Here is a 144,179-nt window from a genome sequence, read left to right on the forward strand (position 1 = left end):
CTTCACTGGTAAGACGAGGGATCATGACAGTACATGGGTTCCATTTTTATACGCTGCATACAGGGTGGTATTGTGGACGAGAGAGAAAAGTTGTAGTTATTTTAAATAAACACCATTATCTACTCGAAGTTAGCCGTTTGTTAAGGGAGAATATTACAACTAAGGCTTGACGTTGGCTTAGGCTTGATATTGGATTTATTATATTCAACCAGCTTTACGAGGCGGGAAACAGAAGCAAGAACCTTAAAACATGAGTTAGTTAGAAAAAAGAGAAAAACAATTATTAGTGGAAAACCAACGTCTGATTAGTATAACTACTACATGGTGAGAAAATCAATTTTTTCATGTTTTACTACTACGTTACACTGCTTTATTCCTCGGGCAAGACTGTTACATAGCTTTAACACAAATCGGAAGGAAGTGGTCGATACAGAGACAACTTGGAACGATGCCGCTGTTACCGACGGCTACACAAAAGGATCAAAACTGTTCGCGTTTTCCTTCACAGAGAATGGAAAACTTTTTCCCACTGTCTCACCGAACGTTACCCAACGCCTGAATCAGTCGTGAACATAGCGAGCACAAGCATACTCTCACAAACTGGCTCAGTGCGTGGCACGATGCATTCGACGAGTTTCGATCGTCACGCAGTTGACCACGGGATGTGCAATATATATGGCAAAAAGAAGAGCAACAACAAAAAAACAATCAATGTAGCAGTGGATTTAAGAAAGGATAAATCCACGGCAATAACAGCAACAACTACAACAAAAAGACAGTGTAACACACCCTGCTCACATCGTCGTCGTATCACTTGCTGTTCATCTCGTTTTACACATTAGCACGCGGGACGGGTGTGTTCCAATGGTTCGGTCTCATCCCATCCATCGGCCGCCAGAAGCATTTCGAATCGCACAACGCACGAGATCTCAACTGGCGACGACAACGACGACGCGGTTGTGACGCCACAGTGCGCTGCGTTGTTTGGTGCGCGTGCGAAAGGTTTCGTGTGCTTCTTTTTGTTTTTCCCTACTTATTTAGTTTGCGTTTGTGTGTGTGTGCTCCAATAGATGCTGTTTTCTATTTTCCTCCAACATCTATGTGTACGTTTTGGGTTGTAGGGGAAAAGGCGTTTGCACAAAGAAAAGAAGAAAAAAAAGCACACAAACACACACACAAAAGGGGAAAACGAGAAAAGTCGCGCCCGCGGGGTTGTAGTTCTTCGCGCCTCGAACAATAAAAGGGGGTTGTTTTCTTTTATTCAGCTCGTTTGTTTACTTTTTATATTCAGCGAAACGGAGCAGCGTGTTCTTTCTCTTTCGTGTACGGCGCTCTGCGCACAGGGCAAAATGAGCCAACTAGATGCGCCGCGAAAGAATCGATGGTGTGCCTGTGGAAGTTTTTCGCGGAATGCCGTGCTGTGTGAAGGGCTCGGTGTGAATGTGTGTTGGTGCAATCGAAAAAATGCCACTTTGCTCTCACTCTTGCACGTGCGGTGCGCAGGAAAAAATAAGGAGGAGGTGTCGACATGCGCTTTCTCGTTTTTTCCTTCCCCGGGATAGCGGGAGAGCGAGAGAGCAGACACCCGGTCGGTACCATGGGAGGCAAACGGAAAAGTTCACAGCGTTAGTTGTATTTCTCGTACCGGATCGAAGCCGTCGTGTGTTGCATGCTGCTGTCTGCCTTCGCCGTCGTCGTCGTTGTCGTTGTCGCAGCAGCCGTGCAGCAGTGGAAACCTTCTTGCGTGAGTTTAGCGGAGTTTAGCGTGGCGCTGATTTGGCGCTACTGCAAGCTACCGTGATTAATCTCGCGATTCCGAGTGCGTAGTCGGGTTTTCGGAGTACAAACACTAGGCCGCGCGATTTGTGAAAACGTTTGCTGTAAACAAAGCCTCACCGGGTTTGCGCATGTTGTCGGGTGAACGCGAGTGAACCAAAAAGCGGTGCTCCGGTGCTTTACAGTGCAGCAAGATATTGCAAAACAATCACACCGCAAATTACAACTGCTAAACGTTCTGCAACTACTGTGTGAGTGTGTGTGTGTGTGTTAATCGAACAGGTTCGGTGTCAAAAGAGCGGCGGCATTCCCTGCAGTGATACCCGTTTTGATAATTTTAAATAGTCGTGGCAAGTAGAATGCATAAACAACCAGCATCGATCAAGAGATGTCATATGTCTGACGAGTGCGTGCGATCGTTGTACGTTCTGGAAGATTGATTAAAATGTCCGAAAGCAGCCAATATTGCTGATGATGCCGGTCTTCTGCTTCCAGTGTGAAGGTGATCACTTTACGGAGGATTGTTAGAGGTTTGCGTGAAGAAACGATACAACTGCTCGGTTGACAGACCACGATAGATGGAAACGTGTGCAGTGATAGTCAACTGGTGAAATGTAATGCAATGTGATTAATGTGATTACTGGTAAAGTTGAAAATTAAGCCATTCATTCTAGGATCGAGAAAAAAATACACACCCACAGATCGGTAAAAAGTGTGCTTCTGTTTAGCGTTACACTGTTTGTGCAGGCAAAAAAAAAACATCCCCAAAAGCAATACATTCATTATTCAGTAATATACTACATTGGGAACGCGAGTTCATAAAAAGTTCGGTGAATGATTGAGACAGTGATTGGAGAACGGCGTTCCAGCGGCTTTGCAGTTGCAGGTGAAGAGAAAACCATGTCACATTTTCCCTTCCGAGGCTCGCCATCCGCTCAGGTAAGTTGTCGAAACCGTGCTGCAAATTCAATTCGAGGAATCATTAGTGTGATGGCAATGCAAAACTGTGACATTACTCCCGTTGAGTCTTTTTAGCTTTTTTGTGCAATGTTGATCCGCTCTCATGTTGCGCACAGATCAAAATTTTAAAGATCAAGCAATTTTCAACGCCCTCCCCAAGGAAACATTATGACTGATAACATTTCAGTTCAGCAAAGTCTGCAAAGCGAACAGTTAATCGTGTCCATCGCGTATCTATGTAACACGCGTAAGTTGAAGGAAAAACGGCACATGGACACACCGTACCCGTTAGCCCACTTTCAATCTGTTCAAAATCTGCCAAACTCAAATACACGCACACAGATACAACCTCCGGGGAGCAGTTAAGAGATCCAGGACAGCGAACTCCCCGCGATTGGGAGGGAAATGGGTGGACGGTAACCCAAAAAAAGAAGGCTGAGTCCGTACAAAAGAAAAAACGCTTTTAAAACTCCGCATTCAGTTTCGAACCTGAAGCGATTTGTGTATGTGTGTGTTGGAGCAAAGCGCGTTTGATTGTGTGCAAAGGGAGCAAGATCATCCCCCAACACAGGCGTAGACGATGGAATGGGACGTATTGAACATGCCAGTGGAGAGGAAAATCGTATTCACAGGCTCCAAGTTCATCCTCCACTCGGGAGGGTTCTCGCTTGTGCTTGTGCGCCTAAAGAAAGCTTTCGGCCGCGGCGCAGCATCGATTCGGATGCTTTGTGTGTGTGTATGTGTGTATAAGTGTCGGTGTGTTTTCATTTTATCAAAATGGCAGAAAATTGACGCGACGACAAAAAGCCACCCTGGGAGTTGAAAAGTATTGATTTTTCTCTGCCAGCCCTGAGGGTTGATGTGATTTTTTTCTGGCCGTTTTTATGCTCCTCCCGGAGTGTGTAGATGTGTGTGTGTGCTGTTTGGTGGGGATCGTAAGTATGTGCCTTAGCATACCAGTGTCGCGAAGGATGGAACAGTTGAGGAGTACAATTTTACCCTTGGGGGGACGTTTTTGCACTTCTACATGTGAAGGAGTAACACGTTCTGCCAGTGTTCAGTGAGGCATGATGCGCTGTGTGACTGTAGCTTAAAGTTATCGAAATGGAGGCTAAAATACTTGCTGTAAAATATTTTTGCTGATATATATCCCTCTCAAAGCAGGTTAAAATTGAAGTTTTAGTTCTACGATGTATAAGCATAAAAGTTCCTACCGGCGCCAACGCCTAACATAGCTTAAAGTAAAATGATTTCGTTGTGGGCTTTCTTCAAACTCACATCCTTTTCAACTGGTCGGATCGATATCGTGAACATTTTTTTCGTGAGCAGTGAGACGATGAGAAATAAGTTCTGTGTCACCATTATTTTCCCCCACTGGACGTGACTGGAATGAAGTTTGAAAATGATTTCAACGCTTTACCAGAGCGAAATCCTGTTGAAGGGCTTAGGGCAGAATTCTATGAGAAGATTGTGGTAAGTCGCATGAATTGAATTGTTGGAAATTTTGGGAATGTGAAAAGAGCTTCTGTGTGTTTTATATTCACAGACGGTTGCAAATAAATCAGTACAATCAATACATTCCAAGGTTTATTTCAAATCCTCCGAATGTGATGAATCTTAAATCACAATAGATTGATTTATGCATTTATTAATGAACCGAAAATGTACAAGTTTTAATTGATGGATTCTTTTATTACTTCGAACTAGAAATAACACAATTTTCCAATACTTGTTGCTTTAGTTGTGTGTCTTGTGTAAGCGTCCTGAGTCGACACAACAGCATTATTGAGATAACCAATCTGCAACACGTAACGTTGTCTGATTTACAATCGCTAATTATCATAATGACTGTTACGAGGCATCAACAAGAAATCAAGCTGTTTGTTAATGTAATTCATCTGTTGCAAGTTTTTTTAAATTGGGGTTTTCTCTTAATTATTTATAAATTTCCCTAAACTGCAAAGCATTGTTATTTACTTTATTTCATAAATCATAAAGTTTAGAAGCTATATTTAACTTTTAACCGTCGAACCTTCTACGCGTGTAAACTTCACTGCAAAGATAATAATTCTTCCCCAACCGAAATAAGGGATTCGTAGGATTTCTTCCAACATAACTTCTACTTACAAAAATGTCAACCAATTTCAACACGCCTGTGTAGCATTTTTAATTTAATGCCTACCAGGAGAAAACTTTGCTCCGGAACATTCAACAACCCTCGGGACCGCGTATTAATCAACCTGCTACACAAATAAGCCGTGCCACCCATCCCGAGCCAGCAAAGCCATTGCTCGCTGCTCAGACCGGAGCACGTAAACCGATGCCTTGTTTGGACACAGCGCAAATGGGGCCATGTTGTTCGGGGATTGCTGGGGTGGTACGGAAAAGCAGGGCCGCCTAAACTTTTCCCATTTTACAAGTGATACACTTGTTTTGCGTAGTTTTCGTAAGATTCATTTCGCACAACCCGAAGCTTTCTTGTTGGGGCGTAACAAACGGGACAGCCCTTAAAAGCAAGTATCTGCAAGGAATTAAGGTGCCCAGGAGGATCCGGAACCAGTGTCGCCAGTTTTACTCCGCGTTCGTGTCAGAACACGCAATGGGGCGTAGGTTTGATGTCGTCTACCGCTATGGTGTTCCCGTTCCGTGTTGCGAATCTCTTACCAACTCGGATCCCGTGTGAGCCGGGTAGGTTGAGAGTGATGTTGAACATTTTGCATAATTACCTACATTATTAGTGAGTGTGGCAAAATAAGTACACAAGGGAAATGTTGTAGTCGCCATTGTTCGTAAGATGTTACACCTTACAGCTTACATCAATGGCGGAAAACATATTTAAAGTTTTTTTTCTTGCAGGTAAAAAAGCGTACGTAAGAATGTGTTAACTTTCAGGTTTAAGGTGGCCAAAAATAATATAAAAATTAAAACAAAAATATGTTTATCTGTAGTGAAAAGAAAACTGCCGACGGCTTGTTGCATTATTGAAGTTTTGTAGAAAAACATTCGCTTGAAGCAATTAATTCTTACAACCTTCAAACGTGTTTTTATACGTGTAAAGAAAGTGTGCGCATGTGTATTTGTGATTGCGTGATAAACCGGTCCCGAGGGAAGTGTAGTGTGGTACAAATTAATTACGGTTTAATCATTTTCGCTACAGTACAATGTCAACAAACGAGTGGGCGTTGTTGGGAGTGGCAGGCAATCGTGTCGTTTGCTTTATAGCGACGATTGATGCTTTCGAGTTGATGCTACCAAAGAGCGGAGCGGGTTTTTCATTCCGATCTCCGAAATGAGGCCCTAAAGACCCCTCATTAAATGTCACCAAATCGACAAGATCAGCGAGCGAGTGATTTGTGGCCAGTGTGGTTCGATACAACTCACAGTGTGTCGTTGTTTATTTCTTAATATGGTAGAAATGTTACTCCACAACACTTTAGAGTCTATCCATCACTAGGAGCAATTACACACAGACAGCCAATGAAGTAACCATCGGTAATTCCATCATGGTGGAATTTGTGTGTTTCCCACTCTCTCTTGCTCTCGGCTCAGTAAATTTTGGTCTCCGTTTGTGCGAGCTTCATCTTACACCAAGCTGGCTCTCCGAAACGACCGAAAAAATACAACTACTGCCCGAACCCAAAACACAACTCTTTTCGCGGCTGATGATCGCTTCTTCAGATCACTTCAAATGGGGCTTTCGTTTAAACTTAACTTGACGTGTATTATGATAACTAAATTTACGATCTTCCTTCGATGGGTTTGCTCAAGCATCTCCAGACCACATCCCACCACCCGTTACCCTCATCCCCACCGTAAAAAGGTACCCCGAAATGAGAAAATGATACGTCTTACTCTCATCCATCCAACCACCCATCCATCCATCCATTCAGTGCCGAGGCGCACAGTTTTCGTCACCCACGGACAGTGCCGTTGTTGATGGTGCTGTTGTTGTTAAAAGGAATGTCTCTAGGGTGGTGGATGCCGTTACGTTGCAACAGTTCCAGTTGCGAGGCGCAGACACACCAAACGAACAGAGCAAGGCGAGCAAGGCGAAGATGTGCTTAACCACCACGGTGCGTAATACATTATCGTTGATGAGTTTGTAAATGGTCCAGAAAATAGAGCTGTACACAATTCCTTCCCTTCGCCGCGCTTGCTTCGTCGCTACGCTCGCGGGGGAATGAGGCCGGTCCCCTGTTGTTATACCGCTCCGGAACCATACTCAGCCAGCATCTCCTTCTGCTGAAACTCATCGGAACGCAAAGCAGCACTTTCAATAGAACATTAATAATAAGGCGAGCGCACAAGCGTGAATGCGCTGATGAATTCAATGACAGTTTGTGCGGGACAGATTTCTGTTTCGAAAGCACCACCCCAAAAACGCACAACCCCGACCAAAAGAGCGATGGGAAAATATTGTTTTTTGAGGTGTACTTTCTCAAGAAATCGCGTTCCCGCGCAACACCACCCTCCCGCCCCGTGGAATGTGATCATCCCGGGGCGGCGGTAGGCTTCACGTTGAACTAACCAATCGAAAACTCATCTCTATTTAATGGACAAAAGGTAGCGCATAGCCATTTGAACGCGGAGCACTTTGGTGTGAAGATTTTTGCTACAGCGCTCTCAGCTTAGCGTTACGGTGCGTTTGGATTTGAATAGAAATACTTTTTTTCCACAAATCGAAACAAAACAATGCAGCCCCACAATCGGTAACGCTCGATAGGTTGAGCAAACTACAAGCTCGAAGCCATGTCGAAACCCCTCCCAAGCCGAAGGATGTACAACTTTATTATCCCGCAGCAGTTGCCACTCGAAGCTGTATTTAATTACCCTCCGAAGTGGAGCCAGATTTGTTATTGGCACCGTACTTTGCGTGTGGATCATGGTGTTCGCCGTTGTCGAGACGCGAGTGTCTGAATGGTGTAACGAAAGCTTCGGACAGAAGTAGCCATTAGTGAGTGAGCCCGCTGACCGGCTCACGGGGCTGGCGAGGAAAGATTGTAATTCATATTGAAATTTTATGTTAATGGTTACACTTCACCACCAATCGACTTTGAACCATCTGAAGTACCACCGTGTGGACGGCGAACGACGGCGTACCGTTGAAAGCAATCTCTTCATTGCGATCGAACACGATCGATAGGGGACACGATCAGCAGGGGCATGCGGCGTACACACTTGTTACCGAATGGTAGCCAATGTTTAAGCACATTCTCATCGAGTTGTGCTGAAGGATCGAGTGTAAAGCTACGCATCCACTTTGCGCCAACCGTACCAAACCATCAATCGGGTGGTAAAAAGGGGGTTAATATAGAAGATGGAAAAAAACTAATAACGAGTTTTTGCTCCGCTAAGTGTATACCTTCGAAAGGGTGTGTTTGGAATAGTGGTAAACTTTTCACGAATTGTTTTGCGCCCCAAAGCAGCTATATTTAAAGTTTGTTTTCTTTCCACGGTTTGTAAAACTTTTATGCATTAACCATTTGCTTACAGTCGCTATAATAAACACAAACAGCAACGTATGCTACTACCTGCGAATTTATTCGATCACACGCGCTTTTCTGAGTTTATAGTAAATAGCGCCAAAGAGCAAAAACACCAAACTTTACCTCGGTTAAAGCGCTGATAAGCGTGTTCCTACACCAATTCCATGGTCGATTGATAGAAACAAAGTTCGCGTTCGATCGATCGTTATGTAAACATCCACCATTTGTCCCCGGCACATGGTCAATGAGACGCGCTCGCAGCAATCAACTAGGTGCAATGGGAGTGTTTTTTCTTCTCCCTCTCTTAAAAAAAATTCCGCCAGTTGATCAAACTTGCCAGTATTGGCAACACTTTTTTTCTCCTGCCATTCAAAAAATCACGATCGAATTCGTACGCTGGATTTTGTTTCCAACGGTGTCAGGTTTCCTTCCTGTAAGTGTATCATTTTTTTTTTTGCTCAGCCAAAAACAACATTTTCCATCCAGCGTACATGTTTAACGAAAAAAAAAAAAAATGCGTGCAATATTTACAATCAAACCGACCGGATATGGTCAATTACACCCTTTGCAATAAAGCATATAAAATGGCGAGCGAGACGGGCCGACCAAAACCAAAACTACACCGGCAGGTGACTAGTGTTGCCTTTACGTCGTTGAAATTGAAACAATCAGCAGAAATGTACGCTTGCAGTTAGCACAATGAAGAGGAAAGGATACGCTAAACAATAAGGAAAAAACAAGGCATCAAATCGAATTAAAAAAAACTCTACGCAAACTACCAAAAAATGTTCCATAAGCAATAAAAAATGAGACAAAAACTTGCTTGAAATCAATATATGTTTTCAAATGGAAGGAAAAAGGCATCAAATTTGCAGGATGTACAATAAATTGAGATACTACTATCAAACCAAAGCAAAAATAAAATGAAAACCGTTTAGCAGACATAAAGAGAAACCGACTTGAAGCAAAGCCCAATAAACAAAACGCAAAAAAACTCTTCTAAAGGGGGCAACGTTTTGAACCATCACTCTCATCCTCTCCCCGACCCAAGGATTAAAAAAAAACAACCGTAACATGTCAATTGTAAATAAAAAGAAAATCATACAAACCAACAAGAAGCGTGATGATGCATAGCGAACAGAAAACAAGTCAAGATAATAAAGTAAAACCAAACACCGGTCCAACACATACAGCGAAACGAATCATTCGGAGGGGCTGCTTGGTTGGTTGGTTAGGGGGGGGGGGGGGGGGGGGGTAATGGAAGGGAAGTGGCGTTGGAGTGAAATAAAATTGATTACTCATAAATTACGATAAATTGCCAAATAATTTCCGGTGTATGTACTTCAATTGTTCGTGCCGTGGCGGCATTGAATGGAAATGAATCGCACCGTTCGCCAGTACGGCTGTCGCTCAGCCAAGGGAAATCCAAACGATAGCCACGCGGTCGAACGTGGGTGAAACAGAAGCCGGCCGGCATGCGCAGGAAAACATACGAGAAAGCGGATAAAAAAAAACCATTGTGAGAATAGAAGCAATAAAACGCAACACCAAACCAACACTGGTGCAACGATCAGAGTGGAAGGAAAATAAAAATTGATTAATTTATTAAAACATATACTCACCCTCAACCGCACCAGACGGCTTCCGATGGGTGGGAATGGACGAGAATCGAACGAAAACAATTGTGCGTCCTCAATTTAGCAACTGATACTCTAAATGGAAAGTGGGAAATAGCACAAAGTGTGCTTTTATAAAATAAATGTGACATCGTTACAATGTCATTAAACAGATCTTGATTTACAAATAAAAGGAAAAAAAAAAGTTTCATCAGTACTCAACCAAAATGACATGTACCTGGTGAGACATAAATGTGCTTTGCTTACCTGTTTTGTACGAGCAAAAACTAATTCATTCATAATGCAAAACAAAAAACGCGATGCAACCCAACTCATGAATGAATCGAACAGTTTCATTCCTCGTAAAAACGACTGCCAATAATTAAAAAAAATATATAGATAGACTAAACAGTTCAACGTTCTACGAATTTGTCCATTTCATCGCAATCGAGTAACCTGGGAAACAGAATGCAAACGTATCGCCAGGTCGGCTCGCTCGCTTTGCTGACATTTCACATACAATTGTACACTGCAAACCGTTCCAAAAAGAAAAACTTCCACATCCGCACGGAAGCGTAGCGGAACTTGAAACTTGCCCTGTTCAGAAGCAAAAAAAAACACACACACCCATGTCTGAACGCAAACGTGTTAAAAATTGCTTTACACGCGATCATGTGGTAGGACATCGATCGAGCAACTTAGTCAAAACACGGTCTGGAAAATTTTGATTAAGCAGTTTTGGCACAGCGTGAAGCTCACAAATAAAAGAAAAATCAACTACATAGTCAATCAAGCACTGTAGGGAATGTGATTATAGCTTCAATTAAGCAAAATGCTCTGGCTCCGAAATGAAGTTTTTGTACTTTAAACTTACAGGACGATTAACAAAAAACTGATTTTCCTTAAACATTTTGGAAACTTTACGTACAGCAAATGGAACGCAAAACAATGCCACGCTAACCGGTTTAGGGGACGTTGATGGGTAATCTGTGCTGCTTAAAAACACACACACACACAAACTTCCCGAAAATGTCCGTAACACTATGAAGCATTTATTTGTCCCTTATTACCTTTGCCCAGAAACAATAGCTCCAATAAGTTCCATCGCACACGTTTCATTCATTCCGCTTATTGTACATTCGTCAAGCGTACCATGATCGTGATGAGTTTTGGGTGACATACATCGTAACATTATCAGCATAATTCGTGCCCCGTTTCGTGGCCCCTCCACGGCGACGGCGATCGACCGGCGATCGCTGTCGCGCGGGCAAGATTTATGAAGCGTACAACGACGTATTAATTCGCCACAGCAAAATCATCGTCCCAGCAGATGGGAGGATGAACCTTTGGGTGTGTTTGAATTATACATAAGCAGCGATACCGAACGGCCCCACTGGAGGAAACCCATTCCCACGCCAAGATTTATCGAATCCGGTGCAGTATCGCACATTAGCGTCCATTAGAATTGACTTAACAAATGTTACGCTTTTGTCGTTGCTGGTTTGGATTGTTTTTTTTTTGTTTTGTTTGGCGTGTGTGTGCTCTTTGCTATTTTGCTCAGGTAAAAAACAAAATGCCCCAAACACTATGGCAAACTCATTCAACTTCACTTTTGCTGATCGCCTCACCGCCATTCACCCCGATGCGGATCTATGTGTGGCATATGTTGATCGTGAAAGCAAGAGCATGAATGTTAACTAAGACACACGCAGACCAAAACGCTTGAAACATCCCGTACGAAAGGAACCCCAAAACTTAGAGACCTCGTTTAGAAATGTATCAAATATCGCTGATTACCTTTTCGGGTCTCTTTTTTACAGTGGAGTCGTTCGTTTGCTCGTTCCGATTTTCTTGCCTCCCCATGGAAGAACACGCTCTGTGATGCGCCCCGTGTGTTGAAAGGCGATCCAGATTCTTCAAATTGATTGCTTATGGGGTTCATAATTCTTCACGCGTCGTACGATCGGCGAGGTACGACGCGAGGGCTGGCAAAGGGCTCGCCGGCTCGATCTGGAACCAAAAGGACTTGGGCGGCCGGCTAGTCGCGCGTTAAGACAAAACCCGAATTCCGTGCCTTGTCGCGGCGGTAACAAGAACCCTCCCGGCCGGCCAGTTTAAAGTGCGCACGAAAACGCTAAGAAGGAGCGCGTGAGCGAAGCATGTTTGAATGAAACGACATGAAGAAAGTGTAAAACAAAAAACAACGCACTGCCCTTAAGAAACCGACGCTTGGGATGGAAGCGTGTGGGGAGCTTGAAGACAAAAACAGATGGTTGATTTCAATTTACACCTTTGTCATCGGGCCGAAAATGCAAAAGGCCGCCAGCGGCCACGCAACGTAACCGAAACGTGGTAATTTGGTCACCTATTTGGCAGCTGGAAACACTGAAGGGGTCGCACCTCTACAGCCTGGTCGGCTCAAGTCGGTTCATTTCTTGTTTTGGTGTGTTGCCATCTCTAGCGCGTGTGTGTGTATGTGTGCATTAATATGTTCACGCACTGTGTCTAGTGCGTCCTTCGATCGCCTTCGTGCCTGTTCAGCCTGTTATTTTGGGCCTGTTCTGTTTCCACCGCACGAGATAACTCGAGATTGATGAGTTTTTCCGTTTGACGTTTTGTTGTTTGTTTGAACATCTCCAGCGCAAAAAAAGAGGAAACACAAGAGGACAGAAACACCGTTGCTGGGATGGCCTTTTGCTTCGGCTGGTGAGCTTGGTGGGTCCATCTGCGGTTGCCACGATCGCATCACCATCGGTTACTTTTGTCAAGGGCAATTAGCACAGAAATTTATAGCCTGTTCCTTGCCACTGCCACTGCCCTATCGTTCCTGTCTGCTCGTTTCCTTTCGGTAACATGTTTTGCACGAGCTGGAAACTATTCTTTTATATGATAAACTAAAATGAGTATGGAAGGCACAATGCCACACTTACAGCTTTAGCTACTATGCGAAAACATAAAAAGTAGAAAAAACTCAAATTATTGTTAGATGAATGAAACACAGCATTTGAAGTTCGAGACAGAGCGCTAGACGGAGTATGTATTCAATGATCATCTACATTCTTTGACAGCATAGACAGACACACATTGACACAGAGATTATAGTTTTGAATAAGCCATTCGTTGCCCTAAAGCCTCTATTGTGCATTGAAATTGGGCGTCCTGAGGTAGGCGAATAAGAAACTGCCAGCCAAACGGCTCACTGGCGATAATAAGTGCATGACTATAAAATGTTGAAATTTATACCTCATTAGCATTACTTTTTTATTTTGTAGCCTCGCGCTGGGGCCGAACTTCCGCCCTGTTCCAATATGCGGGACTGATGTTTTTTTTTAAATACAAAATTGAATAATATTTTCGCACATGGGAAATAACACAATCATACAGACCCATAAAACAAGTTGAAGAACAAAACGGAGTAAAGTAGCGGGAATGATGGTGGCGGTGGCTGGTAGCGCTGTGTAAACAGCTAAATTGGTTCGCTACATTTTTTTATTTTTTATACACATTCAAAGTGTCTTCTACGACATCTTTCCCCCAGTGGTGTTTGAGCTGAGGAAAGGGGCCAACACTATGCATAATGCGTGCCCCGGTGCAGTTGCAATTCGCCTCGGCCAGCATTAACGCTCGATCACACGCCGCATGCGTATGTTCTGCATTTCTTCTGCTGTACCTCTGTACAGTCACCGCACGCGCCCTTCGCCCATGATCACCTAGGTTTTTTTATGCATTCGTTGTTGTGGGGGAACAAAAAAATAGCAAACCCCTTTACCCTCCTAAGCCCGTGACAGCATGCTTAAGCTTGGGCGGGTTTTTCGCGCACTCCTTCTCCCGTGTTTCCAGACGCGATCGTGATCGTGCGATGGGTTTAATTAACACTTTTATTGTATATAATTAATATTAGAACGCTGGCGGCCGAACAATGTAAAGTAATAAATTTCAACAAGTAATGGCATGGCGTGATTGTTTGAAATGCTTGAAATATTTACCACTTACCTCACCGCCTATGTTCCGGTTCTGCCTTCTGTCGGGGTCGGTGCAGTTTTGGGGCGCAATTCGTGTGCACCAATCTGCCTTCTGTTGAGTGAACTGTTGTGCGCCCGATCAGTACACGGTGTACTTTGTACTGTGTGAGTGTTTCTCTTTGCTTGTTTTTTTTTTGTTTTTGTGTTGTTTGTGAGTGGCTTGTTTGCATGCTTGTCCAGCAAAGCGACACAAAGATCGGGGCCAGGAAAGCTGCCTGGAATGGATCACTTACCTTGGCCAAAGATGGGTTCGGTGGTGGCATTGCTTCGATTACGATCGCTTACCCGTAAGGGTGGTACTGTCTGACGTGCCAGTGGAACCGTTTCCGGCAAACGATTGGAAACCTTCTTTTTTGTGTCCGATCGCGGTAATCCTTAAATGGTAGCCCTTCCAGTGCCCAGCACATACAAACACTTCCGTCAAACGGTTTTTCGACCAGCCGGTCAGGCGTTGAAGGGCGTCACAAGCAGAAGTCAGCAGGGGGATAGCGGTGAGGGCAATTACAGGAATTAAGCAAACAGTGACAACGAGCCGTCACAAAGTCACTTTGACTGCGGAATTGAATTGTAATTAGTGGCAATAAAATTGTTTCGTTTGTATGTATGCCAGGTTTTGCTTCGTTTTTTTTTGTGTCGTTGTCGCCCCTTTGTGGCTCACTGCGTACACAGTACGGCAGCAAAACGACAGGTACCGTTTTATAGACACACGCCATACCGGACTAGGAAGACCAGACTGAGAGGAACCCGGAGGGCGATGGAAGATCGGTGGTTTATGATGGCTTTATTACGCGCAACATTCCTTCGGAGGGAGCGCAGTAATTGAAAGCCGTACTGCAATGTTTTCCGTGTTGTAAGGCGCTCGAAGTGATCAAGAAATGTTGAATACGTTATAACTAGATTCTTGTTGGGAGTATCGTGTCGACAATTATATTATACAGCATAGAGATCACATAACTTACTTTTTCTATTCGCGGTTAGATCATAAAGCTATGAGGAAGTGTGTCAAGAGATGTAAAAACCTTTGGTAAAGGAAACATACTCAATGAATATTTATTGTACAACTTTTAACATATTTCAGATGAAAATAATTCCACCTTCGGTTGCTGAATCTAAATCTTTTGTCGACGTTATTAGGTATTTGTAATTCGGAAGCAAAGTAGTAAGCCGTCCCGAGCTGTCTTCAGGGTTAACGATGAGCAACAGCTTTAGCGCTTCCGTTGCGCGTGTCATGCTCAAATCAGAACCTCAAAACTTCTATATCCCGTGGAAAGATCTTATGTTTGTTCTATTTGAAGTATTTGGTATCCAGCTTGTAATGGGGTTTATTCACGCACACAGCACCATTCCCAGTGGTGGGCTTACGTGTACAATCTAATGCAAACCACCGTCTTTTCTTCCCTGCTAGTTACCCTCCATCTCAAGATTGAGGGGGTAAAAAATCAACTACATGAAACGAGAAAACATTTTTCGCTCCCAATCATTATTAGTGCGATAAGCAAAAAAGCACCCGACAAATCAAGGGAGTAGCAGAAAAAAACGCACACGCAGAACATGAAAGTAGAAAAAAAAACCTACACAACATCCAACATGCACACAAGTAAGTGAACCAGGCGACCAGGCCGACCGGAGGCCGGGGATCGGTCGAGTTTAGGCTCGGTTCGGCTTGTTCCCTTGCGTTGAATGATGGTGTTTTATGTGCTACATTGTGGTGATCAATCATTTCACGGTTGCACACGCCAGCAGCAGCAGCAGCAGCAGCAGTAGTAGTTCGAAGGAAGCTTGGAACACCCGTTCGCTTCGTTCGTTTGCCGCGAAGAAAACTTTCCCTGCGCCGGGATGAAATTGACACAACCTTTTGCCGTGGCTGCGACCGCCGCCGCCGTACGAGCTGACACATTGTTATCGTGTGGGCCGCCCATTTTATTTCACCTCCATTGCGGTTGCCCAACCTCGGTGCACGGTGCCGGCGGCACATCATCCTCATGGTGTCTCACTTGCTCCCGCCACAACCCGGCGTTCGACCGAGGAACGTGTCAAAAGCATATCTTAATGCAATACGTTATGCTGATGATGCCCACGGAGCGCTCCCGGATTCTGGTCCCTGGTGTCGCTGAGGTGTTTTCCCTCTCCAACAGCATTCCCTCCCGATCGCTGCGTTGTTTTTTTTCCCTCTGCATCCCCCTTTGGTGGAAGGTATTTCTGATGCAAAAAGAAGGCATTTTCCCACACACACATACACGCTCCGGCAAATGCACAAATCGATGGGAAGAAGTTGGTTGGCATCTGCTGCGGATCGGTCCCGGTGCGAATTGCGAATGGAAGTAGTTAAAGAGGCCGTCCGCTGTATCTTTCGCGCATTTGCACCGTTTTACTTGAAGAGGTTACCGTGACAAAGCGAGCGAGGCCGAAGAAGAAACGTAAAAAAGTGCTCCAAGCAGTTGTTGTGCGCTGCTTTTGCGCTTGTCTTTATGGGGTGGACCCTGGCAGCTAATCTATTACTTGCAATGGGAGTGCTTTTTTGTTTGCTTCCTCCACTCTCCAGACGCTTAATGGAGTCCAGAGCCGGGAGCAAAGCAAGCAGGGAGGGAATTCTTATGCCGCCTAGTCGTGAGCTTGCGTGCGCTTGCACTAATTTCATAATTATATATCGGCAGGATGGAAGAAGCGGGGAGAATGCCAAGAAATTTGCTTCCACTTTACTTTACGGAACGAGTTAATTGACTTTCAAGTGAACTATTTGAAATTCATGCTGCTCCAAAGCTGCACAACAACATAGCTCTCCCTCCCATTTACCCTTTGCTGCTTTCTCGCCAGCTCCATCTCTTTCTCTTGCTATATCTATCTCTTTCTTTCCCCTCTATCGCACTGCTAGTTGACGGAGCGCGAGCTGTTGCTGCTTAAAAGGTTTCCCGAATTAGCTTATCTTATCGTGACCGTGCCGCAAATGCAACTCTAATGCTGCGACGCGCTATGACGAGCGCTTAGAAAAATAGCGCTAGAGAGTGAGGGAGAGCTGTGGACACCCGCACATGAAACTTCTTCCCTCGCGGATGTGTTCCGGCGAATCGGCCATCTCGCCCCATTCCCAGGCAGGGGGTGGAGCGTGAAATGCAAACGGTTGTAATTGCATTACCTCACCATCACGATTAGCCGCACACAACATTATTATCCGCGGCACCCATCAGCGATCAAAGTCGGCCAGGTAGTTGCGATCGTGCTAATCTGCGAATGTAAAGCATCGTCGTCTTTTGCTTCTTTTATTAAGAGTGAATTCCACTCTCGCCTCTACCTCGCCTTGCTGCTGCCCCACCAACCTCGTTCGCTCGACGGTAATGAGTGCATAAATATTTATTTCAAGCTTTTCGTAACACGGTTACATTTACGAAAAGAAAGAGAGAAAAACAAGTTTAGCTAATCATTTTCGTTTGTGGGATTCGAGGAGGAAATTTACCAACCCACCGCTTGCCCTAGTTACCGCCACACAAATTGACTAATTTGTTGACAGCAACACACTTTGCCAAAAGTGAAATCATGTTTTTATCAACTTTTCAGTTTCATTCACGCCCCCGGGGTGCAGCACAGGTGTCTTGCAGTTAATGGAGGCTAGTTTGTTGTTTTTTTTTCGCTCGCCTTTTCTCACTTGCTCCCATTTGTAGTTTCTCTGCTTGTGCAATCATTGCCCGCCGTCGGTCAGCCGATCTGAACTTATTTATGCTTGCAATCAGTGATTTTATTGCGATCACATGAAACCGGTTGCGTACACCTTGGCGACCAGACAGACACTCCCTGGATGTGGGGTTAATTTGTAAAACATTCTCGTCACCGATTGATCCATATTTTGCGTTCCGTTTTAGTTCCGATGGAGCAGCAATGTGGGGGGAAGAGAAGGCAAACTGAGTTTTGGAAGTAGGTATTTTGAGGAAACGCGGAAATGTCATACACCTCACCTCATTTCCTTGCTAGCACGTGCGATATTGTTTTGTCGCGGTATTGATTTAGAGCTGTTTTCGCAACGCTTGGCTGTCTGCTATTCTTGCTGAGGCAAACAAAGTGGCCACTCGAAACCGCTTTCTAGATCGATCGAAATGCAATCACCCAAAATGCACAAACCACCAGACGGTTTGCGGTCACCTTACCTGCCCGGTTCAGACAACTGAGACTCGCTTCATTGCTTTTTATTTGTTGGGTTGTATCGCTTTCCATCGCGGGCTGCAGTTGTGGACTAATTTATCGCGCCGGCTTTTTTTTGACAGTTTACTTGTTTTTCTACTCAAAGCGTCTTCGGCTACCTTTGCTTTTGAATGTTTCTGTTTTACAAGCCCACCGAAAAGGCGGTGTGGCAAACGCTGCCGCGGCTCGCACTTCGACGGTCCCTCTGCCAGACTGCCGATGAAAAACTGCAACGGACCCATTTGATGTGACATTTATTTGAAAGTTTAAGTGGACTGACCACCACGATGGACTGCCCCCGGAGGGTAGGGGTGCTGACATTCTGACCTTTCCGTGCATTCGAATTTTGGCGTGGTGCAGTGGTGGCGGTCCCACCCGCCTGTCATACCAGTCCCTTCCGGGCAGTCATTCGTTCGCAGGTTTTATTTCACTTTTTTGTGTGTTTGTGTGTCTTTTTTCTCATTTTTCCGCTACTTGCCTATCGCGAGCAGTGCCGTACGGCCTCTGCTGGCCGTAACTTAAGAAGGGCCTCGCTTGATTTACGAACAAAGTGTAGGGATGCGCAGGTCGAAGAAAAAAAACAAAAACCAACACATTAACGCCGGCCGGCCTGGCCGTTTACACTTTTGTCGTTATTTTGTTTTGGACAATTTTTTTTATGTACTCTTGTTGCTAGTTGTCATTTTTATTATGTCTGCGCAGCCGTCACTGTTTGTGTGTCGCAGCCCACCCTTCCGCTTTTAATTCCTTCGTCCCATGTGGTTTCCACTCCGGATGCATTCGTTGCACCTTTTTTGCAATTCCGATTCCGGCTGCTAGAGCCGCTAGAAGTTTGCATTTATTTGCCGCAAAGGCACACGCTTTCCGATCACGGGGTGTAGATCGAGGGCGACACATAGTTCCCCGGCTCGGGGGCAATACATGGTGTCAGCGGTGCGTGCGTAGCGGGAGTTGGTAATCGATTTACGGACCTTCCCTTCGATTCCGTGGCCCGATCGATCGATCAGCGGTGTAGTTCCGCACACCGGAAGTATTAATATTTATAGTGACAACAGACAACAGCAAAACGCTTAGCAAAGCAACCACCAATAACACGAATCGAATGGGGTCCAATCCCTTCACAAAAACCACAAACTAACTGTCCCGATCGAGACTGGTGGTCTAGGCATTGCAGGTTTCGTGATGCAGGCGGGTCGGTTTGGCACGCAGGGCAGGAAGAGGCAAATATCATAAATAAAAAAAAATGTTGTGACAGTTTTTCCACAAGCGAAATGAATTATAATCACATTAAAGTCCATCACACGACACGCTTTGAAATCGTGCTTTCCTTCTTATTTGCTTCGACCTCGACCCACCGTTCCGGCCCATGGTACGGTGCCAGCAGAAGATTCGTGAATGGATGGACGGGATGATGCCATTGCAAAGCTTGCTTCCTTTTCTCTTCCTTTCCAAACCCGATCCGAGGCTGCATTTTCAGCCGAGGTCACAGGACACACACACACACACAGGAAAAGGTAAAATCAACAGAAAGCGTAAAACCACAAAACTATCTATCTTTTGTCAGCGCTAGCCAGCTTTACGCCCTACCCAACGGTCTGTATATCCTTTTCCAGGCTCCTGGCAGCGAAGTGCAGCAAAGTGTTATAAATACAGTTGAAGCAAAACAGTGCAAAGAGTGGCGGCTAACGTGGAAAACCCAGCCCAAAGAAAGCAGGGACGAGTGCATGTTAGTGCAGGATAATAGCCCGCAAGGAAATAACACACATCATTGCCTAAGTAAACAAAAGTCAAACCAAACACATACAGTCAATGCTCGCACACACACACGGTACAGGAGGATACCCTCTTTCGGGAAGGGTAGGACGCATAGCGGAATAAGGCTTCGTAGCTTTGGGAGTTGGAAGGATGTTTATCCTATTTGCGGTAAACGGGCGGCACCGACACCGGGTGAGATGGTAGGGAAAATCAGTTTCTTAATAAATATTGATGAACGGCACCCGATGGAACAGCGACGACGGCGGGGCTTGCAACGCCGCCGCACAACACACACACTGCTTTAATATCCTTTCGCACGCTCTACGCCCTCAACGGGCTTTAGGCATAGGCCGGAGAACGTTTTAATAAATGATTCCGCACCGTATCGAGTTTCGGTTGATCCTTTGTGTTGAAGCCGTCGATAAATACAGCTTGCTGCAAGGGAAAAATCGTCCACAGCTAGGACGCTTTTGAATGGAGAGGTCCCTTGCTCCTAGCGGGCAATAGTATATGAAATCCAATTCCAAAACTATACGTTACACGCAGCTACTGGAAAGCGATCTGGCTTCAAGAAGGAGTGTGTCGCTGCTAAACTAATGTCACACTTGATTGAAGCCGACGTGCGAATGTAGTGTACCCCACTCGACGGATTGTGGAAAGATGAGGTGTGATAACTTCTCCCAGGAACATACTGCTGCCAATATGTACCCAGTCCCTGTTGGGGATATTGTCCTCTTTTCCGAGGAAATGACCCACCAAAGACACCATCATTTATTATCCTGCCGATGAAGTATCATTTATGTTTCATCCCTACGGAGGATAACCTATTCGATGTATTCTTAAGGGTATTTATTTTTTGTTTTTGTGTTGCTGTTGCGGTTCACTGGTTTGCAAGATATTCGCCAAGTCTTCCCACAGGGCATCGTGTGCCATATGCCCGGTGAGTATGAGGGGGTTGCCTCCCCTTCTTTACCCAGCTTATCGGTGCCAAACATCGACGACATCAATCGTCAATCGTCGGCCAAAGGTGTGGATAAAAGGCACATCATTTCGCTTCGATCGCCCCCAAAGCGAAGCGCGCGTTCGTCGGGCACACATTTGGAGTCGTATTTCCAATGTAAATATTAATATTAATAAAATATTACATTTTATGGTTCGACGAAATTTATGTCCTTTTTCGTACCGGGTTTCGCTTCGTTTGCTTCCCCGTTTGTGTGTTAGTCTCTCTTTCTCTCTCTTGCTCGTGTTTTGCCGGCACTGTTGGCTTCCTTTTTTTTGCTTCGGTTTTATATGATTGCAGTGCGAACCATTGCCGGCAACAAAAACAAACAACCGCGAAATGAAACGAAGTCAGTAAAACAGGCGAAGATTAAGCAAACTGTCGGCCCGACCCTGCTTGCCTCCCCTTGGCCTCTCAACCGCGGCATTCGAACGGAAAAGGAACGCCATTCGTAGGTGTAAGTCGGTTTGATATAACTTTTATACGACTGTGGAATAAAAATGAAACGGTTTTTATTACCCCCCCCTCCCCCCCCCCCCCTCGCGACCGGTGCACATGAAACTCTGCCACCCAGCATAACCCACCGTGAAGAAAACAGACTAAAGGTGCAGACAGGAGAAGATGAAACGGGGGTGCTTGTTTCGGCTATTGGTCATCTGTCGGTTGGATGCGCACATTTTTCACCGGGATACAGTCCTTAAGCCACCCGTTGCAAACAGACTTCATATATCATTCGGTTCCATCGGCTGGGCGGTATCAAACTCATATTTGACCTCTCCGCCTCTCGCTTGATCCTTAGGGATGAAGGACGAAGCTGTCGTCACCCGGAAGAACTTTATCATCAGTCCATCCTAGATCCAGCTCATCGTCATCGGTACTATTATTATTATTATGATTATCATCATCACCGTCCTCTGAACAGACTGTGAACCAGCAAAAACTCAATCCTGAACGAATGGTTGTGCGTTTGTATGTGTATCTTTCCCCCTTTGGGCAGTCTTCGTCGTTTGCTGTTTTAAGTGTAAGGAGGATAACTCGGGTGACTTCTCACGCCCAAATCACTTCCTATCTTCCGAATCGGATCTTCAACTTCGACCGCCTGCCCAGCTGTTGCCGAGTGTCGTCATCTCGGGTGTGATCATCGGCCCGCTTTGGGGACGCCGCACTCACACAAAGCGCAGCATGTGTGCTGGCTGCCTCTTCTCGCAACGTTTTTATTGTTTATTTATGGAAAATCTGTTTTCCTTCGTTACGGTTTAATGTGTTTATTAGCACCATCACTCGTGGCGTTTAATGTGATTAGGGCAGCTAGCCATTCGTCGCCGTCGTTTGCAAAGGGTCGTCCCTTGTATGAGCGTGTATGAATGTGTGTGTGTCGCTAGGAATTGGAAATCAGCGTTGCGATCTTTCATTATTTGCCAACCACGGTCCGAAACACCCCTTCGCCCAAATGGATGAGGGATTCTTTTCCTCTCGAACGAGCAAAGGTGACAGTCGGTAAAGATGACTCTCAGGGGACACGCAAACTCTCGGTCGTACGTGAGAACGGTCGCTAGTGGTTGGGTTCGTTCCCCGGTGGTCTGAGTTTCGTTTTGCTTTCTCCTAATCTTGCCGCCTAAGGATTTTCGCCTCTTTTGTGTCTAGGAAAGGCAGGAGATGCTCATGCTTACTATTTCCTGCAACTCGATTGTTGGGGAGTTTATTTCGAAACCTCGAGGACGAGTGATAACAATGATGAACAGATTTTTATGCGTCTTTACAATATTATTTCTAAGTTGCATAACAATCAGTCATGTCTGAACCATATTAAACGTTGCGCATTACTTTGTAGAAAATATATCGTTTTTAAGCTCTATCTTTAATTTCGTAACATTAAGCTTGCCTACAGCTTAAGGTACGATAAATGATTGGCCTATTTTATATTTTATCCCTCAACTTGGCAGTGGAGGTACGGCCAGATTAAGTAGTTAAATACGGCTTATAGCTCGTACAGGCAAACACACATCTAGCCAAATCCATGCTCCATCCAGGCATTGTGTTATCTGTTGTTTTATTATGCTTATTCAGAAAACGACCAGCAATCGATACGATCGCTTCCAAACTAGACTTTTTCTCCACCTTTTGTTACACATGCAAATGGGAAAATCCACCGATCGAGCGCAAAGCCTACCATCAACGGCTTATTATCGTCACTGACCGCCCAATAAAGACCGGTTATTTTCTAACCACCCATGTTCCCTGTGCGTCCTCTCTTGCAGCGAAGGCTCTCCTAAGGCTAGGACATAAATTGTCCTATCCCATCGTACGCTGCTTTGTTGTTATTCAAATAAGCATCTTCACCACCAATTTCATGTTGTACTACAATATCACCGCTCTTCCCAATCGATCGCATCTCGCCGCCGTGCCCACGTTAGCAGGCACGCACACGTCGATAGCTCTTGGTATTAGATTTTCATCAAACTAGCCCTCTCCTCCCTGCTCCCCACCCGTACCCCACCATACTTCACGCAGGATCGCACGCGGAAGCGGGAGAAGAAGATTAATACCGCTAATGGTCATATTTTATGTGCCCAGCCGCGCGACCTTTCCCCAGGCCCAGGCGATCCACAATGGAAACAAACGCGACACATTTGTCGTGCCGCCGACGTAGCTTGTTTTCTTTTGATTTTTATCGCACACGAATCGATCGATAGATCGACAAGCTTGTAGAGATTCACTTTCTATGGGGTGACCAGCTAGGTGAGGGTTAGGAGCTGCGTCAATCGCAACTGCGTCCCATCGCGTCCCATCGCTCCACCAAGGCCCAGGCCCTAAGGTGCGGGTGTAATGGCTCACTTGGCATGGTACGGAACCGCACCCAGGGGCCTCATTTGAGTGTGCCTGCGACGATGACGGCGATAATAACGACGGTGTGTGATGATCATGATCGGCTCAGGGTGATGATCATGATCGCCCGGTTAACTAGCCACGGGACCATAACGTTTACCGTTTATCGACCGGTGGCGAATGTTAAAACCGATGTTGGTATTAATTTTATCGATCGTTTCGTTTCCTCTTTCGGATGCCTACGTGTGTCGGTGGTTGTGTGTGGATGCGTGTGTTTAGGTTTCTCTAGAAGCATTTGTTGAATCACAACAGCTCGACGCGTTTGCTTTGTGCCCGGTGATGATACTCAATGAAAGCTTTGCGCTTGCGCCACCACGCTCGTTAGCGTACGATCCGATCCGGTGTCTATAAAACGGCTGGTAGCCTTATTTGCTGTTAATTTATGATCGTGTAATACATAAATCAAGTTTTCAAAGCCACCAACTACACCGATCGCCGGGCACCGGGCACTGGCGAGACGGGATGAGCTGTAATGGGGAATATTTTCACCACGCCCGGTTGCCCCCAAAAGCTCTTAGCAGCAGTTGATGAAATAAGGAGAGTGTAGACGACGTGATTAGAAATTAGTTAACTAGTGGTGTGACAGGAGGAAATAGAAATTTCTTTTAAATGGCATCATTTCACTTACAACGGAGCTTGCACACTCTGTAGAAAACATACATTTACAGCTATTGCAATCTGGGGAAACACAATCACCCGCAACACAGCAGAGAGTGGGATCGCTCATTTGTAAGCCGGCTCGCGATGCCGCACGATGTCTTGGTTTGTGCGGCCAGCGGCAAAGAGTTTACATTACCCGGGGTTTTGCGTCATACTCGTCATACGAGTAAACGAGTAGTTAATGCGCACCAGACATGACACTGAATGTTAAAACTTTAATTAATTAATAGCCTTTCATTTCGCCCACCATTACCGCACGGGAGATGAGATGGCGTACAGGCCCGGCGGGTGAACGCAAACCCACACAGCACACCGCTTCGTGTTTCATGACGTTACTGTACTGCTGCCGTGTGCTGCCATGTACTCACTCAGTTCTGTACCATTTTTCCGCTGCTTCTGCTGATTTATTTGTTTTTTTTTATTCGTTCGTTTATTCGTTTGTTTGTTTGTTGTTCGTGTAGCTATGCCTACCTTCACCACGAATTGAAGTCATGTCATGTTGTAAGCCGCTGGCGTCAGGTTCTCGTCCTCCCGGCACACTGATCTGATGGCGGAAAGGGTATTGTTTTACAATTGCAAACTAATCCGCAGTGGCACTGTGTCTAGTGGCTCGGGTTCTTTAATTTCGTGTGTGCATGATCATAACGCTGTATATGTGTGTGTAATAAATACACCAAGGTGCACTAGCCGAGCAGAAATAGAGATCACGGCACGTGAGTGGTGAGGTTATGCGATGAGCGCCCAAAAGGGATGGAAGGAGTGGTCGCAGAAGGGTAGGGTAGGGCTGCTACCAAGTTGATGCTTGTTGTACTAGTTGTTTGTTTCCTCGCTTAGTCAGAGCAAATCGATGTAATTGAAGTTTGCACGAAACTCCATCAGCAACCTTTTCTAAAGCCGTTGCATTGGCTTCGTCAGTAGCGAATTGCGAGAGGAGTGGGGCTGGGCAAGCGTAAAGCGGGGCGCAATGTCTACGACCTCGAAAGTAAGTCTTCTGTGAAACTTAATACCGACCTAACGTGGAGTACAAAACGCTTCTAAGCCCTTCCCGGCGTGGCGAAAGGATGGCGGTGCGCAACCGGGAGCGCAGCACAATCCGTGTCATTGTTTATTAACTTAAAAACATGGTTTCATTTTTGAAATTGGTTTCATACTGTTGTTTTTCTTCTTGTTTGTTACTTGCAAAAACCTCAACGACTTCGGGGCAGACGTGTATGAAGCCAAGCCGTCCACTGTATGCTTTATTAGATAGTTTGATTGTTTTATGCGAGTTTCAAGCGAAATAAAATCGACAGCTGCTGAATTACACACCGTCACACATCGCTGACGGCTCAACGATACACATACACAGCTACAGGCGAGTTTGTTCATGGCAAATGGGCTCTATTGATAAGCGTTGCAGCAATAAATGCACAGTTTTCGGGTTGAAGGGAGGGCTGCAGAGATAGAATTAGTGTTGGAATCTATTTTCCAATGAGCGCGCTAGAAAAGCGCGAAGCTCATCGTGCCGGAACCGGAACGGTGGCTGGGCAGGGTGCGAATAACACTAAAAGAAACTGGCAACAGCACCACTCATAAACTCACACAAACTGGCGGAAAATCCCAACTGCAACCAGCAAAGATGGCCGAAACAGTTTCGTTTTGTTGCCTGCATATAGCGCGCTAGAAGGTCGTAAAATGGCACAGACATACGTATTCGTGGCAAGTATAGCCACCGGGTTGCCCGTTCCCCTCTCTTTTCGATAAACGTCTGTAAAGAGCGTATTTAACGATTTATTAACGCACAGGAATAACAAAAAATCCCCAGTTGTACTAACAACATGGCCTACAAGCGTGTTCAGTCCGCTGAACACACCTTGTTTTTTTGTGGGTCTTGTTGGGACCCTACCTTGCCAAAGGGTGCCTAAGAATCCTCTTTAAAAAAACACAAGGGTTCGTAAACAAAAGCGAAGTAAAATGGCCATTTTTCTAGCTTGCCACTTTAGCTCGGCAGTAATAGTTGCTGGTAAACGAGGCAAGGGGAAACTAACCGGAACGCTGCATGCTTGTGATAGAACAAATATGGCCTTGTTAAAATTTCGGAAAACAAAAACGGATGCGGCCAGCGGATCAGGCCGTCGTGTATCAGAGGCTCGTGTTTCCATTGTCCGTTTCGTGAAAATAAAACCGTCAAACACTGCCGTCAAGATAATTAATTTTATTCAAAGCAAGCGAGAGCCCGTTAAGGTGTGGCAGCAGACGGACCGACCCTCTGCTGCTGCTGCCGCCGTGGTCGTCGTGGAAGTGACTTGGGAAATTTTTCACCCGCCTCGCTTCGTTCGCACACTAATAATCCGTCGGAAAAGAACGCAGCGCGCACAGCGTCACCTTTCCTGCGTCTGGCGGACGGTAATTATGGCGCTGTGATGTGATGTTCCACGGATAGCGCATGGAACGTGGAACAAACCCTATGGCCCGACCGTTCTCTACCGTTGAGGCGAAGGGTGCCAAAACACGCAAACAACGTGTCACGATGGAAAACGCAACGATGAAACCGGGATGAAACAAAAAGCAACCAAAGGTGACAAAAGACCACCTTCGGGAGAACCCTTCTAACCGACAGTGCAGAAAGGAGCGTGAAGAGACGGAACGACCTCAGCCAACATGACTGCTGCTGTTGCTGCTGCTGTTGCTGCTGCTATTACTTGTTCCGTTGCCCCGCTCCCGTGCGTATCCATCAGTGACGCCATTTTTAAACACAGATCTGATAAGCATTAAAACATGAAAATAACATTAAATCTATACTTTTCCGCGTACACACAGGACCCTTATGATGGTTGTTGCCGGTTGTCGGTTGTTCCCTCTCGTGTTTTTGCTTCTGGGTCGGGGTAGTAGTTACAGCGACACAAAAAAAAATACATATTTTACTCGCAAATGGACATTCCAGTAACTAATGGTGTTAGCTGTGCTGAAGGAGCTCGGCTACGGGTAGCTCTATTGTTGGACGCTTTCGTGCACAGCAAGCCTTGTGATAAAATGAAACATTTTTATGGATGTTTTATGCAAAGCTCACACAGCACAAGATGAGTTGCTGAACGTTTTGATTGAATAGCGAGCGAGCGTATGCTCAATCCCTTGCTGCCGTGCAAATGGGCGGGCGAACAACGCGCGCCGAAGAACGTCCTGCAGCAGTGCACCACTCATCATGACACTTGATGAGCATGAGTTTCAGTGCCGCGTGCCAAACATGACCCTGTAGTGTAGCGGCCACCGGCAACCGCCCATTCCCATACACGTGCTCGGACGATGTAAAATCAACCATAGAAAACCCAGTGCAAAACAAGCAAAAACCGTACCTGAAATCTCATTACGCGAAATAACATTATAATTCAATAAAAACTCATACATAACACATGTACCATCCATGTCATTTCCCGCGCGCGGACAGTTGGCACTGTTAGAGATGGAGGGGAACGGGTGTGTGTGTGTGTGTGGAAGCCTGGAAAAAGCCTGTCAGTCGGTTTGTAATAACATTGTCCTCATTGCTACGAGGCTTCAGGAATCAGCATGAGGTTACGAACTCTTTTTTGCTCAAGCCCCCCTTCATTTGCTAACATGCACATCCTTTACCGGCCGCCATTCCAGTCCCTCCCAGTGCACACATACAAACGTGCAGAGCGTTACACGCTCGCATACCAGTCAGCTGTCATGTAGAAAAGATCGCAAAGCACCACAGAAGGGCAGCAACAACAACAACAACAACAACAGCAGCAGCAAAAAAAGCCATCCATCCAGAACAGACGAACTATTCGGTGTGCTGATTTGTTGCTGCACACTGGACAGGATGAAGTGCCTTAATAAGCTGTCAGTCAGCATTAACATCCGAATTGTGCACATTGCACAAAATGCACAAAATGCACGAAAAGGCGTCCGATTAACGGGTGAGAGTCGTGCGAATGATTTTAATGCATTTCTTTTGCTCTTGTTTTTCCCCCCAAACTCTCTTTAATCATCAGCAAGCGTTTATCGATACAGTTTGCTGTCAAAACTCGGTGTTGCAGGGAAACGAGAAACCGCTAGATTGAATCGTTTATTTGTCAAATTTATATCGCTTCTCGTGGTGGATTTGTTATTTTCTCCCATTTCGTTTTAGCTTCAATTCAATCCGACTGATTGCTTATTGAAGCGTTATAGATTCATGTTTCGTTGCTCAACTGTTTTGTTTCACTGCCTCGAGTGCCGCTTCAAATTGGATAAGCGAAATGTGTTATGCTGTGTGTCCGCATGGGCATGGGGCGGGTGTTATTTTTCACCATTTTAAATTCCAAACCTCCAACACGCTTGGAAGGACCTTACGAAGCCTAGCTGTGTCCGGCGAGGACTGGCGCAGGGGTGATGGCGGGGGAAAAGCTCGCGTTTCACCGAAAGAAAGCAACGCTAACAAACAGACAACCAAACAAACAAACAACCCAAAACAAATGTACACCGTTGTCGTACAACGTTTCGCCCTGTTTTGTTCGAATCTTGTTCGAAACGTTGTTCAGTTCTCACTTTCTCGTACAGTTTGGCAGTTTTGGACGCTGGGGAGAGGAGGGTTTTTTCCGGCATTTTACTATACAGTTTTCACGCGCACAGATACTCCCTGTTCGGGCTGCGCGATTTGCCATCATGTTTCGTAGCTTCAGCTTCATCCTCCACCTGCTCCGGGGTCCGACACTCACCCCGGTCATGTTCGTTTCGTTTTCGTCATGTTTCGTGCTCGCCAACGCGATACCGGCCAATTTCCGCCGGAACACCGTGTGCCACCGTCGGTTGAATTTTGAAAGGTATCTAAAAATTAATTTAGCGCTCAATAAGCTGTCGGTTCACGCGTGTTCGTTGTGATAATTGGTTTTGGTTTGGATGTGGCCGAAACGGAGCACCCTGGTGTGGTGTGGCGTGTTTTGGAGGGTACACATTTGAGTACATTTGCTTTTTCGCCTATTTGCTGCTTGTGCTTTCACTTTGCCGAAAAACTATCCGGGTTCCGTTTTGGCACAGATAATGATCACCCATCGGCAAAATGGCTCTTGGGTGAAGGTCCTCGAAAGGTTTTTGGTCCCCGGTTACGGTCAATTTGTTTCCTGTGCACGGAGGTTGACTTTTCCACGCGTGTGATGAATACATCCGTCACCTTCAAGCGGCTAAATAATGGCACCGACAGCTACTACAACAACAGCAGCTCCGGGCGGATTAGCAACGGATCGAACGGTGCGAACCGGCCGACTTTAGGTAAATCCGGAGGATTTAATTTTCGTGCAGCCAAATCCACACACACACAAAGAACAAAGGTGCTTTGCTACCACCTAAAGTGAGCACTTTTCTATGTGTATCAGTGTGTGAAAGGGCAGTTCGGAAATAGAGTGAACAATCCGCAAACGTTGCACAAACATTTCAATTAGTTAGAACCTTACAGTTGTAGAGCGGTCGAGCCATTTTTGCCGTCGGCTTGAGCGGTGAGGGCAACATTTGCAGCATATGGCAACACAGTGGATGAGATTGAGGATGAGAAGCGTTTGACAGTTTTGAGAAGTGTTTTCATTGCTCCAGGTTCAAGAAGTGGGTCCTTCTAGGCAGCTGCTAAGGACTGCACAACAACTGACCGTTAGATTGTGCGCCGTAGATTGACATGTTATGAGTGACACTTCAACAAATCTGTTGCTGGGAAGAGAAGAAAGAAAGAATTCAATGCTTAACAAGTAAAAAAAAGTAATACCAAGTAGAAATTCAGACTCGCTACAACGACAAATTAACTGCATGATCGAGTTTACCGTGCAATTGAGTCATTACGATCGTTATTCTCGATCACCACCACCACTACCAACAATCCCATTACACAATCAGACCGATCAACAGACCATTTGCTTGTACCGCCACCATAGCAGCTCGATAGAACTCGATCACTTAATCGCTGAATTTGTGAGCGCACTCGCAGCAAGTGATATTTAATATCATCATCGCTCCACTGCATGATCGGCCATCTTGCCGATGGGCCTTCCGCCGCCTGCCGTACGATATCCTACAGAGCCGGGGCCCTGCTACAATGTCAAATTACTTCAGCTTCACTGCGCCAGGCCGCTCCCCACACATCAGTTATGCATGACTGGCCGTGCTGGAAGCGGGAGAGCAAATTAATAAATGGCTGCTATGCGCTGAGCGATGATGTTTTGCTCCCTTTCCTACGGCTCGCTGCTCCGGTCGGAAGGCAAGAAGCAGCGAACCGAAGAGAGGGAAATAAATCGATCATTACAATTAATGACTGCCCTTTTGCGCTAGCGTTTCGTAGCGTTACGCAGGCCAGGCTGTTACTGTGTCTCGTTCCCGCTTGCGGGCCGTTTTGATGAAGCGTGATCACAACACGCCTGAGCACAAGCTTGATGCTGCAGCAATGTGTCTGCCCTCGCTTCGCTTCGCTTATGTTGATCGAAAGAGGAAAGCTAACTCTGCCGCACAGGGGAAACCCAGCATAATGCTGCAAAATGGTGAGAAAGAGATAAATCCATACATAAGAGTGGAACGATTATTTGCTTAGCATGGTGTGTTACGATCCCTCTTATGTGCTTTTGTTTGCCGCTTGCTCTTTCTCTCTGTCTCTCTATGTCTCTCTCTCTATCTTCCACCCAAGTGCTAGACAACCGAAGCGTGAACGTCTAGTTTCGTGTAGTTACACATGTATCAAAAATTGTACTTAAGCCCTCCTTAGCTGCACATCTTGCCATGGTTATCCCATTCGCGCTTCGCTTTCAGCCATTAAAACTAGCATGATCATCGTCTAGGTACAATGATCACTACCGTTTGCAGAGCTCTGAATGTGGCCCATTTGGTTGGGCTGTAGTGTTTTTTTTATGATGCAGCAGAAAAAAAGCCTCTCCCCTATCCCACTGCCACACCGATTCCTCTCCTGTTAATACCTAAATGAATACATTCGTTCTCGCGCATTAGGGGTCTTTGTTTACGCTTAAACGTGGGTCGAACAGCGCCAGAGCATAATTGCTACGGTTGGGCGTGGTCTTAAACGTTCCTGTTTGTTTGCCAGCCTTTTGTTGACGACTACACTCACTAGGTTTGGTGGAATCAGGTTTTTCTCACCTTATCCCAACAAGGCTTAGCAAAACTCGGAAGCGCAGAATTTATACACCATCCGTTGCAACGATTAGGTTGTGTCCCGTGTGTGGCTCACTATTCCACCTCCCTCGGTATGGAAGTATGCTAAGCGCTGAAATATATGTGCAATTAGGCACGAATTCCCACTACTCACTACACTCGCTTCTCTAATACGGGTGTTTTTATGTGTACCGGTGGCAAGCTCCGTTCCGGTGTGCCTGCTCGCTTCCTGGGTTCCTGGGCAATGTTTCGGTTTTATTTCTATGCTTGTGTTGTTTTTTTCTACCGATGCGTCCAACCGATTACAAAAGTCGCCCAGTCACACGCTGAGACAACGCAAATCGCCAAACAAAAGGTGGGCAAACCCGCTCTCCTCCGTCCTGGCTGCCGGTGAGAGATTTGATCTGGGTGCCGGCGGAAGGGGTGAAACGGGAACGGGTTCGTTGTGCTCTGGTTTGACGATGGGTTCGCTCGCAGGCCCCGTGACAGCGCCGGGAAGCAAAACTAGTAGTAAACATAAAATGTAAAGCGTAATCCGATTATAATATTATTTCACGGTTCCGACAAAATTTTCAAAACATACATTCACACACACAAACTCAAATGCGCACGGCCAGGTACGGGAGGTAGCTACGGGGCGGCAGACACATGGGCACACGAGTGAACATTAAAGCCTCCGATGACACGAAAGTGCGAACGGCGACGGGGGCTTTTGGTGCTGAACGGTTGTGACAAGACAGGCCAAGACAAAAAGAGTTCGGTGCGTTGGTTTTAAAATCCTCACCCGGGGACAGTAGCATTGGCCAGCCCGTCGCTCACTCCAACGGCCCGTTCCACGCACAACTGTTCCGAAAGGCTTAAAAAGCCGATTGCCTTTTTAAGGCCCATTCTTTGCTCTAAGCTTCGATGTAGCACTCGCAGCAAGGCCAGACTGGGCAGAAACTGTATAGGTTGGTTTGTGCCGCACTATCGAGCTGGGGCGGAAAGAAGCCACCTAAATGGCAGCGCCATTAAAGCTGACACACGCTATACAAGGACACGCGGATCAGGAATTGAGGGTGCATCCGTTTGCTTGCGTATTTGTCTCTATCTCGTCATGTCTCTCTCTCTCTCTTTCTCTCTCTCCCTCTCTCTCTCACACTCTCTGTTTCTCACTCTAATTCTGCTTTTGTTTCTAATCAGTTACGGATTGCGATCGATTACCTAACATCAAATCAGAAGTGTAGAGTCACCGAATTGATTGAATCCCAGAGCCGAACAACGAACCTCCTTTCAAACACCTTCAATAATAGTCAAAACAAATAAAACTTGCCGCTCTGCGCTGTCAACACGCACGCAAAAGCACGCCTTGTCACGGTACAATAAAACGTTACTTCATACAGCGTTCCACCCGTACGAGCGCCGTCGTCGTAAACGGTGCTGTAGAACACGCTCACAACGGTTGGCGTGTAACGGTAGCATTAAGGTAAGGCGTGAAAATGTGTCTCCAAACTCCAAGACGCCTGCAAAATCAGTGTGTCTCTCCCATGGGAATCGGTTACATCGTATCAGCTTGTCCTTTTACAACTCCTCTTTGTTGTGTTCACTCGTGCTCCAGAATATGAAGAACTCCCCTTTCTAGGATCCAGTCTGTTTGTCGCAGTGCTTTGCATTTGCGTTAGCTTTTACGTGTAAACCAACAACAACCACCACACAAAAAACACACACTCATTCGTGCGCTCTATGGTATTTCAATCTCATAAACTCCAAGCGTGCAGCAAGAGGGCGTTTTCGTCAATTGGTCGCCGGCAACAAGACCGCGAAAGCCGATACGGCTGAAAATCTGGCTGAAAATGTTGTGCAAATAACAATATTTACCCAGATGGTGGGTCCCCCTGGTCCCGCGGGTTCATCATCATCATCGTCGTTCGCCATGAACGCGCGCTCGTCAACTTCACGCATACCATGTGTAGCATTTGTGGACGATCGAGCTGTCGTCGAGGGACGCGCGTTCCTGCATTTGGAATAGGTCGTAAAAATCACACACATATTCGATTATGGAGTGGTGCGCGCCTCGACCAAGGTCCTCGAAGCTTACTGCTGCAAGCTCGCGAGTGGTGAGCGTTTGGTTCTTCTCCCTTCCACGCATTGTGCTATGCCGGTGAATAATATGCTACGTTGCCCCCCTGGAATCGTATTCAAGGGCAGTAAAATGGAAATAAGTGGCGCCATCTGGTGAATAGCGTAAGTACGGCGCACCGCGCCTCAGCGGATGAACCGCCTGGCTAGTTGGATCGGTTCTGCGGGGTGGCGCTTGTTTAATCAATAGCACTATTTAAAAGCACTTTAGCATGTTTTTTTTGTTCCTGCGTTGCAAAGTGAAGCAGCGAAATCAAACAAATTTTATGCCACGCTATTTGTATGCCATTGTCTACCGATTGTTTAACGCTACAGTGTTCAACGAGCTGTAGGAAAGTTCATTTTTGATTGCGAGGTAAACAAATAAAATTTTCAATTACTATCTCCAAAGTCATTTTTCATTTAATTTCCTTATCTCATTATAATCTCTTATGTTTTGGCTAGCTGACTTTATTGCAGCTTCATTTTCACTTCAAAACATCTTGTCGTCAAACAGGCTCTTCCACCTCCTCCGTTCGTGTGACACCATGATCATCATGTTCACGCAGCCTCCTTTGCCACCGCCTGAACTCGTTCGCCGACGCGTTCAGAGTCGTTTTGATACGTTCTACACGATCGTCGGGTTGCTGTCCGTGTTTTACCTGCCGTCGTCGATCACTTCCCAAGTGGTGCTGCTGCCACCGTTCCTTCCCCATGTTGTCCGACCGTCCCGCATCGTTTGCTCCAGGACGTATCAAGATTTCAAGATTGCTTAGGATGCCTGGTCCAGCCACCGTGTCTCCCGTGCCGGCCGAACCCGGACCATCATCACGCCCGACCAGCCTGTCGTCATCGTTGTCGTTATTTTAGTGTCAATTTTCATCCCAACAACTCCACCGTGAGTGCTGAGCGCCGGCAAAACGGTTTTTGATCTCCGGTCGATGGTCCGTTGTAGTACGGGCCGCCCTCAGCCATCTTCCGCTCGATCTTCACCATGATCACTTGTCCATGCCGTCACCTTAGTGTCACGACGAGTGGACCGGGGGAGCTTCGTTTGAATAAATAAGCGCTGAGAAACAAGAATTTTATTGAAAATGGCCATTTGTCGATTCCGTTTCGTCCGCACGTCCTTGCCCCTTTGCGTCAGTTGACCTCGCGCTAAGTAACCGAAAACCGACCCAGCCTGTGTGACTGTATAATGCACCGCAACGATCGCGTGTGAGAGAGAGAGAGAGAGAGATAGAGAGAAAAAGGTGGACAAATGACAAAATAAAATATTAATAAAACACAAACTGAGTAGGCCGCGAGAGGGTTCACTAGGAGCTTCAATGTTTCTTTCCGATTCTTGTCCCGATCCTTCGGCCCGGTCACTCTCTACATACTGTCTATTTTCCGCTCGAGAAGACGAAAATCACTGTTCGAATGTGGCGGCGTTCTTTTTGTGAAACACTAGACGCCACGATCACCTCCTTTTTTTCTCGACCTTTCCCGCGCCAACACTCTTCGTTCCCGACTTGTTTGATTTGTACAAATTCCAGCGCTTTAAGCTGTCATCGCTACCAAACCCGGGCGACAAAAGTTCCCGACGGTTGGGGTTTGCTGATCCACTGGAAGACTAGCCGTTCGATCATGCTTTCGCTCGTTCGCTGGTGGTTTGGGAGTTTCTCGCTGATCGATGGAATTCATTTTGTGAGGTTCCATGAATTGGATTAATTTCAATGCTCGTTTTGTAATTGGATTTTATGTTCACAATTTATGTGTCCCGACTAGCTGCTCTACTTCTACGAATGCGGGCACTATTCATTTCAATTCGGGCAGTGTTTTCAAAGCAGAAGTTGATTAAATTTTATCGATACACTTTACGGCACAACAAGCATGTATACGGGTGAAATCTACAATCGATACGTGCTTCCCTGTACGATAGGAATTTTTAACACATCACAAACCGAAGACAGCTTGTTCGAACAGTGTCCTTTTGCCGGCGCAGACCGTGTCTTCGACACGCTGAGGGGAAATTCAATCAATTTTCTGCTTATCAATCAGTCAACTCATTGCCCGGACAAGGCTGACATCGGACAACGACACGACAAAACATGGCGTACTTTGTCCGGAACACAAGTCGCACACGCTCTCGCAACTCGGACAAACACACCGTACACGAACAAGCTACTTCCTGCGCAGCGCTCCCTTCGGCGGCACCCCGCTGTCTGTCTGTCCCGAATCTCCCGGGCGTGGAACGGCAACCGGCCAGCAAAGGTGTGTCGCGTTCGATTGCGAGTATCGGTTAGAAACGGTAGGCAGCTTTCTTCAAGGTGCTAGATAAGTGTCAAATAGGTGAAAACGAGCTTGTTCAGTGGAAAGGCCCCGTATGATAGATCGGCCATCATCAGCTCGATAACGAGACCAGCCCCGCACGGTGTGAGGTGAAGGTGGACAATAGGTAGGGAAGAGCGCGGCCTGTGCACAGCCCATTGCGGTAGTTTAGTTTTTGATGTTGGAGCTTGTACACTTGAAGAGCTTCCGGAATGGAATCGCGCTCAACTGCTCGACAATGCGACACATCGAAACAAGTCCAATTTCAAGGCTTGTCAACTTTAGGTTTAACAATACGCTTTGTAACACTTCAAGCAGGCGCAAAGATCAAACAGGCGATAGAAAAAAAATCAAGTCAATCTGAAAACGTTTGTGCGTCTCAAGGTTTGTTGATCATCGTTTTGTGGAAAAATTCAACCCATTTAAAGGCTTTCAAAATGAGTAAAAGCTCCTAGTGGCAACGAATGTTACTGGCTTACAAACTCTCCTTTTGCTCGTGTTCTTGCTTCTAGTATTCCAACTTCAAATGTGCATAAGCAAATAAGCACGCTCATGTTGCAATTGTAACATTCCAATGCACGATGGCTAGGCAAATATTTATTTCCCCTGACCATGCCCCATGGTACAGCCGGAAAACGCGCACAATCACACACAGCGCACAGCTTCGAACACTGTGTAAATATCGCCCGAAGCGTGTTCGTCCTCCGCCAGGTTGGCTCGCGAGCATTTGCACACGTACCTGAGTGCGTATCAGATTTGTAAGTGCCTTTTACCGCTCCGTTGTCCAGCCCGCCACCGCATCTGATATGCTTGGGCTAGCACGCGGTGCTAAAGCGCAAACGGACGACCCATTCCCGCACCGGCCACAAGCACAATCGCGAACCTAATTTGAGGACATCGCATTCCGCTGGTGCGGAACTCTGTTGCGCGTGAGCGTGGACAGTGGTGTTTGCAGAGCGTAAAGTTATTACATGCATCGATGTTTTTTTAACAAAACATCACCACAACCAGACCGGCAACATAATCAACGAGGCCATCGGCCAGGGGCAGCGATACGCACATTACGTGCGGTGCTGCCAGCGCGCAGTTGTCGCAGGCGAGTCCGGACGGCCAAACACTACCCCCATCGACTCGGTTGGTGGAGAAAGTGGCTTGGTGATAAAAATGCTTTTAATTATGCAGTAAATGTTCACGATAGCAATACTATTATTTCTCTTTTGCAAACAATCAAAACAGCCACTCGCAGGCATGGTTGGAGACAGATATTATAGGGATTATAGAACATATCTGGAGTTTGAGGAGGGTCATTTGAAACCACTAGCAAAAGCGTTCAAAGCACGTACCAGAATGGAGAGCTTCCATCAGCCCATGATAACCAGAACTTAATTGCCTAAAAAATCGCACTCTGCTATATCGTCATCATTTAGCAAAAGTGCATCCAATTCCGGTGTGCCCACGCAGTGGTGCTAAGCAAACATGTGCTTTGTGGTTGACTTCACAATGACCGTCGCATGTTACTCGAACGGCGTGCTGCTCTCGCAGGTTTTGTCCCATGGCCCATCGATGCGCTGTTATCAATGACTGCGCAACAGCCAGAACGTTGTTCAATTTAGCTGGCGGGTGTAGTAAAAAAGGTAAAGCGAAAAGGTTCTGCGGGTACGTACTCAACAGCAGGCCTGCCGGCCCGGGGGTTTGCGTGCGAGCTTGCTTGCTTCCTCCGTTCCGGTGTTCAAGTCTTTCCTGATAAGAAGACTCCGGGTCGCTTGCAGTCGCGGCTGTTGTTCGAGCGATCACATCGCACAAGTTATTTAGCTTATGTTTGCACATACTCAAACCACACACATTCAACACATCTCCCTCCACATACACTCACACACACTCGTGCGAGTATTGGAAGGCTGGTTATCGATCGTGAGGACGCGGTATTTGTAATTACATTAAATTGGTTCACTTTATATGCGTACGTGATTTATAGAGTCAATATTGATAGGGAGCTTTATGGGTATGGTAGCGCTGTATTTGTCCAACGCTCTTGTGTCCTCCCATGCAACCCCGCTCCCACACACGACGCGTTAGAAACGGTTGCCAACGGTTGATATGCTGTTGCTACGATGCACAAGTTCTTGCAGCGAACCGGTAGTTCTTATTTTTATCCTTCTACGGTGTCGCACTACCCCCGTTCGTGCAACCCATTAGGCGGAGCTGATAATACACATACACACACACAATCGGATCACCATCGCCTCATTGCCCCGACCCTTCCCGACCAACCAGGGGGTGATTATGTCCGTCACGATTGATTTTGACATTTGACATGCGGTTGACAGTTGCCAATAACTGGCCGGAGGGGCACCGATACGATTGCACGTCGATTGCTTGCGGCTTAATCATGTTATTATTGCGTTCCTTCAGGTGCGTGATCTTGTCGTTGCGTGTAAGTGGCTTTCAGTGTACAAGTTTGCTCAGAATGCACCTTTTTTGTTGTTTCGCTGCCTACCTCCAGCACGCACGATCTCCTTCTTGAACTGAAGAGTACATGGAACAGACGAAAAAAACACACACAATTGCACCGACTTGCAATTCGTTACATTTCTTAAGGTCTCGGCCGCAGTTGTGCAGTCTTCGGTTGGCCGTCCATAAGCGCAATGCAATGCACAGTAATTTCAAGCGTGCAATAATTTGTTACCAAGCTTTCGTCTCCCCGTTGATGAGGCAGTTAAAATTGTATGTTTCACGCAGCGCAATTGTGTACCAATGTCATCAAATCTCACTCATCCTGTTTATTTTTTGTCGCCTCTCCTTTTCCAGAGCACCACACCGACAGTTCCGTCTGCGCCATCATCACCACCGACAGCGCCAGTCGCGATGGCCGTTACGACAGTGCCCCCCAGCGCCCGGAGTGCGTCACCCTGCTCGGCCACCTCCGGCCCACCGACGTCCGGGCCGGGTGGGGCCGCAGGCAGCGGGGGCAGCTCGGGTGGACGCTGTTGCGATACGGGGCGACCCATCTTTACCGATCCCATCTCCGGCCAGACCGTGTGCTCGTGTCAGTACGATCTCATCAGCTACCAGCGGTTAGCGAGCGCCGGCATTGCCGGCCCGGGGGGTGTACCACTCTCGATGTACAGTGCGCCCTACTCGCCGGAAACGATGGCCGCCTACTTCCCGGCCATCGGTGCCGATCAGGCTCCGTTCTATGCGAATCCAGCGGTAAGTTATGTTTCAAATACTGTTTTTTTACTGTTCAACGACAGTTCAATTACAAGTTCTGATAGTTCTGTTCAATCAATTGAGGCTAGAAAGAAAAGCCAAACGTTGTTTAACATGTTGTACAATGACACCCATCTGCACAGCTCGTTTTGAAAGTGTAAAATTCAAATGTTCAAAATTTAAGCAAAGCCCTGAAACTGTATTTCCATTGTATGAGAATCACGTCGTTATATCAGTTATATGAGGGGTGAAATAACATTAGAGTTTGTTCGTTAAAATATTTTCGGACGAAATGCAACAAAACTGAATACATGCTCTACCATTGTCAGTCGTTACATTTCCAATAGAAAAAAATATAGTTTAAGCTACAAAATCATTCCCAAAAAGTCCCACAAAACCTATGTTATTGTTTCACAATTTTGCACTGGTTGGCATTTTTTCTCCCGTTTGGTAAATGTCATTTCATCCCAAAAGTTCCACACAATACAGAAGCATAGCAATGAAGCGATACGGAAAACGGTAGGAACAATCCACCGGAACAAAAACGAAACCCCCAAAAACCTCATGCAACGGGACATTTTGTACAATCTGTGACTTTACGCGGGAGTTTTTTTATGATTTTAATCCTGTACTACCGTCCATTCACATACACACATCTCTTTTTCGATAGGAAGAGAGCGAGAAACATAGAAAGCGGTACGGTGAATTCCGCTCAGACCGTCCGCATTTTTTGCAGTGAAATATTATAACCCTGCCTGCATGGGACGCAATAACAACAAAAAATGCTCACATTTTTCACAACACACTCTCATGTTGTGAAGGTGGTGAAGACATGTTATAAAATCTAGTTTTTTGTATCACGGACAAAAAAACGCACACAGACACACACTTGGACACTAGTGCACGGTACGGTGCGGTGGTTTCGGTACGATATCTGCCATGTTCGTATGGATGTCGGACATCCCCAACGGAGCGAGGAAAAAGAAACCCCTCACCGTCCGGGCACACTCGACACACTATCGAATCGCAGTCCGCTCGTGGTGCTTCCGTTGGCTATTCTGTGATTGTTCGCATCGTTTTGTAAGCATCTGTGTACCGTGTATGGGGTACTTTTTATGCTTTGGTGCGTGTTACTCTTCATACGTTGCCACAAAAGATAACCACCATGAACATGACCATAATGTGGACATACGGTGGGCAGATATGACGTTATTAACAACGACTGTGGTTAGCTAACGTTGTTAACGTAGAGATATTTGATCTGTTGGCCAATCATGGCATAGGTTTTACATTTCTCGCAACTTTTTTTTTTGTAAATTTGTTGTATAAATATTTTCAAATTTTCCAGCAGTTAAAGTTATATAAGCAATACAACCCCTAGTTTAAAACATTTGTTCACTGACTCCAATCCATTAAGGAGTGGCAAAGCGTGACACCGAAACAAAGATTAACATACATCAAACGTGCAGTTTCGTGTTTATCTCATAATCTCCCGACAACACGAGAAGCTTTCAAATCATCATCATATCTTACCGGGGCATGATGATGATTGAATCAATAAAAAAATTACCATCGATTAGCATAAATAATGTCTTAATTTAATCAAATGTTATGTTTATGCCTTTCAAATTTCCCGTTCTTGATTCCGGTTCAGGTCTCCGGGCTGTAGCCTACAGGGATTTAACTTTTCTCTTCTGCTCTTCACCATGCGCTTTGGCAACACACCGAGTACGAAGTCCAGCTCTTCGAGTGTTGCTTTTGCTCGAAATATTCGAAAACCGTTCCAGGCTGCTCAACTGCAGCACGGTACCGTCGAAAAATTTATGAATAATGCCCAATCAATTTATGTCGCCGACCAATCTCCACACCAACGTACTGCGCGAACCTTCTTCCCGGGACAGTATAGCCGCGTAAGCTGACCCAATGTCGGAACGGAAAAAATCTCCCTGTTTTTTTTTCCTCCCCAGCCTACCCTATTGTTGCTAAGCCCCACTTCCATTCACCCCTAACGAGCGTAAAGCGATTTTTTCTTGAATGGAACCATATTCAAGCTTAACGCATCGAAGCGAATGCGCGGAGAGCGCGAGAGAATACGTATTTACGGATAAACACAACCTCCAATGCCCAACCAACATGACAGCACATAACGCAGCGGGGTGGAACGAAATGATTCGAATTCGATTGTCCGGCAGCTTCGCACGTTGCTTTCGGTTGCGTTGCCGATGCTTTCGGTGGCTTCGCACGGCGGAGACTTCTCAGACGCAACCGTCGAGGGGAAGCTCTGGAATGTCCACACTTTGCTGCTCAATGCTCTGCGAAGAGATGTTTGTTTTGTTAGATCCGGGCAGCTTACATCGAACATGAATGAATATCGTCCGGAGCGCGGTGTGGAGCGATCGCGATCGGCTTGTTGTTAATGTTGTTGTTACGTACCGGCAACGAGCTCGGGGATGGATGGGCGAAGGGAAAAGTAAACTAAACAGTATCATAAATTTAAGGCTTGTTAATAAAATGCATGATAACTATAAATTTTTTGACGTTCTGTTTACATTTCATTCCCCGCCTTGCACCATCCCTGCGTTTGTCAGGTGAATGTGGCCATTCCTTCGACGCTTTCACGATACGAATGCTTCTAGGCTGAGAGGAGAATAAAGGAACGAAAAGAGTGTAGTTAAGCGGTTGATTTTGTAAAGGGGCAGCCTTTATGCGTCTGCCTGGAGCAGTGTCGTTCGATTAGCTGGCGGTATCGTTCCGTTCTTCTCGACCAACAATGCGTCATGGTCTATCTGCTCGCTTTATCCTCCACTTTGTGTTGGTTTGGCCTTCTTCGCAGCTCATTTTCTTAAACGATCATTGAAAGGTGCTAATATATTTTCAAAATGCTCGTTGGAACACTAAAGCGAAAGCGATTGTTTTATGAAGTTGTCCTGAAATACTTAACGTCCCATGCCTTTTAATGTTTAAACTTTACAATAATTAGGCTAGGACAATTTTATGCAACTATTTGTGATCGATTTACTCACTTCAACATAAATCAGACAAATGGTTGTCAACTTAATATTTAAAACATATTCCCGCTGCCCAACACACATGCATAATAATTACGATTCCTACTTTATGACTTCATTTCTTCTGTTCTGTATGCATCCACTCATCGAGGAGCGCTTTCAGCAACAACAAGAGGTACGATGAGTGACGATGTTTATATATTTTTATGAATCAATTATGCAATGACACACATGTTTTATGTCTTTTTTATGACCCTTCCTGACGGTCGACTGATCATTATCTTGTAAATGCTGTGGTGAAGTTGTTACCTTTGGCTTGGCTGAAAACTGAAGGAAAGTCAACACTTCAACCCGTTGCCTTTAACAGTGTGCACGAAAGAAGTAAAAGCTTAATGTTTTGACCGATCACCAATCACCTGTCATGAAAGTATTTCTGCCTATACGAAATGAACTTACCCACGATAGATAAACATCCTTCCAGGTGAACAGAATTAGGAGAGAAGCGAAAAGTATGAAGAAACCGCTTCCTAGCCTCCCTTGACGGACCAAGTGATGTGATCCTTGCTATCTTTATTTCCATCTCAAGCTTCCTTGCGGGTGAATGTTTCATCCTAGGAGCTCGATGAAGTAATGATGAGTAAGAAATGTTACCAACAACAGCTCCCATTTCCTCATGCGTTGACTGGAATATATATTCTCCGCTCAACAGTGTCAAGCCCAGGGAATGATGGTAGGAGGAAAACAAAAACCGATCCTGAGCGAGGAAATAAAAATATGACAGTAATAAAAATAAAAATTACGTTTATGCACGTATAATTTATCTTAACCATCTCCTTGACAGCCTCTAGGGAATTACGACTAGAGCAGCACGGGCGAAATTGGGCGTAAACAGAAAAGGTTCAGCTTGTTTTTTTCTTCGCCCCACACACACACGATACATCAGAAAAGGAAAGAATTTCTAAATCGAAGGTTTTTACTACAATCGCTCCGTCAAATCGAATCATGCTCTCGCATTTTCCCCCGAGAGGCAATTCACTTCACGAGTCAGTGTCTCTTGACTGACAATATCTAGCCCGTGCTATGGAGCTTAAACACTGTGTGCATGCATAATTTATGAAGAACTAACCGAAAGCACTTGGTGCGGAAGTGCCGAGCAGTGCGGTGGGCAGAAAAAGCAGGATGCAGGAAAAGAATAATACATCGCCCCAGAACACTGAAACACTGAAAGGTTTTATGTTTTGAAACAGAAAACTCAAATTATCAGTTTCCGCATGCATGTAACCATTCGGGCTTTTCCTTCCATATGTGTGTGTGAGTGTGTATATGAGTGTGTGTTTACTTTTCTCCTTCTTTCATTCGAGTCTCCCCAAGTTTACCACCCTCAGACGTGGATGCAAACGAAAGATTGTTCGGTTTATGGTGCTCAAAGTGAGGAGCCTCAAAATGCACGGTAATATGCTTAGCGTTTACAACCTGTTTACGATGATGACGGTGGTCCGTGGTGCGTGGTGCGCGGTGTAGAGTTTTATGACTTCATTTGCCTGGTACCCCCTTCCACCCTTCCCATCTCATCCATCTGCTTGGCGCCTGTTATTAAGGGCTAGTGTGTAGTTTTTTGCTTCCACCCAGGAGCCTCCACGGTATTGCATTGTTCCGTTGGGGCTGTGATGCATCGGAACGGGAGAAGGGAGCAAGCGATAAAATCCCACCGCCCAAGGACATGGTCAAATGACAATTGTTTTATGCTTCAATTGCGTCCACTTCACTCTCCCGGATGTGTGTGTGAGTGTGTATGTAAGAAGCTTTCGTTGCGGATCGGGGTAACTACTACTATAGAGCAGTGGCGGAAAAAAACCCAACCCCCAGAGCTGTATAACAATCAAACAAACATTTCGCGTTCGTCGTCTTGTGAGGTCTTTGGGCGCGATTGCTTAGGGTGGCTCCTAGGGGCAAGCCAGGAAGGGCTGAGGGAACGGCAACGTATCACTGGAAAACGACGCGGTAGATCCACAGACTCCAGACGACGCTCTCGATCGGCTTAATCGTTGACCACCGGTGGTGGTTGTTTGTATTGTAAAGTACGCTAACATAATATGGCCTGTTCGAACACGGTTCGCCTCATACAATAACATAAACTGTTTGCAACGTGCAGCGTCAGCCACAATTGCTTCGCCGTACCGAGCGTGATCTGTTTCTATGGAGCGGCCGTACGATCATGCCCAAGATCTGTGGCCAATCGATCAAACTTCTTATGGCGCTGCTGAAGCTGGAACCTCGACTGCTACAGAAATTTTAGCAAAAATATGCCGCACTGGATTTCTGGTAGCAGGCACCAGGGTTTGTTTAGCCTCCAAAGTCACGTACACCAAAAAGGGAATGGAGAGGAGGGGATCTTACAGTGCTAGTCGTTTGCAGTAATGTGAGTGTTTATGCTGCAAACTATCATAACCCTCCAGGGACGGGGAAAAGAAAGAGAGCAAAATATAAGGAGTAATACAAATTCCGAACCTTTGCCTTCCCTTGTGTGGGCTATACTTTTTTCGTCTTGCCGACTTACTGTTTTTGTTTACTTTCTTATTTGTAAAATTATGAATGATTGCACTGTAGTCGTACCCTGCCTGGATTCGTTTATTTGCGCGAGGATGCTTTTCTAGTTGCACGCGTACCAATGCAAACACACAAGTCGTGATTGTTGGATAATGCGCACGTTGTAACATTGCTGTTCCTCGCGGTGGCCTCGCGATAGCCAGTCAAACTGCACGCATTGTGCGCTTGTGAAGGCACAGCAGCTCAGCGGTGTTGGTGGCCAAAAATAAAATACCATCCGGTCCGGTAAAATGGATGCATTCGCTGCCCAGTAAACCAGTCTGGCGAGGTTAAAAAAAAGTACACGATTATTTACTACCGTAGTTGACCTAACGCAATGTCAAGGATTTGCATTTTCGGTCTGGGCCAGAAAAGGGGACTGTCACTGTCCAAAGGCCTATCTGTCTGTTGACTTGTCTGTCTGGCTGCTTGTTTGTTGATTTGTTTAGTTGTTTGTTTGCCACCGGTTGGTTATCTTGTGCTATGGCACGCTATGATAGCGTGAAACGTTTTAAAAATAATGTCACACTTTTCTCTCTTGCTACTAACTTCATTATATAGATACTAAGCCAACGCTAAACGCAGTTATCTGCTTGTTCCAGTATACTTACGTCGCACGAGTGTAATTTAAATATTAAAAAGTTTATTTTGTTATTTTAGTGGTTGTCAGTTTGTTTTAGAATATACAGTGTACAGTGGTTAAAGAGGAGCTATAATGGAGGGTTATTTTCTTTTCAAAGGTTAAATCACGTTTTCAGGATTTAAGGATCTGTTACAACTACAAATATATTGTTGATTAGTGTATAATTGTTTAGCATGTTTCATTTGAACAATCTAAGCACTGTTTACCTTCCTGTTTTAATCTATAGTGCCTAAGGTGGCAGAACGCGTCAGCGTGTTAGAGCGTGCCCGTGTGCGAGGTTACTGTAACACAAGGCTAATAATCCCGCCTGACCCCTACGAACGCGGCGGCGACAGCAGCACATATGCCGGCAAATGCGTTATTTAGTAATCACAATAAGAAACAGCTCGGTACACGCATTTGCAGCCAAAGACCACCGAGGGTTTAGAAGCAAAAGCGATGCCTACCGTGCATGCCCTAATCGCGAACGAAACTATAACACTCCCCTACCCTTCGCGCCCGCCTTATCGGGGCGTACAGGGCACGCAAATAGACGCGATCATCCATCGGGCGGGAGAAACCAGCGATACCGAACGAACGAATGACAACAGTATACATGGCATAACAAATACTGCCACTCGTTTGAATTATTGCCGTATTTTTTGTTATTGATCCCTCGCAGTAATTCGCAATCCGGACCCCACTATCACCACGCTACACGCCAATCGTGATCGTGTAGGAATTGTCCCGGTATGTGTGTGTCCCTTCGCTGCTCCAGCGAAGCTGCATGTTCGTAATTTGTTTTCAATAAAATTAATTACGTGTCAGATTCAGTGTAAACGTTACAGCAACCACTACAGCCGACTGGACCGACTGGTCTAACTGAATCAACGCTCTGGCGCATCCTACAGTGACGTCTGGTGGGTTTTGTGCGATAAGCGGCACGATCTCCTGGCGATGGGGAGCATTCGAAGGTGCTCGATGTTCCGGCGAAGTGTCAATCTATCATGTACGACCTCGCTGACCTGCCGAATGTCGGCATCTCACTATCAGTGTCGACCCACGAACACATGTGTTTCGGTGTTGCTTCCCGCACTTTGGGGCGCCACGGAACCGCTGATGTGATGGAATGTACAGCTACGAAGAGTGAAAATATAAAAAGCGTCCACGCTCCAGCCTGTCAAAATGCCTAGCCGAATAGGTTACACGCGCGCCCGCCGCATAAAAACACCAAGTGTGATTTTAATTGGCTGGCGTCATCCGTCCGTGCCGTCGCGCTTCTGTCTTTTGATAATGGCTGGCTCCACGAAAACCGGTGGCAAACATAAATAACAATAATTAGGGTGTCCTACTGAATCCGCAACCATTGCTCCACAATTAGTGATCCGTTGGTGGAGGTTACTTGGTTCCAGTTATCAAGGCGCCTCCGAAGTCGGTTGTCGGATCTGTACCCGTATGATACGAGAGAGCATCGTGCTCGCGATTTGCTCACTGTCGAGTATTTTTGCGCAGAAAACCATTAATCATAGGAAAATGTAGAGCAGTGTTGCGTTTTATTCTATTTTTACATAATGCTAGTAAAGCCCGCTTGTCAGTTACAGCAAAAATTAATCGATTTTTCGTTCTTCATTCTTCACAACAGGCTGCAGGTATCGATCTGAAGGAAAACCTTGCCGCTGGTGGCGCTCCGTGGCCTTATCCTTCCGTCTACCATCCCTACGATGCGGCGTTCGGCTATCCCTTCAACTCGTAAGTATCCTCTGCCTAGCCAAATCCGCTCTATTATTACGCGAGTATATTATCTGGGTCGTCCTTGTGGGTGGACGAGTTTAAGCGACATGACATGCGTTCGAGTGTATGTGTGTGAACCTCATGAACAAAGGTGCAAAAACTTGACAGCTTGTTGGGTGGATAAACAGCCAACGCCAAGAATTAGTCTCTCGTTAATCTTTCACACCAAAGAACACGACCAAGAAACATGTGTTTTGCTATTCCTCCGAGCCACAACAACCTGCCTTGTCTTGTGGCTGCAAGAGCCGCTTTTTTCCTCTTTTCCTGGTCGTCAAAAACAGTCTTGGTAAAGTTGATTAATTAGGTTAGGAATTACATATTCTACGCCGTTCAGGAGCGAACGGGGCACCCATCATTCCGGTGTCGTTTTCATCACCTTCAACTGCGTCGATGGTGCACACGCACACGCCATCAGTACGTGCGGTGTTTGCTTTCATGTGACAAACTTCTAAGCAATTGCTGCCGCCAAAACCCGTTGATGACAAATTTACGACGACTCCCGCCTCCCCCGCCGGTGAAGGAAGTGCACGTGTGTGATGTGAACAGAGTAACGTTATGTTTTCAGCTAGCTGCAGGCCAGATCCGAACCAACCAAATCCCTTTGATCAGCTAACACTCTGCGGTATCGGTGGACACTTTTATGAAGCGGACGTGCGATGCGGTCGGTGCTGTCTGTTTCGTACGTTTATTCTTTACGGCATCTCGAGAGCTTGCGAGTGTCGGTCGGCCTGACCGTGTTGGCCGTTCGGGTGGCGGTAACGGAAAAGAAAACACCGCAATCATAGCGCAAACAGCTTGTCCACAACGGAAGGACGGGCCAGCGGGTGCAAGCTTCGATAAATTAGTGATTGATTTTCTGAGCGCTACCGCCTTGACGCCCTTTGACTTAAGACGGACTTAAAACAAACACTTGTTCGGCAAACAAACTGTTTATCAGTCGCCACTGCGTCCCCTGTCCCGTTGCTCTCACGCACGACATCCGCACCTCTGGTCACTGGCAAGCGATGAGTGATTTACCGATTTTCCGCTCGTTTTGTGTTGTTGCTTCCGAAATCAAACAGACCGCCGCCCTTGCAAAGTTGACTTTGCGATTTGTCTTAATACACGAGTTGCTTTTTGAAGTGCGATTGCTACTGTATCGTAGCGCGGTGCAACGTTAGGTGCTTTATGAAGATAGCGGTGCAATTTGCCACCGCTTATGGCTGCGTCCAGCAATGGCCACTGTTGAGCAGTGGCAGTCGGTAGTGGAAACACATTTGTTTAAAAATCACCCTCACAAAATGCTCGAGGAAATTGTACGGCTCTGTGTAATCCTCTGTTAGATTAACACATCAAGACGGTCATTAATTATAGCCTCAACCAACCGCCCCACCAACCCGATCAACAAACACCGAACGTAGAAGTACAACCAGCGCATCTTAATTATGCAGCAAATGTTTTCATTTAATTAAAACATTGTACACCAACCTCTCCCATGTAGCCAAATGTGGCCAGTGCAGCAATCTTCTTGCGTTCGTTATTTCTTTTTGGGCAGCTAAGGGTGCCTCTTTTGCCAAGCTCGGTGTTAATGTACTGTTCGTTTTGATACTTGAGTCGCTTCATTTCGTTATAATGCCCCTGCGTCACACAAGTCACTGGTGCCCTCCGACAGAGGATCATACACATGTTTGCTAGTGCGACAATACCAATGACTTTCTTTTTGAGCGAATAATGGCCGAACTGAAGAGGAGAAAAAAAAATACACTTCGTCATTTTTCCGACGGTAGCGGTGCATATGAATTATTGATGCGTTTATTACGCCAATTTATTATTCCGTTCCATGTCAATTCCTGGTAATATTGTATCGCTTTCGCAGTTGCGGTATTGACACCAGGGCACGGGTTGGCCACATGTCAGGCGTTAGTGCGCCGACTGGACTATTGTTTCGCACGGGCAACATATCACGGGCTGAGGAAAGGGTTTGTATGTTTAACAAACGTGGTGCGATGTGTGTTAGGTAAGGGAATGGAAACATTACACAGCGTAGAAAACAAAACCCCCGAAAGAGGCACGATGCAAAATGAGCTATCGTGAATCGTGTTTGATCCATAATAAGATTGGTAAATGAATGGATGGTTGTTATGTGGATGAAATCAAAATGAGACAAAGCCCCGTGCCATGGCTGTGCCTGTTTTTTTTTCTTTGCTTCATTGCTTCCAATTTTCTAACTGATTTTAATATAACTTTGACGCTTCTTGGCGAGTTTCATAATTGCACAATGCTTCACAGTAATTGTTCCACGGCTTCCGGCATATGAACAATTTCCCTCCGAAACACACAAACCAAAGTGAAACAATTGTCAGTGTGGTTGGACTTTTTACTCCGAGTTGCCGCAAAACGTGTGGTTTTAAGATTGGCTCAAGATGGCCATCTGCACGATGCTACCGATTGGAGGTTTGCCTTCAGAGACAAAAAGTGACGCTTCGACGTTTAGACGTACTCTTCGACCAAGCCGCCGTAGCATCCATCGTGCCCGGTGTCTATCATCTAAATCCCTGATAAGATCCAGCATTTCCTTCCATTCAACCTCCCTAACCTGATGTGACTGATCGCATCAACCAAGCGGTGCCTGGCTGAACGCTCTTCAATTTTTCACGAAGCACGAAGAACCCGCCTGTCAAGCGGGTCACTTCCGATAAGGGCGTGAAATGAAGACAGTACGGTCGGCTGTCGGCGAGCGGTTCAGCGGGATCAGATCCGCTTAAATCCATCCCATCGGTGTGGTCCGATGGCCATCTCGCTGAAAATGGGAAGACACAAAAAAAGGTGACGACCGCGAAGCCGTCCAAACCGGAAACGAACCTTACGACAGCGACACCTACCTTAGCTACAGGGTTGCCCCCTGCCCGAAAAAGGCACAACGCAACCCGATAGAGCAGGTTGCAGTTGGTTGGCTGGCTAGTGTTTTTCGTGTCACGATACGCGCGCGCGCCCGTCAACCGCTAATGAATTGAAACCCAAACTGGTGGGCTATTGCGACCAGCGTTTTGCCGAGCAGAGAATAAATCAATCTAACCCAACTCGCGGGCTGCCTGAGCGCATGGTGCGGAGGTGTAGTGAAGAACCACACGGGAACAAAAGGGAGATTTATCTAGTCGATAGATCTTTCCACGATGCTATCGCTTCGTAATGGAGAGGGGCTGAGCTCCTCGAAGGTGCGGAATAAGGGATGTTTCGTGTAAGTGTTTCTTTTTTCTAGAGTCGATTTTTGAGCTCAGCAACACACCTGCCCCTTTTACACGGAACATGGTGACTAATTCTTCACCTTGTCAATGAGCGTAGTGGAAATTGAAAAATAATACACAACAGTGAAAACATTCAAAACATGTCCACGTTTGTGTACGAAAGAACAAATCACTTAATGGATCTTAATTCCGTGAATTCCGTGTCTACCTGAAAGTATTTATCATAAATTTACTTCCAGTATAAATGTTACTGTCTTTTAGCTATATCAACGACAGTCTGCTTTTTGCTGAAATACAGTCAGCTGGTACAGTGCTGTTGCAGCTGCTGCTCAGACTACCTCACTTCGGTTGCAGTTCATTAAGAATTTAAGCAACTCCTTTCTTCCATTCTACCGTTCGATTGGATTACATCGTTCATTGATTATCCGTAAACGAGCTTGCTTTTTAATTTACATCTCATGTATTCTCCGGTAACCGTGAAGTAACGAAACAGGCATGTTGCCCAAAACAAAAATCGGTATCCTGCAAAAAACAAGATCAGCCACATATAAAATCGGCAACGATTCCAATGACGTACCAGAAGGATTCCGATTCGTCATGCAGTTCTTCGTTTCTTTTTAATCAGGATTACATGACGGACTGGAGACACATTTCCAGATTCTCATCGCATACGGCAAACGTACAACCCTATTGAACTGAACCAGCATCATTATGAATGCATTCTCACTCGAAAATCCATGCCCCAAACACAGGGTGACATTGCGAGGAATGGAATTTGCACGTATGCATGTGTTTATTTATATTGTATATATCCCTTTATTTAAAGCATATTTGTTCGTTTCGGCACACTGCTGAAAGTAATAGCCCATTTACATGGAACATTACATGGCCTTGTGAGTTGAAAACGGTCTTCGAAGTTACCATCGAAACGGAAGGAAATGATTGAACAAAAAATGAATAAAATCACACCCCAATTTTAATTCGACAATTTCCATTGCATCATTTCATCCTACCGCTCATTGTTTTTGGTTGTGCTTCACTCGAGCATCTGTCATTTTTTGCAACGCTACCAAAAATGCCATTTTCTTGTTTAATGAATTTTTTAGCTCTATTTCATGGAGCCACATTTGGACGATCGAAACTCGCAATCGACGTGTCGAACGATTTGTAAAGGAACCATTTTCGATACTTGCGTTTAATTTTCAGTCCAAAATTCGATCCTGTTTTTTGTGTAGATTCCTATTCAAATACAAATCTTCATACTACTACAAAAATTGAACCCGTAGTATGGGTCGTCCATTTCACGTATCGTTCTTCGTTCTTCGCACTTCGTATGGCGAATAATTGCTATACGCCATTATTTTCCATCAAAAGCCAATCAAGCGTTTGGCGTGTACGAGATTTACTGTTGACGCAATCCCAGAATCTCTCAACCATTTCCGTTCATTTGTCACCATTCGGCAAGTGCTTTCGTTTATTTATGTATAATTTTTTTGTTTAGAAGCAGGACACTAGGCTTCCGCAGGAAACGATTTGGAAACTGATGACTCATGCCACCGAGTCAGACGAAGAAGAATTATCGTCCGTTGACCATTAGTGCACGGTTTCCAAGCGTTAGATAAGCGCATCCAAATGGGTTAAGCGTATAGGTGCAAAATGATAAATTCATACACAGCTAGGCCACCGGCTGGTGGCGGATTTCCAACCTCCATCCAAATCGAACGGTAGAGAATGATTGACTTGCAGTGCATGCTGTCGATTTGCGTCCATTAAGCCACAGCCACAGTGTAGTGGTGCCAAATGGAGAGACCACCGCGAGGGCGGGATATACGGATTTTTTTTCTTCCTTTTTCTCGCTTTGTCTTTGTGCCGGAACGCAGCGGCAAGATAACGCTTCTTCACATCGATCAGTGAAGCCACATGCAGCACAACCGGCGACGACCGATAAATCATGCAATCACTACCAACCGGACACTCCAAACGGCTGAATTGGCGTAATTTATCTCTTTTATCAGTAGTAGCGTTTGAATATTTATTCCGCCGCCCATTTGCGTACCCACGTGCCCTACCGCCGCCCCACTGTAACCCGGTCGCGAGTGCACCGGGCAAAAGTGTAATCCACGACCACACGGCAATCAACCATTGCCCTGTTAGTGCAGCTGGAGGTTACACAGCGCGGGCAGGCAAAATTTACAACGATATAAATTGTCAACACCTTGCACAGTTCAGTGATCGTTCATCGCGATCGCACCGTTGCAATCGGGACGATGAATTTCCTTCGAAAGCTTCAAACCGCCCCATCATCCCGCCGGTCGTCAGATGGGGGCAGATGGGCAAATGCACCACTGGCCATGATGGTTGGCATTCGCTGACGGTGCCATAAAATCGGCATGTTCATTATCCTGTACCGAACGTGAAATGCAAATGCGTTGCGTTCCCGGCGATGCCCCAGACGACGACGACGACGGCCACACGATGTCACCGCCGTCGAGTCACTATTAATTTGTACACTTTATTAAGTAATATGTATTAATTTAAAAGGAAAGGCCTACATATTTGTCGTCCCCGCGCCATCTTTCGGACCGGGCTCCTCCAGCGCCCACCGTCCTCCGTCCGTCGGTTTGATAAAGTGTCCGGGGGACAGTGTTTAGTTCACCTCGACGCACGAGAAGACCCACGTTTGCCCCGGCTTCGCTCGTGTCGCCCAAAGTCAAGCGGTTTAATTGGCAAAAATGTGACTAGATGCAAATTGCTCCACTCCCAGCCTGTTGCAAGTATGTGTGTGCAAGGACACGGACTGAAAGGTAAATTATGAGGAACGATCTGTTTGATGGGCGGCCTGTTGTGTCGTTGTTTGAGAGCAATAAGCGCGAAACCGACATGGCTGAATACTAATTTGCGGATATCGCTTCACATTAATCAATTACTTTATTGAATTTGAAACACTGAACGACGCCGACGCTGAAGATTGATTGGGTTTTTTTTTTTTTTTTTTGTTTATTTTGTGGTGTACTCTAATCTCGAGGTCAGCCCATTTTGTGGGCACATTTTACACGATCACGACTAGCTGTTATGATTTTAGATAATTAATACACCACATCACGGGTGATTGCTGCTTAAAAAATACCCCTCTCAAAAAAACCGACAACCAACGAGCCCAAGTTTTAGTGTGCCTTGTTTTGTTTAACTTTGTAGCATTTAACCCCCAACGGTTGATTGAGCTTCCGCTGATCGTCAAACTATCGTGGCTCGTACGTAAAGGCGAGTTTTATGGCACCGGCCGTAAGAATTTCGTTGGAGGCCCCCGACATCCCCATTAATACATTATCGTACCAATCGACGTCCTCATCAGCTTCATGATACGGTCATTTGCTGGTAGAACGAAAAGGGTTTTCATTTACTGCACGGTCGTAAAATGGAAGTCGGATGAAAACCGCGCCTCAACCAAACACGCACAATCAGCGATTATCAAATGGAAATGACTCGGAGACTCGGACGCTTCGGCAGCCTCGTAAAGCGTTAACTAGCATCTAAAAGGGTGATGGTTAACCATGGTAAGCCGTTGCGTTATGTTGATGAATTAATATTTCCCTTGCGTTGGAAGTCATCTTTAACATTTATTCAAAATCATTTGCCTGCTTATGGATGTATTTTTAAATGTTCTGATGGGCTCTTAACAATCGTCCAGGAAGCTAACGCAATGCTTAAACATCCATTGTTACTGGTCAGAAAACACATAAGGTACGCACTCGATCTTTATGGATGCAATCGATCCTCACAGCATTACGTTACTTTGGCGATACCTCAGACGAACCTCAAAATGTCAATTCCATTCGTTTCACCAGTGAGCGTTTGGATTGATAATGAGTCGTTCACGCATCGGCACAGAATTCGACGCATACGATTACCCTGCAGGCATATAGCAATACTAATTATTCAAGTGTGTCGCTACAAGCTGTTTCCCGTTTAAAAAAATAAAATACACGCACACACACAGCTAGCAGCAAACAACAAAACAGAAAGCAAAGGCATCCCTTCCATTCAAGGCCGCCTAGCATTCCGATGCGTTCAATTCCATCGATGGTTTCATCGACTTTGGCCAAATACGACAACGACTTGCGGTAATGTATTACTAATAATTCAATTGATTAACAATTAACTTACCGACGGACGGCTCCTCCGTCCGTGTTCGTGTCGCTCATTGTACAGAGCAACAGAAACACGGCGCAAAAGAAACCCTACAGCCCCGGCAAGCCCTCTGCGTAACAAAACAGGCTGCACGCATCGCGCGCTTCGACTGACAAGTTTATGACGACGATTGTCATCTGTTTGAGTGGTGATTTTCGAACGAGTTGCGGCAGATTTTTCAATTCGATTTCGGTTTGCTTTTTAAACTCCGTTTTTACTCACGATCTCTTCCCGCGAAAAAAAAACACTCGCACACACACAGGCCAAACGGTCACGCCGAGTTTTTAGCGGAATCGGTAAGATGGGTTAGTGAATATTAATGAACATGATTGGGATGTGTCTGTCTGTGTGTGTGTGTATTTGATTGAAAATTGATGCACATCAAGAAAGGATGGGGAAGCCGGGTACATCCAGGGCAGGCGTAAAAGAAGCATTCAATCATTAGATGTCGCGAGCGGAACAATCCGTCGTTCCCTTTACGCGACTGACTGGTGTCCAAGTTTGAGTGACATTTGTTTGCCGTTTAAACGATTCCTTATCGTGTTTTCTACGCGGTGAAGAATTCACCATAGAATTATTCAAAACCCCATCGCGTATCGTAAGCTAGCTTTGGTCTGTGCGCTACCTGTTCCATCGCAAGCAAGCGCTCATCAAAGCTCATAACAGCACCTATTATGAGTGTCATAAAATGCCTCCAGGGAGTCCATACTAAGTGGTAGAAGACGCGCGCTAGAGAAAGTTTACATACAATTTAAGCCACCAGCAATCGGGAATGGCATTTTTTGATACTTCGTTCTTTTTCGTTTTCTCAACCTATGAAACATATCATATTCGTCTGCTGGTGCTCGTTCTAAATTCCGTTTGTGGGTCATGCTGCTTAGGTGTGACCAGACAAGCGCTAGCAAACGTGCCTTATTATTGATTTACGAAGCACCGTGCACAGAATTGAGTTGATTTCCAATCATGCTCATCAGTAATACACAATAAAAAAACGGGTGCTTCGTATCGAAAACGGGAAATAACAGCGATCCTCACGGAGAACAATCCTCGGGAGGGCACAACACATTCCACCAGTCGTGAGTAAAACGAGTCATCCGAACTGAATATCAAAAAACCGAAAGACGTACATGGAAATGAATGAAACCCGAACAACACGTAGACTCCGGGGCAAGGAGATGGTTGAAGTCGAAGGCCGTGATTGAGACCGAACCGTGGACATAAAATAATACAAATTATCGAGCGTGACAGGAAGATGACCATTTATAATGTTTTAATAAATATGTTCCACCGCGCAGAACAATGTCGCACGGTCCAAAACCGATGCCTCACGCAATCGAAATCGATCGTTCGCCCGTCCACCCTGTTCGTCCGGTACCGATGGTACCGATCGCGTAAAAGCATATTCGCCACGTTTGCATTCGGTCCGTGGGCTCGCAGCAAACAGTATATATATGGGCACGTTCACTTTGGCCACCCTCGGGGAAGGAAGCGATGTATCAAAAACGGCAGTGACACGAGCGCAGGATGTCGTACAATTGTGTTTTGAGTGATTTTTTTTTGTTTGTTTTTGCATGGTTGCAGCGACACCTCCAGGAAGCTGTGGGTCGGAAAGTTGCGGGAAGTTGCATATTGTTCGGTTAATTTTGCTCAAATTTACTCATCTACTTTGAAGGCAGCTTTCCAAAAAAACGCATACAAACATCTCTTTCGTGCTCCCAATTTGCTCGTTAAGCTCTTGTAATTCCCTGCCCGACCGCAGTGTCAAAAGATTTCATTATAATGTCACACCATCAATGCGGAATGCGCTGGGAAATTTATGCCTAACGCTTCTTGCGGCTCCCGATTCAAAGTGTGCAATTTAAATTCATCGCTCGCAAGACAATAATCGCACACTCTCACTCTCGTTCACCGGCTTGTGTGTGTGTGTGTGGGTGTGACTGTCTAGTACAGCAATAGACACCATTGCTATTAATTTCGTTACGCTCTTTAAGCGACACGCCGGTTGCTAAACATCTTCACTACACATTCCATGATGTCTTGTTTTGCGAGTAGCAGTACCCTTCCCGGGAAGTACTACTGCAGCTTAATGGGTTGAGGTTTTTACGACGCAATCCGCCGTACGTCACGGGCATTAGCAGCCGATGTTACGCTCCATTTCACTGCCAGAAACATGTGACCTGGCCGGGTGGAATGGAGGGCTATTTTTCATCCCCATTTGGAGCGAGCGGGATCTCTCGCAGCACTCAACATAGCATGTTGTTGGAGTCGGAGACGCTGCTAAACTATCAAGCCTCGTATGCAAATGTTTGCCAAGCTCAGTTTGCAGGAAGGAAAGCATGCCCGCGCAATAATTACCATTAATTATATTTTTATTAAATGAAAAGAGAGCTCTTATTCAGGCAAGAAAAGCGATAAGAGCAGCCTTGGGGCATGGGTTCAACTACCCGGCACATGCAAATTTTCGCCAATCTCACACAAAGAGTTAGCATGTTAGTGAGACGATTAAGCGAATAAGAGAACTCATTGTACGAAAGCGGGGAGGATCAATCTGAAGTCATCGGGGCAGGCTTGATCGTGACATCGTACAACGGCACGGCACGCATGAATGGCGCGTAAAACAACACAAAAAGACAAACCCAACTTTCGTCTTTCTTATCCAGCCCCATCCAGTTCAACAAACGTTGCTTTGTTTGCCAGCAGTATATTCCTTTCCTGTGTCTGATTTCTGAACATCAGCACCATGTCGGGCGGAGTACATATTTCATGGCTCACTAACTGCACTGCCAGTGCTGTGGAGGAAAACGCGCGCACAGCCACAGAAACCGGCCAACCCAAACCATCGGCGAACCAACTGCATGATTCTGATAATTGCTTAAATGTTCTCCTCAATGTCGAGAATCAAATCAAGCTTGTGGTTTGCGCGTATACAGCGTATGGCGCTTTCGCTTTGCGCAAGTGAATTCGGCTCGGCCCAATATGGAGGAAGCCATAAGTAATGGCGAGTCGGCGCTGCTTGTAAAACATGGCGTCAACCGCTGGGTAAGCTCGCAAAGCCCCTCGGAGCCGTAGATGAAACTGATACGATGACGTCGGACTGCAATCGCCAACCAGCAACTTGGCCGTTTATTTTATTCACTTTCTGCCAATTTTCGTTTGTTAATCGATGCCTCCCTCCAATGCGGTTAGGCGTCTTAATGAACAGTCCAACGTGAGGTGGATGTCCGGTACCAACATTAGCCAAGACGTTGGTTGTTCGTGTAAAGCGCCGTGTTTTTTTTTATTTTGTCTGTACATGGCCCTCACATGAGGAAGACATCGATTTACAAAACATGCTGTTTGCTTTTCGGTCGTCCTACGGTACATGCGAAACGAAGCAGAAGGATATTGTAACCACAGCGCACTGGTGCCGTCCATCGGTGAGGGTAGGAAAGCAGACGACATCACTCACGTTCATCCGTCCAGCTTTCCATCAAGGGAAAGGACTTTGCCGTTTGCTAGTTGCTTAAAATGAGAAAATGGAAAATCGATAAAAGTTGTCTGATAACCGCGCGTACTCGCCGTATTAAACATGGGTCCTTCCACCGAGCACCAGTCCCAGCAGCGAATCAAAGCCAAAAACAAAACGCATCGAGAAATCAAAACAACATCACACGAACTTAAAGAAACAAACGCTTGTTAAGCCAAAAGATAACACGGTGTTTTGCTTCGACGCGGAACCGCAATATTCCACCATGTCAGACGTCCGCGCATCTTGGCGTTTTGCCATATCCTGGCGATTCTTGCGAAGGGGGAAAAAACGAAGATGTAACAAAAACTCCACCAGAAGGGAAGGCCATGTTGCATTGGTTTTGGACCGAACGAACAGATCGGCGAAAATCATCATGTTTAAATGCTCGTTGCACAATATGCGAACAACCCACGCCCGCTGTCTGTACTCCAAACGCTGCCCAGCTATGGTACATGAGCCGGCCGGGATGTCGGGACGTTTACCCACAGTTCAGACACATACGAACAAAACACCCATACAGACAAACACACGCAGACGTTCTCAGCCATGGCGGTTCTGATGACTATTCATGGCGATTTTAATTGCAACTCGCTCACTCCGTACAGCTTATGGATGGATTTTCGGCAGGTTTTTCGTGCGCAAATGGCAAAACGCCACCAGTAGTGTGTCTCTGTCGTTAGCGTTCACCGCTGTGATGTCTTTTTATTGCACACCCTTTTTTGGGGGGGTGGTAGACATCTTTTGAAGCACTCCGGAAACGGTGCGAAGCATTTTTTTTTTGGGACAAAAGTTTTTGTTTGTGGTTTGGAGGGGAACAGCAAATGATCGTACGGTGAAAAGTATGTGCTGCAACGGGACCGTCCCAACGAACCTTCTAACGCAAACAAAACCACAGCTTTATGGTTTTTCGTTTGGGTGGTGCAAGGATCGAATTATGGACACCGGCTGCTTCAAAGTACTATGTGGTTTTCAAATGACCAATACGGCATACTCTTTCATCCATCTATGTGATTCGCTATCGCCCGTGGAGAGAGCTACCTAGTGTCAGTGAACTCCAGGGATGAGAAGCTATTAAAGTTATTATTTACCACAGACGGTCATAAGGACCACAGCGATGCGATAGTCTGCTTCACAGGGATAAAAGTTTAGCAGTGATTTTGGTAGATTGTGGGTTCGGAACGATTTGTTAGGGCGTTACTTACGACCCATTAAAATCATGTCTTTGAAATAATCTCTTTACAATTGAATTAAGCTCGTGCTGAAAAAAAACCCTTGTGGCTAATCAAAACCCTTTCCGTATTATTTCATTTATTTCACCCACTAGGTACGGCATGGATCTAAATGGAGCACGGCGAAAAAATGCTACACGGGAAACGACGAGCACGCTGAAAGCTTGGCTGAACGAGCACAAGAAGAACCCCTACCCGACCAAAGGCGAGAAGATCATGCTGGCGATCATCACCAAGATGACGCTCACGCAGGTATCCACCTGGTTCGCCAATGCCCGGAGGCGATTGAAAAAGGAAAACAAGATGACCTGGGAACCGCGCAACCGCGTCGAGGACGATGATGTCAATCTGGATGATGACGACGACGACAACAAGAGCTTAAAAGACGATAAGGAAATACTAGGTAAGTGATTTGTGCAGAAACGTGCAGTAGGGTTTTGTCCGTCCAAAAGGCGTCTTTCAAAATGACCGTCTGTGTGTTGTAATAATCTTAACAGCATATACTCAAACAAAGAGTCTTGCCCGATACTCACTGTATTACTATTCTGTTTCATTTTACTCATATATAGATTCCAAAGATTCCGGCACCGGTTCGAGTGAAGATGGCGATCGGCCGTCACGGTTAGACATGCTCGATCGCCCGGGCGGCAGTGAGTGGAACGGATCGCGCAATGGCAGCGGTCCCAACTCGCCCGACATCTACGACCGGGGCGTTCCCGGTCACCACCACCATCCGCTGCTGCATCCCTCCAACTTCCCGCCCCACCTGAGGCCCGCCATCTCCACCCCGCCCGACGTCAACCACACCCCCAGCGGCAGCACCAACCCCAGCACAAAACCACGCATCTGGTCACTGGCCGATATGGCCAGCAAGGAGAGCAAAGATTCCGACTCCTCCTCACCGACGGCCGGCGGGTACCCATCGCCCGGCAAGATGCCCGTGACCCCGCTCGCCGGCCGAGGGCTCAATCCGCTGCACCACCACCCGTACATGCGGCCCGACTTCTACCGAAACCTGTACGGGCACCATCTTGCGCCCGGTTCGCCCGAAGTGTCCCTGCTCGAGTCGTACCAGCGCACGTTCGGAGCCACGATCGGTGCCCACAACGGTCTGCCGGTGAGCATCAGCCCACTAATAACGAAAGCCTCCGGCAGCGGACCTCCGTTCGCACCGCTCAGCCTCACCACCGCCAACCACCACCTCCACCAGCAGCAGCACCCGCACACGGCACCGCCGCCCGGTGCATCGCCTGCCTCGAGCACCTCCAGCAATGGGCCGGAAAACCTGACGCCCACGTCCGTGTCGCTCCCGTCCGGTACGGGACCGAACGAGGTGAAGCTGATCAACGTGCTGGCCAACAGCGCCAAACCTTGACCGTTGGCGATCAAGTAAGTGTAAGAGTGCTGAACACAAAACCCATTTACCAAAACCCCCAAACCCCCAAGTAACAACAGCAGGGCAGGGCGACTAACTACCGCTTAGCATTGAACCAAGTTGTCCATCTAGAAAAGTAAAACGCCTTTGGAAAACAGAATTACACGGTTCAGTTAGTGGGTTGCCGATGCGAATACGGAAAAAACGAATACTAACATACACAGACACACACAAAAAAAACACAATTTAATGAAATTGGACAATAAATGAGTGCGATTGAGCGTCGATCCATTCTTGTAAACGGAAGCAAACCATAGAGAGAGAAAAAAAGTAAACGAAAGCTCAGCATGATAAATGAACTGCGCGCGGGGAGTGAAGCAATGTAGGGCGCTTCCCTTTTCGATTTGGCAGTTGTAAACCGAGAGGTTAGGAAGAAAATGTCTTAGAAATGTGACCCAGGGTAACAGAAAGTAAACAAACAGACTGTTCTTTTCTGCTCGGTCAACATAAGCAACAGCAACAACAACAAAAAGTTCATCGCTCTCCACTACGCCTCATTGCACGTTCTCTCGTCTTGATCTCTTGCAATGAAAGAGGCGGATTATTTAAGCATTCAGGCGCAGATGAAACAAATTAATCATGCCGTCATCAGGTTGACGATTTTTTTTTTTTTCATTTATATCGAATTAAATGGAGCCATTCGTTCTTTCTTAAGTTGAATCGATTTTTCACAAAATGTTGTTCAATCATAGCTAACAGCTCCTTCAAACGATTTGTTCCATTCATTTGCATTTGTTTACTCTCTTACCATCGTTGTTCTCTGCCTCCACTACAGCGCCGAGTGGTGTCCTGCACCATAGAGAGATTTTACCACCAAAACAATCATAAACCAAGGATCCAATCAGATACTAATCAGGCAAGGAAAACAGCTAACTACACCGTTGTACATAGTGGATAGATTTGTACGTATAGGTTAACTGCAATCGAAGATGGTATGCAGATACATCATGATGTATTTGCCTCTTTCTTCTTTTACCTACACCCTCACACACATACTCACTCAATAGTAAAAAAATGGCGCAAATCGAGCAAAACTAGTGTATGTGATATTAAATTGTATTAAATATTATTTGATAAGCGGGATATTTGAGGTAGCCGTGTGGGGTGTGGTAGATTTGTTGAGTGAAGTTTTGTGCAAAATCTAGAAAAGGCTGACTCACGCTGTTTCTAAACGATGGAACGGCGAGCCTATGCTTAAATATTCCTTCGTAAATGGCTTTATTAATTGTCTCTAGAGCTGTCACGAGTAGTGCGACGATCAGTGTTAGCGGTCTGGTTCGTGAGTGCAGGCTCACATTTACATTTCACTCTGCCATTGCATCGTGCGGATATATCGATTCGATAGGCGTTCATTAACTAGTTGTTGTATCGTTTTTTTTTTTCTTTCTTTTTCTTTCTTGTTTGTATATTTCTCATTTCTCATTACCAAAAAAGAAAAGTGACAACGCACGCTAGTAAAGATTGACTGAAACATATCATTGTTCATTATCAGGATTCACGCGTTCATTTTGTGCTTCCCACACACTATACAATACGCCATCGCAATTGCCGCGGGTCAGTATTTACGTTTCGCTTTTGTGCTGCCTCAATCGTCGTGGCTCCGAGCATGGTTTAACATAGCCATGGTATTGAGGGAGGTAGTAAAACGTTACATAGCATGATGTGTGTGTTTGTGTAAAAACTTGTATAAAAGTACCGTAATAGATGAGTGTTCCAAAACCTATGATCATCCCTCGTTAGTTAAATATTTAAATTTTGCTATTTATTTTTGCAACCTTTATGCTTGGTACAACCGTGCCGGGTTTGCCGGGTGCAAGGAAGTGTTTGTAGTTTCGTTTCGGCAAAACGGATCATGGAACCGGTGAGATGAGAGATGAAGCAAGCGTAGCTAAACCCAGCGCAAGTGTTTGTGTCACGTTTCGTAACAAAAGAAACGGTATGCTACACAATAAAAAGGAAAATTGCATCTGTGGTGAACCAAACTTTCAAAAAATTGCAATGGATGAAGCGGAAACAGTAGAGGAAAGTCATCCAACATAAGGAGCAAGACAAGTGTGTAGAAAAAATCACCAGCGTGGCAGCGGCCGTACGGTGAACCGAAAGTTTATAAATACTATAAATATATCATTGTAATAATGGCAATAGTCGTAATTGTACTGTAAATTATTATTGTAATGACGTCGGTAAGCAAAACGCATGGCAAAAAAGGAAGTAATAAGTAGTGCTAATAGTAATGCAAACAAAGCAACCCGATTGGTGGAAAATTTAACGAACGATAAATCCGTGAAACGATACGACGGGTGGTAAAAGCAGTAAAATGAAACCAACGTAATGTTACTAGTTGCAATAAACAAAACCGAAAATAAAACTGAATGATATAAAACTAAAAGTGAAATGACGTATTTGAACCTTCTTTTTTTGTTAGTAAACTAAATGCATGAAATAAAATATCACATTACAATAGATCAAGTAGCTCTAAACGAACTAGTTTGAGCACTGTAAACCATCGAAAAATTTCGTCAACCACGTTCTCATCCAATGTAGATATTTACAGCTACAAATAACCTAAAAATATATACCAACATTGGACGGTAAGTCTTCCACAGTCTGGATCGGCGGGTCGCACGGTAGCCGAAGCGGATGATGCCCCTATCGCGCTGAAATTGCTTTGAAACGCGGAGACGAAAATTATGACTTCAAACTGATGATTTATGATGACAAGTCGTGTACTCGTGTGCATTCGGTCATCATATAGTCGTCCTACAGCCGACCGACAAGTGAAGTAGATGAGGTCGCTTGTTTTAGCAAAGCATTGGAATCCGAACAACCCTTCAACCGCAAAACTCTTGCGTACACAGGCACACAAACACACACACATCGACGACGAGGGCATTGAAGTAATCAAGGAGTATGTCAACCGATTGACGTCCTCATGCGCGGTTGGAGTTTAGTTGTTGTTCATGTTATACTGAGTGTGTCTTGTATTTTTACCCCCGCTTGCTCCCAGTTTCTAAAAAAGAAACGTCAATCTGAAGCCTTCCAATATCGTCGCTTATTGTCCCCGCATCTCCCCGTCCAGAGGGGTACTAGAAGCCGCCAAACAGTGAGAAGTGGATGGAAAATTCAAACGTACGAAATTCAATCTCTATCAACTTCGGTCCCCTTTGCGGTACACCTTTGCGCTCCCTATAGGTTAATCTGGCAGAGCTGGTTGTCGATTGGACCCTGTACTATTGACTTGTAACACTTGTTTATCCAGTCAATCTTTTTGTTTGCGGTTTGGCGCTCCTTCGTAGACGCCCCGTGTGTAGCATCGTATCGCGATTCTTTTTACAATTCGCTGCCTCATGCGGGGTGGATTGTGCGAATGGTTGGGGAGAGGTAAATTGTCTAAAGTTGCAACCCTGCTAAATGGCCGGACATCTAGTCTTGTCTAGACGATTTTGTTAGGGTTTCGCAAAGGTGACCAACGGTTGTGGATGAAAGAACTGTAGTTGGTTTACAAAATGAAAGTCTGAACATTTTTTTTGTATTAATTTGTATTAATAAACTGTATCAAGTCATTCAAATATTAAGCATTTTCTTGAATTATCGTACCAATAAATTTACTCTTTTATATACAGTTCATTTTTCATCAACATGCGCACTACATTGCTTTGATAACAAAGACATTGTACTCTTGCAGGCGACACGGAAATATAACGAGCAGCGAATAAAACTCATAAATTGCAGACATTTACCCCACGCTTCGCACGGCTCGTACACTCTGTCATACTGGAACACACAACTCAACGGATGTCAAGAATCAATAATAAAAATTGATTGCTTCGCTACTGCAAAAGACAAACCGCTCGCGAGCCCAAAAGCCGCCAACGTGGAGCAAACAATTCCCGTGCTAGGCAGAAATCATCCACCAAACCCGCCCGAGAAGAGAACTTATGAGACAAGCTCGCCGAACGGGAAGCTTCACAGGCGATTCAATGAAATAAAAAATAACAAAAAAAACGGCGGAAAACCTGATCAGAATGTGTTCGAGGATCTACATTGCAGGATGCGAATGAAAAACATGACATATGTTATGTAGGATGTATGTTTGCATTGATTACTACTACCGGATTGGACGAATATGCAGTTCGGGTGCCGTTTGTCGGGTCGGCAGGTTTTGTTCTCAAGCGTTGGTTTTTTTCCTTCGACTTTTGCTGAATCTACGTGCAAACTAACAAGAACAAGAGAGTGGAGTGAATAAAGTCCCAAAAGACAACTCCATGGCCCACTCTCGTGCCCGTTATCGTACGCGACAGCCTTTGATTATGAATTTTGAAAGATTGAGTCCCCGCTGCATCACTGCAACACATCCGGAAGAAGGCTCGCGGACCCGATTGATATGTCTACCCTGAGGTATAACTCGTTCGCCACAGCCACGGCGGTCGCTAGCAGTGAGACACGGAATACATTACCGCGATGATTGGTTTCAAGCCCTTAATTTCTTCTCCAGAGCCCTCTCCCGTGGATGGATGACGGTTGTGGCTTCATCAATCGCCCTCGGGAGCATTGCGGCAGATTTATATGCTTCCTTCCTTCGCTTGACGACGCGGTAGAGAAAGTGATGCCCAGCAAGACAACAACATTTGTAGCTTGTACGAATAAAATGAGATGTTGCCGTATTAATAACGATCGCATTTGCTCACCGGGCGGCATTTTCGCTTTGTCCCATGTTACGGTTTGGACATTGGGGACTTTTTTGTTTGTTTGTGCTGCTGTTTGCTTACTGGGTAAGTTAATAAATAAAACATCTTAATTGCATGGTATTCTTCTCTGCTCAAAATGCACTAAGTTGTACCATGCTTCATGATGGCTTCTGGCCATTTCGGGCATCGTACACTTTTAATTTGATGTTATATGACAGGTATCAATCGCTCGTGTAATGATTATGGGTTATATTTTATTCTTACTACCAGGAATATTGTGGCATCGTTAATGTTTCTAACAATGAAATATCTTTAAATTAATTTTTATTGTATAGGCGGTCCCCGAGATTCACGGTTATTGGGGACCGAAAACGGCCGCAAAATACCGTGTATCTCGAATTTCCGCGTAAGTCGAATCTCGTGATTTCCAGCCAAAATATCACTAATTTTCGTGCAATTTTGCAAGTAGGGGGTGGTTTTAGCCACCAAATTAATTATTTGATATGTTTCTAATGAATTGAACAATTTTAAACCTTTTTAAATGGCATTTTACATTCGATCAACACGGAAATTATTTGGTATTTCACAATGGATGTGTCAAATCAGTACAATTTGCTCCAAGAACTGTCAAATTTTGAAAACCGCGTATCTCCGAATCCGCGTATAAGAGGTACCGTGTATCTCGGGGACCGCTTGTATTGTGTTGATTGAAAAAAGGTTATTCTTTTTTTAAACAAAAATGTATAATTGGACATAGAAGGCAAACTTGTGAAGCTATTAACGCTTACGCTGTAAAGCTAACTAACGTAACTAACTAACTAAGTAACGGGAACGCAAAGTTCGATGCTCAAACGGCACCAACACAATGAAGTATACGATAGATAGTTGACATTATTATTAGTTTTTAATAGTTTGCAGTAGACATTATGTTCAAGCTCGGTTCCTTTATTTCGTCAAAAGACGGCACCAAAATGTATCTAAACTAATTCGCTCCATCTAAGAACAAAATCATTTTAAACTACATCACATGCATCCATCCATCACAAGTTTAATATTTGAAATAATACCTTAAGCAGCAACAATATGAACATTTTCATTTGTAGTTCGACGCATTACTTTCCTCGCTAAAGAATGCCCCTACAAGAGGAGTGGTTTCAACTACTGCACTAGACAATTGTATTCTATTTTACATCAAATAATTCTAATCAACGATTCACGTCTTTCATTTCCTTTATGAATGAAGAATCAGTTTGCCTGGAAAACCTTCCAGCTGATCCAGTTCTCAACTCCAGCAGCAAAACACCGTTACGATATGCTCTGACCCATTCCAACCCATTCGATAAGAAGAAAGCTCCTCTACGATATTTTTCTTTCTAGTCTCAAGGCAGAACAATCCCCCCCGCAGATAGGCCTCTTAAAAGTGCTTTAAAATTTACACCATGTTTTATGCCACACTACTGCCCACTAAGTGCAGGCAGCCGCATCTTACACTGACCATCCGAGGAGGGCATGGAAGCCATCAAACTTACGACCTGACAAGACGAAATGCAGTCATCGTACAACCTCTTAAATATATAAACCCGAATGCCCCCTGCCCAATGATACCCTATCGTTGGCCAAAAACACGGCTGAATGTGCTGGCGAGATGCTCCCGTCTGTGTTCCAAATTCCGGATCCCGCTCCTCGTTTCCTGTGTTACATTTTTCAATGGAATCCATTACTTAGATTGACCGTTAGGGGTAGTAGCACTGCGCGGTAGCAGTTGGCGTCCACAGACACACGCCCACCAGCTGAACTCTCACGCCACGGTAGCCGAAGGGTTTTGGCCGATCATCTTTTGCCTGGCAACTTTGCTAGGTTTGCTGCTATCACGCTTCCCCTTTCTCTGTCCCGCTCCGGTAATTAAAGCAAACAATGGGATTGTTTATCTCTTAAGGTAGTCATAAAGCATAAATAGTTTAAATAGCAACTTTTAACTTTATGATCCTCGCTCAAATAAATGGCCCTGGAGAAGGGGTCGAAGCACTGAAAGCACGAGTAGCAGGGAAGGTCATTACGAGAAGCAGGTTTGGGTTTGGGTTGTTGCAGAAGGTGGTAGCTCTTTTTCTCTAACATAACTCGTTGCCGACCCTAGCGAAAGAGAAGAAATGCAATCTAGTAAAAGAAATGTGTACCAGAAAGATTACCGATCCACACAACTTCGTGCAGAGCATCTACCGTCCAACAAGCTGAGCTAGCTGAACCTTAGCTGAGCGGTCAAAAATGGGATCTAATTTTACGACCCTTCCACAGCTAGCAACACTACCAACGAGCGGCAGGCCAGCTAATTCACACCAGCGAACGAAACGCAATGGGTTCGATGGGCCCTGCGAACATCTCGGTTTGAGAAAATTGGTCACTAGACGGTAAGTGACCGAGCGGGTGGCGTCCCGACGAGATCGTAAAGGCAAGCAAACAGATGAACGTAACAAAAAATGTAAACCAAAACGCCAGAAAATTGATAATGAAAAGGTGCAATCGGTCAATAAACAACAGCACAGAAGCTACATTCCCGTAAGCACACCAGTTCCGACTGGAGCGTTTCGCCCGATGACTTTAGATGTTTTTCTTGCGCTACAGCAACGGCACGTTTCGAGGACATTTGTTTGACAGGATTGGAAAGAGAATTGGGCTTACCGTCTCGCCCGAGATAAGCCAACGGAACGGATGGCGCCAAATAGGATTCGTTGCTACAGAGCAAAGGTCGGTTTTATTGATTTATGTTCGATTTCCTTTCCTCGGTCACAACCGTTTGTGAAATTGGCCTAGCGTCTTTTGATGCTTGGAAATGACCGCAATCTAAACTGTTCCCTTTCGCTTCACCTCATGTGTGTGTGTGTGTTGATTGGTTTCACATGCGAATGAAGTCACTCCGCGTCACAATTCATAAGAATGAGGAATATCTTCGCTTTTCGAAAGGTTCCACGCATCGTGCGATCGCCTCAAAGGAAACACGAAACAAGTTTAGCAGCTAAACAGTTGGCAAGCTGTGCGTAGTTCGTAGGAGATCGGTAAAACTTTATAACGCGCACCCATTAACTTCGACCGATCGTCGGCCCTGCTTTCGAAGGAATGATTGCACCATCGCCAGTGTAATTGCGATCGATAGAAAGGGCACCATAAATGCAGACGCCAAAGAGTTTGACCAAATTTTCCTTCAATTGCACCGATGCGGCGGTAAACGATGATAAAAGGTGTCAGATTTAAAGAAGCATTTCCGACCACGGTTCGGACAGGCATCAAAATAAATAAATCGACCGAAGCCCAGTTCAATGGGAGGATCACGGTAATAAATCATCGAGGCGATTATGAATGTTTACTTTAAGATATATACCTCCTTCCTCAGCGCACTAAATATTAGACCCGTAGCTCGGACCCGTTTAACCCTCCCTTCGGAATTGAAAGTGTAAATTAGGACCGCTACGCTTATTTACAATCATTCATCCTAATGATACGGACCAGAGCGTGTTAAACAGCTCCGTAAGGCAGATATTACAACATTCAAAATGGGAATGAATCCAGAAGTTGGATGGTCCTTACACGAGTGCCTCACTAATCTTGCATTCTCACCGTGATGCTGCACCGTCTCAAGATCGGTTTTAGGGTGAGCATTTCTCCTATTCCTTCGCAGGAACGTTGGCAGACCTCACGTCGTTCCACTTCAGTAAGTGTTGCAAGGTAAACATTCTCTCGCTAGGGACACTGTCCAAACAGAGCCATCATTGAATGAAATAGGAGCTCAATCCCGGGACCCAATCAAAACGGACATCCGCATTGACAATGAGCATTGCTAGAAGACCGATGCCAGGTGAACACAAATGCACAAACAATCCAACAGAACAGTGCTGTCTCACGACGAAACCATCAGGAAACGATTCTAACGAGCCCAAAGTTGTTTCGACCACAAAAGAGGCTACAAGAAGGATCAATTGTTGAGACGGAGAAAAGGCTGCAGGAAAAATATTTGACCAAACAATGTCCCCGGACGTGGACGTAAAAACGCGACGATCGCACACAGCGATGATTCCCAGCGGGTCACACTAGAGCTTTTTTATGATTGGACTTACAAACCTTGTCCATTGAGAGAAACCCAATTGAAAGCATGCTGCACAGGTTTATGGATCATAGAAATATACTATTATGCTAGCCTTTAAGCATGATATATGCATCCGTCGTGTTATTTGTTTCGTGTTTTTCCTCTCCTAACCCTGTTTACGTGTACCGGGTGGTCAAGTTCTAGAACATTTGCTAATGATATCAAATGTTAGACAACTTGTTTTGCAGTTGACTGTTGGATACAGCGTCATCGCAATACTATCATTAAGCGTCGAATAGCATCGTTCAGTAAAAACTTGAAAGCATAATCTACCATTTAAATTCACACCCGTGTGTACAACATTACACCGAAAATATGCTCTTACAAAAGTATGACAATGCTTGCAACACTGATGAATATTTAAACTGACGACTGATCCTACTCAAATGTATGGTCCATAAATTGGTTGGTTTTTGTCATCGATACGACAACGCCACACCATTAGAGCGGCTCGGTTTCGAAGCGCGACACACATTTGCACGTTCTCCAGCAACAGCACATGCACGATTTCGTCAGTGAAACGTGATCGAACACAATTCGGCTGCGAATCATTAGCAATCAGCACCGCCATCTGCACGTCCCTGGATAGTGTGGATGGTTCTGACTGAAGCGCGTACGATCGATGCGGATCGATCCTCACGATCGTGTCCGACCGACCCCCATTGGATATGGTGCACCGAAAAAGGGCTTTCCTGTGCGCGGCACGAAGTTCGTTCAGACGGGGTGCAATTTTTGGCACCGCCATAGTACACAATGGCCCATGTGTACGGCTGTCGCTGAACCGCTAGCGCTTTCCGGTCGCGATTTGTACCATTTTGTATGCAAATTCACTTTCAAGTTGTTTGTCCGTTTTGTACCTAGTAGACTATAAAAGCGAGCCGAATCGACGACCCCTTTTGTTTGTGGGTAATGTCACATTTCTGGTGACGCATGTTAACCCCAAAGTGGAAAATTTGTTAAAGCCGGAGACAATTTTACGATGCCCGGGTAATGTCCCTGATGCTTTAATAATAAAAGCTGCTCTACGTAGCTGCTTTGCGATCCAAAAGCTAAACCTAAATCAACCAGATCGATGCGTAATATGGACCCCCGAAAAGGCTCCCCAAATCGATGGTTTTATTCTCAAATTTCGCATGCTTTAGCTGTTTGACGAGGTTAATCATGCACGTAAATTAATATACGCCATCCTTGGTACTACTTAAATACGTTGCGACCAACCCATACACACACACACAAACACCATTCGCGTCAACTGGTCAATCGCTCAAGCATAATGAAGCCATAAAATACAATCACTCATTAAGTAGCAGAAGAAAATGCGGGACACACCCAACACCAACGGGCAACAAAACAATAGAACATTACAAATTTTCTCTATAATTCAACACCGAAAAGTTGCCGCAATAAATTTGTTTACTTTATTACTTGCCGCCCCACCACCTTCCCATGGGTGAAATGGCTCCCTTGGCTATCACGAAAAAGGGGAGGGCAAGGGGGAGAATACGTATTGGGCCAGGAAACGGCACAAAAGATTTTATGTCGATTTTTCCCCCGATCCGTTCCGTTCCGAAACCGCGCACGGAAACAATCTTTATTCAAGCGCGAGCGCGCGCGCGTGAAGGTGATGACGTTAGAGGCTTTTGTCGCATTGAGCCAGTGAACACTGTTCACGGCTTGGTTGACTAACTACTATTCGGCAGTGAGCTGTAACAAAAATTAGAACACTTTCAGAATGGGAGCCCGACGTGAATGGTAAAGAAAAGGCATAATTCTTCCGGTGCGGGAAGTGTTTGGCGGTTATAATCATGCGCTCCCCTTCCTACAGCTCAGCAGCGAATTCAGCAAATCACCCTCCGGTTCGCTCACCAGTTCCGATTGCTCATTGGCCGGTAGATTTCCACTGTAGGGCCTGTAATTTTATTGGGGCTGACACAGTGACAGACCGAACAAATCAAAACAACCTCCCGCCAAGGCCTCAAACGTGCCGACAAAAGGGCCGACGACCGAGCTGGACACTCAAGAACGGTGTGGCTCAAATGTGAGGTCCCAGGATGACGATAAAACATTTTTCAGCCGTAGACCTTTTGTTCGGATGTGTGCGTGTGTTTTTATTTGGCCACCTTACCATAAAAATACATGCCAAACAACAAAACAACCACGGTGGTGAAGCAGTGGCCACGTTTAGTACTAGTTCCACCACGGGGGTGGTTCTGTGCTTGTGGAGAAGAAGGTGTAGCAGGTAATTGATTTGGTGGACTCACGAAAATTTAAATGATTGACAGAGTTTCGTGGGGCAACAATAAAATTCAACTGTATTTTTTCCGGTTTTGTTTTATTGGCGTTGGGATTATATGCGGCGGCACTGGGCGTAATAAAAGTACTCAAAATAATATACCAACTTTGCAATAAAAGTTTCAACACAAGCACTACTCAGGCAATTAGCAAAGTCTTATTTTAATTACAAAAATGAGTAAAATAAGATAAACAGTTTAGTAACGAAAAGATTAAAGTTTCATCTAAACCAGACTCAACAGTAAATACATCTAATTGCCATAAATTTAAAACATTTCAAAATATTTAAAGCTGCTTGTGCTCCGCTCTAACGTCGTTGTTTGTTTACTTTGCTAATGCTTTGCTGCGCTCTACGGTGATCGTACAAGGTTCGCACCGAAGGACCTGAAGCCCTCAGCCCGCGAGGATACACCGCTGGGATATCGTCGTCACCATCGCCGTGCTTCGTTACTGCGCACACTCAACGCCCAGCCCAGGAGCGCTTGGTTTTGGCTGCCAGGTCCAACGGACACAGTGCAACGGACATAAAACCAGGCGGAACTGCCGGTCCTGCCTGATGTTTGAGTTTTACAACCCATTTTATTAAACTTTATTAATTCATTCCGTTGTAATAAAATTACTTCGCTTGTTTTATGCTGCTTAATGCGTCTCTGGCCGCCCAGCTTGCCGGGAGGGGAAGATGGGAAAGAATCCAGTTTGTTTTTCTTACCGTTTGCTTGTTGTATTCGCGAACCATCACATCCATTTGCATCCTTGGCGTCTTCCGCCCCATGTCTTTCCTGCCCGCACAACTTCTTCCTTTGCACGCGGAGATTTGCATTGGCTGGCATTTAGATTTACACACAAAAACTGTCTCTCCTTTTAATAGGGATTTCTGGGCTTGTGTAGCCAATTGCGACTGGTGCCAAGCCAAGGACTGGAGCAAAACTTCATGGTCCGTAAGCTTAATCATAAAAGCATCCTTTACGGTGTGTACTTTGAAGGAGCGTTTGATTTTTTCAATTCCTCCATCCTCCAGCTAATGAGTGGTTTTAGTCGAAAATTGCACCAAACATCATGGGAAGTGGAGTGCTCGTGTATTTTTACAACCTATGTTAATTAAGTTTGAATATTAAGGTATGAGGAGAAAAAAAATCTGAGAAAAAAGTGAAATATATGTGATGAATGATGGAAGAAAAAGACTTCATTTAGAATTAAATAGCAAACATCATTTCAATATTTAATTATATACGAGAGATTGTTTTTAGTCTGGAAAGCTTCAACATGTCCATCGGCGTAGGACATTTACGCCAAATAGAAGATAGTTTTTAGTAACATAATCTCGCAAATGGAACACATATTAGACTTTAAAGAATGTTGAATGTCGAGATGTTTCATCTGCAAAGTATTTATTCTTATAAAAAAAAATTGGCATTTACTTTTAAGAAATCAGCATCAGCAGTAACAAAAACGCCGATATTTTTTATATTTTATACAAATATATTTCCAACAAATGCCCCAATTCTCTCCAAGCTGCAACAATCACGAATGCACGGTGCGATATTTATTTGCTCTAAAAATAAGCATAAAATATTTGATGAAAGTTTGTCCACTGACAAAAACGTCAGTAACGTGAACCCTGTACCGGCTGCCAGGTCTAAAAATAAAAAGCTAAAACTCATTCTTCTTTTCAACAAGCGCGACACAATTTTTGCCCACGTTTCGTCTCACCGTACGGATAAGGCAAACGATGGATAGGGCACGAACAGCTAAACAATCTGCTCACAATTGTGGTTAACAATTAAAGACAAATAAACTTACAACGAGTTTGTCGTAGGAAACTGATACGCACTCGAATGATGTTTCCCGTCATTGCCGGCAGCGGACAGAGGGTGTGAGGCGGATATTCTAAGACTGAAATTCCCCGGATGGCCATCGTCAATAAAACGTCTCACAAATGACACTTGTAGCACAGGCCTCAACTCGTAAGTGCCCACGCGTGACGATATTCTCGACGTATCCTTACGCATAAGCATTTCATAAATTTCACTTTCTCGAGAAAGCTAATCGGTAAAAAAATATAGTAGGAAGAACGTACCGACCCCGAACGACGGAGGGCGGGCTAGAAAGTGAAAACAAACCGGGCTATGGTATGACAAAACAAAAAAGTGTAAACATTTGCTCGGGCAGATTTTCACCATTTTCCACCACCACTGAACACCCTGTTGAGGGTTTAAGTGGTGATACGAGGACGGGCACGAGAGGACAATATTTGGATTGAATTGTGTCAGAATGGGAGCCCGACGTGACAGACCGAACAAATCAAAACAACCTCCCGCCAAGGCCTCAAACGTGCCGACAAAAGGGCCGACGACCGAGCTGGACACTCAAGAACGGTGTGGCTCAAATGTGAGGTCCCAGGATGACGATAAAACATTTTTCAGCCGTAGACCTTTTGTTCGGATGTGTGCGTGTGTTTTTATTTGGCCACCTTACCATAAAAATACATGCCAAACAACAAAACAACCACGGTGGTGAAGCAGTGGCCACGTTTAGTACTAGTTCCACCACGGGGGTGGTTCTGTGCTTGTGGAGAAGAAGGTGTAGCAGGTAATTGATTTGGTGGACTCACGAAAATTTAAATGATTGACAGAGTTTCGTGGGGCAACAATAAAATTCAACTGTATTTTTTCCGGTTTTGTTTTATTGGCGTTGGGATTATATGCGGCGGCACTGGGCGTAATAAAAGTACTCAAAATAATATACCAACTTTGCAATAAAAGTTTCAACACAAGCACTACTCAGGCAATTAGCAAAGTCTTATTTTAATTACAAAAATGAGTAAAATAAGATAAACAGTTTAGTAACGAAAAGATTAAAGTTTCATCTAAACCAGACTCAACAGTAAATACATCTAATTGCCATAAATTTAAAACATTTCAAAATATTTAAAGCTGCTTGTGCTCCGCTCTAACGTCGTTGTTTGTTTACTTTGCTAATGCTTTGCTGCGCTCTACGGTGATCGTACAAGGTTCGCACCGAAGGACCTGAAGCCCTCAGCCCGCGAGGATACACCGCTGGGATATCGTCGTCACCATCGCCGTGCTTCGTTACTGCGCACACTCAACGCCCAGCCCAGGAGCGCTTGGTTTTGGCTGCCAGGTCCAACGGACACAGTGCAACGGACATAAAACCAGGCGGAACTGCCGGTCCTGCCTGATGTTTGAGTTTTACAACCCATTTTATTAAACTTTATTAATTCATTCCGTTGTAATAAAATTACTTCGCTTGTTTTATGCTGCTTAATGCGTCTCTGGCCGCCCAGCTTGCCGGGAGGGGAAGATGGGAAAGAATCCAGTTTGTTTTTCTTACCGTTTGCTTGTTGTATTCGCGAACCATCACATCCATTTGCATCCTTGGCGTCTTCCGCCCCATGTCTTTCCTGCCCGCACAACTTCTTCCTTTGCACGCGGAGATTTGCATTGGCTGGCATTTAGATTTACACACAAAAACTGTCTCTCCTTTTAATAGGGATTTCTGGGCTTGTGTAGCCAATTGCGACTGGTGCCAAGCCAAGGACTGGAGCAAAACTTCATGGTCCGTAAGCTTAATCATAAAAGCATCCTTTACGGTGTGTACTTTGAAGGAGCGTTTGATTTTTTCAATTCCTCCATCCTCCAGCTAATGAGTGGTTTTAGTCGAAAATTGCACCAAACATCATGGGAAGTGGAGTGCTCGTGTATTTTTACAACCTATGTTAATTAAGTTTGAATATTAAGGTATGAGGAGAAAAAAAATCTGAGAAAAAAGTGAAATATATGTGATGAATGATGGAAGAAAAAGACTTCATTTAGAATTAAATAGCAAACATCATTTCAATATTTAATTATATACGAGAGATTGTTTTTAGTCTGGAAAGCTTCAACATGTCCATCGGCGTAGGACATTTACGCCAAATAGAAGATAGTTTTTAGTAACATAATCTCGCAAATGGAACACATATTAGACTTTAAAGAATGTTGAATGTCGAGATGTTTCATCTGCAAAGTATTTATTCTTATAAAAAAAAATTGGCATTTACTTTTAAGAAATCAGCATCAGCAGTAACAAAAACGCCGATATTTTTTATATTTTATACAAATATATTTCCAACAAATGCCCCAATTCTCTCCAAGCTGCAACAATCACGAATGCACGGTGCGATATTTATTTGCTCTAAAAATAAGCATAAAATATTTGATGAAAGTTTGTCCACTGACAAAAACGTCAGTAACGTGAACCCTGTACCGGCTGCCAGGTCTAAAAATAAAAAGCTAAAACTCATTCTTCTTTTCAACAAGCGCGACACAATTTTTGCCCACGTTTCGTCTCACCGTACGGATAAGGCAAACGATGGATAGGGCACGAACAGCTAAACAATCTGCTCACAATTGTGGTTAACAATTAAAGACAAATAAACTTACAACGAGTTTGTCGTAGGAAACTGATACGCACTCGAATGATGTTTCCCGTCATTGCCGGCAGCGGACAGAGGGTGTGAGGCGGATATTCTAAGACTGAAATTCCCCGGATGGCCATCGTCAATAAAACGTCTCACAAATGACACTTGTAGCACAGGCCTCAACTCGTAAGTGCCCACGCGTGACGATATTCTCGACGTATCCTTACGCATAAGCATTTCATAAATTTCACTTTCTCGAGAAAGCTAATCGGTAAAAAAATATAGTAGGAAGAACGTACCGACCCCGAACGACGGAGGGCGGGCTAGAAAGTGAAAACAAACCGGGCTATGGTATGACAAAACAAAAAAGTGTAAACATTTGCTCGGGCAGATTTTCACCATTTTCCACCACCACTGAACACCCTGTTGAGGGTTTAAGTGGTGATACGAGGACGGGCACGAGAGGACAATATTTGGATTGAATTGTGTCAGGCGGGAAAACATTACGATCGACATGTGAAAATCGGCTCCGATTACCGATGGTTACAATCGTCCGCTGTCCGCTGGTACCAGACAGCGGGAAGGGATGGGACAAAAGTCCCAAACATTACTCACTCAGTTCCGACTCGTTGAGAATCGCGTCGAGCATGCATAAGTGCCCTTCGACACGATTAGCAGCGCAGGCGTTGACGGAGACGAAACTCGAGTCTTATGGTACACGCCGGTACCATTACTTACTGACGGTGACAGAATGTCGCTGAAGTGGTTACACATTTGATGCAACGAAACGATTCGTATTAAGCGACTACGAGGTTCAAAAAATTTTATAGAATGATACAAACCGTGCCAGATTCCATGACGGTTGATCTGGTATTTTTTAATGGAAAAAAGTTAAAACATTTTTTTTAAATTGTTTTGTAAAAAGAGGAACAATTGAATGTATGCATTTTAGAATTAAAGTGTGTTATTTAGCATAACACACTTTATTACGGATAACGGACTGGCAGACGAAGGCGCGAAACCGTGAACGGTTTCGGACACTCCTGAGGCAGGCCAAGACCGCAAAGCGGTTGTAGCGCCGGATAAGTAAGTAAGTATTTAGCATCAATTTTACATAAGAACGATCATGAGATTGAACAAACTCAACACATACACCCTACAGTTACTAGACATTCAAACAATACTGTTCCATTTTATGCCCAAAAAGCATCGTTTAAAGAAGTAGCAAAAAAAAAAAAAATTAGAATATCACTCATCACCGAACACTCCCAAAATCATCCACAAAAAAACAATGCCCTCGAAACTAATCATGCCAAATGTCTTTACCTTCGTCGTCGTAGCAAGGATTTCGCCGTTTCACCCCCAGAACGTTGCAAAACATTCTTCCGCAGGATCCGCAATTTGACATTCGTCTACCATATTTCCACCACAGTACATCCATGTTAAACCCAATATAAAATCTAATAAATTTCAAGATAAAATGCGGAATATGCAAATTCACTGCTCGGTAAGCTTCTCTGCCTCACAACGCAGCGGTGCTTCACCTTCTCGATGGCTTGTCTGTTTCTCTTTCACTCGCTCACTTTCTGCGCTTCTCTGTTCCTTTCTTTCGAGCTTGTTGGATAACATCCAATCCAATCCGTTCCCGCGGTGCTCAAGAATAACCTCACGCGCCTGGCTTCCTTTCCTGCCCACTGGTGCCGCCTGCCTGGATGAAGTAAAAGTAGTATTACCACCAGTACTAGTACATTAACGACGGAAAACGTTATAACGGCAGCTCGTTCGCAACGGCGGTTGGTTTGTGGTCGGATGGCAGGACGTAATAAAATACATTCCAGAAAGGAGAGGCCGGAAGAAAAAACCCACCCTCAAGCATGGTCGAGCGCGAGACTACCGAAAGGTTGCAGGTTTTTGAATGTTCATTTATTCAAATTTAAATTTCAAAATAGACTTGAGGTGAGTTTTGCTAAAATTCGCAAATAAATGATCCGCTCAGAAGCCGCGACTGTGACGGGATGGCACTTGCTTTTGCTGTTATTGCTGCCGATGACGGTGATAGTGATGGTGGTGAAGATGATGATGATTGTGAAGATGGTACCGCTGATAATGTGTTAAACCGTAGTCAGGATATAACTGGCTATGATAATCGTTTGTCGACGAATCGTTTCATCGCGTCAACGCGCGGCAATCGCTGGGAGGAATGCTAACGGATGTACACTGTCGGCACCGCGTTTCCTCCGGTTGGAATTCCAACTCGAAGACAGGACGAGTAGTATAATAACGAGATTGTTGTATGAATGAAATAGATTAAAATTGCTTTTTAAGTAATTCACACCGTCCCATCGCCGGAAACGGTTCGCGTTGGGCCTGGTAACCAGCGCGCGTTCGCTCCGCCGGTAATATTGTATGCAAATGGGGTTTCCTTGCACCTAATGGTGGTAAGTACTTTAAATGTTCTCGTCGCTTGAAGGATTCTCAAATTCTTACACTACCCCGTGCTGCCTGCCAATGAGAGTGACACACACACACCTACACACTAGCACGAACAGCACGCTTCAGGAAGCCGTCAGAATGGAAGTGTGAAACGAAAACCAGAGAACACGATCGTAAGGATTTTCTGTTTACAATTTAAATATTTACTAGACATCCGGGAGTTCCTTGGCAGTGGTTTTATTAGAAATTGTCTTTCCCATTCGACCATATTGTCGAATGAGACGAAACTCATCTCAAGCAGGGCGCTTCGCGATGCCATGAGCTTGATGACGCATGATAGCGGGCGGCTTTGCAAATACTTTTGCTCAGTGATTCCTCATCGAGTGGGATGCTTGAAAGAGTTTTGCCATTTTGGAATTGATTTGGAAGGTTCATCTTTTATTGGATGGATTTAAATATTGGTGGGTCGCTTAATGATGTGACTAACTAATTCGTTTGCTGAAGCTTCATTAGACAAGTACGAACGTGTGCCGATTTGCGCAGTGTGGTTCTACATTTTTGTTCTAAAATGGTGTGAAACTCGTTCTCACACTTGAGCCATGTGAGGGAAACAATTCCAAGTCGCGTGTTCAAACGCTGAAATTAAATAAAACCACACGCAGCACAACGTGGAACGAGTTTCGGGCTTATTTCTGTTATTCCACCATCACTTAAGTACTCGGCAGCAATAATCAACGTTTGAAACGCAGCGATCTGTCATTTAGAGAGTTTTACTGTATCGGTGCATCACGCCATAAAAATACCTCAAGTGGAAATGCAATCTACAAATCGACGATCCTTTTTTTTTTTTATTTAATCAAAAGCAACAACGACGACGTGCTGGAAAGCGCAGTATTCTTCAAACACAGATAATAATAACCCCCTGCCACAGTGAGTACAGCAAATGTGCAAGAAAAAACACGTTAACATGAACAGGAGACGCACCTTAACGCCGAATCTTATCAAGATTGCCGCCTGACGACGAACATCGTTTGTTCGTTTGTAATTATGGGCTGTAGGTTGGTGATGAAATCCAAACCACCACCAAGCAAAAACACAACCCACAACCCCATTACCCATCCATATCCCGAAAAAAAACCTCAAGCAGATGATGAACAGCTCGATGAAAATTAAGTGAAAAAATAAACAACTTCTGCGTGGCTTCGAAGGTGCCGCGGCTCGTTCACTCGAGTCCTGCCGCCCGGTGCTCAGGTGACCAAATGGGATCGGCGACCAGTGGCGACTAGCCGGCTTTTTAGCGCTTTCTGCCACCGCCGGCTTGCGCACTTTACACACGCAAATAAAAGCTGAATCGCAAATAAAAGCTTAGCGAGGTACGACCCGGGGTGGAAAAGAGAACACCTAAAATTTAATGAGATTTTAATGTTCCCATAGGTCAGCCGGTTCGCGATAACAGACGTCAATGTTGCGCGCCCGTTTCCTCCCGCTCGCGTGCGTGTCCGGGGTTTTCGGGGTCGCCTTTCCTGCATGCCTCATTTTTGACCACGATCGTCCAAAACAAAACAACGAAAAACGCTTGCGCGAGGGCCCCGACACCGGCGCGAAATGCGTGCGAGCGTGTAAGTATGTGTGGTTTTATTCCTTTTTGTAAGTTTACACTCGTGTTGTGCGGTGTAAAATTGCATGTTGCAACATGCCCTACCGGTTGCCGCCCCATCAACGCCACAAATGCCACGACACGTCACCGGGGCCCATCCGGCCAGTGCCTGAAACACGGGCGGCAGTGACGAGCTAGCGCTGTGCAGCCCGAACCAGCCCAAAACTGCTGAATCTGCGTCGCACCGGCCGTCTTTCAAAAAAGGTGTGAGATCCTGGGTGCATGTCTACATGCACACACGGCAGAAAAGTGCAACGAGCTCAATTTCATTGCACCCGCAAGACGCGGACACACACACACAGACTTTGCTGCACGCACGAGTGCACGGAGCGTTTCGGCGGCGGCTCGAGTGTCCCGGGGATCGGTGCTCATTAATTTTGCATTAAAACAAACACTATCTTTATGGTGCCGTGCGAGCAAAAAGGCTCTTTAGATTTTAATTTAGCTATTATGTCCCGGCAAACAACGCGGGATGTCAGGTTTGAGTGATGTTAAGAATCCCGTCACTTAAAAAATGTTTATTACTTGACATAAATTAATGTTACTAGCCAAACTGAGCTGTTTCACGAATTTCTTATAGACGCTCCAAATTTGAAGATCAAAGTTTAGAATTGACAAATAGCAAATCGGGTAAGACCTTTTTTTCGGTGTAGGTAGTGACCAGTAATTTTTAAAAATAACTCAGTAAAAAACAAAAAATATAAACTTCGGTCAAACAATTCATTTATTTTATTTTTTTTTTAAATGTTTGATATGTTTTAAATTATCATGTGTAATATTTGCAAAAAATGCAATAAATAAATACATTCCATACATTAAAAAGCTATGTAAAATGGTATGTGGCTTTGCGTTTTAGTGTCAAAATAATAAACTGTTGATGAAAATTAAAAAAAAATAGTGAGAATAAGAAAAATTAAAAACAAAATACATTTTTTAGGCAAAAACTATTGTTAAACGATCCTTGAGATTAATTGAACAGCAAATTTTATTTCATCAAAACTGTCGATCACAAGTACGACGCCTGAAGATAATTTTATAATTCACAACTCGGAGTATACCATTTATCAAAGAAAAGCCGAATTATGAACCATTCGCCGCAATGCTGTCGGTCTGGGTTGAAAGATAAATTACACTGACCTAACCATGCTTAACAGGATGACAAGTGGTGCGCGGCTTGTCTTCGATCAAACTTCAACGATATAAGATTACACCACCCATTTTTGTACACCGGAAGGGAAATGTTTCCTTGACCATCGTTTGAAAAAGAAACCAACTCATAGCAAGTAAAGCCTGGCCCTTCTGATCGTACACATTTATCCATCATTTAACATAAAGTCTTGTTATTGTCATGAGCTTACCACATAGAAGAAAAAATAAAACGACCACGCGTGTACCAGCAGACTATGTCGATTCGTTACGTCGTCACCATTACATTGGCTCCGTTCCATGAAGGCAAACGCGTGTAACTTAAGCCGTAATCCGTTTTCAAAAGGCACAACGCTACGCCGACAAGCCTGTCCTTTGGGCTTTGATGCGATTTACATTCTACGAAGCAACTGGTGCATCTAGTTAGGAAGAAATGAATTCATAAACAGATTATGTTTTATTATCGGTACTTGCAACTAAAATTCGTTATGTGATGATCGCCATCCTTATAGCTTTCTGCAACAATGACCTTCGTCGCTTTCTGAAATCAGTTAAGTTTCCAAAGTCATGAGTCATTGAAAATTTAAAAAAATCTCTTCCATTACTCAGCGCGACAGAACTCCACACTCATGCAATGATGTTTGCCGTCGAACGTGACGTATTTATTCTTGTTGTGATTAATTTTCCACGCTCACTTTTAACCATCATTCAAACTACAAGCAGGGTGCAACATTCTGTATTTGAACAACGGTGTGAAAGAACTATTACAAGCAGACGACTGTTTGGTCCTTCCATCACCACCCCTGCTCACACACTCCACATAATTCATCAACCAACAAAATTGGCTTAAAACGGTGCACTTTCTCCCATTCAAAATAATATTTAACAGACGGCATCCTCCTTTCAATACCATGCTGTAAGCCCACTGAGAGTTGAAATAACATAATTTAATGCCATCGCATTACGTGGCTTTGTGTAAATGCTTTGTGATGAAAACTTCTAAGTCATATCTAAATGAATGATGAATGTATTAATGTACACCAAAGCAGGCATATTCTGCGCAGATGTTACACACTTTTACAATGTTTAAAATTTGATTTCAGTGTATGCACAAAACGCCGGTTCAATATGATAATGGTTATTTTAATTAAACAACTTCTGCTTTTAATTACAACCCATAAAATACACTTTTTACGCTGATGTCAGACTAACACATCCGCATAGATTAAAGATCATCATCCGTACTGAGTAGTGAAACCTCCCATCCACAGGAAACTAATAATAAATATTTTTACACTTGCTCTACACACGATATAAAGCACGAACCGTCAATTAAAGTTTGCAGGCAAGTTCGGACAGGAGACAGGGTAGGCAGTGCAATGAATTGAGTTGCACGAAATGCTCCACCAACCGACACCACAGTCTTCACTTTCCGCTGGCCCTATCGCACTATCGAAATCACTGGCACTGCGAAACGTGGCACATATGGCAATTAAGGATTAAATGCATTGCATCGATTTGCATACCTGCCCTCTTTTGGCTATGTTCGTGCCTTGATCGTGCCACGATCTGGATACGACGATTGTTCACGACCTGGGCGATGTTTCTCCGTATGTTTCCTTTTTATTCGGTCAACCTTCCGCAGCGTTGAATTCATTCCGAAGAGTGCAGCAATAGAACATGCCGTGTACATGTACAGCGCCATAGCATAAAGGAAGTCGCCAATGTTTTTGGGCGGGCATCCGGCCTCCCTTACTCGCAAGGCACCTTTGGCACTCGACGCTTTTGATCGAGATTTCGAGCCTTTTTCTTGCGGAATCGCGTCTGTCAGGGCGCCGTGATAGCATGGCGCCAGACCACCCTTTATTATATTCACATAAATCTTGGAATATTGTAATAATTGCCGTCGTAATTCACGTTTCACCAACACACACGATACGAACTGGTGCCAAATCGCCGCAAATCTGGCGATCGTTAGTGTGATCGTTACTGTCTATCGAGGGGATTTTGCTAGCTTGTTTGGATTGTTACTTCCTTCCTTTTGCTGAATGACCGCATCGACAACAACGACCAATGACAGCAGTGCAGCCTGATGTGCGACAAAAAAAAAAAAAACAACCAGATCCTGGATACAAACCACGTCCAAGATGATTATCAACGTTACGAGAGGACGTGCTGCCGAAAAGTGTGAAAGCGAAACTAAACCAAGTACAATACGAATCCATTCCGTTTAGAGAAAACAGAAGAAAAAAAACAATACGTTTGGTTCAATTTTGGCACTAAAGCCGAAGGATGTTTGCCACACTGTTTAATGCAAAAGCACGGCATTGGCAAAGTTGTTCTCTAACGCGATATGTTGGCGCTCGCCAATCCAGCAATGTTGGCATTCAGTTCTTTCGTTCTCTTTTAACATTTACAGCATCCTTCGCTGTACATCGATTTATCTCTTGCTTTTTTTGGAGTTCCCTTTTCCTATAATTCTCGTTTTTGTTATCCCCATGCGCAGCTTCTGGTGGTCACGGACTCTTCAAAGTTCATTCCGCGCTCGTACTGCATAAATGCACTTTCGCGCCATCACATTAAAACGTACGCTGAAATCATGAATACAATGTCAATTGTTTTTGTACGAACATATTTCAATGCCGCCCGGAATCAATTTCCAGTGCTATACATTTTAATTCCCTTCACCACCTTCTCGGGCTGGCGACGGCCAAGAAGGTGTGTTATTATACACTGAGGCTCAAAATTGAATCTTTTTAAGAAAATTTTATTTTGTAATCGTTAACTTCAAATTAAAAGAGCGCAGCGTGCAAGTAACAAAATATTCATCTTGGTTTAGTACCAATGTTAATGTGTACCATAGCAATTTAAGTTAAAGGAATAATTATTACAAAAAAAAAGAGCCCTGAGAGTTGTGAGTCATGCAAATACGGAACATTGAAAATGCGACTGTTTCGCACACGAGTGTACCTTTACTCTTTCCTTCTTCGCTTCTCGGACAGCTTCGCGACAGGCGGATAAGCGCCAAAGGAGATCGCGACACCGATCGGTACGTTGGAGTGTAATCGTCGTATCTCATCTAAATTACTAGCTCCTGATCGGGATCGCAAAGCATGGGAACGGGAACGGGAACGTCAAATCACGAACTTTTGCCTCGCCGGTTGTTTACAGAATCCGAAGAAAAGAAAAGAAAAGAAAACGAACTACACATACTTCAGCAGCGGTGGAGCATGTAAGCGCCCGTAAAAGGCTTTCAAGAATTAACATCAGGAGGAGTTGAGCAGAGACCGGAAAGGGCAAAAGGAAGGATACCGAAACGTTCCAAACTGAACCGATCGCGAATAATCAATTGGATATTGCATTGTTTTGCGATCACACGTGCGCCATTCTGTCGTCTGGAGTTATTATATGCGATTTAGCTAATTGTGACCAATGCTCCTTCTGGGTGGTACCGTCCACTACTCGGGCGGCACAAGATCAACTAGCCAACCTCGTTTCGGACCTCCCAGCAACGGTTCCCGGCGCAAATGTATATAATGTCATCAGCATTACGACTTCTTTTCTTTTATTTCGTGCCACCCCAAAAAAATGCCAACCTACTGCAGGGTACCACGGTGAGCTGTTTTCGGGCGTCAACAATCGTTTAGAAAGAGCGGAAGTATATTTACCTTCGACAATCAATCGCGCCACAAACACATCGGTTTGAGTTAACGATTCGGTGCGCGATTGCGCCAAGGACCTCCGGGGTTGAGCAGTTGTTGACTATTCACATTTCGGCACCAACTGGACCAACACGGACAACACTTTCGGTAATGGACCGGTTGCAATAATCCCGGCCGCTGATCCGTCGCGTTACGCTCGACTGTCGGTGAGCGCTGATCATCCTTGGCAACCGTTAGCAACTGGGTGGGTCAATACGGTAAGGTAAATATTTTCGGCTCCCAGGCAACCAGGCGCTCCCTTAAACTGGAAAAAGTTCGTTCTTCAAACGGTGTAGTCTCACGGCATTGCTGCTATGCCGCTTCTGCCTCATAACGAGCCGACACATTTTAGATGCTGGAAAGCAAACTTGCCAGTTGCCAGCACTAAGCAAATTTACTGTGACTAAAAAGCTTTTGGAATGTGCCGTTAACAAAAACAAAAATTGCCGTTAAATTAGTTCATTCAACAATTTCGTTCCGTCAAACGCTTGGGATAAAAATAGTCCAAGGTTGACGTTTCATTTAAATCAAGCAATCTATGCCGACAAAAAAGCCTTTTTCTAATATGACCATGTTTGGTTTAAAGTAATTGTAAATATCAAGATCAGCTCACTTCCGACCCATGCCTGTGTTAGCAATAATTAATGCAATCTACATTAAATATTTTAAAATAACGGCCCCTCCGGTCGAGCTTCCTGTTCAACCATTAGCATGAGCTTCTGGGTGGCAAAGAATTTCTAAACATCCTTCGCCACACCATTCGTATGCAGGGAAGAAAACTGATATGATCGCTCATTACGACTCTCGTTCCCTGTCCCCACGGTTCGTCCGTTCCGGCAGGGAAGCTTAAACTATCCGCGGATGCAATACCGTACATGCGCATGCCTTTTTATTAATTGTTTTTAGTTTCGCTTTGCCCGCTACTCTATCCGGTCCGGTCGGTCTCTTACAGGCTACCGCTGCGAGGAGTTGCTTCAAGACGTTTACAAAACAATAAACAACGAAACAAGCCGCCCCCAACCAGACAGACAGACCGCAAGCGGGCCGCCCTGGGGCTCGTGTGACAGACATGGATGTGCAATAGATTTAATTTGAATACCACCCAAGTAACCCAAGTAGCAGCTGCATATCATTTAACCCCTTGTCGAGGCGCGGTACACCGCCAACCGTCAAAGAATCTTTACGCCACCGACGGTAAAGAAAATAATAAAACAAAACTTAAACATACACAAAAAAGCCTATCACACAACCCAGGGGTAAAGTGCTGATGACATTTCCGATTACTTCGCCAGAGAAACGCAGTGAATTCCAGCTCGCATAGGAAATAAATTCCACCATGTGTGTGAAAGGGAACAAAACAGCACAAGCAAACGGTATTGAACGGTTGGGGAACAGCAACGAAAGCGAGAGGTTAGTGAGAGTCATTTGTTCACCCACCTTTACCACTCGCAACGGTGTAAATTGACTCGAAAGCCGCTGTAGATGCATGCTTAGATTCATCTCCGGATATCTTCTGGTCTCTGTATCGGTGTATCGGTGCCGAATAGTGTGAAATGTTTAAAGTTTTAGGATTTCCTCCTATTTTGTATGCGCTTTGAATGCTAACAAGGTGGTAAGGTTTTTTTCGTTTTTTAGTTTTGGCGTACCCAAATCGGTACTCCAAAGAAGCCAAGCCACACAAAGGAACATGTCGCACATACCTCAACCATTCTCGATTGGTGGGCCGATCCCCGCACACACTGTTCACACACACACACACGGTTGCCCATCCGTTCCCGGCTAAGATTCTACACACGCCTGCAACGTGTCATGTAGCCTTTTTTCGGTAGGTGTCGGTGGACATAAAACGGACCCCACGGACCCCGCTGATATCAAATAAGCATAAAACAAAACCAACAAAAAAATCCATCGCTACCCTGCTTTCGGTTCGACGAGCTTGAGAAACCGAATCGGTGGTGGGTTAAGGGTGAGCTTGAAAAAACAGCTGGGTTTCTTTTTTTTGTAATGGTTTTTGACTTCCATATGCAAGGCGAGGTGCGGATCGAACGTGGATCACGGGGTTCCCATTTGGTGTCACACGATCACACGCCTCGCTGTGATCGCGATACTTCGAACGATTGTTTCCGTTCTGCAACAAAAAAAAGCTCCGTAAAATCAACCCACACAACAGCGGGAAGAAGATTCAAACATATTCTTGCCAAAGTCCCGGAAATCCCACCACACCAAAGAATCTATCGTCTCTCGCAACCGACCAAGAAAAGAAATACCTCGACGAAACAAGCCGTTCCGGGACGTTCCAGGTCCAAACTTCGCGACCTTACACACTGCTGCTGCTTTTTTATTCATCCACACCTCGGCATGCCTCGGCGGACAATTTGATTCCACTTCATTTGATTCGCATTTTGGGGCGTACACACACTTAAAGGTGGCAAAATGTTTCAAAGCTGTGGCACATTGAAAACAAATCGATGCTGCCGATCATAAATTAGTCTGCGACTCTGGCGTGACAACAACATTGTGCCAAACGATTGTCCTGACTGTCGCGGAATGAGTCGATGAGAGGTTCGAAACGCTCGCAAATGTTGTTTTTCTTATTTTGGCTGCAGTTTTGTTTTGTTTTTTTGCATCCTCACCTTTTTGTCCTACGATGCTGCATTGTGTCACACGCGCGGAAGGTGGGAAAATAAAAACAATAGATTTTTGGATCCTGATACGCAGCCAACTAACACCTTTTCGTTACCCTGATTGTGAGTTTAGAAATCTGTTTTAGTCGGTTCTTCTTTTTCATTTTGGATCCATTTCTGTCTAATAATATTGCCACAGCTTAGCAATGCAGAGTTTCCCACGGCTTCGGTTCCCGGTGGGTAAAGGAGCGTTATCTCTTCTTATTCTTATTTGAAGAAACTACAGTAGTCGGTAAGGTCAAGAGAGTGCTAATAGAGGCATAACTTGAAACTTTTATAAGAGTATCTAGTACAAAATAACTTTCACAGATCTGTTGAAGACTTGAACTCATTGCGGACATATGTTGCTAGATCTTACAATTTGTTGCCTTTAGATAGCACTGTAAGCGAGCCATTCATCATCGTTTTAAATGAAGCAGGTAGCATCAATGATTCATATAAATAATGTTGTACTTTCAATAAACCTATTTTGAATTTTTTTTTAATCTATATTCAAGAAACAAACAACAAATAAGATTGGAACTCCTATGCTGCTTCGTAAAATAAACCAAACCAAATTCTCAGAAACACATCGGGCATGTAAATCGGTACACTGTCGCAAACAAAACAAAAACGCACATTTCAGCTTCCGGACTACGATCGGCGAGCTGCAATATCGGTTAACAAAAACCTCATCCTTGTTAATGCATTCCATAGCCAAATTGTTGCGAAAATATTCGGTACTGTTGACAGAAATTCCTTGCCAACTGGGAGCAACAACAATAAAAAAAAACCCACAGCCAGGAAACCACACACGGGAATGAGGGAACAAACAAAATCATACAATTTACCGATGATCGAATCGACCACAATAACGACAACAACGAAAAACGCAACGTAGAGTTTACGTGTGGGAAAGGCAAGCCACACACTAGCGAACACTCTCCTCAATTCGACAGTGATTGATCGCACCTCCGTGGTGTGTGAAGAAAAGTCGCGCATGTTGTGGCGCATCGCACGGCGCACAGCCTGTACATATTGTGTGTGTTTCCGTCTTCACATCAAGAGTTCCGCTTTCAATCTCCTTTTGGTGGAAGTTTAGTGCATCGGTAACAGTTTGCTGTAAACCTGAAAAGGGTGCATTGCAAAAAACAGCTCTATGCTTACCGATGAAAAGCTAACCTTTCATAATAATTTGCTCACGCCATTAAAAAAAAGAAAAGAGTGTAAACAACACGATCGAATAAGCAAAGTCATGTGCGGCTCAATCATTCTGCACGACAGCGTACCACCCATCTCCAGAGTGATCGCAATCGAACAACTCATCACTACAATCTTAAAATTATGGCACTCAATCTCTTTATACAGCCTACAGACGCTACCTAAGCCAATCCTGCAATCGCCATTCGCAATGCAATATTGCTCGCATCAAATTTCCACGAAACAGTTGTCCCATCCGATTGTCACCAATCCGGCACCCATCGTGTACTTCCTGCAGTAATGAAGTTTAAAAATCCCAAACGCACGTTGTTTGATCAAGCATGGGCAAGTACAACAAAATACAAAAAGAGCCGAGACGAGAAAAGAACAAATCGAACCGATCAGCAAACTTCCCCAATAGGGATGCCACGAGAGGGAGGGAGCACCCTTTTGCAGCCTTTTATTTCGTATCGTTCATGTGAGTGGTGTTGCTGATGGTGTCCCACCATCAAATCTGAACTTACTGCAACCGAAGCTTACCGAGCAGCCGTGAAATAATCGCGCACGCAACAAAAAAACACGGCGGCAGTTAGCGACGTCTTGCGCCTACCGCCACGATGCCGCTAACGTAAGCAACCTTGGAAACAAACAATCACGCGAGACAATACAACCGAAGAAAAACCGTTCCGATCGCCAGCCAGGACTGGGCGCACATGTAGAAATGGGCGACAGAATGGCGATGCGTACTTTGCTGAAGTGTAAATTAAATTCACGTTACCGGATGTTTTAATGAATGATCGAACGCTCGTTTAGCGGGCCCGGGCCCGGGCAGGAGTTTTCACATGTTTCTTTTTTGATTATTTTGCTCGAATGGTTTATTTCTGTTTTTACCATGTTCTTGCGCTCGCCGTTGTCGTCAAGAAGCAAAAGTCTTACCGCAGCAGTTTAAAGGATGGGTGTAGCGCACATCATCAATGAATGGCGATTGATGAATGAAATTGTAGGAAGCCAATCGTTTCTTGAAATACTACGCTGTGGGAACTATGGGTAATCGATAACAGGAATTTTTACAGTGGGAAGCTAGCCAACTGTACGGGTCGGTTGTTTCGTAACAATACATGAAAAATTGAAGCTACGTGTAGCAAGAAAACTAATGCTGGAAAATATAATATTTGTACTTAATTCATTTTACAGTGTAATAGTAAACTGATAGATCAATGCCAAAAAAAATGTATTTCCGCCATCCACATCTGCACCACAATGTAAATAAATCATTGTCTTTTAAATAATTAATAACACTCCTTTATCTAACAATTATCATAAACATCCGTTTTGTCTTCAAATGGCTTCTGTACGATAAATTAAACAAACCCCTCAAAGGCTTCTAGTACAGCACTACCGATCGCCTTGTACCACCCAATCAGCATCAATGACAGCAAAGGAAAACCCATCGCGTCTTGTAATAGTCACTGTCAAAAGGTGCCAATTATTTTACGCCCACTCAGGCTTAAAGTGAATAATTTACCCCACCACCAACATTATCCTGCAGCCAGTCACTCCCTGCCTGAGCCATGAAAACCGGAGCACAGTATCTCTTATTGTGCCGGTTGTAAAACAGTTCCTTGAAACACGGGCAATGAAATCGACTCCTCAGCAATTGTACTTTCGTCGAAAGCAAGGGACCTCACAAAGGGGCAAAACTGCAACGGCAACAGCTAGAAGCTGCGCTTATGCGATTTATCAGATTTCGCACCATTTCTTGAATCGCTTGCCAACAACGCTCGGTAGGTGGAGGTCGGTTTGAGTGTGCCGTATGTATGCGCAGTCGTACGTATCGTGAGCAAGGCGCACAAGATAGGAAAAACAGTAAAGTCAGCATACCGGATCTTGGAGACATGAAGTCGACCACCGTTGCACATAATAGCATTGCACAGTGCGCGGTGATTTTCATGGTTGGACAAAATGATGAAGTGCAATAAATACAAAACAATAATTTCGATCGTTTTTATTTCACACAAACAGCAATAAAAGTGTAGTTGATGTTTTTGAATTCAATTAAAAAGATTAAAATGAATCATCAGTCTACATAAGAATATTCATTTTTTTAATTAAAAGTTTTTTCGGGTCTAAATAATGTTCTTCAATATTTTCAACGTTCCATTACAATTGATTCCAATTCCAACAGTTTCATACATTTGTTCCACAGTTCGTCATTTGACACGCGATCACGATTGCGATCCGACACCATCATCATCGGCCTACCAACTGTTGTATACAGTTCTGCGTGCTGCTGCATTTATTGCTCTTGCATGAGCGAAAACATAACAAGATCCGAGAAATAATGGTAGCATTCAAAACAAACTATCATCTCAAGACGCAAGCGCAGCAAACGCACACTGCCACTTTGGCACTCTGTGACCACACAAGAACACCCATAAGTTGCCAGCTGCCCACCATTCCTCGAATGCCCCCGAGAATTTACTTCCCTTCGCCCCCTCACAGGTGCTGCATTTATTATCGTCTAATGCCGGCGATAGCACGGTGGTAAGGTAAAAAATGTCTGAAATTAGTCACCAACTGTCCTAGGTACCGACTACCCACACTGACCTCTCTGTCCCTAATCGCAATCTCGTGCGATATAACACCCCTCGGCTAGCAAAATGTGCTTTTGGGGGAGAAAGCAAATGTCATTCTAATGAAAATTGACATTCATCAGTTTTTGGCCAACACGTCAAGAGCTTAAGGGCCGCAGCGATGACGATGACAACAGAACGACTAGGAAATAGCCGTTCCATCAGGCTCGGCCTGCCTGTTTATGTAATTCACATCTCCAACACTCCTAATGCCCGAAAGTTGCCCGATAAAATGGTGCTACGGCGGAAGGAAACCTTCGAGACCACCCCAAACGTCTCTCTCTCTCTCTCTCTCAACTCCCTGGGCTCGGTACCTTGACGTGCTAGCACCGGGAGAAACGTTCCGTTTCGTGACAATATGACTGGCTGTCGGATAATCTTCATTTTCTGTATGACTGATTATGACGGCCCGGGTGATCCGATCGGTTGTGTTGCTTTTGCTCCCGGGCCCGGTTAGGTCTTCTTTCTACGACTGCGGGTGATGGAAAAACAAGCGTCTATGACGAGGGCTCCGTCCTCTGACAAACGGCTTCGAGGCTACTAAAGGCGTATAAATATGTTAATGTGATGTTTATATTCACTGCGCCCTTCCTCACTCGCTCGATACAACATCACCTCAGTTTATTCGTGTTCTACAGAATATTCTGCTTGATATGTCGACCAGTAAGATTAGTCTCGTTTTTATTTTGGGTTTGTGGCCGATAGCCAAATGTAATATGATTGTAAAACACATTTAGAAGCATTAGCAGCTCAAAATTACCCAAAATATTTTATTCCCATTTTTCCTCTCAGAAACAGAACTTGTGTTTCAGGCTCTTAAGCTTCCACTTGCACAAATGCAAATAAAATATTGAACCATTATCTTGCACTGACCAGTATCGCATCAAATGGAGCAGATGCAGCTGGTAGCTTCCAACCTTGCAGCGTCCATTCTGTGGTCACCAACTTCGACCGGACATGCTCGTCCCGTAATGGGCCATCACTCTCATGCCGGGATGGTAAATGTGTTTGCATGTCTCTTACCGAACGACAAGGACGGATTCCTATCACCGTTTGCCATGCCACCGTACGGGACGATCTCCGAATGCAGCCACTTGTTCCGTCATCATCGCACATCATCTGCAGCATCGTCTAGGGAAACACTGTATCACGTTTCCGCTCACCGCTGCATTGGGACACGGGGGAACAGCCATTGGAGGCGGAGACGGGAACTCGAATGAAATTAGAGAAACCTGCCCATCCACTGACCACACCGATGCTGATGGACCACGATCGTGTCCCCCCTTGAGGAGGTGCTTTTTTCACCACCCTCCCTTAGCATGTGCTCGTCCTTGCGATTGTCCAAACAAGTTCGTCTCGTGGTCGCTACGGGACCATTAAAACAGCAGATTGATGCTTCATAATGGATGGATTTTTGCCAGAAAGCAGCCGGATAAAACGAATTTCTATGTTCTTGGCGATGTATGCGAAAAGGATTAATATTTCACAAATTTTAATTAGAATTTCCTATGTTTTCGTGTTGACACTAATCCCCTTTTTGAAAGGGCTCGTCACTACATTTGCAAATGTCGCTGCATCTTCTCGGTTCGTTGATCACTTTTGCTCGTTCACTTCGCCTGGGCCACTCCGTACGATATAGACTGTCTTTTGTTCGAGCACGTCCGATGTAGCAACTTTGGTTTAAGAGTGTAGGTTGAGTGTATGGCATCTCTATATGACGTATTTTACGATGCTTTTGCATAATTTAACAACAAAACTTTTGATAAGCTCCGGCTTTTCGTATTCCACAATTGTTTTCTGTATCCTCTTTGCTCTTTCTGGAAAATATCTGGAAAATGATGTCAACTTGACTAGAAATTCAATACGATTTCCTAGTTTCTAAAGTAATCAATTTGTGCCTATCGCATGCAATGAACTGCAAACCCAGTTAATGTAAAGAAAATATAATTACTATCGTTAAACCAAAAATGGTTCATTACGCATTCCCAAGGAATCGCTCATAATCGAAAAACAACAAATTATTACCATAATGGTAACAAAAAAATAATCGTTCTTTCAGTGCCTTTGCTCCCAATAATGCACCGAAAACTTTTCCATTAATCCAATCCAGATGTGGCGAAATCCTTAGGCAGCTCTATACTGAGCTTATGACTTTGGCTATTTACACAACAATCGGCCTACGCGTCACAAACCCCTGCCAGGATGAAAAAATAGCATAATGCGTCGAAAACAAATACCGGCATTAGTCGGGTCAACTCACAAGGCAAAACATCCCAACCCGGTGTGCAGTGAAGCGGCCAACCAAAAATGCGAAAAGGACGAGCTAAAGGTAAACATTCATTAGGTGCCCCAGTCACTCGTCCGAGATGGCGTGAAATGGCACGACGGGATTTTGGCAACTTGTGGCTTTGGCGGATCGGGATTTTTTTTCCCTTTCTTGTTTCCCAATTGGCCTTTGGGCATCTATTCCACGGTACCAGAAATGGCGTGCAGGTGATCGGTATTTCCGGCAAAAGCATACCAACAGTTCCGGAAGAAAATGTGTCTGGATTATCCTTTTTTTCACTCCTTTCGTTGTGTTCTATTTTCTTTACGCATCCCAAATGGCAAGCAGGTAAGAAGGTTGAAGCTCATTACTATTTATTTGCATACATAATAATTAATTCCATTAAGATGGTAAAGATGGGCTACGACGGGGTGGGCGTTGAGTATTAGAACAAATTTCCCACGATTTTCTCGTTGCCGTTTTTGTCGGCTGTAAGGCTTTTTTGTTTTGTTTTAAACTGTTTAACTCCCGTTTCATCTTCGTTTCATTCCCATTTGGACACATTTGTTTTTATCGGCCTGTTTAGGGTTTTGTTTATTTAGCTATTCCGAGGTATTATCCCGTTTATCGGTTTTACGCGCCGCAAAATGCTTCATGTAACTCTTTTTCCTAATTTCTTTTTTTGTAGCACGGAGTTTATATTCTTCCCTTGATAATCTGAAAGGCAGCATCACCCCTGTTTACATTCATTTTAAATATGATAGGGGTGAATGTGGTAAATCATAGCCTCTGAATAAGTAATTGAATTTGATTAAGATATTCTATCCCAGTTAATAACCTAATGAACTATGAACATAATAACTTTCACAATAATTTTGTTTTGAAATTTTTTAGCTGAATTAACAAAGTTAAAAATTTAGCACATTTTTATAGCTATAATAGATAAGGGTAGCAAAAAGCAGAGAGGGAAAAATATTTAATTTATTTAGTATTTTATACTGGATTTAAATTTATGTAATCTTTAAGTAATTCAAAATTAACTTATATAATTTATACTATTCAAAACGCCATCAAAACAATGAATGCTCTTATATAATACTTATCTACAATTTACAAAATTTCTAAACAACTTCTATGGATAGGATCAGCGTTTTTAAAATCAAATCAAAGGCATTGTTGTGAACCTATTTACTAACGCCAATCCAAAATAAATTCCTTTAAACGACCTCTTACTTTTGAATTTCCAATTTAGTTTGGTAAAATTTGGTTTCCAATTTAGAATCAGCATAGTTTTAACAGTAGATCATCAATATTCCTCGTACTGCACATCATTTTACCAACATATGGCAGCATTCTATACTGAGTGGTAACTAGTTTTCCTTTCTGTACTTCTCCTCATTTACAATAGATTAGGACACAATATTTAGCCTGAACAGCAGATCGATGAGAATGTTGACGCGTGTTCATTAGCTTCCACTGACCAGTGAACGGCTTATTGGGCTTAATTATTTTCGATAATTAACCTTATCACTTCACAAGCCCGATAATCGGGAAAACAGTCCTTACCACGGCAAGAGCATCCCTTTTACACACATCGAGCAGCATAAGCCGCACAAGCCACTACTAACCATACCAACTAACTCTATCGTAGCACCCGCGGTCCATGACACACAACAAAACCTCATAAATTTCAATCATTCTCCTATCGATGTCGTAAATCTATGGGCAGAGGCAGCCGAAGCATTTCATTTAGGAAGCAACTGGCAACAGGCTGGGCTGGCTTTACCACTGTTCTGAAATTGGCGGAATGGTGGTTGGCGAAAAAGCACTAACCAGCGAAAAAAGGCCCCCTCATCCATGAACTTCACATACGAAGCAAATTAAATAGATATGCCGAAGCATTTCTAGTGCGGGCATGGGCATATTATTAAATGTTTGAGCAAATACTTCACATTGACATCAAAACGGTTTATGATTTTGCCATTTTTTCCGTACCCTTTGAACGCACACTGGTTACTTCCCTTCGTTCCTAGCCGAACCACTCCAACACACTCACTAGAGCTGCCATCCGGCGTCATATCCCTGTTAGCCTGAGGGCCTTCCTTCGATGGCCGTTCGCATAGGTTTGATGGTGACCGCCAAGGGAAACCTTAAGAATTTGATCAAATAAACCACATGACCCGAGACCGGCTGGGCGATTTTTGTCTATGACATACCGATCACGATTGCACGACGCATGGCGAATGAACACAGACGACGACGTGAACGACGGACCGATGGTTGTTCTGATGGTTTGATTTTTTTGCTCTTCGCCTTGGGTATAGCATTTTTCTTTGCTTACCCACTCAACATCGTCAAGCCGTCTGTAGCCGCTCAGGGAGGGCGAAGTGTTTGCTCAAACGTTAGCAAATAAATCAACTATTCCGAGGATGGTTTCGCAACGTTTAATTTCTATAATTACATCAACGATACATTTTCAAGTTCATGATCAACTTTTATGGAGAAGCATTTGCAAAAAATATTAATTAACAATCTCATTTTCTGTCCCTTGCAGCTCAATTCACTGACATATGTCTGGGAAACGTAGATATTTATTGCAGAAATTTAAATCTCTATAATAAACACGACCAGTTTCTTTAACAATTCCGACAATTCCTACACAAAAAAGCATACGAGTATCAATCGAAACTCACATAAATCAATTACGCAATCGACAGCACCTATCAAAAGGAACTGCTTCCAAATACTTTAACAAAACAATGCAAATAACGATTGCTCGGGGTAAAACTTTATGGCACGCATTTATCTGAGCATTATCTCCAGATCACCTATCAATTCTGTTATGGAGCGGAATCTTAAGCTCCCCAACGGGAACTGAAAAGGTGTGTACCGAGAGAGAGTGAGTAAAAAAATCTCCCAAGGAATCTAAAACACCATACGGTCCTCGGTCGTAAAAATGACCATCGAAGCGTGCGTATCGTTAAGACATCGTTACAGGCGGGATGGCACCAACGGCAGTAAAAATGAGGGTCAGCAGATTGTCTCTCCGGTCATTTCCTGTACTGATTTGAACGACTTTCTGCGCTTTGGTTACGATGACGATATAAAAAAGTCACACTACCAAAACCATCCAAGAACCGTAGCACTCGCTCTCTTATGGCGATTTACGGTTCCGCCACTAGGATCTCGCCATTTCTGTCAGGATAGATACCGGATCCCCTAGCGATTGTTATATTATTGGATTTTTTTTTCTTCATCTCCTAACACATATGACATCCAAAATGACACACACAAAACCGATCCAATGAACATCTTTGCACCCCAAACCGTACACAATGGGACACAAAAAAACATAATCGGATTTGATTTTGTTCTCTCGTATGTCACAGGTATTGCAGGAACAGGAAATGGTCAGTGTTACGCAGCCAAACACGTAAAGAAGCAATCAGAGACATATTGATTTCCGATACGATTTTCAATCTTTGCAACCCCCTAGGACTAGTTATTATGTTTTATACTACATACCGGAGAGAAAACAATCTTATCGAAGAGATTACCGTACCATTTAGATTGCGTACATCTGTATGTGTATGTGTTGAAAGATTGAAACCATTATCTTGGCGATTAATTTAAATTATGGTAAAACTACTGAACGTATTTGATGTACCATAAATTTTTGTATTGTAGCATTCAAGATTACACTCATATTACAAATTATTCATCTTTTGTTACATTCAAAGAACTAAAACTAAAATTATGATCAACTAAAGTAAGTATTTTATAAAAATAAAAACAAATGAAAACTAAGTGTTATTTCATTACACTCTTCGCCTATACGAAATGAGCATCTGCACAATATCTTTTAGAGAGTTTGTAAGTGGTAACTAGCATAAGATCAGATATTTGAAGGAGACCTGAAGAATAATGGCCAGTGTAATTTATTTAATAGCGATGGAACATCCGGATCATTAACTAGTAAATAAGCTAAGAAAAATAAGCAACATTCAAACAAAAATTGAGACATATTTTCTTGCGCGATAATTTAGTTTGGAATATTTTATCCGTACCCTTTTTTTTCTTTGGCACAACAACCGCTGTCGGTCAAAGCCTGCCTGCCTGTACCCACTGGTGAAGTGAGCTTGGCTTTCAGTGACTTATTGTTACCATAGCAGAATAGTCAGTCGTACGTATGAGGGCACGGTCTATTCGGGACTTGAACCCATGACGGGCATGTTGTTACGTCGTACGAGTTGACGACTGTACCACCAGACCGGCCCAAACTTTACTAAATCCGTACCCTTACTTCAAAAAAATGTTAGATCTTTGCTTTTCCAAAAATACCGATATTTAAAGCCATATACCAAAAAAAAGACAAGACAAACTTCAATATTCGAGCGTGTTGTTAAGACTTCTTCTTCTTCTTCTTCTTCAGTACAAAAACCGTTGTCGGCCTGCAATTAGTGTATTTATGACTACCAGGATAGTCAGTCCTACGTATGGGGGCACGGTCCATTCTGAGCTTAAACCCATGAATGTTGTTCATGTTGTTAAGTCGTACGAGTTGGAATAAAAGTTATTGAAGGAGAAAAAACAATTTATATATTCTTTAAAACTAATTTGAATTGACATTTATCGTAATTAATTAATGTACACTCAATTCGACTAGATATTGTTGAAATAAATCCATTTTCTAGAAAGTATTAAACGCTTTTAAATATTTCATATTCTAGCTGTTCCAGTTTCCATGAAGCTGTGAAAACATTACTTTCTTTACGGCAGTTTACAACTTCACTCGCATAAATTACATTCACACAAGTTCATTAGTTGTAAATTAGATACTGCTGCGAATGCTGCAAAATACATTCCCTTTCTGGACACAAACAAACACTGGGTCGCATTATATCAATAACAACAACACTGTCCTCTCTCATGTTCATTATTTATGGCGATTCAGCAACATCCAAACGATCATCCGATCGGTTGTTATTCTTCCCCGTGCCCGGATTCGGAAGAACGTGTCAGAAAGTGTAAATGTTCAATTGAGAAACATCTGTTTGCAACGCATGGTCGTTTTTCCGCTTAACAAAATGGCGTCTATATGGGTGCGTGTTGTTTTTTTCTATCTTTCTCAGACCTGCACCGGTTTGAAACAGATAGCAACATTTGATTCGGTAATTACTGGCAGCACATCCAACCAAACCGGTGCAGAGCAGAACGATGAAAACCGAGGCTGAGTAAATAAGGTTATCACAACAATAAATTAGGGTATTTATTAACGTTAACACTCCAGGATCCCGGCAAGGATCCTGGTACGCAACAGTAACGAGCAAACCGATAATATTTGTATCAACAAACGTCGGATAACCGTCGACGCATCCGTTTGCATCCCGGAAGGAAGGAAGCAGCAACCATGGCTCGTCCCATCCTCTGCGCTGCGGGATCTGCTGAGCAACATGGCGTTCGGAACGGTGGCTGTAGACAGGACCACCAGTAGTGAACACCCTAAACAGACAAAGGTGACAAGATGACAATAACTCAAAGCACGTTCTTAGATCCGTTGATGACCATAATCATGAAACATCCTTGTGGTACACACGAGGACCCGTTAGGACAATTGGGTTGGGAATCCAGTGACAAAACCCACGGTCGAACAGCTAACAAGGCTAGTTAGCAGATCGATTTACTTTTTCCATCCATTTCCATTCAATGTTTTTGTTTACCCTAAATCGAAATGAAATACTCCCATTGAAAATGTCCAACCCAAGGAAATCCTTCAGAACACACACTCACATGCACTCCGTGGGGAGGGGAACCGATCCGATTGAGGTCGATGCCGTACGCTATTAAGCCTAATTCATTACGAAAAAGGTAAACATTTCTATTTCCATTTGCCATCGCCAAACAATGCGAACCGCAGTACGATGTGAACGCTTTGATCCTGCAAAAGACCACTGGTAAAGGGATCGTAGAATGAGACTCACGACTGCACTGCAACACTCGTGGGTTCTGCCAACAATGATCCTTGTGTGGCGTAGGGATGGGATGAACAAAGGCAGGATGCGTCTGGCAAAGGTGGAGGATGACACAAAATAAATTAAAATGCATTTGTCATACGACGACCACCCGTGGGTATTCCGGGTGTACGTACCAAAGAGCAAAGGGGGAAAACAAACTATAAACGATAGAAAAGTAAACGCAACGCAATAAAGAATAAGAGAGTGCGAGTGAATCTGCAATAGAAAACATCGAGCATTGCTGCAAAGCAATTGAATGTACTTAAAACTAGTGCAACGACGGTTATCCTGGTTGTCATTTTCATATCCCTCGTCCCGGAACCAGCACTACCAGGGCGGACTGTATGAAATTTCGGAGTTTAGCTGCTCCCACCCTGCATTTCACAACGGAACGAAAATGGCGAGCTAATAAAAATTCAACCCAGGGCAAGAAGTTAATGCCTTCGATATGTGCGCCCATCGGCGACACTGCCTTGCTCACAAAATGTCTGTGCAAATTAAGACCCCGGGAATGATTTTTCACGATTCGGCGATGGTAAAAGTAATTTGCCAGGGAAACTCGTGTCCTGGTGCGATAGTACTGCCACTAGTGTTCGAGTTTGTTCGAGTCTGGTGCTGGTGCACCCAGCGCAAAGCAGGCCAAACTTTTCCCGCATTTCTCAATTTCGTACGGTTTATGTCATTTTTTTGTTTCTCCGCCTGCTGTAAACTTTTTCGGGTTCCGATATAATTCAACATAAATCACTGCAGCAGACACGGAGCACAAATACACATACGTGCACGTAATGCTTCGCAGGGCTGGCTAATTTATAGTACTTTTGGATAAAACTTTTCCAACCAAAGCAGATGCAGATCGAATCAGATTGTATTACTAAATGGTTCTTATCGGTAGTAGTGGTGTGAAACAAAGCTAACTTTGGATCGTGAAATTTTCAATCTGACAATTATTCATAATTATAATATTTGTTTTGGTTTAAATTCCCTATTTCATTTACACCTGAAAGAAACATTGTATCTTCCATCTTTTAAATTTAAATGCTTTTTTTAGAAGCTCAGAAAACATTATTTAGAAGATATAAACTACATAAGTGTGTTTATAGACATTATGTAAATATTAATATTAACATTGAATTTTATGTAATGCTATCGGCGCATATGGTACAAGCAGCAAATTATTCTATACATTTTTGATAACTAAGTATCTATCAATTCCAAAGACAGTTAAATGGACGAGCTCTCTTATGTTTAGAAACGTTCGTTACAATGCAAACTTTGAGTAAGAAATGTCATTAACGATTAATATTATTTACCAACGCACGCATATCATTCATGAATTCTATACACATAGCTCTAGCAGGAACCATACACTTTTTTGTCTTGTTATAAAGAAATTCAGAAAACTATTTGTTTCAGCTTTTAATTACTATGCGTACAAAAGCAAAAGATATCGATTGAAAAGATTTGTAGAGCATTGTCAAGCATTACATACTTGTTTGCGCACTTTCGTATCATGCAACTCACTCACAAACGGTTCGTGCACTTTAAGAAGCTGACATTAATCTTCCCACGAGTATGATGAAAAGTGACTCAGGAAAAGCCAAATCCTTGAAAAACAACATCTTCAACGCGCCACACACCAGTATCGTATCTTGTTACGGTATATCAACGATTGCAACGCAACGCAAACCTCTCGCCACTTCTCAAGAAATTGGTAATTGGCAAAGAAAATTACATTGCACACCATCCACACCATTTATACCCCTCCCCCCCCCCCCCCTCCTCCCTCAAACGTACACAGTTTGGTTCAACTCCTCATTAAACCTGGCTGACGCTCGATGCCAATTTTTGTGATGAAAATTCAAATGCCGTGAAATTGAATCTCCGCACAAGTGAGGCAAGCTGTCGTCGGTCGGTCATGTTGAACATTCCCACCCATGCACCGGTGTTGTCGTACCGGGGGCCATCGAACTCCACGAGACCCGGGATATTTCTTCATAAAAATCGACCTCCCGAACGCATCATCATAACGAGCCTCGGTAGATTAGTAAGTTTTGTCATGTTTTCGTTACGCTCGTTGAAAAGTTTTCCTTACATCCCAACATCATCATCTGCCATCCTGCGCGCTACCGTTCGCTCAATGGCTTACCTTAGCGTGTGCCAATTGGGAAACTTCTTTTCAAGACCCAGCCTCAGCCTCAAAGAATTGGCTCAGAACGTAAAGCGAGAGCAGCAAAAAAGGCACATCTTGATAATCTGCTGCTGCAGGCTCTGTTTTCTCGAGGCGACGCACAATAGTCTCCCGTCAGCACGGTTACGGGGGGGCAGGCAGAATGAAACTGCCAAAAGCCAAATCCGCCCGGGGCCGGCAGCAGAATAGGCAGAAAAATAACTCAATCATGGTTCTGCATGAATGAAGCGGACAGCAGAACGCGTTCATATTCATTTTTTGACAAATGTCCAATCTCCAGCTGGACCGCATTAAAATGTCTTGTTCGGTGATATTTTTCAACCTCATCCCAACCGTCCCAGGTCCGTGTGGTCAAGCCCAAGGCACAGAAGAATAGCTGTCGTTAGAAGGGGGCACTGAGGCGTACCTGAGCTGCCTGGGCTGGTCATGTTTAGCAGAGATCTTTATGTGTTTCCGAGTTTTTTAACGCATGGATCGCACACGAACTTCGCTTGTTCATGGCAAGTCGAAAAGTGTTGCACGTATTGATGGAAACTTTAGTTATCATTTTTTAGCAAACTTGCTCAAGAATTTTAATTAACTTAATTATATGTCCCACTTCATCCATCATTCTGAACTTGGAAATGAAAACTTATTTATTATCATTATTAAATCTTTACTTTGCGTTCTACCCATACCGCTACCACTAACCACCATGTAACCATCTCATTTGAATGATAAAAAGAACTGTAGCTTTTATGAATTGAGCTCACCAATTCACCTGAAGCGGAAGACACTAAAAAACGTACCACGTAAGATAAAATAACTGCACAGCGATCAGCGACAAGCAAATCATTGTGCGCGGCAAGCAGAGCAAAACTATCACGAAGAATGAAAGAAGGTGAACATGGCCATGACAAAAGATGTTTCCAGCATTGCAGGAGGTCGCTCTTGTAAATATGGCCAGAGAACATAAAATAAATATGTTGATTTCGCAGTCACATTATGCAGTTATGAAAGGGAGAGAACATGGATAAGTTTCTTGTTCATGGATTCATCAGACAGTTCCAGTCAGTTGGCCGGCGGAACATCAGGGCACGGTTTCGCGATTACCTTTAAAAAAAACCAAGCCACAAACGAACGTGAACACAAAAACTACCTGCCACTATCTACAACCCCCTCTCCCACCATGGCGACTCCTGCACCCCCTCATCCTAGCAAACAATAAAATCTTTGGCGAAAGTAAAATGTTGAGCAAAACACACGAACAAGCAAAACAACAGTAACAGCAACAACAAAACATCATCCGGACAACCACACCAAACCGGAACACAGCCGCGGATGATCACCGCAAGATCGAATTTATGCGAATTGACGTGACTTTTCGAGAGGACACACATTATTTATGGCCTCGTGCGATCGTGCCGCTTCACCACAGCAGGTCCACCGATCACAGCCGTGGAGAAAAATATTTCAGCAATGGGGACTCCTCCTCAGTTCCTAGGAGTCAGCTGCCAAAGCACCAACGACAACGACGGCGGAAGATGACGACGATCGGTTGAGGCAGGCTAATAATCGTAAGCTTTAGACCTTAGCGCGCTCCGTTGGGCACAACGGTTGGCTGTGCCATTTGTTCGTAATAAGATAATATATTTGTAATTTATGTTGCCGATGAAATTCCACGAATCATTTGTAATAAATTGATGATCGAGAGCGAACGGCAATGTTTCGCTTCGTGTCGAAGCCGTGTCGCACAATATTGTGCATGCCGCGTGTGTTCGTTGCTATCTTTTTACTGTTCTGTGCAAACCGCTACATGAAGCAAGCACAATGTTTTTTTTTTTTCTTTCGAAAAAAACTGAAAGATTATATCCACTAAAATGTGAATCATTAGAGCTAGACTCACTGCTTGTACGTTTCTCTGCACCAGCTGCATCAGAAATAAACTTCCCTGTACCCTACAGCGTACTTTGTGGTACATTCATGTACTCGAAGAAAACTATTCTCAAAAGAATTGGTGCCAACTGTGTGGAGACAATATTTATGCAAAATAAAACCAAAGCTACCCAAAAACTTGCAAAACTAAAGTGCACGAACAACTTCGAAACAAAATTTAACCGCAAAGAGCTTTTATCTACGAATATGGGTGCAGCAACAGAAAAAAGCACCCAACGGTTTAATGAGTTAGGATCCATTTATAATTAAAATAAATTGCCTCAAGTGTCGTAAAATATTGTTATGCGCATTTTGTCGTGTTTCTTGTTCGTATGCAAGTTTTATTTTTGTTTTTCAAAACATACTTCCCTTTTCTTTTAAAACTTTCTTTGGGTTCTTTGGGTATTTACCACTGTGCGCAGTTTGTATGTCTACGTCCAAAGATCGAAACACAGCTCCCGATAGCCCAATATTTTATAGTAGTAGTATTTTAAAGATCAAGATGTTTTGGCATTGATGATTGAAATACAATATGTAATGAGTTCACTTGCAGTGGCAATGTTTTGACAAAACCTACAACCCCTAAATAAACGGACTGGTTCTGAATCATAAATCTGTCTGTGGCCTATTTACTTAAGACTTTACTTTCAACCGGTCGACAGCGTAACATATCAAAACACCAGCAAAACAGTAGTTGAATTATTTCTGATATGTGACCGCTTGCGTAAACCGAAAGCCGATAGATAAACAAATCACGAAAAGACTTGTCAAATAAAAGTTTACAGCTTTAGAATCAGATTTCTCACATGTTTCCTAACGATAAGCGTAGCACGTACCACGGATGCAGATGGCAAGATTGTGAGTGTTGACATGTGGCTAATTTAATGTAAAATAATCAACAGTTATGTTTTGCTCTTATGAAATTGTTATTAGAAAGTCTTCTCAGTAACATCCTTATAAACTACATTTGTTACATCTTTTCCTATAAATTTTATTAAACATTTAATGCCGATCAAAAACGACACATGATAACAACAACGATTGCGCACAATATATCTCTCTCTCTCTCTTATTCATCATGCTACAAAATCACAAATCATGACCGCACCACAAGATGACCTTAAAAACTAACGCTTCCTCAATCTTCAACAGTGGCTCATCAGCATCCTCAAACAATGTTCGCAAAATAGCTTAACACATGTTCTGCTGTGTTGTGGCTGCTTCCTTTCCTTTGCCACAGCCCAGCAACTTCCTTTCGGGGTAAAAGCTGTTCATTGAACATTTTCTCAAACGAGGGAACATGTCTTCCAGGCCGATAGTATTCTTTCTTAGGCCAATGCTAATGACACGACCACTAAATAAATTAATTTCCTAAGGGATCTTAATGCCAAGCCACCCAAGCGTTGCCATAACCGTTGGTGCATTTTTATCTCGGTAGCTGCTACTAGTGGCATCATGGGGATTCCTGTTCTTCCACTCCAAGGTTAACCCTCGAGAAAGGGTGTTCCGTCCACACTGATTCTCTTGGCCGAATCAAACGGTAGCGGTATTTAGCTGAAGGATCCCCACTCGAAAGGATGCGGGCCGGGTGCAGTGCTTTCCGGTTTCTCAGAAGACACAGATTACCACCACGCCTACAAAACACAGGATAACAAAACCGAACGACACATAAAAGTTCTAATTTGCATAGGACAAGTTAAGTCTTAAAAGGTTATTAGTGTACAAGTTTTGAGGCAGTTGTAGCTCAATGCAAACTACAAGACCCACACTCTCGTCCGGTGTGTCGGCGTTTCACTCCCTTTTTCTCTCTCTCTCTCTCTGTCTCTCCAAGCACGGTTCCCAGTTTCTGCAGGGTGGCATCTTCGGTCGATCCAGTGTACTCTTGAGATGATAGAGATGCTCCGTTTGGTTAGATCGTTGGTTGGGATGGTTAGTTGCTTGATGTCGGTGTTTCGCCAGCGAAACCATGTGGCTTCCAAGGAGCAAGCTTCTCTTAATGTTCCTCCCACTATGTACGTAACACCAGTAGAACCTCAACCGGATCCGTAGCGTATCCGGTGGTACGAGTAATCATGTTTTACATGAAAACTTTCCACACTTTCGACTTTCGACCGTCACCTTCAATTGATCAAACTATTACGCCTTGTCTCTGACGCAAGGTTTTGCCCGTTCCTTAATTTTCTGTCCTACCTGACCGATGGTTACCGTAAGAATGGCCCGCCACTCCAATATCCAACCTACAGAAAACCCAGACAACAGACCTTGCCGTACCATCGGTGCGAGAAACTAAATTCATTCAATAAATTAAATTTTATGTCTTAATTAATGCTCTCGTTTCGTCTACTGTAAGGTGTCCGACGGTGCACAGCGTCCGATACTACACCATCAACGCCACCGTAGCACATTAACAAACCAGCGGGAATTCTCGCGGTCGCTGCGTTTCGCCTCCATCAAAACACTGTTGGCATCGCGTGTTTCTTTTTTTATTCCTACTTTTTTTTGCTTACTCGCTATAATGTATGATGATGCTTTTTCTTCGATAAATTGAGCCACCGAAAGGTATCGAACAAAATCAATACTTGTTTTAATGAATTTTGACAACATAAAACAATAATTTTCGCTGAATCTATGGACCAATCCTACTTCCGATTCTTCACAAAATATGTTGGTTTGAAAAGCTCTACCGGTGCTTCTCTTTGGGGATCGTCTTAGCATGTTGTGTTCGTTCCAGGTACGCTCGTCGCGTCTACCCGACACAGTGGACCTCACCACGGGATACGTGTTGTGCCCGTCTATATGACCACCCCTGCTGAGGACACTGTTGGAGAGCACCAAATTTTACAACGCTTTTCATGTTTTTCGTTGTCGTCTCAATGACCGCGCGTTCGGCCTCGATCGAAACGGGTTAAAAAATAATGCTTAAGATCAATGGATTCGCGTGTACGATGCCCTTCTGCATTGGTCGTACAAATCATCGCAGCTTTATCTCGTTGCAATCTGTATTAAAAGAACTTCCTAACCTTCGTTTTTATGCAACACTTTTTTTAATAATATGTCAGGACCTATTCTTGAGGAATACAGAAAATAAACTATTTAAAAAAAGGCTTTGGTTCATTGGTTTTTAAACACGATTATCATTGGTTTTTGAACTCGATTATTATATTTCCATGATTGAGTTATGAAAATCAACTTAAATTTAATAATTGCTTTAAATTGCAGATGTTTTGATTATCCTCTATGGAAAAAAATCCCTTATATGCAGTATAAAAAGATGCAAGAAAAACTATCCTGTTATGAGTGAAACAATATGTCAATAAGTGACAAATCTATTAGAGGCTTATGCCAAAACTATACCAAATTTTATCGTTGTAAAATATAAGAAGATGAAGATTGATAACTTACTCACTCTAGCATATCAATTCCATATAGTAGGATAATGCTTCGTTTTATTATTTTTTAATTCAATCCATTATAAATCCTTCACTTATGTTGTATATTGCAATAATTTGCATTGAAAGATTTGAAACCTTTATCGTAATCACTGGTCCTTCTTTAGAGGTTCCACAAAAGATTTAAATGACAACACATGTACTTTTTATTGACAAATACGATTTATAACGTTCAATAGTCCAACAATCAACTACTTTAAAACGGCTTTGTCCACCTGTCAATCAACACGATGTACCTCAGCAAGCAACTTCGTTTACTCAATCCCCTTTTATCGAATACCAAATTCCTAGCCGAGAAAATCTTGCTTCTGCTACACCTCCACACGTCCAGAGTGGTTTAAATTAATCGACATGGATATGCCTTATCGTTCAGCACTGAAAAGAAGGGGTGAATGTTAAACATCCAGTACATGCCAGTAACATGTCTTTTAGTGGACGACGTCGACGACGCCACCCACCGCCCGCCTCATATTAAGACGTCCCCCGACCGTTGCACCATTCTACATTCACCGAGTACGATTTTGCACTTCCAGTCTCGATAGGGTCTCGAAGGCGGCTCACAATCCTAGCGAGCCAACCGCACGAGTCTCGTCGTCCTTAAATCCTTGACATCATCCCGAAGAAGGGTGCACCCACAACAACATGTTATCCTCACACCATGTACTTACACTGCCTGTTTTGCCTGACTCACCCGGCACATGTATATTTATGTGGGACAGGACAGGCTAGTGGAGCTTTGTCGAACAACTGCTGTGACTGATTTCAAGAAATTAAATTAAAATCGAAATCATTCCCTTCGCATTTCCGCCTTCTTCTATCACAGGATCGGATAATTTGAGGTTGAACAGTGTGCAGGATCAACTTAATGACCATGGTAGCTTTCCAACGATGGCTATAAAACTCAATTACATTGATTTGAAGTGAAATTTAAGGGAGGGTCAACGTTGGTTTTTTGGATTTACCGTTTTGTGGGCTCATCAACAAATGGAAACACAGGAGGTGATGTGAATGCAAGAAGGATCTACTCCAAAACGGATAAAGGAATGATTTAGAGCTTAGCTTAAGAGTGGCTGTAATGTGTTGAGTCAGATTTAATACGTCTGCTGCTAATGTTGATTGAGTTTTGGTAAATGTTATCGTACCCTATTAGTGCACAATATATTCATAGTTTGGGTGGAGAGTTCATATTTGTAAGGTGGTCATATTTTCGTATGGTGGCAATTGCTGTTGGTCTCGGGATAGGTGGCCTTTAGAAATCGCAAAACAATCGAATTTTTTACAAGATACAAGATATAAGATTGTAAAGAAGATAGGAATAAGGCAATATCACAAGACAGACTACTAAATTGTTTCAAATACTATCCATTTCGTTGAATACACTTTACACCAATAATAAAATAACCATTGTAAAACAGGCACAACATTTTATTGTTTTTTTTTTTGCTAAGGTAATTTGAGGTAATTAAAACTAAACTAAAATTCCACTCACTTAGATCTAAAAGATCCCGAAATTCAAAACAATAGATAGGATGCATCATCAACAACAATAGATACAGACCTAACAGAGGTGCATCGTTCACTTTGCACAAAAGTCGACCGCAATCGACTCTACAATTGTTTTTACGACCATCAACAACAACATCAGCAGAAGCAGCAGCAACAACTAGTCTGGTCGCGTTTCTCACCATGTTGTTGGGTTATTGCGAACCGCTAATCAAAAATTCATTGTTTGTCGGCTTTGGCCAAACATTTCCGCAACACTCATTTCTCTTGCTGCTAGTATCCCGCACCGCGCACCAATGGTCGAGATTGGACTACGGTCAACCAGAAATTTTCCTCTCCTTTCTATTACAGAGCAACGGCTTCCGGTTTTACGGAGCACGGACCAACCCCAAGCCAGTCGAGCCGTACCATTTCGGACGATGCACGAATCGATTTGGCAATTGACTATTATAATCAACAAGCAACCAGAATGCAAGCGGCTTTGCTGTGCATAATTTATAAATATATATTCAGAGCTTCTAAATCCCATAACTCCTTGACGCGCGCTCCCTCGCACCGACATCCCACGGACGGTGCTCTAGCGTGTGCTCTGGCCGGAACAGCACATACCCCGAATGTTCCCTCGACGGAATTGTACGCTCGACAATTGCATTCGAACCCACCGTAAACCGTAAAGTTCCCTTTTCAAATCTGCTGAAACGTAAAACGAGCTGTGAAAATATGACCATCATTCCACGCCGATGCAATGTACCCTGTACCCCAGCTGGTCCCTCGCCCCGCCGACAGCGTTTTACCATACTGAAAACGGTAGAGAAATTGAATTAAGCCCAGGGAAAGCTATCCACCGAATCGTCCAAACTAACCCACATCCCTACAAGGAGAGTTTCTACCCTAAGCCCACACGCAAATCCGGTCGTAGCGCAATCATACGATTTGCGCTTGTGTTTTGTATGAATATTTGTACATTTATTAAATAAATATCAGTCACTCCTCCGCAGTTCGCATAGCGATGCCCAGTGGACAGTGAACCTACAGTGAAAACAATTACGCCGCTGCATGGTCGTGGTCTTTTCCCCGAGTAAAACAAAAACATACGCCAAATATCGCCCGAAAAGGACCGATTGCTTACGCTCCAATCGACATGGACATCGCCCGGGACACTGGCAGACGTTTTCGCGAGCCTTGCTGGGTTATTTGTTTCACAGCACTCACACTCACGCAGAGGAGATGGTCGGGATTTTCTCTAAAATATATTTATTTTATTTCCACGCATCCTTGCCCCTGGTCGTGAGCAGTCGTGCAAGCAAAGCACACCGGAACTGGCAGCAAGATCTGTGTGAAATTTCGTGGTTCCGATTCAAAAGCGACGAACCGAAACAAATCTAAACATTCGGATGTGATAGCAAGCACAGTGGTTGGAATTAAAGCGTGCATGGTACAGCATTAATATTTTATTAATAAAAATTTAAACATTAAATTTTATTAAATAGAGTCAATCCTTTTCCCTTAACAATTTGCATTGGACAACATTTAATGGGTTTATATACCACCTTACATATAACTTTTTTTGTACCTTATTGTAATCTTGTAATGAGATTTTGAAGTAAAATTGTATTAATAGTATACACTTCATGAACTACTTTTGTTTATAGATACAATAAGCCACTGCTAGATGTATGATATACCAATTCTATTCAATACCACCGGCATCGCTCGAAACAACAGAATAAGGCTCAACATTGGCTCCGGTGGAGCAGAGACGGTTTCGTGGATGCTTCCCAATCCATGTCATATTTGCATCGCTGCGTTCTGCTCTCGCTTATCTGCTGCAGGTGTGCTAAGCATAGGCCCGTGCCTGCCAACACAGCCCAACGGTGGTGCCAACTCATTGTCCAACGTACGACCTCCGTGTTTTGTAGCGCACCGCCGAAACACGCAAATGTACAAATCCCGGTCGCGGTTTTTCCCATTCGCCAGCTTACCGTGGCGTGCAACGAAATGATGTTTTGTATTATTTAGCAGATGCGCATCGCTGCGGAAAAATATCATAACTATGCAAATCGGCCTCAGCACCACTTTACCTAGAGTTTGGTTTGGCATTGTTCTGTTCACACCTTCACGTCGGTTATGAAAGACGAAGCGGTCATACAATCAGACCGCACGTGCAAAGTGATTTCACTATATTCGAAAACATTTTAACATTCAATCTGTGCTTTTGAATGCATCATAAAGCAAATAATGATGCTAAATGAATTGATCATCATTCATCACTTCATTGATTTGATTATGCAATTTAGAGCATTTATTAAACCACACGATATATCCGCGTTGCTTTCGATTTTTCGTCGACCTGAGAAAGCAAGCTCCTGATCAAACCAAAACTCTAGCTGTTTTGCTGATTGCTTTAAATGCTAGAAACATGATTTTGTATCTTCTATGTAAGGATCATTACTCCAATTACTCATGTTACGGAGCACATGATCGCACGCATATGTCGTATAAAAGTTGCAATGTAAATGCAATGCAATGTATAAAAGTCACCGGTTTGAATACTCTGCACTATGCGTGATGTTAAGTGATAAATGTACTCCTTAATTTTAATATCATATAATCCTTAATGTTATACCAATATCACAAAATTTCACAATCAGTTCATAAATTGTTCCATAAATTCCATTACCGCTGAAATCCCCTGTAAACTGCAATTTATTTATTTATATATTTAGTTATTTTTTTATTTTTGTATTTATTTATATATTCATTTATTTATTTATTTATTTGTTTATTTTGTGTAATATTTGCAGGCCTTCGCAGTAGCCTAAGAGACTTAAACTAACTATTTGAATAATAAGTGCTACTTACCGGTCTAACATTTATTGGAGACAAATACAACAAAGATTCGTTATAGCTATAAATTCGCCTCCTACGGTCGATGCTTAAGTGTTCATAGTGTCTAAGAATCCTAGCTGGAGTATTTATACTTGATCGAACTAACAGATCTGGAGCGTTAATGTTATATTAGGCAACAAATAGATAGTAAATAAAGCAATGACTAAGTTTCTGGTACGATTCCCATAATATATCATAGGAAATATGATTAGTATCATAAATCTTATAACATATATAGAACGAGAAGTTGGCATTTAAGAGCAATTAAAAAAAACCATTTCTTTACAAGTAGTATCCATATGAACGAGGTAAATTAGCAAGGTAGGTAGCTATTTACCAGCAGCATTTCATCCAATGTAAACTTCACACCTTTATTGACTGTTAATTTCTTAACTGATTTCTAATTGTAAATCAGATTTTCTATTATTTCATTTTGTTTGGCACATAAATCTTTATCGGTCAAGACCTGTCCAAACCACAAGTGTGTGACCTGGCATTCAGTGACTTAATAATTTACCCATAGCAGGATTGTGAGTCCTACGTTTGGGTGTACGGTCCATTCGGGACTTGAACTCATAACGAGTATGTTGTTAAGTCTATCGAGTTGACGACTGTACTGTGAGACCGGTCATGGTAGCAACCTTCCAATGATTTGTAAAGACAAATTCGATTGTTTAATAATGATATTGTCTAGAAAAGCAAGTACACATAAATGTCCTCACATGTAATAGTTTTGCGATCAAATTCCAGAAGAAAATAAGTTTGAGTTTCTTCTGATAAACTGTTGTTTTACGTGTGTAACTGGTAAATTTATTTAAATCACCAGTAATAAATTCCTGTTCAAAACATACATGACAATGTTTCCAGGTTCTTAAAAATCCTTTTCAACAGCCCAATGTCAAATGTTACGTTTCACCATTTGAAATCCACCCTTACTACTTCAACGTGCGGCAGCATATCATTACTACTTCTCTGGCATAACCTGAGTTTACGGGTCGCTCTACCCAGATAAAAAAAAAGTCCATTTACAGCTTTTGATTTCACCCATGCTTCGTATTTCCATCACAACGAAGCACTTGGATCAGCATAAAAAACAGTTGCCCCGCTCAAGTTGGAAGTAGAACGAATTCGAACCGGGCTTTACAAAACCATCGTAAAGAAAGCAGCCACAGCCATAGAAGTAGCAGTCGCAGCAGCCGGTCCCCAGAAATAATCCTTTGATATGATCTATGTTAACAATTTTTAACAAATGTTGCGAACACAGGCACATACCTAATCCTATCCGTTATTCATGCTTAGAAGTACGCACCACGGATCCAACGAGAATTGGAAGAAGATCGAAAAATGTCTCACCCGTGTCGAATCATCGCTCGGGAGCTGACTACGCTAGTGCGGTAAAGCGCCGGCAGGGCAGAAAATGACACAATAAATACATCAAAATTTATATCCTTGAAATGTGATTTAATAAGGATTTGTGCGTTACGCATGTTACAAGCGCAAAACAATCATAATTTATAAGGAAACATAAAGGCGACGCTCCATGTTGCGCCATTGCACTCGGCACGGAATGCCTTTTCCTTCATATTTCATACCACCTTCCTGGCCGGCCTGCCGTGCGCCAAACCCCAACCGAACTCACTCGCTGGCGAAATCTCTTTACGAACATCCAAATCCATTATTATCGACAAACAAAAAATGCTCAACGACCGTAAGTAGATGGAAAGCGAAATCCCTTACTAAGACCATTTCCTGTGCCAGGAAAGCCCCTGTCCACGCTCTACCATTTCCCCTTCCCAGGCGCTGGCCGGGAATCGAAACTGTCCTCCACCCCGGGGAACCCATCATGAAAAATGTCACATTTTTTCGCTTCCTCCGTAGCATTTTCTTTGCAGCGCTTTGGGTTTTTATTTTTTTATTCGCTTTCTTCTAAATTTTCGAATCGTTACCTAACGCGGTTGGCACCTAGAATCGGCTCCCGGTAGCAGTGGCATTGTGGGTCGTGTGGCCTAAGAACGATGCTTAAAATAAAAGGACGCGCTCCGAGTCGTAAGTTAATCGAAAAAAGGAAAACATCCAACTAGGCATCCTGCCGGCCTCCCGGAGTGCGTCAGTCGTGGGAGAATTCCGGTACAGTAGTCCTGGCCGGATCGAGTGTGAGTGCGTTTGGGTGGATGAAAAAAAGGCGAGGAATAGGAAATAAATCTTTGTGTTTGATTTAGAGATATTTAACAATGCTTTATTGGGTTATCGTAGAGCGGACACCCTGTCTATCCTTCCCTCACGGCTCCGCGACGCTCTACACCCGCGTGATCGGTGGCCGGTGATTACAGGGAAGAATGTTGATAAAGTACTCCAAATGACCACTTTGGAATCTATTTTATTTATTTTGGTTTTTTCGCCTTTTTGCCTTCTTTGAACACACACACAAGCAGTCATTCAGCATTTCCTTTCTTCACAACATTGCTGCTACCATTCATGCCTCGTTGAATGTGTGTCTTTTTTTTTAGGTTCGGCCACTCGAGTGTCAACCGAAACAAAGCAAAGAAGAAAAAACGCACACAACGTATCGGCTACCGGCTGGAATTGATTAATGGTGTATTAATTCGGAAAGTTGCCTTTATGCCATCCTAAATGGGTGACCATGAATATTCTTTTATTTCACCTCGTCTTTATGAACCACGGGGTTGTGCCCACCCACCCATACAGGGGCAAGGATCGGTGGATCGCACCAAATGTTGTGCCTGAAGGAGCCTGCTGTTTCCTTTTTTCCGGGTGATAAAGTATTTTACAAATGTTTTCCGATTCGAAAGCCGTTTCGCTCGCTCGCTAGGTGGCAGCTGCCAGGGGTTGAATCGATGGGACCGTTGCTATTGATAAAATGAGATGGCTTTATTTCGGAGCAGTAATGGTTCGGATTTTAACACGTTTTGTATGGTTCGTGTTTGTTGATGTTGTCATGAATTTTAATCCAGTATCTTGTTAGAGATAGGGCTTGCTTTGTACAAAATAATATGCTTTCTAGCCAAAGTTAGGTTCAAAAGACAATTCATAGTTTCGTAAAGAGGGACAAGTATACATAGGAGCCTGCTTAAGCTTAAGCCTTTGAATATGTTTCTTTAAAATAAATATATAAACCATTCGCCTATTAACTTATTAATTTACATTCTACAATTTGCACACAGTAATCAAGCAGAGTAATCAATCAATTCAATACATTTTCATACGCAAATCCCTTAATGACAGTTTCGAATTAATATGCCCACATTAACCTTTCGCTCTGCTAAATGTGCTACAAACACTCGCATCCATGTTTACAATGCTACCCTGTGTGTTAGCACAAATTATCTGGGAAAATATGTACAGAATAACAAAACTATCTCTGGACTGCACTCAAAATTAATTGTTCCCAATACCAGCCAGGCCCTGGTTATGAAAAAGGCATCGCCTGAATATTAATCGCTTCATTTTTGCACCAGCTGCGTATTCCTGTCGCATCGAGCATAATTGCCATCGGATTGTTTACGATCAGCACTTGATTAGTGTATTAATACCGAAATGTAACGTTTAACCAGCTCCACGCCACTAGCTCTTGGGGGCGCACATCCGCTCTCATACCGAACATAACTTTGCCGACTTAATGAAATAGGGTCCGCATTCCGGCCTCGAACTCACGAGTAGTTCCTCATTCTATGGCTCCAGAGCATCCGTCCTGCAGGGGACAAAATTGAAACAGGCCCAGCTTACATTGCTTTTATCTTGGGATAAAGACAGAACGCTACCAGCGTTAGCTCAACAGCTCCGAAGTACGAGCATTCCGTGGAATGTGAACTGTGTATGATATATTCTGTTCGGAGGGAAACAATCCCTGCGGTTGCTGCTGGTTCTTGTTGCGGCAAGAGCAGCACTCTATCGACAGTAAATAAAGATTGTGCTACAGTTATTGGTGCAGCTTCGGTGACGGGAGTAAAGCCGATACTTCCCACAATGATAGCTCAGTCACCCCACAAGTTTGCTGAGAAATCCACATTTCACTCACTCAATATCAGCCATGTGTTTGTTTGTTTGCTTATTTTTCAAGTTGATTGATGTGATGCAGATAGATGATGATGGTTGGATTTAGTATATCCTTTACAATCTCAGGGCGCAATATCCTATCTTACTGAATAATTCGAAAGTTATTACTAAGCGTTTTCTATTACAAAAGTTATACAATAATGTTAATAAACGTAATATTTTTATGTGAACTTCCATTTCAATTTACTGAAAATTGTTAAAGTGATTTAATTATTAACATGGGTTCATACAGTCATTTAGACAATTCATTCCAAAGAGGCGTTAGTTAAGTTTTTATATAATATTACAATTATTGACTATATCATCATCAATATCAAAATCAAATATCATCAATATGTTAAAATATAATCGTTTCATCATACAGTGTAGTGCAGTGTAAAACGTAGTGCAAATAATAAAACCCATCAACTAACCATCTACCCGTTGCTTATCCAACTTATTCAAACAAATACAACCACTACAAAGGCCTTCAAACCGGAAACCACTCACGATGGAGCTGTTTCGTCCTGTCCTTTTGAATACACAGTCCCCAACTGTGCGACCAACTTGCATAGATCAATGTTGAACACACACACAACGGTTCATCTCGTTTGCAGTTCCTACAACAAGCGAGCGAGACAGAACCAGTCAACCCAGCTCACGGCAACCGCGTCAAGAGAATACAATTGTGAAGCTTTCCTATTTGTTTCACATCTCAACGATGGTAAGACTTTGGGAGTTTTGTCCTGCCAATCGACATTGACATCGATTGCGACCATTTCCCAATCTCTTTTCCCCAATCCCACTTACTGCACCGACATTTGGCCGATCTTTTTTCCCCACTACGAGCGCTACAGTTCCAAAGTCCCGCGTCGTCAGAATCTTCCCGTGCACGAGCTGGTCGGAAAGAGTTCAGGGCGCCATCATCATCCTTGAGTGCGCGTTCGCCGACTGCGGTCCCATTTGCCCTCGCATCTACGCTCCTTTGTCGTACGTGGTCGTTAGTTCATTTGCTTGTGTACCGGAGACTACCCGCTCCAGGTTTTCCTTACATCCCAGCGAGCTGCACACATCCTGCCGATTCGAACGCATCGTGCCACACCAGTAGAGCTGGGGAGCAAATATTCCGTTCACATATAACCTATAATGTTTGTTCATACATACAGTTTGAGATGAACATGAAAACTACAGCAACACTATAACATTATGTGCACTCTGGGTAGTATATTTGTTCGGCAGCAGTGACTGGCTCCGAGCTTGGTGGTCGTGCGCGCGTTTGAAGCTATAGAAAGCGGGAAACTAACTCCACCGAACAGGCACTAGGGAAGGGCCACCGCCCGTCCGGACATTATGTACGACCGGAGGAGACACATGTACATTTTTGCTACTTTTGCTTCTGCGTTTGGCTCCGGTTCGACCTGCTTCGTGGCTAGAAAGGCAACCCAGAATACCACCCCTCGTGTCCCATTCCAATGGCAAACTAGATGCAGTAGCGGATAGGATCCACCGACCCGCGGGGATATGGGCGTACATTTCGTACCACATTGCGACTGAAATGGCCGTGAGGTAGTTATGGCTGGCGGTACGACAACAGACCAAAGGGAGGGTGTGCTAAACCATGCTTTTAGCCATCGTGCTCATCCACCATCGAGCATTTTGCCACTACGGATTTAGCTGTATTCAGTGCATAAAAAGTAGTGAATAACGTTGGCACACTGGTCGGAGAAAAAATGCAGCTAAAATGAAAAGATTTCATACACATGTTTTGGTACTAGGCTCTTTTTTGCAGCTATTGTTTCATGTTATAACATTTTATTCTTTAAATGCTTATTAAAAAAACAAACTCAAACGTTTTTCTTTTTAAAAGAACCCTTTTTTCAAATAACATTGGTAAATTTTAAGTAAAAATACAACTATCGATATGGTCCAACAAACTTCACACTCAATTGCTTCGTTTGCCAAACGGATAAATATGGACAAAATCCATTTACGTAAAACCCACCATCCCCCGAGGTGCCTTGACGCCATCTTCGCGCGAGGAATACTGCGGGATAAAATGTGACCGTGCTATGTACAGACAAGCAGTGCTAGACCAGGGCAAAGAAATAGATACTCCAACCCATCTTCTGCTAGCGCCGTGGCCACTGCGAAACAGTACGACAACCGACCGGGTGAAATGATAAAAAGGTTTCGAGACTTAACTTTATATTATTGAGCTTTGTTCAACACCATTCTGGCCGGCTTCCTGCACGCCGATGCAACGCCATCCGCTCGGAAGCACGATTTCTGCTGGGGTGGTACAAATAAATGGGTGTTGAATATTTGCCCTGAACTTCGTAATTGCAAAATCCGGAGCTTCGGTCCCATGTCCGCTTTAGAGTTAAAAAGGATGAGAACAAACCAAACGACGGTGTTTTGATGTTCGAGACTAAACTGAGCACCATCCCTTGCTCCATTCGATAGGGATAAACCATCGGCATTCCTTTGCCTTGGTTTTTGCTGCATGAGGATGGAACAAGATACGTGCGACTCAATCGGTTACATTCGGCAGCTACTGTGTAGTTTCGCTTCCTGTCGTATTCCTACGATTGCCTGCCGACGGTACGGCCATGTAAATCGAAATGATTTCCATGCTTGAGAAACTAATGAGCAGAACGTTTTATTGTGGGAAATTGTAATCAATTTGTTACAAAAATTAGCCGGATTTTTATGCATTTTTAGATAAATTGTTTTTTTAATTAATTTTAAGAGCAATTATAAATTAATTGAATTACTTGCACTTTTATTTTCTCTAAACGTATTTTAAGAAAAAAATGTAGTTTTATTCTGCATTAAGTTAAATAGCATAATTTGCATTTGAGTTCTTTTAAATACTTAGCAATTGAAAACAAATTATCGAGTCCACATTACTTTTGCTACTTAAATCAAAGCAAAGTATATAAAGGTTACTGTTTATTATCATGCAATCTGCAACAAAATTGAATTCTAGTTCTAGTGACGTTGTAAGCTATCTACAATTTAATTTGTTTTTTTTTTTTTTGCTGACTGACTTATTTGGCTCACCCACCAACCCGGTCTGCCCAGGAGTGCACTCATAGGACATCAGGTCAAAAACACACCATCAGACAAACAGAAGGACGACAATACGAACAGAAAAATCAATTTCAACTTGAACAAACTCTGCCACACGACCGCTCCCGCCTATTAACACGCACACTAGACGCCAAACCATTAGAGATGTTAATCAGGTCTACTGAATGTTGTTTTGGCAAGAAAAAGTTTACCTTTTCCCGCCCTACACTCGATGCGGCTGTGGCAAGTGAGATTTTAAAAGGCCATTTCTATCGCCGTTTACAGTTTCTAGGGCCTTACTTTATTTTTTCTTCCTAGTCCTATACCCTCCTTCTAAAACGGATCCACAATCCAAACAGTGCGAAAGAAAGAGAGAGTCATAGAGCCGATTCTTTTCCACCTAGTAGCCTATCGCCCGCTCGTCACGCAAACGCACGTGCAGTGAGTTTTGTCCCCCGAGCGAGATGAAATTGTAACCAGTATCGTTTTCGATCTAATCCCCAAACCAGAAGTTTCATTTTGTCGCTTGAACAAACACTCACTACTACAAATAAAACATGTTTAACATTGTCTAGTCATTGGTTTCGTTCCGTCCACGGTGCGGTGGGTGTCAGGCTATCCCTTTCTGCGCATGTGTGCGTGCGTGTCCTGGGTGGATGTCCGGGCGTTGTTGTTGTGGTAAGTGACACCCTGTCCTGCGTGGGTGTAACGTTTCCGTTCACAAAAAGGGACACTTCGCTGTAGGACAGCATCGCCACCGCTGTTGCTACTGCTGCTGCAGCAGTGTCCGCCTTATCAGCATCTAAATTAGATCAGGCGTTGTGTGTCCATAAGTATCGATACAAACACGGCCACCGAACCCCTCGGCTTATGCGGCTCGGCAGGATTGAGCGCTTTACCCCAGGAGAAGCTAAACGATGACACTCGAAACGTCGGGGAAGTTTGCCTTAGCCATACGACGGTGGGTCTTCAATTCCTACCGAAAATGAAGCTTACCCCAACCAGCTTCTTCGCCCGCTAAAACAACGCCCTACGACCATCGGTAAACATGGCAGCTGAGGTTTTGGCTCTGCCAGTTCTATGCACGGCATCCGAAAAACCAAAACACTTTGCCAGCCAGTCCAGCGGGCTGCGTGATAATGGAGTCGTTAAAGAGGCTGTGCGAAGTACTGTGTCCTAAGGGATGTTTTTAATGAAATGAATGATTAAATCAAGGTGATAAGATAATTCCAAATAATGAGGGTGGATATTTTAATTATTTTCTTTTTTTCTCATTAGTTTGTTTCATCTCGTTTCTCACAGTTTTAAGATGCCGTAAGACACATGCTTTTAATATTACGAAGTAATGCTTTGGTGGTAAGAGAGAACAATGCTCACCAGTAGTACACCTAATCATACTTTGAAATGACACGATGACTAATGTTAAATGAAGTTTTTCTTCAGAATAACTAAAGCGTCAAGTTTATATTAATAGACTCTTATTTTACATTTATTGAACTCTAAAATGTCAGCTATCCAGCTTCAATATTTACCAAGATTATCAACACAACATTTTGATTCGATAAAATCTTGTAAACGCATTTTTGTCGATAGCATGTCAAAAAAAGAAAAACTAAATTTCGTTGTTCTATCATAAAACGCGTTTGATTTCGCTAGCATCGTAAAACGTTGTATGAACTGAACTGTTCTGTTTTGTAAACACAAATCCCACGGCGGTATGCCCGACAAACTCCATTTTGCAATACACGAATACAAGCTAAGCGAATACTACTCTGGACTTCATTTCCGCAGCGGGAAGGGAAAACGAAACGAAAGCTAGCTAATACACAACATGCCCATAATCACAAAGAAGATTAAGCCAGTTGTCAGTGGAGCAAAACGTAGGAGCGGCAACGCACAAAAAAAAACCCACACACCAAGCAGAAAAAGTATTGCCTCTATTTATTTAACTCCTCACTGCTGCTATCGTCCCGCCCGCCAGCACACGAGCAGATCTTTCGTTAGCGGGAAATTGTTTTTCCGGCGATCACTTTATCGCCATTCCACGGTCATTGGCTCTTGGATCGTTTTGTCCCCTTCGCTCCTGGTGGGAGATAAAAACAGCTTCCCTTCGGATAAAATAAGGGCGGATCGCATCCCATCCCGTAGGCGAACATTGTCCTGTCGCTGTATAGGTAGCGCTGCCCGGCGAGTGAGTGTGAGTCTATACGCTTCACGCCCCTGTTACGTTCTCCCCACTGTCCCGGCACATCCATCCTAACATGCTGCTCTCAGCGAATCTGTCAGTACTTAATTCTACAATATCAAATGATAACACGTTTTCTTTGTGTTCAGTTTGTACATAAAATGACTTCACTCCTCCAGCCGTTCCCTTGGCGTAGGGGGGAAAAACAACGTAGGAAAAATGGAAGCGTACGGTTTCAGTACCATCGTACAAGGAAAAACAACTTCTTAGGGAGTTCCGACTCAGTGGCCAAGCATTGGCACAAAACCCAATGGTGGAGCAGCAAAACCGGCACTGACAAACAATGTCAGCATCAGCACCAACAACAAAACCTTCGCCGTTGTCTTTATGTGTCATTGAAAGAAAATATAACACAAATGAACACTGGAAAAGTTTTTTACCACCATCGCCACCTCTCCCACCCAGGGCAGAAACTGGACGCGGTCACCACGACCATGGCGGATACCGTGCAACATGGGGGCGGCACTTCGTGCGATGAAACAAAGGAAAAATATTGATTTTGTCATTATCCATTTGTTTTTCCATTTAGAGACTGATTTTCTTTCTTCATTTTCCACCATCATTCTTCGAGATTGCGTTCATATTTTTTCTACGAATTTCTTTTTTTTCTCTACTCTCATCTAATGCTACTGACTACTTTTCGTTGGCATTGTGCTTCGAGTTTGGAATCCTGCTCCACACTTTGCTACATAGACACTTACGGTTTCCAGTGGTTAGAGCAGAGAGTGTGTGGAACCTAACGGACATTTAAATAACAGCACGCCCAAGATGGTCATTTAAAATGGAACCGACTGTGTAAGCGCTTGGACAAGATCAAATGAAAGGCTAAATGCCGCTGGCTCTACCATTTGCCACCGTATCGCATTAGTGCAAGTGTTTCTAGCCGCACCGGAGCGATCAAACCAAACGGAATGAGTGGATTAAAACAAAAACCCTAAAGCCGCACCGCACACAGCATGGTTTCGTGCCGCCTGGCAAAGTGCGTTATGTACACGACACGTACGGATCATCGACCATCATCTCAAGATGGACACGCCGAGCCCAGAGTGAGTTTGAAAACCCATCCATAAACCAATACAATTTAACATGCGGAGGGCTACCGCACAGGAACCGTTCGTGCGATGCCCTAGAAAGGATAAACCACATTACCAGCTTCCCAGTTTGGCGTTTTAAAATGCACAGTGAGCTAGCTTTATTATTGAAGAAATATCATTAAGAGTTCATTAAGGAAGCTATAATGCACACGACGTAAATGCGAAAACATACGCGTGTGTATGATTCTTTACGGTACCTTTACTCCAAAATAGAATCAAACATATTGAACGAACCACATCACATGAAAACGTAGAAAATATAACTATCAGAAAATGGAGTAACATCTACTAGAAAGCCGCTAATGACTCAATATCCGTAGCACGTTTTATAATTCATTTTAAACAGTGGCTTCATTCACATACTTACTACTGGTCCAATATAAAGCTGCTGATTTTAAAGATCTTACCGCGTCATTTTGGTCCACTTAGCTAAACAAATATTCACATCACATGCAAACCTGCACACCGCCGACCCACCCTATAGCATCCCGACTCGATTTACTAGTAAATCAACACTTCTAAGACCAATTACGTGACGCGCAGAGAAGTTTGATTTATTTATATTCAGCGCTTTGTTGTCTCTGGACCAACAAAATCTGTCACGCCCGGCTAAACTTATTTGCCTTAGCATCCCAAATGCTTCCCATCTACAGATAGTGATCTGCATGTCCGAGTGCTAGTTTGGCTTTTGGGGACAAGAAAAAGCCATTCTCCAGCTGTCAATTTTACACATTCCTGTGCTCTCACGAATGGACCTTTTTTAAGTCTATTTCTTCCTTGAAAACTACTTAACATTGATAAGATCAACCGACCGGTAAACAGCATCCCCGACCATATTTTGCACAACTTTTCGGAGTACCTACCGGTTCCAACACTCTCTCTCTCTCTCTCTTTCTAGGTACTCTACCCATCCGATGCAGCAACCTTAGCCTGTCCTGCTACCGGACAACATGTCAACATGTCATTTTCTTTATCTCGAAATAATTTACTTTTGTAAATGTTTTACGACGGTTTTGGGCAACTTTCACGCTCTTCGCTTTGCAAGTAACAGCTACGCTAGTTTTTGTGTTTTGCCAGTCTGTTATCTACAAGCTCAGCGAAGGGTTTTATCCTTCCAAGTGTTGCGTTTTGCTGCTCTTTCTACCCTACCCGAAATACGAGGTCGCTCCTTGCTCAAATTCTTTCCCCTCGAGGATCCAACCAGCATCAACATCATCATCCAAGGTATGGGAAGCGGATTTTTCTTTCGGAAAACTTTGCCGAAAAGTCTATCAATATCCATTTAGTAGCCCAAACTGAGCTGACCTTTTTCTTATACCGAGAAAATAAACGTAAGCCACATTAGACAGGATGCTAAGTGAGGATGCGAGCCCATACCCGAGAGGAACTGGACGCAAAACATGCAGGACGTCGTAAGCCAGTGGACATGCGAATCTATTAAGAAAATGTATGGACAATGTATAAGTTATGAGCACAAAGATGTTGCCCCGTATCGGACACAACACTGGTCAACAGAAAACGAGGACAAAGAAAACAAAAACAGATTGGCCCGGATTCTCAGCACGGGAAACGTGTGGCCGATGAGCCAATCAGTGAGACATGAACAAGGGTCAACTACTCCACATGCTGGTGTCATTGCGTTTTTACGACAAGTACCGGATCGTACCGGCTAGTCGACATAAGTAGGGTTGAATATCTTTGGCATCTGTCGCTTGTTTAGATACTGCTGATAAGATTTTCATAAATTTCCTCGAATCTGAAGTTATTTTTTTTATTTGTAGGATGATGTTAAACCTCTGCTTTAGTTTTTGCTAAGATGACGAAATAAGTTAAATAAAATATGTGTTTTGGTCTAGTTTTGCTGATACTAGATATAATAAACAAAATGAATCAATCAAAAAAATTCTAAAACATTGTAAAAAGCATATTGCAGTAATTTAGAAAAAAACAGCTCTCCAGTTGGATTAGTGTCAATGGCCCAATGGTTAATGGTCATTTAAACATATACCAAAACTAGTTAAGCTTAAAATATTTCCCAAAATAACTGATAACCTCGTAACAGATGACAATGGTCGAACATGTACTGATGCAAAGCATAAAAAAGAAAAAAAACGTTATTCCTTCTTCAATACTAATAGTGGGGGCCTTCACGATTCTAGTCAGTTTTTTGTATGGAGTTTGACAGTTGGAGGCTGAAATCATGTAAACACTCCATACAAAACCACACAAAAAACTAGCCTGCAATTTTTAGTCTAGATTATTATAGCCACAAAGCTAGAATTAGATTCGAGTACCTGCTCGAAAACAAGGGTTTGTTTACATTTATCCCAAGGTGCATTAAAGAGATCAGGTGATGCAATATAGAATCAAAGTGTATGTAGTCCAGGTGGTCATAGCATTTTTATAACCAATTTTGAGCATCACTTTTTAACAGAACGAGTGAAAACTTTTACTCAAACGAGCTTTCCGGAGGCTTGACGAATACTCAAAACACTCTTAAAATCTTCATTCAGAAGCAGAAGCGATAAAAATCAGCCTTCTAAATTCATACACCTTGGGATAAGCCCACTTGTATATTATACTCACTTAGATAGCTGCTCCAAAACTGCTGTACAATGAAAACAGCTGACAGGCTCAAATTTCAGCCTACGATCTTAAAACGGAAAGGGCCCCAATAATAGTATTGCACCTAAGATTGATCGCTCACATATCACAATATGCACTTTGCATTACAATGCCATGATGAACTCTGCTTACAATTTCACATTACTTTTCTTGAAACATCCTGGAACTTCCAATTTTAAGAAATGGGAAAACATTCAATGGTTATAAATTGAATGATTACCCAATGATCAACAATGATTACCAATCAATAACAAAGGGTGTACATTCCTATGTTAGTCAACCTCCAAAATTTCAATGAAAATCGAACACTGTTTCTTAGCCGGTACGATATACATTCTAAAAGTAATGAGCAACACTGAAAGGTTCACTGCGAAATTTCGGTTTCATAGCCAGCTCCCTGAAGAGAACTCCGTACATCTCTTCCTCTTGATAACCCTGCACGATGGTTACAACATTTTTCGGTGAATCCATACAAGCCCGTTCTACGCCCAATTCCTCCACCGACTGCGTCATGCCGCGGTAGTCTCACCGCGTTTTCATATCGCGGGAATGTGTATGTACATTTTAATACATGCCAAATCTGCTCGGGCGAATATTACAAACCCACAGCCGGCCGACCACCGACGTCCGACTTGCAAACGGCTGGTACAATTGTTGCCGAACCGCAAAAACGATGCTCCCGCACGCCGGATCAGCATGGAAAATCTGCGCCTGTTGGTTACTAAATCTCTACGCAAACCATGCGGGACCTCAAATGACCAGCTTTACATACGCCTGCACGAAAGGATGCGGAGTGAGAAGATCATGTATTTCGATTTTTATCCAACCTTGCCCCAAGCTACTTACAAGAAGTGCAACGGAGAAAGAGAGAGACAGATAAAACAAACAGAAGGGAACTTTTGTTTGCTTTATTTTAATTTTATAATACTGTTTTATTTTTAACACCACCAAGTAAATTATGCTTGTCGACTCTTTTTTTTTTAAGGGAACCATGGAACGTGTCCGAGTTTGTTGTACCTCATCCCATTGCCTGACCCCACACTCTCTCAATTCGCTAAAGAAACATTGCCCATTCATAACCACAATATTGTATTTTGCTTCGAGCCTTCGCTTGATTCAATTTGGTTTGGCTTGGTTTTATTATTTTTATACACTTCTCTTGTTGTTTTGCTTTGTTTTCTCCGTTGCCAGAACGGTTGTCTCACCATCGTCATCGATGCGATCGCGCGATTGTAACACCGTCCTTCTGGTTGCAGTTAATTTTACCCGATTTCGCTCTGTTCAGTGTGTAAATTGTGTTTCTTTTTTACATAAATTTTAAAATAAAGAGAGCATGTTGTGAGTAAACAGTAACAGATACAACAAAAGAGAAAGCACCCCAGCAGCAGAGTAAGGCAACGGCAACTACATCAGTAATAAAACCTAACAAAACAAATACCGAAACAACGATGCATTCGCGTAGCTGCTCTGGCCGTAGACGTGGGCGACGGTGTTGAAATCGTGCGCAAACTCCGAGCAACGCTGGAGGAAATTGAGGTAAACGGAGCGTTCCGCAACACAAATACTCTACCAATCCTGTGCAGAAAGAACAAAACATAATTCGAACCAAACAACAGCTACGGCAGCTACCCGGCACCCGTACATCCAGTACGTACAATAAGAAACAAATGGATTGATAAGATGTGGGAAATGAAAATGCAGCGTGAGCGAGCGGTTATGAAAACCAACTGCATAGTTCGAGGGTTTGCGAAATGCGACAGGGAGGATGCTGCTTGCATTGCGATGCATTTCTCTGCGCAGCGTGAAATTTTATCTGCAATAAATTCTGACTATAAATTGTTTGTAACACTCTGCTCTATCTTTCTCTCTCTGTCTGTCTATATATTCCTCACTCACTCACTCTCCGCAATCTTTACCGCCGATTGGAACCACCAGGGACCAAGGCGAATTCCGGGATCCGCTTCGTGCGCTTGTACATGGCACTACGCAATGGGGGCTACCTCGTTTTTGACCTCGGCTTGTCTAACAAGATACATACTTTTGTGCAGGTACAAGATTGGCCCCGAATCACCGAATGCTGCTCCCGAGTCAAAGTTGAACGATTTTGCATGATGGCAGATGGTCGTATTGCAATATTTTCTTGTCCTTGGCATGTTCGAAGCTGTTACAATTTCATGTACTGTTAGCGCTAGACAGATGCATGATAAATGATTATGTTGCTCGTAAGATCTTGTATGTAGCTGCAAGTTGAATAAGCAGTGTCTAGTTCAATACAATTAAAAAAATAATATTAATTCAATTAATACACTTAAGTCCTCCTGGCATTACTCGGGTGTTTAAAATTATTTTATAAGACAAAGAATGAAAATGTTTCATTAATTGTCATGAGAACAAAAAAAAAACTACACACTACATATTTAGGCGAAAGAACTCCGCAGGAGCCAAAGCCTCTCTAAACCATACTAACAACAACACACTACATAGCAAATAATCCAAAATCAATATGTTTTGTCAGTTTCCAAATGAATTACCATTAATAATAATGCAAACAGAATTATTCTGTTCAACAGATTTTTTTATAAATCACAGATACATTGATCATTCCCAAACTCCCCACGGCCATCTTGTAAGTAACACAAATATTTCATAAAATACTTGAGACCATCATGGAATTCTACCGATATTTTTTATAGATTTTGGCTCTTTATACTGCAAATACTGGCCATCACTGCGCAATCCTATTTTGGGTCAAATATTCCCTAATAATGCCCATATGCTAACCAATGATTATCCAATTTACATATCAACAATCCAGCAGACAATATTATATTCATAATGTGTAACGCCCTATTTCTCATGATTTGTGCAAGATTTTTCGGTGAATTATCTATAGCTTGATACACAAAAAATTGTTGAATAAAGAACAATATTGAAAGAAATACGTATGCATACTTATACGTGATCCACTTTTTTGTCAATTTTGCATGTGTTTCATGCATTACAAATTCCTCTATGCTTGGCGGAAATTAAAAAGAAACGAAAAAGACAAAGTATCCAATTGGTTTCACTTCAATTCATATTTTGTATCTGTATAATCTTCTTCTAATTTGGTAAAAAACCTTCGCGGTGATGTCGATCTACAAACACCTATACCGATTTTCAACACATCAAACTTTGATTCAAAATAAAAATAAAAGATGCATCAAGAAACTAGTTTAGATTCGCATATTTTTTTTACAAAATATAATATGTTATCAATTACTAACCATCTTTGTACGTGATGAGTACCATTTTAACATACAATCAAGATATACAAATCCACAATAGTTGATAGCCACCAGCTCAGTTGCTTGTGTAGATTACGTACAATTCTGTAAAATTAAACGATTAATTCTTCTTCATCGTTGCGTCTAGTCCTTAGTGCCATCGTAATTATTCCGTCACCTCCCAGCACGTCGGCCGCTGACAAATGCCCAAATTGCGCCGGAATACACCAAATGCATAATGAAATCATTTTTATGCTGCGCGAGTGTAAAAGTCATTACAAACAGATATTTAAAAAATAAAAGACTGAAATATAAATTTACACACCACCCCGGCTCGGGCGACGGCACAGGGTGCCTGCGTCATTTTCAGCCTGCACACGACGTCAGTGCCTTTTGTCTTTTGTTTGGCATCGCGCTGTAACGCGAAAGCGGCCTCACATTATCTCACTTTGTGTTGGCTGATGCGACAGGGACAATTGTTGGTTCCGGACGCGGGCTAGCGCGTCTACCCTCTTCGTACGCCGTACAGAAAGCGTATCCCGAAAAACAACCATAAACATCGAAAGACCCATTCATGGCAGGCATTCGTACCGTAAGCGTTGCACTTCCTTACTGTGTTCGCAGAGTTGTAAGAATATTTTGACCGCTTCAACAGACGGTTAAAACCGGCAAGGGGCCAAATGCGCCCAAGCATTCGCAACGGAAGCTCGGTAGGAGGTTTCACAGGAAAAATTATCCGGTTGTGGCATGTTTAAATAACAGAGGAGGCTAATAACGCCGAAATAGATTACACATAGACGCTAACGCACACGCTCTAAGTGTCAAGGCACGGGATATCATTAATAATGTGCACAGTGCACAACACAATGGCACACACTCTTTACCCCCGTGGAAAAGACGCCCAATCTCAACCCTCTTCCGGGTGGTTTGCAAAAAGAGCAACATCACACTAAAAGAAGAGAAAAAAGCAAAAAAAGAAGAATTTGTCGATTTGCAACACCCCGAAAACTGCTTCCCATGAAATTTCCCTATCCCTTTCCCGGGGGGTGATGATAAATTCCGTCCAGAGCAAATATTTACGAAAGGACCTGCTCGCCCCGATCGTTAAGCGAGTTCGTACCGATTTTCCAGTGCGTGGCGTCAATTCGTTCCGATTCCTTGACGGGGTTAAAACCGCTTAACTTATTGGCAGCCACACATTGGTCCCGCTTTCGGGGCAATGGTTTCGGTTCCCGAAATGGTTATTCCTTAAACCATTGCCGTTGGTTTAAAGAGGCTTCAATTGCACAACTAAATCTAATTGACACGTGACCACTGTGCGCATCAACCGTTTCGGCGTGGTGCATTGGCCTGATTGGCCCCTCTGTGTTTCCATGCGCCTGTGCCTGGTGATTTCCACAGCCCCGAGAATCTTCACGCTGCTCTAGCGAACGAACCGTGGCGATGTACAAACATAATTTAAATAATAAATAACAGACGCGTGCTGTACCACCGGCGCAGCGTCAAACGCATCCACATTCCAAAATGTTAACACCCCGTAGATGATCGGGAACGTCGTCGGTGATGATGATGATGATGATCACGACTCTTTTATGAGCCGGCAGTTGCATAAGTGGTAGCGCACGGTTTTCTCCTTCACTAGCATACCGTTTTTCAGCCGATGCTCAGGACATTTATACACGGTGATGACAAATGTTTTCACATTGTAATGGGAAAATTGTCCACAATAGCCAATGATAAGGGTGGGATATGGATATGGTTTCAATTATGAAAAATCAGATACTAAGTCGAATTAAATTATTTCATCAAGTCGATCCGACGATATTGGTAACAATCATTTCAAAGGATTATTGTGAATGCATTTGTCTTTTTCTTTTATTTAAACTCATCCAAAAACGTTTTGTGACAAGGTAAGTATCAATATCTTTTGAATGAAAGATGAATGAATGTGTTGGGCTTGATATCACCATAAACTGTTAGCCAGCGGATATGTCGGCCATGATCTTTTACAATTTTGCAAATTTACTAAAACAGCTGGTCCTGTCCTGTAGTACAATCGTCAAATTGCACGACCTCACAACATTCCCGTCGTGAGTTTAAGCCTCGCATGGACCGCCCCTGATGAATTATAGCAACTGATAGTCCACTCTTGCTACGTGGGAATGGTTTGGGAATGTAAAACGAAATAAAATTTGGTCTCGTATGAACCAGAGCTTCTACCCATTAGACAACAAAGCCCATTCTTCCCATTAGACAACCAGGCAGCCCAAACATTAGTCAAATGAGTAAAATTTGAAGAAAGTACTAATGTTTAATATACTTATATATAATACAATTACTATTTCTTAAATTAAATCAACTTGCAACACTAGTTAATTATTCAAGCAAGTTTGTGTTAATATCCCTATTTATTCAATTCTAACTAACTTAAATAAAGTTCCAATTCCATCAAATTAAAATCATTGACTAAGCTGTTGATTCTCAATTTTCTTATAATTATGGTATAACAAATTAAAATATACAAATGAAAACATGTTGTGGCGGCTTTTATCGCATCCCTAAACTCCACTATACATAACCCCGCTAGTTATGCAAACACTTCTATTCGGTGCAACGCGATGCCGATCTAAAAATAATTAAAAACTCATCAAAATGAACCGCTTCTCAACGCTTTCGGCAAACTAATTTACCCCATCCAGGCATACGTTCATTGAGCGGGAAGAGGATAAAAACGCGCGCGCGCACACTCTCTTCACATCGAATGTAACCAATTACACAGCCACAAACTTGCCTGAGTGCGCCATTTTACATTTTTAACGACGGCACATTCAAATTAGGCTTCCAAACTTACCTTCCCATCTGAAGACCTCCAAAACGGGTAGGTTTTTCTTTCATCGACTTCGACGACGCGCTTCGTATATCACATCACGAAACCTTTACCGTGTCCTGTGCTCCTAGCCCGTCGCACCCTCCCTACCCGCATAACAACCGAAGCGTAAAAAGTCTAATTTAACATTATGAAATATGCAAATTTTATCTCACCACCGAACAAAAAAGGTATACATCCCTACTACTTACACAGCCGTTAACGGCGGCGCCTGCGAGCCTTTGCCCACACTTTCATCCGCCCATCTTCATGCGAGCTGCTCTGTTTGCCTTCAATCTCACCTCACCTGCAACGCGACGAATCAACTCCTTCCAGTAGCAATAATAGACACACAGTGCTATTGCTTCGATTGCCATAATGAACACTCATCTCGGGCAAGGATTCCACTGTGGCCACCGATGGAAACCGGAAACGGGATGGAACGGAACTGCCGCTAAGGGTGTTTATTAATTTAGGGGTTGGAATGGAAAAACATCCCCCAGGAACAATGCTATCGAGCGTAGACAACTTTTCATACATACGAATTTACTTATTTCGCATCTCCCCAAGCGGCCCCCTCACACGCTTTTCCCAGTTCCCAGAGTAACATCGCTGTTCAACCACTCCACCACGAGGGAAAAGGCGTTCGCGCCTGGACGATTGCCTGCACGGCGGGGGTTTTTGTTTGGCGTTATCTGCCAGAATAACAGATTACTTACACTTAAGTTGCTCGCGATAGAAAATCTTCCCTATTTATTAGCTGCCAGCGCTGGATTCGCTACCGTGTCGCATGGTGTCGCTTCCGCCAACAAACAATTCAATTCAATTCAATTCTGTTCCGGCCAATTCAGTGGGCCGGGGGCAGAGCATCCTTGCCTCCTGCCACTTCCCGGTGCCACGCTGTCGCGTTCGCTAGTTGAGCAACTGTTTTACCCCCGCCGTCGACAAAATAAAAACGGTGGTAGACAAATTTCGCTCACCCTTCCTGTGCGTAAGGCTTCTGCTGAGGGTTTCTCTTTCATGCGCACGCCACGGAAAGCCGCGAAAGGGGAATTATCCTCTCACGAGCACTGGCTGCCTCCTATCTGACTTCGTTCCGAACGCATCCTTTCCATGGTTCGCACAACGGGGTCAGGAGGTGCTTAGGATTTTGACACCGGATGGTTATCGGATTTCGGGCTGCGCATTTAATAAACTGGCAAACTGAAACGCCACAGCTAAAAGCACACAGTGAGTAAGCGGTACGAGCAAGCGAACGTGGGGCCAGAAATTCGTATTATTGAATTTGCTATTAATGATGGCATCTTTTCTACGCGGTTCGCGCACACCCTTCGCACGTTTGTCGGGGGGAAATAATCTTATCTTTCTTACGCAATGATGCCTCTGTTAAACACCACGCACCACTGTCACCGCCACCTGGCTTTGCCTCTCCACTCACAAAACCCACCAACAACAACAGCTCAACAAGCGAAGGGATTTTAATTCCAGCTTCCAGCCTGCTAAATACACCGCTGTGAGCACGATACTTAAGCTTCCCATCCTGTTTCGGTGGCACGGTGCGATAGTTGACTTTTGCTGCTGAAGTTGATGGTCGATCGAAATGATGCCACTAATTGGAATGGGGCGGGCATGTGACAAATCGTTATCCACGTTCGTCACCCATTCTGCTAAACGTGACAGGAATTCTAATGATAAAATAAATGTTAATATACACGTCTGTTGAATAGGTACTGTTTTCATGTCTATGGAAAGTAAAATAGCGGTAATATTTTTTGGTTACTAATTAGAACTCTGCATTTGCTTACAAAAACGCTAATTCTGTGATCCATGTAAAACGCTTAGGTGAAAACTTGGATATTACTGAAAAAAATATACATAAATTAAAATTGCTTTGGAATTGAGTTCATGTTTCATTAAAATGATTGCGAAGGTTCTCCGATGCTCCAAAGGTAGGCATGTAATCTTCTATCTTTTAATCAAACTCAAAAATGTCATTTTCCGTAACCAACTTAAACACAACAATTCAAAATCAAATAAAAAAGCACGCAAAAAGTAAACTAATGAAATAAAATTATCCAGCATCGTTCGATTAAATAATCCCTACTTTCTAGATGCTTTAAAAACAAATATGATGCATAGAATAATTGCTTGCTCGTTATTTCAACTCAATAGCTCAAATATCGAGACATAAATTACGATCAAAAATCGATGTAATTTATTTGATTCCTGTTTATTATGACTGACAATGAAGCTTCGTAATTCCACTTCCAAATCCTGTTCAATCCTTAGCTCCTTGCATTGTAGTAGCTTCTCCATTCCATCCAATCGGTGTGTCTCATTACAGTAAATGCAGTTTTTCGATCATCGAAACGCTTAACATGCTTAAACTACTTAACATCGACGATGACTTGTACGCCGCGAAAAATTGACTCTTCACTCTTCACTTTGATTAAATTTATTTGATACCTATTTACAATGAAACAAACAAAAACGAAGCGCTGTGCACGCCTTTGTGCATTTTCGATGCCGTTTCCTTTTGTGAACCCATTTCGTACCGCCGCGCTGTTTATCTGCAACGGTGCTGCCCGGGCATCTTATGATTTTCTCCCAGTAGTTACTTGTTTGTGCTTCATCCATGCTTTGCTTCCCTTCATTGCGCCTCCAAATATGCCAAATGTCCATTAGGAGCAGCTCAAATCGAAATGGAAACCTCATTTTCCTTCACTTCTTTTTTGTTGCCCGTTGCTGTGCGCCTTGTAGGGCACGGAGAATTCGTTACATTCGCAAAACCTTTTCCATCGCGAGCGCCTGCTCACAATCGGCACAAACCGTGCCCGTACCGTACCTTGGCTTTAGTCGAGTTACCGGCCATTGGCTTGCCTGTCTTGCTTCGTACATTTTTTGTTGCTCTTTTTATTTCTTGCTTCACCATCTCCAAGATCAAATCAAACGAAATGACATGGCCGGGGATGGCGCTTTTATTTCAGAACGAATTTCATTTTGTAGTAATTTTAAGGAGGATCGTTTCGCTGGCATGAAATCGAACGACAAAAACTCTGCAACATCAAAGAGGAGGATTTCATATAAAACTCACAAACGACCGCCTGTCACACGGAGAATCAAGCGCCCGGTTGTCGAGGCGGCCGGCGATCGAGCAGCAGCGGCACCAAAACGAATAACAAAACCCCATAGAAGATAGAGGTTAAAAAAACAGCACGATACGACAGCAACACCAAGGCACTGGCCATTCACGACCTGAAGGAAACGAGCGCACGCCGGCAGAACCGACGCAGCATCCCCAAAACGTACCGAAAGTGATTTCCAATTTCCAGTTCACCAGTGATGGGTTCTGCTTTCCCGCTTTCAGCCCTTCCCCATCCGCAGTCCTTGGACTCTTCGGTTAGTTGTCATTTTCTTCAGAATTGATGTTCCCGAAAGCTCCTTCCCTTGCTTAAGGCGCCTGCCAACACACCCGCCCCGGATGGAAATGGCATCGGGAGTGTCAACTCACTTACTGGCGATATTTTTCTGCTGTCCAACTCGCAGCGCAATCAAACCAATAGCGCGAGGGAAGCTTCCGACTGTGCATCCTCCGCCCGTTTGCTGTGTTACGCTTTAATGTGACCGTTCTGCTTGAGCTGGCCTAGCAAAAGGCAAGATTTTTCGCTTCTCCGTACATTTGCATATCAGTCAACCATTTCCTTTGCGGAGTTACAGTCCGAAGTGGTAGTATATCCCTGCCGTGGTCCTGTTGTTTTCTAGTCTCTCAGTTCTTGTTTTACAGTCCTCTCCGTGCGGAACGAGATCAAGCAGCATACGCCCTTACAATTGGTCCTCCGCAAACGATTGTTTGAAATCACGACTATCCGTTTAATTGGATAAAGATTTGCATTTTGGAATGGAATCTTGAAAATCTGTTTTTATTTTGTACTTTATTTATTTGCCTTTCAAGTAATTACCGTCCACTGAGTCCATGTAAATACAGGGACTAATTAATTGATAATTTAGGTAATAGAAAAATAAATCTACTACCATGATTGCTAACAAAATCTTGAATTTGTTTGCATTATGTTGAAAAAAAAATTCTATTGATTTAGCTTATGTTTCCATTTTCAAAAAACAATCTTTTCAACTTTTAGACATTGCCATTCTTTCTTCGCTAGCAATATAACTTTATCAGCTCTTTGACCACAATTTTGTTTGTAAAATCATTTTTCAATTGAATATTTCGCTCAAACTCATGTGATACGTTGGAAACATTCGATAAGCAGGAAATACAGTCTCGCATACGGAGAAGCACGGTCCCATACGAGGCTTAATCCCACGACGGGCATGTTGTTAATTCTTACAGTCCTGTACGAGTCTTACGACTACGGGGCCGGTGTAATATGTAAATCAACATTTGTCAGAGCATAATCAAAACAATTAAAAGCAATTAGTTTAGTAATATCAAAAACATTAAGTATTTTTTTGTAATAATAAATAGTAGCCAACACATGCAAAAGTTCGTTTTTCTAGGAGTTTTGAATGAAAGAAAGAACAACACATTAAACAAACACACTCCAATATTTTGATTTTTTTTTTCTATGTAGTTTCAAACTTCATGCTTTCTATTTCACTAGATAATGTTTCAATCTGCTTACTATGTAATATCAACACCTATATTTTGCTCTGTGACTGGACTGGACACAACTTTATTAACTATATTTATATTATGTTTTTGCCTGATATAAAACAAAACTCAGAGATAAGTTCATATAATAATTCTAAATATTATAACTATTCTTATTAATATCAACAGTGTAGGTGTTGAAAAGTACTACCATTATTTTAGATCATTCTAGAACCTCATCGATCAGACCCGCATAAACTTCCGTCCAGTAGATATCTCATCCAGCAGTTGACAGATCGGACAATCGGAAGAACCCATTAATATTTAACCTTCTTCAACATGAAGCAACACATACAGCCCAAAACATACATGGAACACCCGAAACACCCGATGCTTTTCGAACCAGTCGCACAACAGCTCAACTCCGTACCGGTGTAGCCCGTTTTGGCTCGATCGAACTGCTGCGCTCGTTTCGTTCCCAAAATCTATTATCTGATTGTTTTTTTTATTTATGTCCACACCGATCCTATACCCATCCTGAAGTGCGGCTCGCGGCAAACCCACTTTTCCGACTGTCGCGTTAATTAGGTGTTAGGATGTGGCTCGCGATCGCATATCGGGATGCGACAGCGGTATTAGGTTGACCGAAGCTAAACCTAACCTTAATTCTCACCATACACACAAACATGCCTATCGCCGGTTGATGATGTTCCATCTGCAACAATCCGTTCACACCCTCTGGCTTCAACCTCCGGTTCCGAAAACCGCCACAATTTTATGGTACGGATACCGTTTGAAAACTGTCATCTGGTGGTCAGACGCTGAGCCTCTGTTTGCTGGTTGTAACTGTCTCCACCCTTACCCTGCACCATGCTCACACATACGGGAATCATTTCTACTGCGCTTCGCGATGATGCTGATAGCGATACCGGGCATCATGTTAAACAGCACGCTTCTGCTGTTGCTCGAAATTACGGTAAGGAATTAGATGTTATAGGTCATGCTGCCCGTTCGCCTGCCTCCTACACGACACATGTTTCCTTTGGGGCGGGTGTGGTCAGCACTGCATTGCACTTCGGTGGCTTCCTCCCAGCGTATACATGTATGAGTCAACAAACGCAACTTACATGTACTGCCTATGGTGGAATTTGAACCAATTGTTGAGCGTAATTAACGCGCTTGTGCCGTCTATTAAACCATCAGGGTTTTGATAAGAGACACTAGCTTTGAACCAAAGCCACGGAAAGCTTCAATGTATTATGTGTTGACAATTTATGTTAAATAGGATACGAAATAAGACACAGAAAGATCAATCAGAACACTATATCTTCTCAGTTTTTTTAACCTAAAAAACTAAAATATTGATGGTAGCTTGTGTACCTATAACTTTTCATCGCAACTAGCAAAAGCCACTTACTTACTAGCTATGGTATGTCTTATTGATATAAAACAGAGTATAAAACAGTATATAAACACCACAAGGATTATAATAGAAACTTATTTCATAGGAAAGACGAATCAAGTTTATTTTTGTTCATATGATGTAAAATAAATAATGATCATTTATGTATTATCATTTCTATTATCAGAAAAAAATTAATAATTTTTTTCAGAAAGTTTTTTCAAAGGTACCACATCGAGAACCGTGTTATACACATGTGTTTATTGATGAAATATCTATTCTTTATTATTGTCATACAAAGACCTGTTAAACAATTTACTACGTGTTGTTCTCGCACAGAACGGTCAGCAGCAACAGCAATAAATCCATTCTACTGAAGCTTGTTAACATGTTAATAACCCTACTGTTTCAAATCAATGCCGAAGTGACAAAAGAAAACGCTTAACTTGCCGTTCAAAAATCTCAAAATGCTTATGAGAATCTTTTGTTTGCTAACACTTTTAACCGGACAAGAATGCTGCAAATAGCGCTGCAGCTAAAACAATAGAAATGCCGCCTCTAATGGCTTACGGTTATGCCTCATCAATGACTCATTTCCGGGAATGTAAATGCTTGTAGTAATAGTCTTTCATCTAGTCGATATCGTGTTATAGCTACCTTTCTAAACTTAAAGAAAAATCCCTATTTATTTTATCGAGTCAAATCGTTTTGGTACAGTTTTACAATAAACCTACTTAGTACACGAAACTATACAGCATAACAGCTGCCAACTCATGCTTTTCGTTTTTGTTGACATAACTGCCCCTCACTCACAGCCAACCCTTTTCAGCGCCAGTGTAAAGGTGATGAAGAAGACACGTCCTTTATGAGCATGGTTAACATTCACGCCGCAGTAAGTGATTTACTCCTCGGTCGGTTGGTAAACGAATTAATGTTTATGATGTTTGCAGTGACAAATCGTGTGTGCGTTAGCGCATTTACATTCCTACCTGCCGATGCAGAACTGAGTGTGTTTGGGGGGAGCAGAAAATGGTCAAAATAAATGCGCGACATTCTTTGCCACTTTGTGGCCGAGAAGACGACCGTACCAGAAGTATCGCTTCTTCCAGATGCAATCACAATCCCGTCATGATCTTGACATCATTTGTTACGATCATGTCATAAGAAAGATACACGACTGTGAAAAATGAGCCCCTGAAAAGGCCGACCCAGACGGTGGTATCGTATCAGCTCCTCTACAAACGCTACACTTACTCACATTCATTAGCGACAAATGGGCCAAATCATGTAGCACCCAGGCGATCGTGTTATCCAGCGCAATCCACGATGTCGCGACTGTCGGAGTCACTTTAAACAAATGACTCCGTTATGACAAACAGAGCACATGCCGCGCCAGCAATCCTGGTACTTAAACTAGCGCGCTCCGTGCCGAACAGAAACCACTTGAAGCTGTCAAAATGGTAAAGTGAGAACTTTTTCAGCCAGTTCCGATTTTACGGTCTGATTTTTCACCATCACCGGTGGGAACGAGAAACACTGTAAACAAACCGACATAGTCACTTAGTTGCTACGGCCGATTACACGCTGCCAAGAAAACGAACACAACCGAACGCCAGACAGCAAGCGGCAAATCTTTCGTTGAATCAATTTAGGTAACTTATTGAGACACTAATTATAGTTGATACGCCAGGACAGAGTGCAAGCGAATGGAACAATTTCATCCGAGCATACAAGCTACTTTGCTTTCTTTGGAAGAAAAATACCAGAACTCTGATCTTTAACCTCTTCTTACCCCAGCAACTTCAACAAAAAAGGCAAGCATGCACAGCAAAGTGTGAACGAACGCACTTCACACTGCTTCTTCTTGTACTGCGATCTTCTCTGTACGTTAAACCCCAGCATGGGTGGATCTCAGGATTACGAGCACGACTAGATCGAGTATGAAATCGGAACCACATGGAGGAGACGAAAAATCTCTTCTTTTGCTTCCTCGTGTTGCCAATAAGTAGAGCTACTCAACAAGTGGCCAACGCTTTGCGGTTCGATCGGAAGCAATCACAGCACTAATCATGAGCCCCACTTGAAACTGTACCAAAACTTATCCTCCTTAGTTTTCAGTTTCCTTCCGGAGCTGCGCGTACAAGCTGGCAACTTCAAATATCTATTCCATACACCATGTTTCGAGGTGCGATCCTCTTCAAACTACATCCGCTAGACGAGTGTGTCTTTGTTTAGCATACCCTTTCCCCGAGCAGACCGACTAGATCGAGATGATCAAAGCCACAACGAATCCCGTCCACAGAGCACCGCATAGATCACCATGTAGCGTACGACGACGACGAATACTGCTCACCGTTCCATCCATCATAACTAATTAGCTATGCGTGGCTTCCAGCCCAACATTAATTAATCTGTCTCGCGCGTCACCCTCGTCACCACTTGATGCATTGAGTTGTCAAAGCGGCAATGCTTAATTACACATCGCAGTCGAGGCGCAAATCAGCGCCATCGGTTATAACGCGAGCACACATCAAAGCAGACGCACTACAAGACCGATTGCACCGTTCTGCTGCTGCCGGTGCTGCTACTGCTACTTACCGTTGCGTGCCAGGGCGTAACTTGTTTGATCACGATATCATAAAGTGGTGTACGAAGCGTGGAGGTGGATCACCCTCTCTCGGCTGGCGACGCATTTTGCACGCAACTCGATGATGCTGCAAATGATCGGTAAAAGATCACTATCACGGGAGGCCTGGGTGTGATTTTCGAATCACATGCGGGTTACATTGGAACCACCCTCGAATGGCGGCTGGTTCGCTTTCATGTGCAATTGAGGTTAATTATGTTTTACAAAAGTGTAACCGAGCGAATAAGTGTTTTAAATGGGACTATTTTGGTTTACTTTAGCTTAATTAATCACCGGCAGATAAATAAAACCATTCAGACGAAGATGTGATGAGCAATTTCGCTCGAAGGTGCACCAAACCCCCATCAAGAATGCAGCTATCGGTAAACTTTCATTACACACATTTATCGTGCTTGTTTGGTGTTTCAGTTCCCACCAATTCACTCGGTGCCGGTACCGATGCCAGCAAAAAGCAACGACAATATTTTAAAATTCCACTTTAACCTACCTGCAGCCACCAGCAGGGTAATATAGTCTTTGTAAAATTATTCGCATTCTCTTCCCCGGCGGTATATCAAACTCCAGCAGGGGACAAATAACGAACCCAACCTAACAAGCGCACCTACCAGCGAAACATAAGCCATCGAAATAAGTCGACCAGCAAACAACCATCTTGTCACTGAAAAAATGGCGATCGAAATATTCCAACTTGAGCGCGGCAAACAACACGGCAAGAAGCGACCAGACCAGACATGCGTCCACAACAAACGCAGCTACAACAACAGGCGGAAAAAAATCGATACGCGCGTAAAACACAGAAAAAATCAGAAGCATCGGAAAACTTTTGCGACATGAAATTGAAATAACCAAACAAAACTCATCCAGACATCGGCACGGTGTGCAAGGAAAGGTTCGTTGTTGCAGACGAGGTACGTGTGTGTGTGTGTGTGTGTGTGTGTGTCTTTGGTCCTCTTCCCAAGGTCTGATGCTGGCGAGGTGCAACATACACCTTATTTCGCTGGTAGCAAAATACAAAACGCGATACAAAATTGCACCTCGAGGCGGTGGCGCAGCTCCGCAGTCTCCAGTCCCCGCGAGAAGAAACAAACTTTTCAACAACATCCGATCCGATTGTGACCGGAAAGGCCGGGTCTTGTTGAAGCGCCCACCAAGGAAAAAACAACGACTACAACCATCACCGCATCCAAAGCCACGAGTGCAAAGACTGCTTACAAAACATACAATAGTGCAATAGCGGGCCACCGAATGTACTTCTGTTTGTGCTGGAATCCAACGGCTCGAACATATCCATTGCAACTTCTTCTACACCGCTTCCTGGCCCGGGCACGCTCGTATACCCAGTGAATGTCCGAATGTTTGCTCTCCCCTTCCTTACCATCCCAAAGCATCTTCGAAAATGCTGGGTGGAAAAAAAGGAAAATATCGATATGTGAGCGCCATCTTGTTAGTTTTCGAAATAATAATTAGGTGACGGCGCCAGTTGTCTTCGCGATTGCACCGAGGCTCCGAGGAGCCTGAATGGCCAGTTCCTGCTATTGTACATCCCCGATCCATGGGTTTATACGAACGGTGCTACCGACCGAGCGCGAAATGCACGGCACGAAAATGATCGAAAAACAATGGCAATAATTTTCGTTATTTTCCTTTTGTCATGCCACGGAGCCATCTTTAATCATTTTATTATTCTGTCCCGTGCATCGGGTGGCGTTGCATCTTTGCTGTCTTCCTGCATTGCTGCGCTTTTCTTACACTCGGTACGCGCCGCTGAAACGATTGTGATTATGGTTGATGGTAGGATGGGGTAGCTGCTCTTTTCTTAAATATCGTGTGCCAAACTATTCATGTTTCTTCATCTACCGACTGCATCGAAGTTGAATTGAATTTCGCAAAAAAAATGTCGCCACCGCAGACAGAGATAAGCTAAAAGTGCATAAAATTTTATGCAACAGTACAAGGTGTTATTTTGTGTGTTTGTAAAACTGTAGCCGTTAGCATCCCTCCAGTTTGCCTGACTATATTAGCTGCGTGTTGAATATAAATTTGATAATACAAGTTGAACATATTTTAGGATGAAGTGTGTGATGGAATATATTGTAATGCAGATTTAAGCTGCATAAAAATACAATACAGTACTTTTATTAGGATACAGAAGACAGTTTCAAATATTACTGGCCATTCAACACACAATGTCTTAACAGTCTTAAACTAATGGATTATTTGCATTATTTAGCACGAAAATATGCACAGAGTGTTTCTAAACTTTCGGAAATCAGAGATAAGTACAAGAAGAAATGTCAATTTTTAAAACAGGAAAAGCGCTATCTTCACAAGAGAATAAAATATGTTCATATTATTTATCTTATACTGTCTAAATTTATTTAAAAAACTCAATTCTGAACTTTTCCGAATGCACCAGTTAGTATTAAACAAAAAAACTAACACCGGCAGCCTAATGTTCGTATCCACCTGTTAGATGTGTGTCACATTTTAAATGTTAGACAACTCGTGTACCCAATACATGAATGATAGCATTCATGTATCTCAAAATTTTTTAGTTAAGTTTTAACCATCTCTGTTTCTATTTTAAATATTTTTTATTTTACACAAGCGCTAACCTTTAACCCGAAATACCAGAAAGAGAATGAAGAATGAGCATTTATACAAATATTGGGGGCTTTCACGATACTCACCTGCTATTTTATATGGGGTTTGACAGTTGGCGGCTGAAATCATGTCAACACTCCATACAAAATCACGCGCAAAACTAGCCTCAGATTTTCAGCCTAGATTATATCACTTTGAAAAATATTTAAACAAACGCTGATTCGTCGCAGTATTGATCAGGTTAGCTCTTCAAGGATTGATTTTAATGCTGATTTTTATGCTGAATCATAAATATTTTGTCAAAATAGGTTAAAACATATTTCAGTCAATATTTTAAATGTACTATAGTATTCCAAACGTAAAAAGGTAAAAGTATAAAAGTACATTTTAAAAGTTATAAATAAGCGTTATTTTGAATGTAATTTGTCATTCAATCAAAAACCTATGTCATCTCAAAACCTTATCCTCAATTTTAACTGAATTAATTTACTTTTACTGTTGTCGACTTTGATACTTATCAAGACCATTCTGCAAAACTTGTTATACATAAAATCTATGTTTTGCCCTTTTCTGTCATGTTTGTCATGTATTGAACGGTTTCTAAAAAAATATGATTTGAATATTTTTAAATAAAATGAAATATTTTTTTCATGATTCTAAGTTCTAAGTAATAATTAGAATAATTACATTTTAACTAATGTGTCACCAGTACATGTAGGTGACATGAATAATTTTCTTAATATTTCTTTTTCTATTTCTATTTAATATTTCTTCTGGCGTAAATTCCTACGCGGTCACGCCGGTCCATACAGGCTTTGGAGACTTAGTCAGTACCACGCTGCCTGAAAATCAGTCCTAACTACGGGAAGACGGTCCATTTTAGGCTTGAACCCACGGCGGGGATATTGAGCAGACGATTGTACCACGGAGTAGGGATTGAGAGCATTAAGCATTAAGTATAATAAAGTATAATTATATAACAAACTTAAATATTATAGGTTACAGTTAGAAAATTCATAAAAAATTATAAATAGAGATTTTCAACGTAGTAAAAAAATGTAAACAGTTAAAATAGAATAGCGATTGAAGAAAAGTATCAGGGCATTCAAAATACAAATCAGGCTAATGGAAGAGAGCATGAGATATATCCTTTCGTACGGAAGTGCCAAAATATGAGCCCTTGCAAATAAAGGAAGTAAATCGTCAGTCTTGTAATTGATCTTTGCAAGGATGGTCGCAAATGAAATATTCAGAAAAGCAAAAAGCTATGATTAATAAAAATATATCGAAGATCACGACTCGCGGTACTGTCCTCAACTCTTTCAATATTTTCTTGCTATTTAAGATTGTTTAGGGCCTAAATTTTCAACATATATATTTAACCGATTACATTTTTTAATACATTATAATTGCAAATATTTACAATTAACTTGGAGCAAAATCAATCGTTTTGAATAGAAAACATTTAATTTGAGAATTTTGTTATTTTATACCAAACCACTAAAACCACATTCACAGTGTTTTACTATACAAATATATAAAGTTTATGAACAAAATAGAAACAATTTATACGTCTAGAACACTACCATGCTACCTGTCTCTCGAAATGCATTGCATTTTATCTTCCGAATGAGCTTGTTAGTGAGCGTTCCGCAATAAAACTTTCATTGCTTTATTTCGTGTTTAATTCGCCCGTTTTGTACCCGACGATGCAGCGCCGTTTCGTTTATGAGTTTCCACCAGCGCCGCGTACAAACATGCATTCGAGCATTCGCTTTATAGCGTTCTTATCGAAACTCGATCGTTTGTCGAACAATCGGAAAGATTTGTATGACGCTCGA

At 43.5% G+C, this 144,179-nt stretch overlaps 1 protein-coding gene across 1 annotated transcript; it reads left to right on the forward strand.

Moving 5' to 3' along the window:
• Positions 1–1,499: 1,499 nt before the first annotated feature.
• Positions 1,500–63,056, forward strand: LOC120949122 (homeobox protein araucan). The gene is made up of 5 exons (XM_040366159.2): positions 1,500–2,715; positions 38,669–39,070; positions 46,929–47,035; positions 59,322–59,629; positions 59,796–63,056. The coding sequence occupies exons 1-5, from the start codon at positions 2,611–2,613 to the stop codon at positions 60,599–60,601; spliced, it is 1,728 nt and encodes a 575-aa protein (XP_040222093.1). The 5' UTR covers positions 1,500–2,610; the 3' UTR covers positions 60,602–63,056.
• Positions 63,057–144,179: the final 81,123 nt, after the last annotated feature.

Source organism: Anopheles coluzzii, chromosome 2, assembly GCF_943734685.1.
Source record: "Anopheles coluzzii chromosome 2, AcolN3, whole genome shotgun sequence".
Taxonomy (NCBI): domain Eukaryota; kingdom Metazoa; phylum Arthropoda; class Insecta; order Diptera; family Culicidae; genus Anopheles; species Anopheles coluzzii.

Excerpts from the sequence above, each read along its gene's own strand:
- LOC120949122 (XM_040366159.2), top strand. The coding sequence starts at position 2,611 with ATGATTGAGACAGTGATTGGAGAACGGCGTTCCAGCGGCTTTGCAGTT. Across the intron at positions 2,716-38,668 it reads GAGGCTCGCCATCCGCTCAG|AGCACCACACCGACAGTTCC; the intron begins GTAAGTTGTCGA and ends CTCCTTTTCCAG. Across the intron at positions 59,630-59,795 it reads AGACGATAAGGAAATACTAG|ATTCCAAAGATTCCGGCACC; the intron begins GTAAGTGATTTG and ends ACTCATATATAG.